At 45.5% G+C, this 144,179-nt stretch overlaps 1 protein-coding gene and 1 long non-coding RNA gene across 4 annotated transcripts; both read right to left on the bottom strand.

Moving 5' to 3' along the window:
• Positions 1-77,376: 77,376 nt before the first annotated feature.
• Positions 77,377-123,480, bottom strand: MIER2 (MIER family member 2). Of its 3 annotated transcripts, none has more exons than XM_060232718.1 (14): positions 123,391-123,480; positions 119,343-119,486; positions 117,085-117,172; positions 116,698-116,849; positions 112,653-112,778; positions 103,514-103,637; positions 101,456-101,562; positions 99,347-99,416; positions 98,604-98,755; positions 97,781-97,862; positions 93,378-93,472; positions 88,809-88,936; positions 88,120-88,256; positions 77,377-77,932 (listed from the first exon to the last, which is right to left on the bottom strand). In XM_060232718.1, the coding sequence occupies exons 1-14, from the start codon at positions 123,397-123,399 to the stop codon at positions 77,466-77,468; spliced, it is 1,881 nt and encodes a 626-aa protein (XP_060088701.1). In that variant the 5' UTR covers positions 123,400-123,480; the 3' UTR covers positions 77,377-77,465. The 3 variants fall into 3 exon arrangements, with proteins under 3 accessions (XP_060088701.1, XP_060088702.1, XP_060088703.1); XM_060232719.1 differs by having other exon boundaries at positions 88,833-88,936; XM_060232720.1 differs by having other exon boundaries at positions 119,343-119,473; positions 123,391-123,421.
• A 5,646-nt stretch (positions 123,481-129,126) lies between these two features.
• On the bottom strand, positions 129,127-135,315 carry LOC132567729 (uncharacterized). Its single transcript, XR_009555116.1, has 2 exons — positions 135,246-135,315; positions 129,127-129,585 (listed from the first exon to the last, which is right to left on the bottom strand). It is a non-coding gene; the product is annotated as an uncharacterized LOC132567729 (long non-coding RNA).
• Between the last annotated feature and the right edge of the window lie 8,864 nt (positions 135,316-144,179).

The following is a 144,179-nucleotide window of genomic DNA, read 5'->3' as shown; positions in this document are numbered from 1 at the left end:
CGCTTCCATTTTTTTGGGGAGCGGGGGAAGAGGGTGGAAAACCTGGGGTCCCCCACCAGGGCGGGAGGGTTGGGAAGCCTAGTGGAGCCTGGGGAGAAAGGGACATGGGTCAATGCCATAGTGTCCACCCTCCCAAGCACCCATTTTCTCCAGGGGAATGCATCTCTGTAATCTGGGGATTAGCTGTAATTCCAGGATATCTCCAGGTTCCATCTCGAGGTGGACAACCCTAGCATTAATTTTCCAGGAGAAGCATCTACAAGGCAGTCCGGCGAAGGAGCTCTGACTCTCAAAAGCACATCTCCCCATATTCCTGTTGGTCTCTAAGGTGCTCCTGGATTCGAATCTAGCTGTCCTGCTGCAGACTGACATGATCTGAAACGATCACCACGAAGCCACAGCTGTGCATGCGTGCGGGTAACAGAAATAGGTGGCAGCCAAAGGGAATGAGGGAACCCAGCCGGACTGAAGACACCTTCTTAGCAAGGTGGCTCTGGGGCCACATGAGGAAGGATTCTTGTGGGCCGCACCTCCTTCCTCCATAAAAATGATTCAAAATTACATTTTGACTTCATTGGTAGAAAGACAAATATAATTGTACTTTCAAGGCATAAAGGCATGAAAATAAGTTGTTATCACTACATTTTAATTTTTCTCTTGTTTAAGAAAAAAACGAAACGTTTTTGAGGGCCCTAAAAGTTTCATAGGCACAGGGTCACTCCCACCATGTGAATATCAATATTGAAAATTCTTTTTTTATATAACTTTAAATGTGCCAACTTTTTTTTTTTTTTTAGGCAAAATGTAATAGATTTTTATGGCCCTTAAACATTTTGTTTTTTTTTCTGATGCAAGACAAAAAGGAAAACATTTTCTTCAGCCCTAAAAATCCATTTTCTTTTCAGTTGGTGCCACCCTGATGGATCTGTCCTTGCTCCCCTCCCCCCCATCCGCCAGTCCTGGGAACTGGAAGCTTGTTCAGGGTGCTGGTAATTGTGGCTATGCTCCTTGGCCAGTCTTCTAACTCTCCTCCTCATTTCTAGGGAGAAGGGTGAGGAGCCACATGCCATCTCACTTGTGGATTAATAAGAACAAATATTTCACACCCGCCCTGAGCCTGTTTTTGGGAAGCGTGGGATAGAAATCTCAAATAATAAATAAACCACAAACAGCTCCGCTGTCCTTAGGGTTGCCATCTCTGGGTTGGGAAATTCCTGGAGATTTGGGGGGCAGAGCCTGAGGAAAGTGGGGTGTGAGAAGGGGAAGGACCACGGCAGAGGGGGGGTGTTGCTGTAGAGTCCACCTTCTCAAGCAGCCATTTTTTCCTCCAGGGGAACTGATCTCTGCAGTCTGGAAAACAGTTGTCATTCCAGAAGGGATCCCCTGGAACCACCTGGAGGTTGTTAACCCAAGCTGTCTTTAAGGTTTAGGTTCAAATTAGAAGCAGATCAAGATGGGAAGCCATGTTAGTCTGCCTTAGGGGTCCCAACCCTCCCGCTCTGGCGGGGGGCCCCAGGATTTCCACCCTCTTCCCCCGCTCCCCCCAAAAATGGAAGCGGGGGGAGGGGGGGAAATGGCGAGCCGCCCCATCCCGGAGCGGGCGAGGCCGCCGCTGCCGCCCCCTCCCCGCCCAGTGAGGCCGTAGGCGGCGGCCCGCCGGCGCCCAGCAGCAGGAGGAGGCGGAGGCGGCGGCGGGGCACAGCACGGCCGCCCCGCAGCACAGCCCCGCCAGCTGCTGGCGGAGGAGGAGGGCGGAGGCCTCATCCTCGTCGGCGGCAGCGCGCCGGTTGAGGAAGCGCAGGAGGGTGTCGGCCTGCTCGCCGTCGTCGCGGCTCAGCAGCTCCTCAAAGGGCTTCGCCTCCTCCATGTTCAGCGTCGCCCGCAGCCGCTCTCCCAGCCACTCCACCCGCATGTCGTCCATGCCTTCCCCTCAGTGGCGGCGGCGGCGGCAGCAGTAGGCCCGGCCCCGGCCCAACCGACACTCGCCCATCACCATGGCGACCACCTCAAGCCCGGCTACGCCGCGAGCGCCTCCCGCGGCAAGGAAGGAATTGCAGCAGCCTGCGGTTGAAGAAGGAGGCGACTGCAGATTTTGATACCCCGCTCTTCCCCCGTGGAAGCTGGGCTTTCAGATTTTTTTCGTTGCCACTTTGCCACAACAGCCGGCCTTAAACACAAGAGAGAACAGGGAAAGCTCCTCTCATCTTCCCGGCAAACTACTCTCATTTAATCTATCGGTGAAATCGACATCTGTCCAGGATTCCTGCTAATGGGAGAACTACCACTGGCCAGGCTAGCAAGGACTATGATGGCAGTGATTGGCAATTGGTCTCGGAACAGTCTGAGCATTCACAAAGGTTTCAGAGATGACAATACAGGTTTGCTTGTAATTTGGATACAGCGTCACCCAAAAGATCACTGGCCCCTGTACGATGAAACATGGCAAAGGACAGTCCTCTCTACCTGTCATGTCAGGTTGTTCTGAAAGTGTCTCCGCTAGTAACTGTATTATTGGTTTTATTGTTTAATTATGCTTGTCACAGCCTTGAGATTGGCTCCACCCCTAACATCTCCTGGCTCCACCCCCAAAGTCTCCTGGCTCCACCCCCAAAGTCCCCAGCTATTTCTTCAATTGGACTTGGCAACCCTAGTCTGCCTGTAGCAGTAGGAAAGAGCCTACTTTGAGGCAGGGGAGGAGCTTTTGTGAGCCACTGCTGAAGAATTCATGAAAACGTATACTCTGCCACAAATTTTGTTAGTCTTTTAGAAGTTAGAAGTAATTTATTTTTTTGCAAACTAATGAGCTAGTTTGTTCCAATGATAAAAATCTGTGCAGACTGAGTATTCCAACTAGGCTTGTGTGAATTGCACAGTCCCAAGAAATTAATCCTGGGTCAAGAATTTAACACTGTGAAAATCTCCCTTCCTGCCCAAATCTATGTTTCTAGTCCTCATGGCTGGGTAACTTTATGACCAATGTCTGAAGGAACTGAACCTTGTTATGTTTTGTGCTATGGATTCCCCCCACCCCATGTGAGAAGACAACCCCTGACACCCAAGGGTCAAAAACAAGAGGAGGCATTGGGACCATGGGCAGACATTTTGTGAGGCAGATGTGGCTTGTGGGGGTCCCCTTGTGTTAGTGTTCTAAAACCTCACTCTTTGATTTGACTAGTTAATTAAGTTATTGGCAGTTAACACAAGCAGTCCAAAAGCAAGCTAGATCAGAGCTAAGCACTCCTTGGTCTTGGATTTGAGCTAGTTTAGCAGAACAGGTTCATGAAATTCTCTTTAAAGTTTCAAGCCCAGCGACTTTTCCTGCAGTGAAGCTTGCCTGCCAGTTCCTTTTAAAAAAAACCTGCATGAAACCGGAGCTGCCAAACAGCTCAGATCTAAGCTCTTGCTGGGAGCACACAAGAGATGTTAGAGGGTCTTCTGGGAGTCCCTGGTGGGCTTTCTGAAACCCAGAGGTCTTCAGCCACTGCAGCCAGGCTGACAAGGAGAGGAAATTCCCCTGTGACTTCCACACCCCCGTTTTGAGGCCCAGCAGCTACTAGGGCCTCGTAGGTCAAATTCTGGAGCCAGACTCCTTGGCCAAACTTTGGTCCCAGGCAAGAGATTGAAGGAGTCTGGCATTGGGGTAGGGACCCATTCACGCACACCTGCGATTCTTTGGGACCGTTATTTTTTTGGATGACAACCACCTGTGCATATTCCACCTCGCTCCAGGTTTCTGGGTGTTCGGGGGGCAGCCATCCCTGTTTCCAAAAGAGCGTCTTCTTTCCAATCACAGGAGTAGACTGGGGGTACTTGTGCCAAGTTTTGGGGATCTGAACTTGCCACTGGTTTCCTAGGAGCGTTTTCGAAACTGGGTCTTCCTCCTTGGATGGAAGGACTCTCAAGAGGTCACCGATGGTCAGGCCAAGGTAGCTGGGGCTCCATTTCTCAGGGCAAGGAGCTGAAAAATCCTGTATGGAAATGCAAGAGGTTGTCTTAAGTTGGGTCTCTTTGCCAGCCATTTGGTGCCAGCATGGTCATAACAGGGGTGGGAAAAGCTGCCCACCCTATGGAAGCAGCGGCAAGTGGCAGGAGCTTGGATGAAACAGGGCCATGCACTCTACTCATGGACAGTGTGGCAAGGTCACATGGTAAGGAACATTCTGTCTTAACAATGGCCTATTCAGAGACTTTGGAGTCCCCTTCCCTTCCTGTCATGTGACTCTAGTGTCACCTGCTTGCTGTGCAGAGGGCCCTAGGTTGCTGCCTAAGGATTAAAAGCTGAGTCTCTCACTTCCCCACAACAGCAAATTCCAGGACTCACCAAACACATCGTTTGTGGCACCCATAAAGCCAGGTTGCTTTTGGCTGGGTCTGGGATTTGTGGCCACAGGTCGTTCTGGAACCTGAAAAACACATCTCTTGATAAGGTTGGAATCTGGAGTTTAAATACAATTGTGAAGTTTTTAAAACAAAAGTATTCTTTTATTAAAACATATATCTCCTGCCTTTCCTCATTGTTCAAGGCGGCTTACAATAATCGGTAGAAACATTTTTATTTGAAAAACCCAAACCCAAACAAAGGGCCCCACATCTTTCCCCTCCTTTAAAAGATGCCTACAACTCCCCTTGAAAGTCCAGGCAGACAACCTCCTGCAGATCTCCAGAAATGTTTTTTCTTGCTATTATTTTTTTTTTAAACCCACTGGCCGAACCACAAGAATGGCAAGGCTCTATCCATCCCCCAAGTGCTGTTTTGGATCTGTGAATTGCCGCTCTCTGCCCTAAAGAGTTGATAACCCCTCTCCTGGGGCCAGTGCATTAGAAATCAAGATGGCAGCTCTCTGCCTGAAGTGAGAGAGGAACCCTGTAGTGGAGAAGCGGGGCTGAGAGCAGGCTGCTATACTTATGGGCATACATTTGCAGTTTGCAGAGACAGGCCAGGGCGCCAAAGAGGAAGAGGAATCCCACACAAACCACCGACAGCAGCACTTCAGCTTCCATGTAGTCTGTTGAGAAAGCACACACACAGAGAGAGAGAGAGAGAGAGACTGCAGTTGCCAGGAGGTCAAAGCAAGATGGGAATATGCATCCCCTGTTGTTAATCCCAAAGGCAGGGATCCGTAATGTGGTGCCCAGGGTGTGCAATGGTCCCCATCGACACCTGTTCTGGCACCAGCCAAGTGTTTTTAGGATGTCAAGATAGAGACCTCATGGATATAGATAGGCAAATAAATACAGAACACTCCATGAGGGTTTTTACTAATGCATGTACCAAAGCAATTTCATACTAAACAATATTCAGTAGTATTCAAAAAATTTTTTTACAGAAAATTGTACAATGTTCTCTCTTTGTAGTGAATCCGAGAAATTCCAAAATAGATATGACTGCTTCCCAAAACAGGTGTGGCTGCAAATGGACTTCTTGTCAGACGATGGGATCTCAAATCAACCAGACCTTGAATTGTTGCAAAGTTAGGCTTTATTAGATAATCCATAAGCATCGGAACGAAGGAAAAATTGAGACTGATACATCGTAGCATTAGGAGGCCAGCTATATTGGGATACATCAAAGGGAACTATACAAAGCCACAATTCTAAACATTACCGAGGTGAGGTGCAAAGATTCACACGGCCTCTCCCTCTTATCTTATTGTTACTGCTAGTCTTCCGGGGATAGCCAGGCGGCTGTCCCTGGAGGCGCCTTATCTTCAAAGGGGGGGGATTTCTGCCTTTGTTAGTATCAAGGGAAAGAAATGTTCACACTGAGCATTGGTAAAATCTGCATTCTCTACTTTGATATGCAAGGTCCTTTCTCATGGTTAGTAACAGAGTTTAAAGATGGCTACAGTGCAGCTAAGCATTTTATTCAGTAAAGTTACATCGGCTGACACTTCTGCTTCCGTACTCTTTTTGGAATATTCTTCTTCAGTCAGCTCACCAAAGGGGTAAATTATTTCAATTGGCTGTGCTGTGTTTCCAGTGGATCTGGCTCACACTTCTATGTTGCTCTGGGCTTCTCTTGAAAGGATCCAAAATTGTTTTTGTATATGCATTAGTAGAAACTTCACGGAGTGTTCTAATATTTATTTGCCAAGTGTTTTTAGGAAGTAGGTGAGGCCAGGTACAGCTTTTGCCCAGCAAGGCTTCTGGTTGGCCACTGGATATTTGATTGACTGCAGATTTTTAAAAACATAGCTTTGGCAGCAGCTGCCACCACAGCACAAGGATCTTTCTGTGTGACTGAAAGTAATCTGTGGCAGCCATTTTTTGGCTGGCTGTGCCTCCAGTGGCAGCCATTTTGTGGTAGTGCCCACCATGCTGTGTCAGAATTCCAAAGGTGCCCCCTGCAGGCTCAAAAAGGTCAGGGACCCTGCCTTAGGGTGCAACACATCCCATTTCTGACAGGCTTAATTCAGTTTAGAGAGAGGATTTTTTAAAAATATGCCCCTCCCCCTACATAGCTCTCATTCTCTGAGGGTTGCCAACAGACCAGAATGATGACCACCAGCCTCACTTGTGTCTTGAAGAACAGTCTGAAATCAGCAGCTAAATTTTTTTCATCAGAGAAAAGCAGACGTCCTGTTAACATCTGCCCATGAACACATATACATCCTGACTGTACATGCATACAACTGCTTGTAAGAAACAGTCCAACAGTCCACTTTGCAAATGAAACAAAGAGCAACACCTGGAGAAATGTGGGGTTTGTATCATGTTAATATGCACATACCATGAATGTAACATGAGAATTGCTGAACTCACAGCATGTGCACTGAAAGTAACTTGTGAACAAGACGGTTAGTGTCCAGTGGCACCTTTAAGACCAACCAAGTTTTATGTGCACTTCAGATACAATGAAATGGAAATAGAAATAACCCCGCAACCCCATCCCCACCTCCAAGAAGCTCGCCTATTTTTTTCCCCATCATATTGTGAAATTACACTCATTCCCTGATAAGGTCATTAGTGACAGGGGCCCACAGTTCGTTGCCAACTTCTGGCAGGAGTTTTGTAAATTATCTGGTATAGAACAGGGGTTGAGCTCCGCCTACCATCCTCAAACGGACGGACAGACAGAACGCGTGAACGCTTTGTTGAAACAGTATTTACGGTGCTATGTGAACCACCAACAGTCCAACTGGGTGGATCTTTTGCCATTTGCAGAGTATGGTTACAACAACAGCGTGCACAGCTCAACCAAGGCTTCCCCTTTTCAGATCGTGAATGGATGAGGGGAAGCCTGTTCCTTTCCTGCCAGGGGGTGAACGAACCCGCAACCCCACATTGTTCGAAAAATGGTGGGGAAAGCTAGAGAGTGGCTGGAAAGTGATCCAAGAGAATCTGGAGGTGGCGAAGGAAGCGTATAAAAAGCAGTATGACAAGTCTCATGTACCGGTGTGGGATTTTAAAGTGGGGGATTCTGTGTTCGTGTCAACCAAAAACCTCCCCTTGAACCAACCATCCAAAAAATTGGCCTATAGATTCTTGGGTCCTTTCAAGATCAAATGGGTGATCAACAAGGTTACAGTGGAACTAGAACTGCCCAAAATGTTTAGTAAAATACATCCTGGGTGCGGTCACACGTACCATTAGTGGCGACACAGCTCCGTCTCGCTGACGGATTAAATATGTTCGTCCAGACATCCACATCTGGCAATCGAGCATCATCCAGGGTCATTCCGATTTGCTGCGGATCAGCGTCGCATTAATTTGACAGCGCAGAAAGTCCGGCCCTTTTTCAAAAAAGCAGCACAAGATCGCCTTTTCCTGTTTGGACAGCTCACGCGCAATACTGCCCCTTGGAATGTTTACAGCTTCTCCCACCTTTAAAAAAAAAAAAGAAGCCCCAGCAGACATGCGCATTGCCAGATCATCCAGGAATCTGAGGTGACGCTTCTGCTTCTCCAATCAACATAGGATCGGAGGGGGGGGGGGGAAACGTTATCCCACTATTCAGAACAGGAAAAAAATCTTTTTTTTCAATGTGGAGTATTTCCAGATATCATTGTCACTGCCAATTTCTAGGAAAGTAATTCCTGGCAGTTCCTTGGTTTGAATCGGCAACGTTAATTCCGGAAACTTCCCCCCTTCCCCCCTGCCTCTGAAGCAACGTTTGATTTTCCACCTCCAAACAGTTGGGTGCATGTTCAATGGACCCCCCCTCCCAGAAATCACCATCTGATCACGCATGCTCCAAGAAAAGAGTGTGATAGTATTGGATGTCTGATCACTCAACAACAGAATGAGTCACATTCTTGGATGCTCGTCTGAACAACCCTGCATCGAATCAATATTCAGCGATTCAAATTTGAGCGCTACACACCCGCTTTTAATGTGACGTGTGACCACACCCCGTCTTTCATTGCAGTCTTCTGCGAAGAGACCCGGGTGGTTCTTCTTGGCACCCTCGACCACCAGCTCCACAACCTATCCAGATTGGGAGTCAGAGTCATCATGAAGTGTAGGAGATTTTAGATTTGAAATTGAAATGTGTAATATTGTATTATCTGATTAAGTGGAAACATTTCCCAGCCAGTGAAAATGAATGGGTAGCCAAGAAAGATGTGCTGGCTCCTGATTTAGTAAATAAATTTCATAAAGCATTTCCTCAGAAGCCCCGGGGCTGATTTTAGGGGGGGCAGTATGTCAAGCATGAGTAAAATTCCATGGTCAATTGATTGTTTTAGGGCCCTGCTTAAACCTGGTCTGGAAAGTGTCCGAGACAGCACAACCGTGTTGCCTTATTAATTCGAAGTAGTGAGAACTGAAACCAAGTAATCAGCATCTTCTCATACATCCTGTGAAGGGAGTATAGGCCATCTGGAGAAAGCAAGGACGAAGTCCTGATAACAGTATGGGAACCTAGACATTTATGATAGTTTATGTATGAATACTACCCCGCAACCCCATCCCTTGGAATCGCTTTGAAGTAAGCCTCAAAAGTATTGTATCAATGTATCAGTTTCATTCTTCTCAAGAACTTTCTATGCCAAAGTATCGGTCTATCAATAAACGTAGTCTTTGTAGCAACTTCGACTCGTCATTGAATCCGCATGCTTGACAGTAGGAGGGACCCCTGGAGGAGTTCACTCTGCACTTCCTGGCCCACCTCACCTGGCCGCTGGGATCGCTTGGTCTTGGATCTTGGCTGCTCTCCTCCAGGTGGCTGCCCACGCACACCCAGACCAGCTTGGCCAACGGACATCAAGTAAGCCACATCAATTGTGCTGAACTCAGGAGAACAGGTAGTAGACAGTGTGAGAGGCTCTGATGAAGCTGGGGGATTTTCTGCCTGCGCCATGAAGACTTTACATTCGGTTTCTTTTCCTGTAAAGTCTCAGAAGGTCTATATATCAAAATTAGTTGTCTTCGAAGCATGTTTATATTTTGAGTAAAAATAATATCGTTAATCAGGTTTGTTTGTGACCTTTACAAATTTTATACCTCTCATATCTGGCATTGCATTTTATGGCACACAAGGCCTGGTCTGACAAAGTGACGTTTATGTCTGATGCATCCCTCATGACAAATGCATTCAACACCCCTATACATGTGAGTGACTGTTTTTCTATTTCCATTTCAGTGTATCTGAGGAAGTGTTGCATGCACATGAAAGCTCAAACCTTGAATAAAACTTTGTTGGTCTGCAAGGTACCACTGGACTCTAACTGTGTTCTGTTGCTTCTGCCCACCTGGATCTGCTAAAATAGATCAAGCATCCATTAAAGGCATAATGATTGCTTGAAAACTTGGCAACCCACAGGATGGAAACAGAGTCTTTCAGTCTCACACTGATGAACCCAACCTAACCCCCTTTTTCTCACCATTGCTTTTGGTGCGGATGGAGAGGACAGCCCCGCTCGTGCTTCCTGCATCGTTGGTGGCCATGATGTAGACCTGGAGAAGGGTGCCAGGGGCCAGGCCCTCAATGAGGTAGTGATGGGTGGAACTGTCCAACATCACAGCTGCTAAGACACAGGATAAATGGTTATTCCAGAGACATCCAGACCATTGAGGGCTGTGGGAATACTTACCTGTGTCCAGGCTAGGGTAGCCAGACCCCTTGGTGGAGATGGGGGTCCCTCGCCTCCAGGCCCCACCACCATGCAACCGAGTAGCTGGCCAGTGAGGGGAGACTGATCCAGAAAAGAAGGAGGTCCAGGCAACATTGCAGCAATGTGCCTGCATCACTTCTGATGTGACCCAAAAGTGATATCACGTCGGGTGACACTCTGGTATTTGGGCAAAACCTGTATGGTCGAAGCCAAATTTACCCTAGAGTTTTTTGCCTGAATACTTAAGTGTCACCAGACATTGCTGCGTGATGATGCCACTTCCGGGGTACATTGGAAGTGACATAGACACATTGCTGCAGTGTTAGCTAGGCCTCCCTCCCGCTCCCAGTAAGTCCACCCCCATCCTAGTCCCTTAAGTCAAGGTCACTGTGATTGGCACAAATTCCCGCTACTGTCAGAATGCAGATTGTGAACACAGGTGCAGCAAATCTAAGCACTGATAAATATGAATCGTAGTTCTGGAGCAGATACTGAAATGTTGACATGGAAACTAGTAGCACTAACCAAGGACTGAGGCACCCAACCAGGCTCAAAAGGTCTGTGTTCCCCTTGAAAGAAGAGGTCCAGGCTTTGGGCTTACAGTTAGACCCATAGTGTCAGAAGGATGCTTAAGCCTCCTCTGTGGCGTACCATGCTGCCTCCAACTTGTTGTGTCCCATCTTTGAAAAGTGACATTTGGCTGCAGCTGTTTTGTGCCCTGGTTAAAACTAGAGTACTATAATGCATTTTATATGGGGCTGCTCTTGAAGACTGTTCAAAAACTTTGGTAAATGCAGAATGTGGCTGCATTTCACATCCTTTGGATGATAGTATATTTCCAGTTTTAAAAAGAGCTGCAGTTTTAAAAAGAGCTATTTGCTTCTGAGCACACTTCAACATTGTTGGTGATTGCCCTTAAATAAAGACCTGGACAGGACCCAGGTACTTCAAGGACCTCCTTCTCCTCCCATTAACATCTGCTCAGTCATTCAAAATGGCATCAGCATCTCTGTGTGCAACTCCCACCCACCCCCCCTTTTTGGATGTGAGGTAGGTTGTCTACAAGGGGCAGGGTCTTCTTAGCAGCAGCAACTTAATTGTGGCATGCCCTCCCCTGGAACTATTCAGGGCTACTGTGTAGAGATGGGCACCAATTACGTTGTGGCAGTTTGGTTTGTTTGTTGTTGTTGGGTGATCCATTAACCAAACCATGAACTGATAGGTTGGTTTGCACACCGAGCCCATTCGAATCGGTTCATGACCCCTTGCTTTTTGCTCCCTGCCACTTTTGACAGGGAGCAAGAAGCAGGGGATTAAATGGCAAGCCCGTTTAACCCCCCCAAACTTTCTGCTCTTCATGAACCATCACAAACAGCCTTGCAATTTATGGAAGTTCATGGCCGCTCTTCAGTTTGTGAACATCCCTGGTTCATGCCAATCCCAACTAGTGTGGTTAGAATACCAGGTTAGACCTGGGAAACTGAGTTCAAATCCCCACTCAGCCATGAAACTTACTTGGTCCTGTCACTCTTTCAACCTAACCTACCTCACAGAGTTGTTGTAAAGTCAAAATGAAAGGGAGGGACTCTCTTTGCTTGTCCTGAGCTCCTTGGAGGAAAAATATAAATTTTTTTGCCACTGTGTGACACAGAGTGTTGGACTGGATGGGTTGTTGGCCTGATCCAACATGGCTTCTCTTATGTACTTATGTTCTTAAGTTAAGAAAGTTATAGACAGATATTCTTTCTGAGGACCACATGAAGAGATTTCTGTTCTCCCAGCATGTGATAATTTGCAAAGATTATTTGCATATTATTATTGGGCTTTAGCATTTTCATTCTGCTGCAAATATGAACTTACAGCCACCGCATTGTATATAGCTGCTGATTTTGCTTTTCTGCCTTTACTCGTGTTCCAATTGCTGATTTAAATGCTGTCAAAATCGGTATTTCCAAAAAACCTCAAAATCTTCATCTTGGCAACCCCAATTTTGTGCAAGAAAAGTTGATTTCTGCAACATAAAGTATTCTTTTTCTTTTGCATGTGGTGGGAGCAATTGCCCTGATCTGAATAGCCCAGGCCAGTACAATCTCATCAGATTTCAGAAGCTAAGCAGGGTCTTAGAATTATAGAATTGGAAGGGCCCTCTAGGGTCATCTAGTCCAGCCCCCTGCACTCACAAGAGCTCCCGTCATACCCCCAGTGACCCCTGCTCCACACCCAGAAGATAGCAAAAAGCCCTAGAATTCAGCAATAGAACAAAGGTTACCTCCAGGATAACTGGCTAAATTGGCCTGGAGAAAATTGCTGACTGACCGCAAAATGGCCATCAGCATTTCCCAAGGCGTGTAAGAAAAGACCACAAGAACTGCCTAATTCACAGAATCGCACTGCTGCCAGATGGCCATCTAGCCTCTCTTTAAAAACCTCCAAGGAAGGAGAGCTCCAGCGGAAACCTGTTCCACTGAGGAACCACTCTAACTCTCAGGAAGTTCTTCCTAATGTTTAGCTGGACCGTGGGTCCGGCCTTGATTAGTATTTGGACAGGAGACTACCAAAGAAATCCAGGGTTGTTACACAGGGGCTGGCAACGGCAAGCTGCCTCTGACCATCTCTTGCCTGGAAAAGCCAACAGACAGTCCTGACCTCGATGGACTAATGGTCTGATTCATGTGTGTTCATGTGTATCTGGCAACAACTCTAGAACAACTGTCCACTTTTAAAATACACTTATATCTCTCATACCTGGCACTACATTTTATGGCACACATGGCCTGGCCTGCCAAAGTGACATGTCAGATCTGGCCCTCAGAACAAATGAGTTTGACACTCTTGCCCTACAGGGTTGCCTTAAGTTGTCTGTGACTTGAAGGCACTTAAACCGCCGTTCAGCAATTGTTGTTCTGACAGACTTTTGCTGTCCTTGAGAAGCGGTGAGGAGCTCTACCAGTCTTCCTCAGTCACCAAAAATCTTATTCAGACACCCCTTGGGCCTCTGAAATTTCAGCAGCTGACACTTTCAAGTATATTTTTTGTTGCTAAAGGGGCTTAGAAACTTGCTTCTTTAAAATACATAAACTGACATTCTCAGGAAGCTAAGTTCTGTGTGATGCCACCCCACCCCCCCCCCCCAGTCAATTGCTTGACCACCAGGATCTGCATCAGAGGTTCTGTGGGCATGTCCCCCATTCTCAGATATGAGGTGGGTGGTTGTAAGGGACAGGGCCTTTTTGGTGGTGGCACCTTGCCTATGGAGGATTTCCCAACTTTGTTTTATGATTCTGCAGCAGACAAGCATAAACTCTCCACTTACACTGTTCATCCTTTCCTTCTTCCACGTAATAGATGGTGTAGCTTCGGATCTCTCCACCACGTTCCTCCAACGGGATCTGGTCCCACTGCAGCTCCACTTGGGACTTCCAGATGTGGGCAACATTTAACATTGGGGCACTCCAAGGAGCTGGAAAGCAGCCAAAAAGAGGAGAGGAGGGGCAAAAGCTGAACATTTCTCGCTCTGCTTGGAGTCAGATCTTGACTCAGCTTCAAGGTCTGAGACCAGAGAGCACGAGGCAGTACAGCTCTGCCACAGGCAAACATTGCTTGCACAGGAGATGCTTTTGGAGCAGCTAAGTCGGGGTCTCCCAATATGGTGCCCATAGCACCAGGACACCCATGGGCACCAAGGCACCCTGGTACTTCCCCTGTTGCTCGGCAAGCTTTACAGAAAGTAGGTGGGGCCTGTACATCAGGGCTTATTATTGGCTGCCCATTTTCACATGGAAAATGTTGTTCTGAGGGAGGGATAAAGAAGCACTTTCACTTTGCAAACCAAAGCAGCTACTTACCTTTTACTGTCATCATATAGTAAATTACAGCCAGTGCCGGTGCCAGGTTATTAAGGGCTCCAGGCAAGGCCCCCCCACAACCCTCCCGGTCTCCTCCCCCCAGAAGTGCCCGGCCAGCCTCCCCTCACCACAACCACCTTACCTGAGAGGCAGAGCGGAGGTGCGGCACGGTGTGGCCTGATTGCATGTGCTATGATCTGGATGCAAGCGTGCAGCCTGAGCCTCTGCTGCCCCCTCCCTCCTGGGTATTTTAAAACATGTAGAAGAGCGCAGGTGAAAAGGCCCCTCTGATCAGCAGGACCTTTATCTGCAAGTGGAAAGGGCAGTGGCTCTCCCTCCCTCCCTCCCTTCCTCGCTCTTTGCACCTGCCACCTGGGAGGGGGGTGCCCAATTCAGCACTTCCCCCAGTATTGCACCCATAGGCAACCTAGGGTTGCCTAATGGATGTGCCAGCCCTGATTATAGCCTTTTAAAAATATGTACGATCACTTAGGCTGTAGAGTCAAAAGCACCACTTAAATTCTCTTCTCTCCCCCATAAAAAATAACTAATAATTCTTTCAGGAATTCCGAGATAACAGGAAGTGATGAATTAAGCAAGAATTTTTTTTAAAGGATGACAATTAAGGGACTGTTACCCTGACTATAGAACCATCCTCTATTCTCAAGAGGGGATTCCACTAGACCAGGGGTGGCCAAACTTGTTTAACACAAGAGCCACATAGAATAAACATCAGGTGATTGAGAGCCAGAAGACATGAACAAATATTATACACACATCTTTATCAAAACTCATAATACTTCCTTTGCCCAGAAAGGTAAAATACATATGCATGCACTGTACAACATGACCATGTAAAGTGGGAATAATAGTCCCCATAAGACCAGCATATGGAAAGGTTATTGATTTTTTTTTTTTTTGCTCCTATGGGAAACAAACATGTACCGTATAAATCTCTGACCACCATTTGCATCATTATGCATCTCTCTTTGCCATGACACCAAGGTTAGTAAAAACGGCTCCTACAAGAACTATGAAACTAAGGGGGAACTCTGTGCCACCCTCTTTAACTCCATTCCCCCTTTCAGTGGCTCCCTTGGTTCTTGTGCTCTCTTTCCCCGCTCTAGGTCTCTGGACAACCTCTGTGTTGGAGAAGAGTTTGCAAGCTTAAAGGTGCAACTTGTCTACTTCTTTTTTTCTATTGCTTCAGATCAGCTCAGCTGCCCACTTGGATCTATTTCCCTCTCCTTTCCTGCTTCACACATGGCAGAAATAGTCACCTGCTGATGGTGGCTCAGTGGTAGAGCATCTGCTTGGGAAGCAGAAGGTCCCAGGTTCAATCCCTGGCATCTCCAAAAAAGGGTCCAGGCAAATAGGTGTGAAAAACCTCAGCTTGAGACCCTGGAGAGCCGCTGCCAGTCTGAGAAGACAATACTGACTTTGATGGACCGAGGGTCTGATTCAGTATAAGGCAGCTTCATAAGTTCAGTTCTGAGGTCAGCGCTCAATGCTAAGCATGCTTACTTGAGAGTAAGCCTGTATTAAGTTCTTCCTTGATCTACGACGTTGAAGCTACGTTCCACAGGAGCACCCACTTTGTGAATTCCAGTTGGACTTTTCCCAAGATTGGACTTATATCTATTCATTTGGGGATGGGGGTTTCTGGCCCCTTTGGGGTTTCTGTTACTTCAAAAGGTCAGCGGTGCTGGGTCCTTTTAAAGTAACATTATTGTATTGTTTATTATGCGTTATACACAATTCTTGTAATATATATTTTTGCAAACTGAAAGATGGTGTAGTACTTGGTGGCTTTGATCAGTCTACTAATTACACCAAGTGCCCTTCAAACAGCAGAGGGAGCTGATCTTTGCCAAATGGAGATCAGTGGTAAAAGCGGGAGATCTCCAGGTCCCACCTGGAAGCTGGCAACCCTAGCTTGTCAATCAATTTGTGACGTGGCCGCTGCTTAACACACTTTGTCAGAGTGAGTATCATACAGAGACTTCTAGGCAGCCTCTTTTGTGGATGGGTACTTTGAAATCAGTGTAAAATAGGAACATGACATACTGTGGTTTCTTCTTGACAGCCCAGTGATACTGAAAGCACCCAGAGTGAGCACCATTTGAGTCCAGGGGGCACCTTGAAGTTTAATTCTGGGTGTTAAATTAAACTTTGTTGGTCTTAAAGATGCCATTACAAAAGCTTATATCCAGGGTTAAACTCTGTTGGTCCTCAAGGTGCCACTGGATTCAAACTTTGTCCAAAAAGGAAAAAATAATGTGTTCAAATACTACATCTAATCACTCTTGATTGTTTTCATTGATTGCAGAATACATAATGTGCCAGGCCCAAGTATTTATTTATTTACTTACTTCATTTATGGGGGGGTGGGGCTCCCTCCTGGGTGTCCTGCCCCCCCCCCAGGGTAAGTACATGCGCAATACATCGCCTCTCCTTTCCCGGTGTAGTGCACGCTGCGTGGTCACTGTCTGGCTATGCCTGGCAGATGGTCACTGCAATGGCCTCTCCTACATTACTGCATCCGTGGCAACACCTTCTCACTGGTCCCCCCCCCCCCCTTTTTCACAGAGTTTGCCATGTCATGGTGCGACCGAATGTCTGGCGGTATAACCAGATGGGCAGGCTGGGCTCACCAACCTCGCCAGCCAAGAGAAGGAAAACTCTAACATCAAGCCTGGGCAGACAGAGCTCGTTAATGTAACATCTACCACCTGGAGGACTCGCTGCCGGCGTCCCGGCTTACTGGGCCATGGCAGATGACCCCATGGTGAAAGCGTGGAGCCAGTACTGTGCACACTGCTATTCACCTAAAAATTCCTCTGCGCAGGCCTGAAAGGTATCCACTTTATTTATACTCTGCCTTTGTTCCCATGGGGACCCAAAGTGTTCTCCTCTCCTCTATTTTATCTTCACAACAACCCTGTAAGGTAGGTTAAGCTGAGAGCATAGGACTGGCCCCAGATCACCCAGTGAGTTTCCATGGCACATGTGGGAATTCGAAGCCTAGTCTCCCAGATTCCAGCCCAACACCCTTGCCATAACACAAGTGGTGCTCCCACAACCTACCCATCTGTTTTGAATAAGCTGTGGTTGAACCGAAGCCCCAGATGTTGCCATCAATGAGAGCAAAGATTTCCACATCATAGAGGTACCCTGCCTCAATGGCCTCTGCAAAGAAAGCAAAGAAATCCATCACAAAGATGTACATTCGTTTGTATTCCTCCCTGTCTCATGTGCTTGCCCTCTAACCTAGCGGCTTAGGTTTAGTGGAGCTATAGGGTGGGGTCTGTCTGTGATAGACCAGACACAGTGGCTAATGAGAAGCAGTCATGCAGTTACAATTTGAACATAGACATAGGGAGAAAAGCATTTAGCGGGGGGTATGTTAAAACTGGGATGCAACCATGGAGAAGACCAAGGTTCAATTGTTCCTCTGTAGGAACTCAAAACAGGATTAGAAAACAAAGCAAATACCATTAACACATCAGAGGTGTCCATGTCTCTCTTCTAAATATTCCTGTGGAACTGATGCTGGGCCTTACTCTTTGGGGAACTTGGAAGCATTTATTTATTTATTTAATCGCATTTATATTGCGCCCCCCCCTAACGGGCTCAGGGCAGCTAACAACAATTAAAAACCACATAGAATATTAAAAACAATATACAGTAAAATCAATTCCACACATTTTAACCATAAAATCCAAGATGCACATCGATGTTTCTGAGTATCTATATTTGTCCAGTGGGATTGTCAGTGCTGTGGACATTTGCTACCTCCCCTTAACTGTTGAAGGCAAACTTAAACACTTCGATCTTACAGGCCCAGTGGAACTGTGGCAAGTCCCACAGGGCCCAGATGTTTTCAGGGAGGGCATTCCACAGAGCCGGGGCTATTGTCGAAAATCTCTGGCTCTAGTGGTGGACAACTGAACTTCTTTCAGTCCAGGAATCTGAAGGAGATTTTGGAACCCTGAAAGTAGTGCTCTCTGGGGCACATATGGGGAGAGGCGGTCCTGAAGGAAGACAGGTCCCAGGCCATATAGGGCTTTAAAGGTTATGACCAGCACCTTGAAACGAATCCGGTACACCACAGGCAACCAGTGTAACTTTTCCAGTGCAGATTGGATGTGCTCTCATACAGGTAGCTCCAATAACAACCTGGCTGTTGCATTTTGCACCAGTTGCAGCCTCTGGAGTTGAGCAAGGACAGCCCTATGTAGAGGGTTTTCAGTAGTCTATTCTCGAGGTGACCGTCACATGGATCACTGTTGCCAAGTCGTTATGCTCCAGCTATGGAACCAACTGCCTTATCTGCCAAAGATGAAAAAATGCAGATTTGGTAGTGGCTGCTACCTGGGTCTCCATTGTTAACGAAGGCTCCAGGAGCACCCCTAAACTCTTGACCCTCGATGCTGGCACCAGTGGTGTCCCATCAAAGGCTGGCAAAGGGATCTCTCTACCCAGGCCGCTGCGACTAAGGCAGGACCTCTGTCTTCGCTGGATTCAATTTCAGTCAACTCTGCCTGAGCCATTTCTCTACGACTTGCAATGCCAGATCTTCTGGGGCACAGCTGGACTGGCCTTCCATCAATAGATAGAGCTGGATGTCATTTGCATACTGGTGACAACCCAGCCCATATCTCTGGACAATCTGGGCAAGGGGGTGTGTATACATGTTAAACAACATCGGGGAGAGAACCGCCCTCTGAGGCACCCCACATACAAGTGGGTGTCTCTGGGATGATTGCTCCCCTATTGCCTTTGTCCCTGGCTTTGGTGAAAATATTAAGGAATTCTGTTTCAAATTCTATTTCTTTTATCTCAAACAGTGTGATGGATCACTGGATCAAATAATCATTGAGAAGCATTTAACATGAAAAAGCAAAAACATATTTATTTCTACAGGGAAAGGGTACTGGGAGATAAAACAACAAACTCTGAGAACTACATGCTAACACATTGAGAACCACATGCTTAATGGAAGACTACTTCCTCCTCCTTCTTGAACTCTCTGCCTGAACAAAGGAAGTCACCTGGCTAACTGACCAAACAAACAAAACAGATTTTCCCGCTTCTAGACCTTGATTGACAGCAGTCAGTATCTTCTTCCTAGGTCATGCTGACACTAGGGAATCAAGCACAGTGTTAACCCTATAATGACTGAAACTTTAGAACATTGCAAAGGACATACAGAACAGATACATATTTCCAACACCCCTTCTCAATGTCATTATACATTCAATAGTCATTACTCATTATTCACTGTAACATTCACATCAACTAGATTCATCATTTCATGTAAACATTCAACTCTAGCACAAGGTAATGGCTTTGTAAGTATATCAGCTACCATAGCTTCTGTACAACAATATTCTATCTTAATCAGCCCCTTCTAGTGTAGATCTTTCACTAGCTCACATTTAATACCGATAGATCTACTTCTGGCTGTTCTACTTCCCCCTTTACATATAGCAATACAAGCTTGATTATCTTCAAACATTACAATAGGTACAGGTTCGTTTATCTTGAAGTCTTTCAGCAGATGAAAAATCCATTCAAGTTCACTGCAAGCCCTGGCTGCTGACACACACTCAGCTTCTGCTGTAGATTGTGCCACTATAGTCTGTTTTCTGCTAGTCCATTCTACAAGTCCATTTCCATAGAAGAACAAGTATCCACTAGTTGATCTGTAATTGTACGATTCTTTGCATAGTTGGCATCCATGTATCCAACTAGTCTGGGATTCTTAGAAGGTTCAATGATCAGACTTAAGTCCATAGTCCCTTTTAAATATCTGGCAAGTTTCTTTACTGCATTCCAATCATGGTGATTAGGCAAACTTACTTTTCTGCTCAATATTCCAACAGCAGCTGTAATATCAGGTCTGGTAGTTTTACTCAGGTACAGGAGTTTTCCTATAGCTTCTCTGTACTCTCCAGTGTCTTTGAGTGGTTGACCACCCTGAGCTCTCAAGTATGCAGGTTCAAGAGGTATCTTAGATTCTTTACAGTTTCTCATGCCAAGAGATTCTATAAAGTCCATAATCTTTCAATTTTGGCATAGTTGAAAGGTTCCATCCTCGAGTCTCTCAATCTGTATTCCTAGATAGTGGTTAATATCTCCAAGTCTTTTGACTTCAACCTTTTTGTTCAGCTTTTCAACAATGTCTTTAATGTCCTCTTTGTTCTTGCAGCTCACAACCAAATCGTCAACGTAAACCAGAATGTATTGATATTCTCCATCTTTAAGTCTAGTGTACATGCAGGGTTCAGGTTTCCCTTGCTCAAATCCTTGTTACTGTAGTAGTCCAGTTATTGTGTCATACCAACGTTTTGCAACTTGTTTCAAACCATACAGTCCTTTGTTGAGTTTGAAAACACAGTTCTCTTTGCCAGGGAGTTGAAAACCTTCAGGTATTTTCATATAGATTTCCTCTGATAGCTCACCATTAAGAAACGCTGACTTAATGTCTAGGTGCTCTATGAGCATATTTCTAGATGCTGCCACACTTAGTAGTGTTTTAAGTGTAGCACTATTGATAACTGGTGCAAAAGTCTCTGAATAATCAGTTCCAAATTCTTGTGCATAGCCTTTGGCTACTAGCCTTGCTTTGTACAAGTCTAAGTTCCATCATCTTTCTACTTTATTTTGTAGACCCATTTGCATCCAACAGGCTTTCTTCCTGCAGGTAGTTTTGTACATCTTTTTCATAAATGGACAGTATCTCTTGTTCCATTGCTTGAATCCATTTCTCCTTTTCTTCATTAGGTAAATAACACACTTGTTTCCAGCTCTTGGGTTCTTCTTTAGGTTTCACAGTCTCTATAGATCTCACAGTGTCACAGTATCCATATTTCTGTGGTAGTTGCCCTTTTGTGCTCCTTTCTGATCGTCTTAAAATGAGTGGAGGTTCTGTCACTCCCTGCAGTGTGGTCCCCATTTCCCCTCATTCAGTAGAGTTTTCAGAAGTATGGTTCACTGGTGGTCACTACAGGTAACCAGGTACACCAATCTTCAGAAGCATCATCAGTAACCTCAGGATCAGATTCAGGTACACAAGGTTCTCTAGGCAAATCACTGTCATCCACAAACACAACATTATAATGTTTAGTCTTATTCAGCTTTGGATCATAGACTCTGTAGCCTTTTCCCACTGAGGGATATCTTATTATGAATCCAATCTCAGTCCTTGCATCAAGCTTCCCTCTATTTTCTCTAGGAACATATGGATAGGCTTTTGCTCCAAAAGTTTTAATGTACTTAAGTCCTGGCTTCTTGCCAAACCAAGCCTGGAGCGGAGTAATTCCTGAAGGTATTCTATTGTGAATATACACTGCTGTATTTACAGCTTCAGCCCACTGGTCTTTAGGTAATCCAGAATGCATGAGCATTGCTCTGGTCATTTCCTGTAACACACGATTAAGTCTTTCTGCACTCCCATTCTGCTGTGGAGTGTATGGGACAGTCACTTTGTGTTCAATCCCTTCTGCTTTCAGAAATTTCTTAAACTCATTATTTCAATATTCACCACCTCCATCTGTCATCAAGATTTGAGGTGCATGCCCAAATCTGTTTTTAACCATGGTGACATATTCTTTAATTTTATCAAGAGTCTCATCTTTTGATTTGATCATAAAGACAGTGCTATATTTTGTCTTTGCCTCTACTGAGAAAAATGTATTTCTCTCAGCTGAAGCTTTTATAGGCCCAACAACATCACTGAATATTGTATCCAAAAACCTTTCATTATGCAAACTGCTTTTTCCACTGAAGCAAGGTGCGACTCTCAGACAAACATCACATCTTTCCTTGGATTTATCACAATGCACAACATCAAGTCCACAATCCTTTAGCAACTTCTCAACACTTTGCATGCTTCTGTGTGCTAACTTTACATGCCAAGCATAAACACATTTCCTATGATCACACTTTCTGCCTTCAGTCTGGCAAACTGTCTTTTCCACAACATCAACAGCATCTGAACTTTCACTTAAGTCCATAATATAATGAGCTCCATTTCTTTCATCCAGTTTAAAACTAATTCCAGAATTCTTCTGAATAATTTCACCTTCATCTTTATCAAGATATACAGCATAATTATTTCTTATAAGCACTTGGCTTGAAAGTAAATTCTCAATTGATTCAGGTGCATAAGCTACATTTTTCAGTCTTACTGGCATTAAATCTCCATCAGTGGTAAGCAATTTCATTTTGATCTCACCCACACCACAAACTTGTAAGGGTTGCTGGTTGGCACCTATCATTTCATGTTTCTGACTTTCATCCAATTCTGAAAACATGCCCTTATATCGACAAATATGCATAGAAGATCCACTATCAATCAAAAATCTTCCTCTTTCACCAATAAAATCCACATTATTAACATGCATGGTACTTTCTCTCTTCTTTTCTTTGTTCCCACCTGGGCCATATGGTTTGGAAAATTTCTGATTTAAAAGTTTCGGGCTGCTACTATTTCTATGGCCACAAGATGGCGCCCATATTCCCTCATTTGAAACATGTGCTTTAAAATTGCTATTCCTTTTTCAGTATCTTTGTCCCCTGGTCTGGAGGCTGCTTCCTCCTCGATACCATTTAACAGGCCTTCCAGACTCAAATCTTTTTGCAGTCTCAAAATCATCTTAATTGGCTTGTAAATACTGGGTAGAACTTTCAATAGAGGTGAGATTAAGTCTCGTTCCGCAATAGCCTCACCAAATTCCTGTAGTCTGGATTGCATGCACATAAATTCCTTCAGACGTTTAGTCACATTCTCCCCTTCTTGCACTTGAAAACCAAATATTTTGCCCTTTAAATCATGAATAGTGCTTATGGGAGTTTTGTTATATTTATCTTTAAGGCATTCAAGCATTTGTTTTGCAGTTTTAAGAGTGTGCAATTCAGGAATTTCATATGCCTCAAGAGATTCTAAAATGAAAGTTTTTGCAAAACCATCTAGCCGTTTAAAATTTGATTTTTCTTGCTCATTCTCAGGGGGATTTTCAGACAAAACCCGTTCAGCTCCATAAATCTCAAGTCTTTGCGTTAGGAGTGAGAGCCAGAATGAGAAATTATTCTTAGGTCGTTTTCGCACTCATCTTAATCAGCAGCGACGACCCTCTTCACCGCTCAGGATCTGCGTGGATTTCGCACTAATTGCTGCAGAGCACCCGGAAGAGCCGGAAAGTCCCGGCGCTTTTGCGGCGCAAACGGAAACCGCCAAAAACCAGTTTCCGTTTGCACCACAAAAGCGCCAGGACTTTCCGGCTCTTCCGGGTGCTCCGCGGCAATTAGTGCGAAATCCGCGCAGATCCTGCGCGGTGAAAAGGGTCGTCGCTGATTAAGTTGAGTGAGAAAATGACCTTAGTTAACTTCAGGGTACTAAATCCTATCATAGGCAGGTTACTCACGATCCCAAGACCAAGATTTGCAGTGGCTGCTCCTGAAGACGTGGAAACTGAAGATCCAGTGGCTCCTCTCTCTGGGTTCGACATTTTTCACAGTAATCAGGCAGGAAAAGATTCTTCCTTCCTCACTGGAGAGAAAAGGCAGCTGAATGTGCTCGTGTGGTTGCAGCAAGGCTCTTCCAAGATCTCCGACGTAATCCACCAAAAAGGGTTTAAGAGCTCCAAAAATTCTCTTTCTAGCACATCTGAGACTTTTAGACCAAAATAGCAGTGTTTCCAGATTGAGACAATCTGAATTCAAAGCTCATTTAAGTCAGAATGCTCTCAGTAATGGCAAGTGAAAAAAGGGCGTCTTTTTTAAATTGAGGCTTGACTGCACAGCATTGCAGCTTGCTTTCTATTGCTTTCTAAATGCTCTCAAAGGCGATCCAGGTTAAAAAATCATTTAGAGTTCAAAAAACAGTCCATGCTATAAGCTACCAGCTTGATGGCAAAAACCAAGAACCATCTGCTCTGCTATCAATTTTGTTAGGGAATTCTGTTTGAAATTCTATTTCTTTTATTTCAAACAGTGCAATGGATCACTGGATCAAATAAATATCGAGAGGTATTTAACATGAAAAAGCAAAAACATATTTATTTCTATAGGGAAAGGATACTGGGAGATAAAACGACAAACTCTCTGTCTGCCTGAATAAAGGAAGTCACCTGACTAACTGACCAAACAAAGAAAACAATTTTTCCCGCTTCTAGACCTTGATTGATAGCAGTCAGTATCAGGGGAGCCAGTTTGGTGTAGTGGTTAAGTGTGAGGACTCTTATCTGGGAGAACCGGGTTTGATTCCCCACTCCTCCACTTGCACCTGCTAGCACGGTCTTGGGTCAGCCATAGCTCTGGCAGAGGTTGTCCTTGAAAGGGCAGCTGCTGTGAGAGCCCTCTCCAGCCCCACCCACCTCACAGGGTGTCTGTTGTGGGGGAGGAAGGTAAAGGAGATTGTGAGCCGCTCTGAGACTCTTTGGAGTGGAGGGCGGGATATAAATCCAATATCATCTTCTTCTTCTTCTTCTTCTTCTTCTTCTTCTTCTTCTTCTTCTTCTTCTTCTTCTTCTTCTTCTTCTTCTTCTTCTTCTTCTTCTTCTTCTCAGGTCATGCAGACAATAGGGAATCAGGTGCAGTGTTAACCCTATAATGACTGGAACTTTAGAACATTGCAAAGGACATACAGAACAGATACATATTTCCATCAGAAAAGAGGTAAGCCATTGAAGGGCAGAATCCCCACATCGGCGAGGCAGTGGGACAGTAGCTGATGGTTGACTGTATCAAATGCAGCCGACAGGTCTAATAACAACAGCACTGCTGATGTCTCAACAGATCATTCATGAGGGCAACTAGTACCGTCTCCATCTCATGATCTGAATGGAAGCTGGACTGAAATGGATCTAGCACAGAAGCATCATCCAAAACCCCCTGTAACTTTCCTGCCACTGCCCTCTCGATGACTTTACCCAAAAAAGGGCAAGTTCGATACTGGCCAGTAGTTTACCAATACTGCTGGGTCCAAAGATGGTTTTTTGAGGAGAGGGCAAACCACCACCTCTTTAATAAAAACCAGGAGTTTTACTAGAGCATCGTTGAAAAAAAAAGCTGTTTGCAAGATAGAATAAGTGAGACAAGTCTCTGCCCCATGATACTTCCAATCTCAATTTCAACAAAGGGAAGATGACAGAAACATAAGAAGTAAAAGAAGTAGGGGGTAGGGGAAAACCCTGCATGACTTCCTTTTCTATACAGCAGGGGTCCCCAGCCTTTTTGAGCCTATGGGCACCTTTAGAGTTATGACACAGAATGGCTACAACAAAATGGCTGCTGCAGGAGATGAAGCCAGCCACAGAATGGCTGCCACACCTTACCTTCAGTCACACACGAGTAGATCTTTGTGCTGTGGTGACAGATTCTGGCAAAGTGACTGTAAGGTTTTGCCCAGAATCTATCACAAGACTTCTTGAGTAAATGCAAAAAAGCTTTAATGAATATAGCAAACACTTTTAGCATGTATATGCAAGGCTACTGCCTTGACAGACTAATATAAAACAAAATTTATATTAAATATAAATACAAAACTAAATATAGGTTATAGGTTAAAGGGCCATCACCCCTCCTGCCTAAAATCCCCCACTCAAAAGTCTGAATTATTTCTCAGGCCGCAGTGTTATTCTCCATCAGGGTCACATTCCAATTCATAGACATCTTCAGTTGGTACTTATCTTTCATTACTAGGGAGATGAGATTAGACCCGAGCTTCCAACTGTGACTTCCCCTTCCTGGTGGCTTTCCTTCTCACCAAATGTTCTCATACATAAAATATTACAAGCTTACATAGGCTATATATACGAGTTAGTAATTAATAACATCATAAATATGTGTGTTAGTGCAGTTATGAATGTGTTAATGCAGTTATGAATGTATGAGTGTAAACAGGAATAAGTCTTGAATAATTGGCTCTTCATCAGCAACACTATTAGGAAAATCAGCAAAGTATATTCAAAGTACAAACTTGAAACAGATCCTTTTCAGGGACTTATACCTGACAGCAACATTTAAAAAAACTGCACAACCTCCGATAGCCAGTCAGAAGCCTTGCTGGGCAAATGTCCTGCCTGGCTTCATTGACATCCAGAAACCTTGGTTGGGTGCTGGGAAAGGTGCCTCATGTTGGGGACCCTGATGTACAAGGTGAGAATTAAATGGCTAAGACAAATATTTCACAGTGAAGAGAGAAAGAGGAAACACATACATGGTCTGAGAGGTTGTTCCAGATATGAGAGGCAACAAGGGAGTAATTGAAGGAAGCAGGAGAGGCATTTCCTGGCTGGAACAGGGAACAGGTCCTGGGACAGGGGCAGGGTGTGAATTGAGGGCTAAAAGGGGAAGGGAATGGGCTAAGGATCTGCAGCCCACTCACCTGTAATGACCACATGATCAGTTGTCCCTGGATGATAATGCCAACAGCGCTCATCTCTCAGATTACTGGGCAGCCGACCCCATTCAAAAACATAGCTCATTCTTGGGAACCCGTGGAAGGTCCATTGCAACAGGAGACTGTGGTCACCAGCTGGAGATACCAGGAGCGGCAGCTGGGCAGATGGTGCTAGGAGAGAAAAGACTGGTAAGTGCCACTGAATGTTGACAAACATTCTGAAGTGCTGAAGCAAAAGGGCAAGCCACAGAATGCTGAATAATACAAAATCAGTGCAGCTTTGTGCAAAACTTTGAAAGGAGAGGGAACAAGGAATGGGTAGAAAGTCAGGGGAGGTAGAGAGGATGAGGGATAGGGATAGGGTCAGGAGCTGACATCACTAGCAACTGCCACAACCCTCCTGATCATTTTGCAGTACCCTGGATCCCAGGTGTTTGGAAGGCAGCAGCAATGGCTGACATTACATTTGTCAATCAAAATGAACCAGCTAGGGTTGTCAGCCTCCAGGTGGGGTCTGGAGATCTCCCACTTTTACAACTGGTCTCCAGCTGGCAGAGATCAGCCCCCCCCCCTGGAGAAAATAGCTGCTTTAAAGGGTGGGCTCTATGGCTGTCCCATGCTGAGGCCCCTCCCCTCCCTAAACCCCACTCTCTCCTGGCTCCATCCCCAAAGTCTCCAGGTATTTCCCAATACCAACCTGGCAACCCTAGAACCAGCCTGTGTATCAGTGTGGAAGTCCAAAATGCAGGGAAGTGTGGAGAATCCCCCAAATGTCTGATAGATGACTGAAAACACAGACAATTCTTTAATGTCAGTTAACGTGACTAGGCAATTCAAAGCATTCAACCAGAGGTGTCTTGGATCATCACATCCCTTTGTGGTTCTGTTTCTTTCTATTTCAGCATGTGAAGACAACCATGTTTGGCCTTGGCAAACACCTGGGGGTGCATCCTGTGGCCATTAGTGACAGGCCATTAGTGGCAGCTCTTTCCTCCAGCACAAGATTTCCCCCAATGAAGTTCAAAAGAACTTCTAGTGTCAATCGAGGAAACTGGAATGGATCCAGTGCCATGTGTTAAGCATGTAAGTTATTCTTACTATAAAGCTGTATTATTTAGTCTGTTACTTTACTGATGCATATCAAAGCTATGTAAACCCTTCCTTAGTTCTCACCTTCTGTAACAAATGCAGGAATGCCTGCTTTGAAGATAGTGCCTCCCGGGACAGTTCCCAAGCTCAAGCCTGGGACTCAGGATGTTGCTAACTGCAAAAGATAGCCAAATGCCTAGTTGCAGCAATTCACACGCTCATGATAGACTTTCTAGTTATCTCTACTGTCCCCTTTGATGTACCCCTTAAAGCCAGCTGCTATACACTGAAATGTATCACTTTCAAGTTGGTCTTTCTCTGAGCACAATGGATTATCAATAAACTAAGACTTTGTGTCCAAATCATTGCTTGGTTCTTTTGAAACTTCCATGCTTGACACCATGTTCACTAACAGTCTACACAACTTCTGCTCTGAATCTCACTCACCTGCTTGTCCACCAGATGGTGGGACCACCAGCTTGGTCGGGGGAGATGTGCCCACTGAATTGCTGGCCATAACAAAGAAGGTAAACTCCACCCCAGCCTGGAGGAGGAGCATGCATTGCAGGTCTTGAGTGAAGCATTGTGGGATAGTAGGCTGCCCCTCTCTCTGAGAATGGAGGCTGTAGGCCAATATCTCACCATTGGCTTCCTTGGGCTTCAAGGGCTGTGGGGCAAAGATGGGTTAATCATCAATGGCAAGCATTTAGTCAATAGTCAGCAAATAGTTCATCTCTACCATGGCCTAAGAGCCACTGATGGACTTCTGCTCCATCCAGTTCCCTCTTAGCCAATTTGATGTAGTGGATAAATATGCAGACTAGAGACTGGGAGAACCGGGTTTGATTCCCCACTTCTTCACATGAAGCTGCTGGAGAGAACTTGGGTCAGCCACAAGTTCTCAGCAGAGCTGTTCTCTCAAGAGCAGCTCTCTGAGAGTGCTCTCAGACCCACCTACCTCATAGGGTGTCTGTTGTGGGGAGAGGAAGGGAAGGAGATTGTGAACCACTCTGAGACTCCAAGTGAAGAATGGGATATAAATCCAATCTCTTATTCTCCTCTTCTTCGCTTGTAGCTGCCACCACTTCCTGCAGCAGTGAATTCCACAGGTTAATTATTTTTCAGGTGAAGACGTATTTCCTTTTAGGGGTGGGCACAAACTGGGTGACAAGCCAAAATCCAAACTGAACTTTGTCCATTTTGAGGCTTCTGACCCAAGGTTTGTCACCCACATGTTCAACAAACAAATCTCTGAGCTTTGTGGCGTGGTTTGGAGTGGCTTGGAAAGCGAAACCTACCCACAAAGTCTTATGTGAAAATGCTAGGTAATGGGTGGGTAGTGATGTTTTCCAGCTTTGGAAATACAAATAGGGACCCACAAAGCTTGCAGGCAGTGCTGCCAGCCAATAACAGAGTTCCCTTCCCATTGCTTGCAATGGGAGGGGACAATGTCTATAAGTGTCTAACAAGCGTGTGTTCCCATTGTTCACAGGGCATGGTGGTTTGGGACAGAGTGGGTGTACTAGCGCATGAAAGAGCTTTGCTGCTGGGCTGGGGGCAGGGAGGGTTGTTTAACCAGTCTGCTCAGTCAGGGGCAGGGTGCTTAGTAAAGAAAATGTTGCAAAAAAGGATGCAAAAAATGCAGAACGGATTTTCCATTAACATCTCTAGGCTCAGATAGACTACTCTGGGACTGGAATGACAGTAACCAGAGTGAAATGACAGTCCCTAGAAATGGAATCTGTACTCTGAGACAGGTTACAGAGTGGAATGACAGCCCCTGGAAGTATGATTATAGGGAAAACGATTGAATACAAGACCATCAAAACTCTATTCCCAGAAATCACTCTTACAATGCCAAAATAGTGCAAATTATTTTTATACCAATATAAAGTAGATTCGTGGTCCAGGATCTAAATAATTACACTATTCAAATACTGGTTTCGCATATAATGTCCAGTGCTACAAAACAACATCAAGATTACAAAAGAGTCTTTATCTTATCTGTAGTTGGTGAAAGTTCATTTAAGTAGATCCATCTCTGTGGATTCCAAATGAATGTCTGTGAATGCCTTAGTTCAAGGTTTACTCTGAAGAACACTAGACTGTATCCGGATGATTGTCTGTAAGGTGTATTCACCCAATCCACTTTAATATGGACAGCTGACAGATATATAGGAGCAGGACAAGCCTGCTGGTTATCTGGCTGTTACGTACAAGCCTTCTGCTTATCTGGCTGTTTCATATTCTTTCCTCAGATAAAGGAAAAAAGGAATGGTTTTGCAGGCATGTCCACTTATTAGGAGCTTTATTATTCTCATTGGGTTCCACTTAAGAATTGAGAAGAAAGGAATAGAAGCACATTGATAAAGTTGTTTTGTACGAAACAGCTAAAGGGCTCTTAGCCTGGTGGCCTGGCCTGGGGGCTCTGTAGGAAAGTGAGTAGTTCAAGTAGTCTCTGTCAAGCATGGTGGAATTCCATTGTTAATTCATTGCTTTATGGTCCTGCCTAACCTGGTCTGTGAAGTATCATGGAGGACCTAACTTTGTTAGTTTGTTATTCTTTCCCTTCCCCCTTTCCTTGCTTTATGGCTTATAATTAGACGTACTGAGAAATGAAACTAAGTAGTCAGCACCTTCCCATACATTCCAGTAAGGGAGTGAGAGACATCTGGAGAAGCAAGGACACAGTCCTGATAATGGTATGGGAAAGCAGACAGTTATGATTGTTTATGGGTGAATGCTACCCCGCAACCCCATCCCTTGGAATCCCTTTGAAGTAGCCCTTAAAAGTATTGTATCAATGTATTGTTGGCATTACTCTCAAGAACCTGTTACCCAAAGTATCAGTCTATCAATAAACGTAGTCTTTGTATCAACTTCGACTTGTCATTGAACCCGCATGCTTGACAGTCTCAAGAGGCAGTTTGGCAGTGGAGTTTTCAGGAAAGCCAAGAAAAACAGAACTAATTTTGAAACTGATTGTAGCAGCATGGCTGGTGAGGGAGCTGAGACAGTGATGTGTAAAGTCTGAAGGATGTTTGTATTCTTACCTGTGGGTAACAGTAACTACAGTTGCAGCAAGTATAAGTTGGCAGCCCTACTGGAGGAGAAGATACAGGGAATAGAGGAACGTTTGTGCACATTCTAGTGTATAAGGGAAAACTCATGGATAGAACCCATGAAGTGGTCTTGAAAAGGCAACGGGGAAGAAGGAAAAACTACCTAATTGAATGGGGGAACACCCTGAAGAATTGTTTTCTGTTACCACAGAAGGTCAGATCAGAACCAATGGGTTGAAATTAAATCAGAAGAGTTTTCGGCTCAACATTAGGAAGAACTTCCTGACAATTACAGTGGTTCCTCAGTGGAACAGGCTTCCTCAGGGGGTGGTGGGCTCTCCTAATTTGGAGGTTTTTAAACAGAGGCTAGATGGCCAACCATCTGATAGCAATGCAGATTCTGTGAATTAGACAGATCATGAGAAGGAGGGCAGGAAGGGTTGCATCAGTGCTTAGTTCTTGTGGCCCCTTCTTACATGCCCAGGGAAATGCTGATGGCCACTTTGGGGCAATGAAGCAGTTTTTCTTCAGGTCATTTTGGCCAGAGATCCTGGAGGTTTTTGCCATCTTCTGGGCATGGAGCAAGTGTCACTGGGGATGTGTGTGTGTGTGTGTGTGAATTTCCTGCATTGTGCAGGGGGTTGGACTAGATCACCCTGCAAGTTCCTTCCAACTCTATCATTCCATGATTCACCAGACCTGGTGGGCAAGTACATCTTGTAAGCTGGAGATGCCCTGTGATTTTAGAGCCTCTAGGACCCCAGGGACCCCACACAAACTGGGTTGTGAACCAGTTTGTATACCAAGCCAGTTCAGGCTTGTGAACTGGTTCAGAACACCCTGCTGAACTGAACTGGGTTTTCCTGTTCATGTCTGTCCCTATTTCCTTTTATCTCTAAGTCTACTGCCCATTAATTTTCCTGAATGCCCAGGAGTTCTTGTATTGTGAGAAAGGGAGAAAAGTACTTCTTTTTCTACCTTCTCTATTCCATACATAATTTTGAAGAATGAAAACATTGAAAAAAATCCTCAAGAAAGAAAAAAAAACACAGGAAAATTACCACCTCATTCATCCCATCCATCCCCCCCATATCATCAATCTCTGTGTGAGTAAGTACTCCTACCTTCCACATTAGGACAATTTCTCTCTTCCCATCAGCATCAAGTGGTCCTATTTTTCTCCAAAGAGATGGTCCTCTGGACGGAACTGAGGCAGAGACACAGAAGGGAACAGCAAGAAGCCAATCAAAAGTTTAACAAGTATATTTGGGGTCCTTTTTCTTAAGGAATAAAGTCAATTCACTGAAATGATGTGTTGGAGAAGAAAATTATGGATACTGTAGACCAGGGATGGCCAACGATAGCTCTTCAGATGTTTTTTGCCTACAACTCCCATCAGCCCCAGCCATTGGCCATGCTGGCTGGGGCTGATGGGAGTTGTAGGCAAAAAACATCTGGAGAGCTACTATTGGCCATCTCTGCTGTAGACTGCCAAATAGACATGGGTTCTAGATCAAATCAAGCCTGAATTCTCCCTAGAAGCTAAGGCAACCAAACTGTGGTCATCATTGTTTGGGCACTTTATGGGAAGACAGTCACTGGGAAAGACAATAACACCAGGAAAAGTTGAAGGCAACAGGAAAAGAGACCCAACAGGAGGTGGACTAAAGCCACAAGGCTGATAATGAGACAGTGTTTGGGAGGACATTCATTCACAGGGTTGCCATAAACCAGAAGTGACTTGACAGCCCTTAACTCTCTCACTCCTCCTCCCCTTATGAAACTGGCCACCTTGGAGTCACCCAGCCAAAGTGGGGGCACCAGCTGCATTCTTCTCTCTGTCCCTTATCTCATGGGATGGTGGGCTTGCCTGCTGCTCATTCAAGGGCTTCTCCAGCCCCCTCCAGTCTCCCAGAGTTCAGTGCACGAGTTTCAGAAAAAGTGATCGCAAGTGGCCTCATCTGAAAGAGGCATTGGCTAAACATTGGCAGGTTCATGGCAGTTTTGTAAGATGGTGCTGTTTTGTAATTGGTGCTACTTTTATTGAACTTTTGCCATTTTGATGTGTTTGTCCACTAATTTCCAGGGGGAAAGATAGGGCAAGAATATTTTAAATAAATGAATGTCTCTGCTAAATGGCAGCTCCAATTTCCTACCTGCAGGAAGGGTTCTCACAAATCTCTCTGTACTCCACTCACTCCAGAAGGGACTCCCTTCACTTTGAAAGGAAGAGCTGGGGAGGTATTTTGCTCGCACCTGGACAGAGTAGTTGGTGAAGGGGAACACCCCACAAATGTTTGCAGAAGTTGGCATGTTCTCATTTGCTGTAAAATTCACCTTGGTGGAAAGAAAGACAGACAGCCCGTTTAAGTACACATTCTCTCATTCATTAGCATTGTCATTGAGTTGCTGCCAAAATTTTGCCTAAAAGGATTTTCAAAGCAACAGGAGGGGGTGGGGGGCAGTGGTTGCATGCACATTCCTAGTGCAAGAAATGTCAAGAGTTTTAGTTAGGCCAGAATCAATTTGTTCACCACCAAATGTCACAAATCACAAAGTATAACAACAGGACTAGGGTTGCCAAGTCCAATTCAAGAAATATCTGGGGACTTTGGGGGCGGAGCCAGGAGACATTGGGGGGGTGGAGCCAGGAACAAGGGTGTGACAGGCATAATTGAACTCCAAGGGAGTTCTGGCCATCACATTTAAAGGGGCAGCACACCTTTTCAAATGCCTTTCTTCTATAGGAAATAATGAAGGATAGGGGCACCATATTTTGGGGCTCATAGAATTGGACCCCCTGGTCCAATCGTTTTGAAACTTGGGGGGTATTTTGGGGAGAGGCACTAGATGCTATACTGAAAATTTGGTGCCTCTACCTCAAAAAACAGCCCCCCCAGAGTCCCCGATACCTCCAGATCAATTCCCCATTATACCCTATGAGAATCGATCTCTACATAGGGAATAATGAAGTGCCCAGCAGATATTTCCCTCCCTTCCCCCCCACGCAGTTTCTGGCGACTCTGAAGCGAGGGATTGGCATCTCTACTCACGAGTTGCTGCCAACTTCTTCAAAGTAACACAGACACACCATTCCACTCAGAAGATGGCAAAAAAGCAAAGCAAAACAAAACTGTGTGACATAGAGCGTTTACACAGAGTGTTGGACTGGCTGGGCCATTGGCTTCTCTTATGTTCTCTTATTCTTATCCCTGTCCAAACTGGCCTGGAGAAAAAGTGCTGCCTGACCCCAAAGTGGCCATCAGCATTTCCCCGGACATGTAAGAAAGGGCCACAAGAACGAAGCACTGATGCAGCCCTTCCTGCCCTCCCTCTGATGATCTGCCTAAGTTCACAGAATCAGCATAGCTGTCAGATGGCCCTCTAGCCTCTGTTTAAAAACCTCCAAAGAATGAGAGCCCATCCACCACCTCCTGAAGAAGCCTGTTCCACTGAGGAAGTGATCTAACTTTCCAGAGGTTCTTCCTATTGTTTAGTTGAAAACTCTTTTGATTTAATTTCAACTCCTCGGTTCTGGTCCAACTTTCTGGGGCAACAGAAAACAACTCTGCACCATCCTCTCTATGACAGCCCTTCAAGTACTTGAAGACAGTGATCATCTCAGTTGTCTCCTCTCCAGGCTAAACATACCCAGCTCTTTCAACCTTTCCTCATAGGACTTTGTCTCCAGAACCCTCATCATCTTCATTGCTCTCCTCTGAACACATTCCAGTTTGTCTATATCCTTCTTCAAATGTGGCGCCCAAAACTGAACACAATACTCTAGGTGAGGTCTAACTAGAGCAGAGTAAAGCAATGCATCACTTCGTGTGATCTGGACACTATACATATGTTGGTACACCTCAAAATTGAATTTGTCTTTTGAGCTACTGCATCACACTGCTGACGCATGTTCAGTGTATGGTCCAGTATGACTCCTAGATCCTTTTTGCACATACTACTGCCAAGACAGGGCTCTTCAGTTAATGGAAGAGGGAGCCACACATCTGGAACAGTCTCCAGGGGTTTCCACCTCTTTCTGCCCAGTGGCCCCCTCTGCCTTCCAGCCGCCCTGCCCTGGGTGGATCTCTCCAGATTTTGGAAGGTGAGCAGGGCTGGCCCCCTGGCAAGTCCTTCCATGGGAGTCCAGGGTCGCTACACTCTCTCTTGAGAGAGAGAGAGAGAACCACTGTGGTCTAGCAGTCAAGAATGCTGGACTAGCATCTGGGAGACCCAGGTTCGAATCCCTACTCCTGCCATGGAAGCTGGCTGGGTGGCTTTAGGCCAATCGCATACTCTCAGCCCCCCTACATCAGGGTGGGGTGGGGAATAATGACGGCCAAATGAATGAATTAAATAATGCAATCTTGAATAATGAAAGCCCCCTGAAAGGTCACCATTGATCAGCCATGTCTTGAGAGCCCTTTCTAGCTCCACCATCCAACCGGAGTCACCACCCAGACCGCCTCTGAGTCACACAGCCTGGTCTAGGACCCTCACTGAGCCAAGGAAGGTCCTGCACCTGGGACCCAACTGACTGGCCACTGCCAAATGCGGAACCCAAGTTTCCCTTCCCCGCTGTACCACCAGAGGCTTGAAGCCATCTGGCAAGTCTCCCTCATCAACAACAGAAAATAACTCCACACCATCGGCACCATTATGCATTCAACTTTCCCAACCTAAATGCAGAACTTCACATTTATCCCCATTAAAATTCGTTTTATTTCTTCTATTTTAATTTTAATTTAATTTTTCAATTTATACCCCGCCTTATCCCACAAGCAGGCTCAGGGCAGCTTACAACAATAAACAACATTAAAATGAAAATCAAATATTAAAAACAACATAATAAAAACAGATATTTTCAGATCAGAGGCACAGACAGTAAACAGTTAATTCAAATATTGGCAACAGACCACTCAACAGCATGTAGGCTGGTCGCTGTCAACACAACTTAAGTCCAGTTTTCCAGCCCATCGAGATCATCCTGTATCCTGACTCTCTTCTACTGTTTTTGCAGCACCTCCCAATTTAGTATCATCTGCAAATTTAACAAACATTCCCTCTTTTCCTTCATCCAAATCATTTATAAAGATGTTGAACAAAACAGGACAGATTCTTGAGGCACTCCACTTGTCACTTCTCTCCAAGAGGATGAGGAACCATTCACAAGCAATCTTTGGGTACGATCTGCCAACCAGCTACAGGTCCACTTAACAGTAATAGGAGCCAAACCACATTTTACCAATTTGTCTGGCCTCAAGGACTTAATTTCTGTTAAAGAAACTTGGTGTTTATGTAATACTGCAATGCTGATCCTAGGCTGCAACTCCCTTCTTTCAACATGTGTTCTCTTTCTGCCATGTTGAGCACCTTTTCCCTCACAAGAGAAGACTGAGGAAAAGTAGGAATTGAGCAGTTTTGCCCTCTCTTCAACACCTGTTCCAATTTCACTTTCCTGTCCCTGCAATGGGCCTACCATGTCCTTGCTCTTTTTCCTACTTTGAACATAAGAAAAGAACCCTTTTTTGTTGTTTTTAGCATCTTTGGCTAACCTAAGCTCATACTTAGCTTTAGGTTTCCCACAAGCGCTGGTTATTTGTTTATATTCATCCTTGGTTATAAGGCCCTCCTTCCATTTCCTAAACGAGTCTTATGTATTTCTCAAGTCCTTAGAAAGCTGTTTATTGAGCCAGCGTTGAGTTCTTCTTAGAGCCCAGCAATGTTCCCTCTAAGCTGCAAAGTCTCGTGAGCAAAAATTCTACTTTGTGAGCTACTGGCATTAAAGTTGTGAGCTATTGCATAAATAATTGTGCTCTGGGGCCATTTTTCCTGAGCTAAGACAAATATGTGTGAGCTGGAGGCTAAAAATCTGTGAGCTAGCTCACACTAAGTCAGCTTAGAAGGAACACTGGAGCCCAGTTGAGTTCTATATCCTGCTGCTTCTCAGAGCGCAGATGAGTTAGTTGTTCTATAAAAAGTTCTATTAAAAGTTCTATAAAATTAAACGTGTTGGTTTTAAAGGTGCCACTGGACTCAAACTTTGTTCTATAAAAAGTTCTTCGTTCTATAAAAGGTTAGCCTTCCAGTTCCCTTTTTCTGCATAGCACATGAGGAGTTGTCTAAATCAATGAATCACAATAATTAACAACCAGCAATCTCTACATTCCAACCTGCCTCCCCACTCTCTCTGCCATCAGCCCCACTGGATTCACCTCCATCCAGGATGTCTCTGCCAGGTCACGGTATCTGATCTGGTATTGGGCCTCAGCTGCCGAAGCAACCTCTTCCCCGGAGAGATGCCATCCCAGCTGGAAACAATGGCTCTGGTTTGCAGTGAGGCTGTTGACCTCGGGTGGGCTCAGTTTTACTGGGAGATAAAATGGGAAGAAGAAGATTATGTGTGGGGGATCTTTTGCACTCCAGTGATTGATTTTTAAAGAGATAAGTGCTGGGAACAATGAGCTGAGAAGCCTTATCCATTCATAGAGCCATGGAATCAGAGTTGGAGGGGGCCATGCAGACTATCTAGTCCAACCCCCTACTCAACGCAGGATCAGCCTAGAGCATCCCAGATTCCCTTTCAAAGCATCTCTTTGAGTGTGGTTTTCCTCATCTCTCTGCTCTGCATCTGCTCCATTCTGTCCATGTCCTTTTTGAAGTGAGGCCTCCACATCTGCACGCAATACTCCAAGTGCGGCTGGACCAATGCAGTATACAGTGGGACTATCGTGATTTGGATGTTATGCCTCTGTTGATACACCCCAAGATTGCATCGGCCTTTTTTGTCACTGCATCACACTGGCTACTTATATTTAACTTATGGTCCACCCATATCCCAAGATCTTGTTCGCATACACTGCTACCCAGAAGTGTATCCTCCATCCTGTTGGAAATATATATCTGTTCTGTATGTCCTTTGCAATGTTCTAACGTTCCAGTCATTATAGGGTTAACACTGTGCTTGAGTCCCTATTGTCTGCATGACCTAGGAAGAAGATACTGACTGTTGCCAATCAAGGTCTAGAAGCGGAAAACCTGTTTTGTCTGTTTGGTCAGTTAGTCAGGTGACTTCCTTTGTTCAGGCAGAGAGGTCAAGGAGGAGGAAGTGGTCTTCCATTAAGCACATGATCTTCTAGTGTAAGCATGTAGTTCTATAGTGTTTGTTATTTTCACCTCCCAGTACCCTTTCCCTGTAGAAATAAATATGTTTTTGCTTTTTCCTGTTAAATGCCTCTCAATGATTATTTGATCCAGTGAGCCATCGCACTGTTTGAGATAAAGAAATAGAATTTCAAATAGAATTTCCCTAACACATCCAGTATGCATGTTATTCGTTTTTGTTACCCAGAAGTAGAACTCAGCACATCCATATTAAACTGCATCTTGTTCACATCTGCCCGCTTTTCCAGCATGTTCAGATCTCACTGAATTCTATCTCTATCTTCTGGTGTGTTTAGACGTTGCCAAGTCCAAGTCAAGAAATATCTGGGGACTTTGGGGGTGGAGCCAGGAGACATGAGGGGTGGAGCCAAGATCAAGGCTGTGACAAGCATAATGGAACTCCAAAGGGAGTTCTGGCCATCACATTTAAAGGGACGGCACACCTTTTCAATGCATTCCTTCAACAGGAAATAATGAAGGATAGGGGCACCTTCTTTGGGGGCTCATAGAATTGGACCCCCTGGTCCAACCTTTTTGAAACTTGGGGGGGTATTTTGGGGAGAGGCACTAGATGCTATACTGAAAATTTGGTGTCTCTACCCCAAAAAACAGCCCCCCCAGAGCCCCAGATACCCGCAGATCAATTCTCCATGATTTTCTATGGGAATAAATCTCCATAGGGAATAACAGAGGTCCCAGCAGACATTTCCCTCCCCCTCGCTAGCTTTCTGATGACCCTGAAGCAGGAGGAGGGTCTCCAAACCGGGGGATCCCCTGCCCCCACCTGGGGATTGGCAACCCTAGGTGTGTTCACTGCTCCTCCCAATCTGGTGTCATCTGCTAATTTAATGGGAAGCCCCTCCACATCCTCCTCCAGATAATTGATAAACATATTTAAAAGTACTGGGCCCAGAACCCAGCCCTATGGCACCCCACTGGATGCCTCCCTCCATTCAGATGAAATGTCATTGACAACTACTCTTTGAATTTGGTTCTCCAACCAGTTCCCTATCCACTTAACTAGCCTAGAGTCTTTTCTCAGATGTGGTTCCTCCACTTTCTGTGAAATATACTCTGCCCTATGATTAATGCCAAGCCCTGACTGACCCACCTGTGAAACACATCCTCCCACAGTCCACCCCCCACTTCAATAAGATCCTGGAGCCTCCAGAATTGATAACACCTCTTTACTTCTCACTTGATGGTTCTGTCCTTCCAGATTGCCCTTCTCCATCTTGGCTGCTTGGTTCATCATCTTCTGTAAAGGTTTTTCATACTACCATTCCCCTTGCCTGTGGGGTCCCTTTTCTAGCTGCCCCATTTGTTTTACTGCTCTACAGAACTGGGGGCTCCAAGCTGTCCTAGATCCTTATGTATATGGGAGTGACATAACAGAGTTTTCTGGAAAGTCCCCTCCCATCAGCATTCAAAGCACCACACCTTTAAACTGCTGTCCTAGGTAGTCTCTAAGTGAACCTGAGGGGTCCCCAACCTTATTTGAGCCTTAGGGCACCTTCAGAATTCTGACACAGGGTAGCGAGTGCAGCCATAAATGGCTGCCGCAGGAGGTGGAGCCAACCACACAATGGCTGCCACAGGAGGTGGAGCCAACCACACAATGGCTGCCACAGGAGATGGAGTCACATGCCCAGAGGAAGCCCAAGTGCCAGGGAGAAGATAAGAAGAAAGTACATTGGGAGAGTGGGATGAGAGAGAATAAAACAAACACTGTGGTGGCAGCTACCATTGGAACAATTATTTGAATCTGCACAGCCAATCAGTTCTTCAGTGGCCCATCAGAAACCCAGGTGGGGAGGAGCTCCACTTGGCTCCAACTACTTTCTAAAAATGCTTGGTGGACACCAAGAAAGATGTCAGAGGGCACTATGGTTGGGGCCCTCTGGTGTAACTGATCATCTTAGTGCCCTCTGTGGCCAACAGCGTAAAGCAAAAAAAAAAAAAAAAGGGGGGGAGTTAAATACTTGGATGTTGGGTCTTGTACTGAATCACACCATAAGACCATCAAGGTCAGTATTGCCTGCTCAGACTGGGTCTCAGGAGAAGGTCTCTACACATCAACTACTACCTAGTCATTTTTAACAGGAGATGCCAGGGTTTGAACCTGGGACCTTCTGCATGCCTAGTGGTGGTTCTTCCACTGAACAACGGCGCTTCCTCTTGTCTCCATGCTTACCGATGCTCATCCCATGAATGCATTTCTCCTTGGAGCTAGCCTGGACTAGCTGATTCTCTGCAGTCAACATGACTTTGTAAAAGGCAAAGAGGTTGTCCACTGGAACATCACAAGACTGCTCCCCCTGGGTGGTGACGCATCTCCTGGCCTTGCCAAAATCCCGTCGGCAGCGGCCCGCTTCCCTGGAATGGAAAGAAGCCTTGCTTAGCAGCTCCCAAGTCTGCAGCAGGAATTTCCTAAAAGTGTGCTCAGGTGCAAGAAAGGTGTGAAAACAGCTCCAATGAGCAGGTTTATGAATGGAGATAATCCACAGTTGCAAAGAATGTTCCAAGGCATCAGAATCACCCGCAACATTCAAACGTGGAAAAACCTGGGGCTCTGCAGAGCGCTTCCCCCCTTAAATTCCTGCTCCCAAACCCAACTCTCTTCAACTCATCCAAGAGTCTGAAAAAGAAAGAAACCCTCATAAAAATTTTAGTCATACTGCTACCACTTCAGATGCTCACTATGTCACCAAAGATAATGAAAGAGAGGCCAGTTCACACAATGGGTACTTAACTTGTGAAACTCACTGCTAGTGGATATGGTGATGGACACTGGTCAATATGAATTTAAAAAGGGATTTTATCGGGGATAGGTCCAATGTTCCCTCTAAGCTGAGTTAGTGTGAGCTAGCTCATAGGTTTTAAGCCTCCAGCTCACACATTTTTGTCTTGACTCAGGAAAATGGCCCCAGAACAAACTAATTTATGCAGTGGCTCACAACTTTAGATGTTTTAAAAATGTTATTGGTTTTCAAAAATTAAAGGTAAGGGGTAAAAGGGAATAAGAAATTATAGTTACAAATCTATCTTGATCTGCATGCAATATACTTTCATATAATACAAGTCTGCAACTAATATACTTTCTTAGAATACATAAGTTGTCACATATTATTATCTCTTAGCTTTAGATCATCAGCATTTTGATACATTTATGTTATAAGTCTTCCTGTTAAAGTACCTATTCAAGTTGAGATTTCCAACAAAGGCAATCTTATAATGAAAAATACAGGAGAAAGGAGAGATAAGCTCGCACCAAAGAATCTTAGGAGTCTTGAGTATCTAGCCAAATATAGAGTTTCTTGCTTCTTCCTTAGATTTCCAATATTTTCTTGCTTCTTCCTTAGATTTCCCAGCCAACAACTGGAATAAATAGTCCAGCTCAGCCGTTTCCAGAATTTTCCCCACCAAGTCCATTCTCGTGGGGATCTCCTGAAGCTTCCATCTTTGTGCCAAAAGAATCCTGGCTGCTGTGTTAATATGTGCCAACAAATGTCTCGTCTCTTTGGAGTAATCCTCAGGATATATATTCAATAAAAACAATTCTGATTTGAATTGAATCTGTGTCTTCAGAATCTTCTGTAATAGTTCATAGACCATTTTCCAATAGTCTTTCACCACCTGACATGTCCACCTCATATGATAAAAAGAACCCACATTTAGTGCATTTCCAACATTTGTTAGACATGTTAGTATACAATTTCTGGGGAGTTATGTACCATCTATAAAACATCTTATACAGATTTTCTTTAAAGGTTACCGATTTGGTTAGTTTAATATTTCCACAGCCTCTCCCATTCTTCTAACGTGATGTTATGACCCAAGTTTTTCGCCCATTGGATCATGCAATCTTTTACTACCTCATCTTGCATCTTCATCTGTAATAGGTATGCATATAGCTTAGAAATTAGCTTTTCTTGAGGACCTAGAAGGATTTTATCAAATGGATACTGTTCTGTATTAAAATCTATTATTTTGTCTTTAGCATACTTAGATTCAACTTGCATTCTCAACCACCAACTCATTTTAATGTCCATATTTTCTAACTCTTCTTTGGTTTTCAATTGATTATCTTTTTTCAGCAGATCGTCATACCTATAACTCTGATTGAGTTTTAAAAGATTTGCAGGAGTGAATGCTTCCACTGGGGATACTCATCTTGGAATTTTCTGGTAAATTCTCGGTTTTAACCATGACCATGTGTGGTGCAAAGATTTCCGAAACCAATGATTCTTAAAATAAGAATGTCCTTCAAGTCTTTGAATACGCATGCCAACCCAAATTAAGATCATATCCCTCTAATAGCAATTGTCTCTTGTCATTCAATAATATCCAGTCTCTTACCCACAGGAGCACAGCAGCTTTATAATACAATTTCAAATCTGGGAGGCCCATACCTGCTCTCAATTTAGAGTCTTGCAGTATCTTCAGTTTGATTCTTGGTGTTTTGCCTTGCCAAATATATTTAGAGACCATCCTATTCAATTCTTGAAAGAATCCACTATTTAAGAGTACTGGAATAGTTTGGAATAAAGATAACAGTCTTGGCAAAATGTTCATCTTTATTGAGGCTATTCTTCCCATTAGAGATAAATTCAAATCAAGCCATTTTTCCAAATCTTTTTTTAATTTCTTTGAGTAGTTTACCATAGTTGTCCATTTTTAAACTGCTACATTTGAGATGTATACACCTAAATATTTGATTATTTTCTCATACAGAAACCGTGATTTTTGTTGGAGAAATTGGATTTATTCTATCGTCATATTCTTCGTCAGAAATTTTGTTTTATGATAGTTGATCTTCAGTCCCACCCAGCAACCAAGTTGATTAATCTTGTTTATAAGACGGTCAATTGAATCTATTGGCTGCTCTAGTATGAAAACCAGGTCATCTGCAAAAGCTCTCAGTTTGTATTGTTCACCTTTAACCACCGCTCCCTAAATACTTGTATTTTCTCTTATCTGGTTGTTCAATATCTCTAAGCACAAGATAAAAAGGAGTGGTGATAGTGGGCAACCTTGTCTTGTACCCTTTTGAATATCAATTCCTTCTGTTAATTCACCATCACCCTTGCCTTTTGGAAGGAATATATTGATTCTATTGCTCTCAGGAAATTTTCATCACATTCCATTTCCTTCAGTTGTTGCAACATAAATTGCCAACGAACATTATCAAAGCCCTTCTCTGTATTCAGACAGATTAATGCCAGTTGCTTCTCTGGGTGACTCTCATAATATTCCATTATATTGCAAACTGTTCTAACATTGTCTTTCAGGTATCTTCTAGGAAGAAAATCTGCCTGGTCTTGATGTATTGTGGATTGTAGAACCTTCTTCAGACGCTGTGCCAGTATTGCTGCAAAAATTTTATAGTCCACATTTAAAAGAGACATTGGCCGATAGTTTTTTATATCTTTCAAATCTGCACCTTCTTTTGGAATTAGGGATATTGTAGCTTCTTGCCATGAAACTGGTATTTGGGCTTCCTCTTGAATCCTTTCAAGGAGATGTTTAAATGGTAACAATAAGGGCTCCTCATAAGCTTTATAAAACTCGGCAGGTAGACCATCTGGACCCAGAGCTTTACCATTCTTTTGAGATACCAATGCGTCTCCCACTTCGCTTATCATTATTGGTTCATTTAAGATTTTTTGTTGTTCTGTAAGTTTATTAAGATTATTTTGCCTAATGTATTCTTCTAAATCTGCCTTTTGAACTTGTTTGTCTTCATATAATTTTATATATCTCCTGTCTTTGAACTTTCTCTTTGTTATTCTGGTCTTTCAAAACTGGTATTATTCTTTTGGCATTCTCTTTTCTTATTCTATAAGCCAACCACCTTCCAGTAGCTCACAACTTTAATGCCAGTAGCTCACAAAGTAGAATTTTTGTTCATAAGACTCTACAGCTTATTGGATAGGACTATCAGTGACTAGCCTCAATAGCCAAAGAGGGTATTGAGAAGCAGAAAGTCTCCAATGGTCAGATGCTGGGGAAACAATCAGCAGAGGAAATAGGTGCCAGATTGGCCATGAAATAAAGTTCGAGCCCAGCCAGGCACCTTTAAGACCAACAAAGTTTTATTCAAGGTATGAGCTTTCATGTGCACCCACACTTTTTCAGAAATTCTACATATATTTATAATATTTATATATTTATTCCATTGCTTCATGCCAATACAGCCACCCACCTGGATCAGATTGGCCATGGTTGGTCTGATCCTGCAAAGCAGCTCTGATATTCTTTTTCTTATTTAAAAATATCAAAACAATTCCAGGGAAACAACCTATTGTGTGTCACTACAATGTGACTATTGATGGGCAAAGTGTGAAAAACAGGATGTTGACTGGAATTATGGCTGGACCAATACAGTGTACAACAGGACTATAACATCTTGCAATTTGGATGTTATGTCCCTATTGATGTATTCCAAGATTCGGGCGTGGGTCATAGTGAACAAACCACTTCAGTCTTGGCTTATCTGCACTGGCTTCCAATTTGTTTCCAGGCACAATCCACAATCCAAGGTCTTGACCTTCAAAGCCATATATGGTTTAGGACCAATAGACCTGAAGAACCACCTAACCCCTTATTCACCTGCCTGACTGTTATGGTCATCTTTGGAGGGTCTGGTTAGGAGGAAAGAGGGCCCTGTCTTCTGAGATTAGGTGGGTGGCAACTCGAGAGGGTCTTCTCAGTTGTGGCACCGAAACTCTGGAACTCTATCCCCAGAGAAATGTGTTTGTCCCCTTCTGCTGCTGCCTTCCGCCAACAGGTGAACTTTTTTTTGTTTCATTCAGCATTTCTTCAGTGATCCCTCCTACCTAACCACTGTTTTAGGTGGTATTTTATGTTTTGTATGCATTTTAAGTCTTGCCAGAGAGCTATACTTTTCAATAACCCCCACATCTATGTTGGACCTTAATGGACTATGTAAAGACTAACACATGCCAAAACAGCCTTTGAGCACTTGGCTGGCCCTCTTGAACTATCATGGTGCTGAGCCAAGCTAGGCACAAGGCACCCCTCTCTAAAACTACCATGCTGTAAATCCAGAAGTACAAGGACTTTGGACCATGCTTCACCCCAAGGGTGCCCAGCCCCAGTTGCAGGTACTGCACCCTTGTCATGGAGACAAGACCAGAAGAAGACCAAGGGGAAGCCATGCTCCTGGAGATGTCCAAAAGGACACAATATTTTCTTGTAAGCAGCCATGAAGAAGCTGTATTTGCATCACATACTGCATTTCAGAGTCCTCTCAGTTAGTTATGTGGATGTTGGCTGCCAAGTCAAAGACAAAAGAATTGTTACAATGCTCACCGATGGACAAAGGAATTGTCCTGCCACCTATTCAGAAAATAACTTCTGTCAATAGAAAATTGTTGGACCGATTGCTCACCATCGACCAGGTCCTTTCACCCATCTCCCCTCTTCCTGATTCCTTTGTTTTCCCCACATTTCCCTAAGAGGCGTCACAATAACAAATATCAGATTCTAAATTGTCCACTCCATTTTCCCTTGTTAAAGTATGTTTTTACCTGGGTGCTTTTGTTAAATTTCCTAGGAACCATTAACCAACCTGATAATCCTTTCATCAGATCCTGCCCCAGGTCACAAATCTGGCTATTTAAGGCAGATCCTTTTGCCATTCAGGTGTGGCTTTTTCCCAACCACTACCTTGCTGGAGAAGTCATCTACATTCCTGAACAGTTTGGGCTATCATCACGTGTGACACTGATTGTCTTGTGTTCATCCCTTCTCACTGCTAAATCTCTGCTACTTGTTGGACAGGTAACGTATTACCCACCAATGATACTCCTGCTAATGCAACCATCCCTGCCTTTTCCTAACTATATTTTCCTAGTTATGAACTGCGTGTGTGGGGTGATTTACTCTTGCATGTTTAAATCTCCTTAAATACAAATCATTTGCTTTAGACACCTACCTCTCAGCATTGACTCGGGGGCTCCAGGGAAATACTGACTCTGGTATACATAGGTTACTGACCCCATACTATTTTTTGCCATCTTGCTCACCTAACTAAAATCCCAAAAAATCATTCAAAAAGGCAATTTGGCTAACAGTCGGTTTTTGAAATGTTTTAATAATTTTAATCTGATTTTATCACATATATTTTAAATTGTTACCTGCCTTGTAAGGGCAGAAACGCCAGGTATAAATTTTGTTAACAACAACTACTTAAGATAAAAAGTATGAAGGCCAAGACTCAGAAAACCAGTGATAACAGCAAATGCTGACTTTGCAAGATGAAGGACGAAACAGTTGACCATAGTAAACCTGCTCAAACTGACACCACACAGCTGGCTGGAAATGAGGAGATAATTTAGCCAGAGGGAAAGAGTGTTTTGTAACACCTAAACAAGGCAGGCCTGGCTACATGCTACTCAACATGGGGCTGCTTCATTCACAACCTGGCCCAAGTTTAGCTGATCCTACCTGAGTTCATGAGAGTGAGCCTTGCTCTGGTAGCAATGACTCTCATTGGAGGCAGTGTTCTGGGCTTGGTGGACCTTTGTGTTGATTCAGCCAAGTGACTCTTGTTCTTTGGAGGAATGGCCTTCAAAAATGAAATTTCACTGAGCAACCAGCTTCCCCCTTGCCACCCAGAGCACTGCAGAACACTCACTCTGTGATATGGAGGGTGTACGTCATTGGAAGAGCTGTCTCTGGCACATGGTCCCAGTAGCAGGTGATATTTTTGACCCAAAAGCTGACACAGTACTTGATCTTCAGTTCTCTTGGCGTCACTTCAAGAGACAAGCAGAGAAGCAAGGAGCAGGCATTAAGAAAGAGATAGGAAAAATTTGTGGTTAAGAACCACCATGCATGAGAGTTATATCTTTGATTATCAAATGCTGGGAACAAGCATCATGCAAGATCCTTCGTGCCCTTCTCATGAGTTTAGAAAAGTAGAAAAGCCAAAAATAAACCCCAAAACCTCTTTTAAAGTAACTATTGTTGGGTTGTTATGGCTCCCGTGAGCATTTCTTTGAATTCTGGTGTGCCTGCATGCGCCCTCCAGTGTTCAAGCAGTTGCCACCAGCTTTTGTAATCATTTATGAATCAGAAGTGTGGCTTTATTGCCTTCTATTTATAGTATTTAATATTTTTGATGGCTGTTTCTGGCAGAGTATTTATTTTGGGTATTCCTATTCCTGAGACCAATTGTTGTGGTTTACCCACTTGAGGTTGCCAGGTGTAGGGAGACCATCTTTTAATGGCCAAGGTATGAGGCAGGTAACACTTCCTGTTTGCCTAACCGAACAATTATGCCTTTGCACATGACAGGGCAACCTGTTGGAATTTCTCATTTTTACAACAGACAACAGCGGATTCTGCTCCTCCCCCCCCCCCACACACACACCAGGCACAGACTCTGGAGTGCATTTCTGGACCCCTCCCCTTGGCTCAGCTTCTGCTCACATTTCCTGAAGGCTGCTTGCTATTCGCAGCTTAGCAGAATTTGCTCTAAACAGGCTCTGGGGGCCAAGAAGAGAACTGGGGGAAATGTCAGCAAGAGAAAACTACAGAGAATCTCTCAGGAGGAGATGTGCACATTCCTATCCCCATTCATTGTTTCTGAGTCTGATTCAGCCTTTGCATTTGGCTTTACCTGCTGTGGCCAACAATACAGAAAGGAACTGCAAAGCTGGAAACTTTCAATTTCTCCCTATCGTCCTCTGGTTGACTAACAAAACAAGGCTCCGGTGAACTGATGTCATTTCCAAGTCTCCTCTGGGCAGGGCCCCCTCCTTTATTCTTTGTGTTTAAAACAATTTTATTTAGTAACATATGGTAACAATATCTATTTCTTGCATCATTAATAATTCCTTTTTATCTATCCCATATATTACTTTCTAACTACCCCACCCCCTGTTACTTGACCCCCACAGGTGTTATTTACTTAAAATACTAATATTTAAAGGTACCCTTAACTAATAAAAACAAAAAATAATATTCTTCTTCCTTCTAATATTTAATCATTATCAAAAATTGTCCAATGTCCTTTTATTTTCCACTCTTTTTCTACATATCTTCTGAACTTTTTCCACTCCATCTTAAAAACTTCTAAATCATAGTCTCTTAAAATTCTTGTTAATTTGTCCATTTCACTCCATGTCATAACTTTTACAATCCAATCCCATTTCTCTGGTATTTTTTTCTTGTTTCCACAACTGCTCATACAATGTCCTAGCAGGTGAAAGCAAGTACCAAATTATAGTTCTATCTTCTTTTGGAAATTTTTCCATTTATAATCCCAACAGAAAAGTCTCTGCAACTTTCTTAAATTTATATCCCAAAATCCTAGAAATTCATATCCCAAGATCCTTATTGAATCATCTGCCAATACTTTTTTGCTCTTTCACAAGTCCACCATGTATGGTAGAAAGAACCTTCATGTTTTTTGCATTTCCAACATCTATCTGGCATCTTATTGTTCATCTTTGCCAACTTTTTAGGAGTCATATACCCTCTATACATCATTTTAAAACAATTCTCTTTAATACTATGACATGTCGAAAGCTTAATAGAATTCTTCCACAAATATTCCCAAGTTTCCATCTGTATTTCTTTATTTACATTGATTGCCCACTTAATCATTTGAGATTTTACTACTTCATCTTCAGTAGACCATTTTAAAAGTAATTTATATAGTTTTGAAAATAATTTTTCATTATCTCCAAGCAGAACTTTTTCCATTTCTGTTTGCTCTTTTCTTATTCCTTCAGTTTTAATATCCTTTCCCACCAAGCTCTTTATTTGTTGCATTTGGAACCAATCATATTTATTATCCAGCTCTTCAGCAGTTTTCAATTCTATTTTGCCACTTTGTATTTTTAATAGTTGATTATATGACAACCACTTTTCTTCACCCGTCTCAGCTGTTATTTTTATTACTTCTGCTGGCACTATCCATAACAGCTTTCTCTCATCACCATATTTCTTATATTTCATCCACGTATTTAACAAATTGTTTCTTATATAATGGTGAGAAAAAACCCCATCCATCTTCCCCCCCCCCATAATACATATAAGCGTGCCAGCCAAATTTATTTCCATGACCTTCCAACGCTAAGAGTTTTTTGTTTAACAACGTCACCCATTCTTTTATGCACACTAAACAAACTGCTTCGTGATATAATTTTAAATCTGGTAATTGGAATCCTCCTCTCTCTTTTGCGTCTGTTAAAATTTTCATTTTGATCCTTGGTTTCTTCCCAGCCCACACAAACTCTGAGATTTTCCTTTGCCATCCATTGAATTGTTTACTGTCTTTTACAATCAGAATAGTTTGAAACAAATACATTATTCTTGGCAAAATATTCATCTTAATTGCAGCTGTTCTGCCCAGCAATGACAAATTAAGTTTATTCCATTTTATCATATCTTCATCCATTTTACGCCATAGCTTCTCATAATTGTTTTTAAACAAATCAATATTCTTCATTGTTATCTCCGCACCCAAATATTTTACCTTAGAGGTAACTTCACAACCCGTTAGCTTCTGCAGTTCCTTTTGTTTATTTACTTGCATATTTTTACATAGAAGTTTTGATTTTTCTTTATTATTATAAAGTTCCACCAGTTCTCCATATTCCTGTATTTTAACTAACAACAAAGGTGTTACTTGTATGGGATTTTCACTTATAAACATTATATCATCTGCAAATGCTCTATATTTATAAGTAAAACCTTTTACCTTTAATCTTTCTATTTCTTTGTCTTCTTGGATTTGCATCAGTAAGATTTCAAGAGTCATTATAAACAACAATGGAGAAAGCGGACAGCCTTGTCTTGTACCTTTGCTAATTATCATATCTTCTGTAAGATCTGCATTTATACATAGCCTTGCATGTTGCTTTTATTATCCCTATAAAGTTTTCGTCCAACTCCATTTTCTCCATTACTGCAAACATAAAGTCCCAGTTTAAATTATCAAATGCTTTCTCTGCATCCGCAAAGAATAATGCAACTTCCTTTTCTGGATGTCTTTCATAATATTCTACAATATTTACAACAGTTCTGATATTGTCTCTTATTTGCCTTTTGGGGAGAAACCCCACTTGATCCTCCTTTATAAAATTTATCAGATATTGTTTAAGCCGTTCTGCCAATATTCTTGTATATATTTTATAATCAATATTTAATAATGTAATTGGTCTATAATTTTTTACACTCATGATGTCTCTATCTTCTTTTGGAATCAACGAGATAACAGCTTCCTTCTGTGTATTTGGTATTTTCCCTTTTATTCTTATAATGTTCATCAATTTCTGAAGTTTCGTTATTAATTCCTCTTTGAAGGTTTTAAAATATTTAGCTGTATATCCATCTGGCCCAGTTGCCTTTCCATTTTTCATTGCATTAATCGCAGCTTCAATTTCTATTTTTTCAATTGGATCATTCAAAACTTTTTTCATATTTTCTGTTAAGGGTGCTATTTTAATATTTTGTAAATACGCTTCCATCTTTTCTTTCTTTATTTTAACACCCTTAAATAATTTGGCATAGTACTTAAAGAATTCTCTTTTTATTCCTTCCTGGTCTACCAACTTTCTTCCATCAACCACAATTTTATTAATGATTTTACTTTCTCTCTTTTTTTTTCAGTTGCCAGGCCAAATACTTTCCAGGTTTATTTGAAAGATTTCTGCTGTAATCTTTTCAAATTCCATTCCAATTCTTTATTTAACAAATGTCTCATTTGTGTTTGTAATATTGTAATCTCCCTCATAATTTTCTTTTTCCCTGGCCTTTTTCTCAATTCACCTTCTTTTTTCTTTGTTTCATTTTGAATATCCAGCATCTGTTTTTCTTTTGCTCTCTTGTCTTTATTGTTCAGTGTAATAAATATTCTTCTCATTACTGCTTTATAAGCATCCCAAACCGTCTGAAATTCTATATCTTCTTTATCGTTTATTTGGAAGAAAGCTTTAGTTTTATTTTCTAAAGATGTCACTATTTCTTTATTCTGTAGTAAATCTTTATTTAATCTCCATCTTCTCGACTTTTTAGATAATTTTGTAATCCACATTATTGGGTTATGATCAGCTCTTATTTTAGATAGGATCTCTATTTTCTTTGTTATAAGCCCTAAATCCTTAGTGCCCCACAACATGTCAATTCTAGAAAAAGTATTATGTCTTGCTGAAAAAAAGGTATAGTCCCGCACTTCAGGGTTAAATTTTCTCCATATATCTTCCAGGTTTTCTTGCTTAACCAGTTCAAAAAAAGACTTTGGCAATTTCCCTTTCTTTTAATTTTTTCCCCCAGACCTATCCAGTGTATTCTTAATTGTTCCATTAAAATCCCCCATTATCAAAACTTGATCATATGTCACTTCATCAAATTGTTGTATAATGTCTTTGAAAAAAGCATCCTTTGCTCCATTTGATGCATACAATCCCAATAACAATGTGTTTTTTGCATTTAATATTATTTCTACCGCTACAAATCTTCCATCTTTATCTTTAAACACTAATTTCGGATCCAATTCTTGTTTAATATAAAAAATCACTCCCCTTTTCTTCTGTTTAGCCAATGAATAAAATTCTAGTCCCAATTATTTATTCCATAAAAATTTGTAATCCTTTTGTTTAATATGTACTTCTTGTAGACAAACTATATTACAATTTTGCTTTTTAATCCAATGAAATGTTGCCTTTCTTTTTTGTGGTTTTCATTTACATTCCAACATAATAATTTGTAATCCATCATAGTGCAAATTCTTTGTGTTCTTCACAAAATCTATGCAGTTCCTGTGTATTTGTAATTGTAATCCTTTTTCCTTGAAGTTCAAAACTCAGACCTTCAGGTATTATCCATCTATACCTCATTTCATTGTCCTGTAATTTTTCTGTCAATTTCTTATATACTCTTCTGTCATTTATCACTTGTCTTGGCAACTCCTTCATAATTCTTACTCTGCTGCCTCCCACTATCAGTGTTTTTTCAAAAATTTTATTCATAATCTTTCCCACCATTTCTTTTGTCATATATCTTATAACCACATCTCTTGGTAGATTGTTTTTGTTTTTTTGTTTTTTCATAAAGTGAATTCACTCTATACAAGTCAGTTTCTTCCTCCTTAGGTACTCCTCTCAGACGTATCTGGGTCTCCATCAATTTGCAGTCATGGATTGCCACTTTTTCTTGTATTTTTAGCAAGGTGGAATCATGTATTTTCACTCTCCCTTCCACCTCTTGCACTTTCTTTGATGTTACCATTTCTGAGATCCTCTATAACTTTTTTTTAGCTCTTCAATATCTTTTCTAATTTCTTTTTTGGAAGCAGTTATCATCTCCTTCATCCCTTTCATAATCCTAGCTTCCATTGCATCCAATTGCTCCTGCATTTTCTCCAGTGAAGCAGCCCTTGCACGGGTTTGCTTGAGTTCTCACATGTAAAAACACCTTGACCTCACCAAATTAAATTTCAGCTATCAGGTTTAAAAGAATGAAGCTTGCTTTCTTCAATAAGCCTAATTTTGACGTCCTCAGAGCCTCCTGAGCTTAGATATATTTTTTTAAGTTTTTATTTTCTCCAAAATGGCAGTCGTGACTTTCTGCCTCACTTTAATTTTTTCCCCCTTTTTCCTCTAGAGGCTTCTAAAATAGTTATTAGCAATAATGTCCAATAGCATTTACCTTATAATCGTCACCTCTGTCAGCTCCACCAATTTTTAATGTCCCGAACGCTTTAAAAATGTTATTTAAACTTTGAGCTCCTTGCAATGGCTGCCAATGTTTTTCTATGATATTATAGTCCTAGAGTAGGCTGACTGCTTCAGTGATTTCCCTTTTTCATCCAATACTTCCTGCTTTACTGGCCACCAAATCCCATTTTCACCGATAGAGAGATCTCACGATACTTGACGTATTTCCTGTGTTGACTGTGGAAGCTGCAGTTCTATGACGATGGGGCTTTTTCTCAGAAACCGCAAGTAGACCAAACAATAAATTCCTTCTCACTTTTAACACTGTCCTTTAAAATTACACAGTCCAAATTTCGCCCCTTCTCCCCTTCTTCTTCCAAGCTTTCTAAATTCCACTTTCCCACCTTCTGATTTTATTTTGTTTAATTTTAATTAGTCCCGGAATGAAAGATAGTGATCTGTACCTTCTCTGTAGTTATCCAGATCAACACCGGTCTTGCATAGCTTTAGATGTTTAGTAGAATCAAAGAAGATTAGGATCCTGTTGAGCTTAAGTCAAATAAATGACTCTGGAAACCTTTGCAGATGATGAAAATGCAACTCGTCTCCGGAGGCTCTTCAAAGCCTCAAAGGAGCCCCCCCCCACCGGGACTCCCTTTTAGCCAAAGTAAATCTCCTCAACGTTTCCTGTGCATATCTTGGACTAATCTCTGACTGAGAAAAGTAGGCAGTAGGCATTAGATTGCCTTCCACTACCCCGAACAGAAGTTCCAGCCTGCTCCCCTTCTGAGAAGCAGTTTAGCTCGGCATTTTCCAACCCCGGAAGTCCGGCCCCTCCTTTATTCTTAAAAGGTCTATCCCTTAGGCAGCAGAACTGCCTATACCACCTCTAAAGACAAGTTGGTTTTATACTCCACCCTTCACTAACTGAAGGCATCTCAGAGAGGTTTACAATCATCTTCCCTTCCTCTCCCCATAACAGACACCATGTGAGGTAGGTGGGGCTGAGAGAGCTCTGAGAGAACTGTGACTGACCCAAGGTCACCAGCTGGATGCCTGTGGAGGAGTGGGGAATCAACCCCAGTTCTCTTGCTTAGAGTCCACCACTCTTAACCACTAACCAAGCTGGGTCTCTAAGAAGAAAGAAGTATAAAGATAAAGGTAGTCCCCTGTGCAAGCACCAATCATTTCTGACTCTGGGGTGACATTGCTTTTAGAACGTTTTCACGGCAGACTTTTTATGGGGTGGTTTGCCATTGCCTTCCCCAGTCATCTACGCTTTCCCCCCAGCAAGCTGGGTACTTATTTTACCGACCTCGGAAGGATGTAAGGCTGAGTCGACCTGAGCTGGCTATCTGAAACCAGCTTCCGCCAGGATCGAACTCAGGTCGTGAGCAGAGAGTTCAGACTACAGTACTGCAGCTTTACCACTCTGCGCCATGGGTCTCTTGAAAGGAGCATATCAGGTGCTAATTTTCTACTTGCAGGGAGTTTTATTTACATTGGGGGAGCATGGAAGATATTGCCACCACTTCCTGGCAGTGAGAAAGGAGAAGATAAAATAGAGCAGCTACATTCCCTCCTCCCTCTCCCCTCCTTCATTCCCAGGGACTTGGCCCTCTCTTGGGGTCGCTTAACCTCCGGGTGGTGGCTGGAGATCTCCTGGGATTCTGACTGATCTCTTGGCTACAGAAGTCTGTTCCCATAGAGTGAGTGAGGAGGCCTGGCCCAAGTCAAGATACTCTGCATTTGTCATTGCCCTGTTTTTTTAAAACGGGGGAGGGTGTGCGTGTGTGTGTTAATGACCACCTGCCCAAGACTGCCAAGATCAGTGCTACAAGGACCGCATTATAACTTTGCCTTTAGGAGAAATAAATATTAAACAGGAGAGGCTGTAGGGACCACTTGCTTGCTGTGGCCAGGGAGGCAGCAGATGGGAGGATTAGTGGAGCTGGCTCTGGGGAAAATGTCAGAGAGTCTTATGATGTTCCTGGAGGGGTTCAAAACAGCAGAGGAGGGAATCGGGACATTTACAGTCCCTCTTGGCAGGAACTACCTTGGCAGTGGGAGAAACCAACAGATTGGAAGTGGCAGGCAGATCTGCAGAGAGAACCTGCTTTCCACATTGCCAAACAATTGCATGGAAAGTGGAACAAGTGTGTCTACTGTCAGACGGTGTGTGCGTGTCTCTTTGTAGAAAGCCAAATGTGTGTCCAATTGTCAACTCAAGACCAGTGCTGGCAAGCTGCGTGTGTGTGTGTGTGGGGGGGGCACACAACAGTAGCTTCATTCCGGTTTGCTTCCAGTGATAAAGTAGCTCACTTATGCAAAATTTCCAAAGCCACCATGGAGGGGATTAAAGTTGGGCCGTTGTTCCCACCTGGTTGGTGCTCCCCTCCCCTTCCCAGGCTGAGAAGCAAAGTATTGGCCTGATTTCTTGTGGGATAAGAACCAGCTGCCCTGTCCTGAAGGGCCCAGGCTAGGCTGATTGTATCAGGTCTCAGCAGGGTCTGTCCTGGTTAGTACATGGGTAGGAGACCACCAAAGAATTCCAGGGTTGGTCAGCAGAGGCAGGCAACAGCAAACCACCATCACTGGATCTTGGGGGCTAAACAGGTTCGGCCTTGGCTAGTATTGGGATGGGAGACTGCCGAGGAAGTTCAGGGTTGCTTTGCAGAGGCAGGCAATGGGCATCTCTTGCCTAGAAAACGCTATGGGGTCAATTGAGCCTGATGGCAAGAAGAACAGATCTCTTCCCAGTCAGCCAACCAAAGCCCATAGACAGAATGACTCAGGTGCCTTCAAATGCTGGCACCATTATTTGCCCCCAGCAGTGGTGGTGGTGGAGGAGGAAGGGCAGTGGTTAGAGTGCCATACTAAAATTGTGGTGGTGGTGGAGGTGATGGGAAATGCAGTCAAGTTGCAGCCGCCCGGCTGTTGTTAGGGCTCCCTAGAAGGGAGCACATTCAGCCGGGGCTTCGGGGACTGCATTGGCTGCCGATAGCATACCGAGTTCGGTACAAGGTGCTGGTTATGACCTTTAAAGCCCTTTATGGTCTAGGACCTGCCTATCTTTGGGACCGTCTCTCCCCACATGTTCCCCAGAGAGTGCTGAGATCAGGGTCTCAGAACCTCCTTACAATCCTTGGGCCAAAGGAGGCCCGTCTGAAAACAACTAGGGACAGGGCCTTTTCGATTGCAGCCCCCTGTTGGTGGAACCAGCTCCCGGAGGAGGTGAGGGCCCTGCGGAATCTCGGACAGTTCCGCAGGGCCTGTAAGACAACCCTCTTCCGACTGGCATACAACTGACCGATATCTGAATATCCAAATTCATGAACATCTGAACATTGGAATACTTGAAGAACCGACTTTTAGGGAAGATGTAGCATGGTATATTGATAAATGTGTTTATGTATTTTATTGTATTAATAATGTATTTTAAGCTGATTTATTGTTAGAGTTTTATGTTGTAAGCCGCCCTGAGCCCGCTTCGGTGGGGTAGGGCGGGATATAAATTGAAATAAATAAATAAATAAATAAATTTATGGTGACCCCTGGTCCCTTGGAAGGTTTTCAAGGCCAGAGATGCCTGCCTCTGTGGAGAAAACCTTTAGAGTTGGCAGCCTCCAGATGGTGGCTGGAGAACTCCTGGGGTTACAACTGATCTCCAGGTAACAGATCAGTTCACCTGGAGAAAATGGCCACATTGGCAGGTGGAGTGTAGCATTATACCCCAATAAAGCCCCTCCCCTACCCAAACCTTGCCCTCTTCAGGCTCCACCCCCAAAGTCTCCAGGTATTTCCCAACCTGGAGCTAGCAAACCCTACCAGTCTCCCATCCCAGTCCTAGCCAGGGTTAACCCTGTTTAGCTTCTGAGATCTGACAAGATCAGGCCAGCCTGGGCCAGCCAGGACGTGGCAGCATTGTGCAGACCGAACTTCATACCCTCAGCCGGTCATGAAACTCACAGGATTACTTTGGGCCAGTCATTCTCTCTCATCCTAACCTATCTCACAGGGCAGTTGCGGGTCTAAAATGAAAGAGGGGAAAAGGTGCTACTTGGAGAAAGGTTGGGGAAAATGGAGCTTGATACCTAAACCGATGGAGCAGAACTTCATGCAGAGAGACAATGGGCAACCTCCTCCACTAGCAGTTTTAAGAACATAAGAGAAGCCATGTTGGATCAGGCCAACGGCCCATCCAGTCCAACACTCTGTGTCACATAAGAACATAAGAGAATCCATGTTGGATCAGGCCAGTGGCCCATCAAGTCCAACACTCTGTGTCACACAGTGGCAAAAAATTTTATATACACACACACACTGTGGCTAATAGCCACTGATGGACCTGTGCTCCATATTTTTATCTAAACCCCTCTTGAAGGTGGCTATACTTGTGGCCGCCACCACCTCCTGTGGCAGTGAATTTCACATGTTAATCACCCTTTGGGTGAAGAAGTACTTCCTTTTATCCATTTTAACCTGTCTGCTCAGCAATTTCATCGAATGCCCACGAGTTCTTGTATTGTGAGAAAGGGAGAAAAGTACTTCTTTCTCTACTTTCTCCATCCCATGCATTATCTTGTAAACCTCTATCATGTCACCCCGCAGTTGACGTTTCTCCAAGCTAAAGAGTCCCAAGCGTTTCAACCTTTCTTCATAGGGAAAGTGCTCCAGCCCTTTAATCATTCTAGTTGCCCTTCTTTGGACTTTCTCCAATGCTATAATATCCTTTTTGAGGTGCGGCGACCAGAACTGCACACAGTACTCCAAATGAGACCGCACCATCGATTTATACAGGGGCATTATGATACTGGCTGATTTGTTTTCAATTCCCTTCCTATCATTCCATCAATTTATTTCTTGCTGTCTCTTTGGGGCACACTATGCCAGAGAATGACTGTTGGCAAGGCTTTAGCAGAAGTTCTTTTCAGACCGAGAAGAGCAGCTAAGCCCAGCTGTTTCTGCACATTTGTCTGCCTCCGCCACAAAGCCACTTAGAGCCCCAAGGGGAGGGGGGGGGCTGGTGAAGCACAGCTCCCCAAAGAGCCAGAGAGAAGACCTGGCCGCGTGCCAGCAATTTCCAGCTTCCGGACACAATGTTCTCTCAGCTTTGGTGATAGAGAAAAAAAAAAATACAGTTTTGCAATATGGAACAGCACCCGACACGGCTTGAGAGGAGACAAATAAGTCACTGTAAACACGTCAGGACTGGGGGGCGGGGAAGTTGGTGAAAAAAAAGCATCTGTGCCAAGGGGGAGCAGGGAGGGGATGAACCAATCTGAGCTTGAAGAAGCCTGTTGCCGCCCTCCCCTCCCCACTTCCTCAGTACTGCTCAAGACCCGCTCGCTCTCTCCCAGCTGTCCACCTGCAACAAGGGACTCCCTCCCCCCAATATCTGATTGGGACAGCAGGGTGCCTGAAGACCTGTGGGTCTGGTTAGGGTCCCACCCTATAAGATGATGCACTTGCATTTATTGATTTATGTTCCACTTTCCTCCCCAGTAGGGATTCAAAGCAGCTTAGAACATTATTCTCCTCACCCCAGTTTTGACTGGGAGTTTGCAACAGGCCAAAGGTCACCCAGCAAGCTTCCAAAGGAGGATTCAAACCTGGGTCACCCAAGTCCTAGTCAGCCACTCTATTCACTATACCACACTGCCTCTCACAGCTTGTCCAGTAGTCCCTGAACATACCTGAAGCTGCCTTCTACTGAATCAGACCCCCCCCCCCCACCCCAGTCCATCAAGGTCAGTTTTATCTACTCAGACTGGCAGCAGTTCTCTCCAACTACTGGTTCAGGGATGCCAGTCTGAAGATGCCCGGGATTGAACTTGGGACCGTCTGCATGCCAGGCAGATGCTCTACCACTGAGCCGCCGCCCCTCTTCTTGCCTGACTCAGCCTCCTAATATTTTCTTGCCTCACTTAACTACTTCAGATGTTCACAATCAAAATCTAGTAGCATTGTCCTGACTCAGGGCTTTTTTTTGTAGCAGGAACTCCTTTGCATTTTAGGCCACACACCTCTGATGTAGCCAATCCTCCAAGAGCTTACAGGGCTACAGGAAGCTCCAAGAAGATTGGCTATGTCAGGGGTGTGTGGCCTAATACGCAAAAGAGTCCCTACTACAAAAAAAGCCCTGGTGCTGATCCAGAAATATGTTGATTAGTCACACTGCCCCCTCCCTTGTGTTCTTACACCCAGGCTAAATTTCTAGGGAGTGCATTTATTAATTTAATATGGACTTAGTGCTTCGTTAGAAATTGTCTACTTGCAAAATGCACCCAAAGTACCAGAGAACAGCTTCCAGTGGCTTTGTTTGACCTTTGAGCCAGCCAAGAATAAGCAACCTTGGTTTACTTTTTTTTTTTTAAATGATACCATCATAGATTCCTACAAATCTCAATTGAATGTTGTTTCCCTTTCCACTCTTACCTGAGCAGGAGGCAGGGCTCAGGAGAGCCACCATCCACACCAGGATCGGCCACATTCTGAAAGTCACAAAGCGTAATGGGTCAGACAGAGGCAAGGAGAACTCTTCTGACACCCCCACTGTCAAGTCTGCTCATAACTCTGGTCAAGCCTGCACCCAATCACTGGTTCAGGAGAAAAGCATCCTGGGTTAAGCCATACTGTATTCCATTGCTGCTAGCTTGAACTCTCCTCACCCCCCTCCTTTTCTTTGTTATGTAGTATTGCTTTGAAATGGGAATATGTGAATAGTTTATCTGCACCTTCTCAGGCTTGGCACCAGGGGAGGTTGGAGCCAAGAGACGCTCAAGGCCAAACCAGGCCTGAGAAAGAAATTGTAACATCAATGTGTGAATGTGCCCTGCATAGTACCCCTCCCTCAAGAATACCTTTGAAGTGTACCTTATATGATTACATTCTACTGTATGATCTTTAGTCTTTCAATCTTACTGTAGTCGAGAGCCATGATATCAATAAACTAGATACTTTGTTTCAACGAAGACTCGTTATTGAATCTGCCGACTTGACACCCACCCCCCTTAAACAGTGTGTGTGTGGGGTGGGGCGGTAGCGGGGAGGTGTCAGTACACATCAGCCACAATCAGTAACTGTCACTGGCCCACTTCTTTCACTGCACATCATCTGGGTCGGGAGCAGTTTGAGAGCAGGGAAACGAGAGAAGGGAAAGGATCTGCTCCAGCCATTTTTGTGCCCAAACTTGCACATCCTGAATATTCCTCCAGTGAGGAATTTGGGGGCTGGGGTCGAGAGGAATATTCACTGTCAAACTGTCTGTTACATCTCTGGTGTGACATCTGAACATGCTTTCTGCACATGGAGTCATACCATCGACTGAACCACTGTCAGCTTCAACCAGCAGTGACTCTCCAAGGTTCCTTTCACATTATTGTTCTAAACCAGATGCTATCTGTTGTTGGCCTGATTCCAAGTAAAGCGGTACAGGGACAGAAGTTTCATACAGTGACTTTCATTCCATTAATGAGTTGTCTCTGAAGCGATCTGGCCATTTCAAACAGCACTGCACTTCCCCTCTCCCCATGCAATTTTCCTCAAACTTTTTAAAAATGTTTTTTTTTAGTGTAAATTTGCTATAGCATTAGACCAGGGGTGGCCAAACTTACTTAACACATGAGCCACATAGAATTGTCAGATGTTTGAGACCTGCAAGATATTAACAAATATTACACACATGTCTTTATTAAAAATCTTATTACTTTTTTTGCGCAGAAAGATAAAATACATATGTTTGCACTTTACAGCATAACCATGCTAGAGACATTTTTTTAAAAAAAACAAAAAACAAACTCCAAAAGATAGGAATAACAGTCCCCATAAGACCAGCATAGGGAAAGGTTAGGGTTTTTGTTTTTTGCACCATTGGGAGAAGGAAACACACATGCATCATATAAATCACTGACCACCTTTTGCCTTGACACCAAATACAGTTCCTACAAGAGCTATGAAACTAAGGGGGAACCCACCGCAGTCCTCTTTAAGCCCCTCAGCTCTTACGTTCTCTTTCCTCTCTCTAGGTCTCTAAGGTGGAGGAGAAGAGCTTGTAAGCCTAGCTATTTCCTCCTCCTTCCCTGATTCACAAATAGCAGAAATGGTTGCCTACTTATGGGTTACTTGAGAGTAAGCCTGCATTGTTCCTCCTCAGCTTTCGGGAGCCACACAATATGTGTAAAGGAGCCACATGCGGCTCCCAAGTCACAGTTTGGCCAATGGCCATCCCTGCACTAAACTGATATAGCAACTCTCAATGCATTTCAATGATGCCACTGTGGTGCTGAAGTGCTATACTGGTCTAGTGCTATAGCATTCAACTTAGACTGTTAAAAAAACAAAACCTTTGAGAACAATCATGCAGTGAAAAGGGGTGGGGGGAAGTGTGGAGCTATTGGAAGGGCTGCAGACATTTTAAACAGCGACTGAGAAGTGCAAAGAAAAGGTGGAAATGGAAGAAAGAAGCTTACCTCAAGAATGGCTCAACAACACGTTGCTAATCAGATGTCAGGGGCTTTGTATGAACAGGTAAATAAAATCCTTTAGCGACTGGTTGCTAAAAACAATTGAGTCTGAATTGATACGAAAATCCATTTGCAACTGGCTACCAAAATGGATGGCAGAGGCTGCCTGACAGGGGCCCTTCCAGTGTCCAGACCTGTCCTGCCCTACCCTTGGAGGGAGAGGAGCCCGTGACAGTCCTTCTTCAACTCAGAGCTCCTCCCCTCCCAGGATTTCCAGGGGGAAGACCTCCTGCCTTCTTGGCTACTGCTGGTTCTCCTTCAAGACCCAGAGGAGGTACACACAGGTCAGGAGTTCCCCAAGTGGCTTCTTCTACCAGTCTTCCCTGTAGCTGTGATTGCCAGCCTCCAGGTGGGGCTGGGGATCTCCTAAAATTACAACAGAGCTCCAGGCAACAGAGATCAGTCCCCCTGGGAAAAAGGGCTGCTTTGTAGAGTGGACTTTATGGCATCAGACCTTGCTGAGGTCCCTCTCCTCCACAAACCAGACTCTGCCCAGGATCTACCCCTCACATTTTGAGGGATTTCTCAAGTGAGAGTTGGCAATCCTACCCAGTCTCCCCTAGACTTGCCAATCCCCAGGTACCAGTGGGAGTTCTCCCGCTTTCCCAGGCTCCTTCCTGCCCCCAGTCAGCTGGCCGGCGGGAGGAAGCCCCTCCCCCACAGCCACCATGTGACTTTCCACCTCCAGAGGCTTCAGACTCCGCTTGGAAAAGCTTCCTCTTTGGATAGTGTGTCTGCATCTTTAAGGCTGAAGGGGGGGTGGGGGAAGGCAGAACAACACAGCTGTGAAAGAAGCCCAGATCCTCCGTTTGTTGAAAAATCCTTGCAGAGGTCGTTTGCATAGTGTGAAGGTAAACTTGAACCTTTGGTTGCCCTGTGTTACTGTGAAAAACTTGAAAGTTCAGCAATTCGTGAGTAGAGGTGCCAATCCTCAGGTGGGGGCAGGGGAGCCCTGGTTTGGAGGCCCTCCAGAGCTTCAGGGTCATCAGAAACGGTGGGGGTGGGGAGGGAGGGAAATGTCTGCTGGACCATAGGCTATAATGGAGAATTAATCCCGGGGTATCTGGGGCTCTGGAGGGGCGGTTTTTTGAGGTAGAAGTACCAAATTTTCAGCGTAGCATCTGATGAGTTTCCTCAAAATGTTCACCAAGTTTCAAAAAGATAGGACCAGGGGGGTCCAATTTTATGAGCCCTTAAAGAAGATGCCCCTATCCTTCATATTTCTAATGTAGGGAAGGCATTAAAAAGGTATGTGCTCCCCTTAAATGTGATGGCCAGAACATCCTTTGGAGTTCAGTTGTGCTTGTCACAACTTTTCTTATGGCTCCACCCCCAAAGTCTCCTGGCTTCACCCCCAAAGTCCCCAGATATTTCTTAAATTGGACTCGGCAACCCTAGTCTCCCCTGGGAGGCAGAGAGAAGGCCCCAAGCTTTCCACAGGCCAGTCACTCTCAGAAGGAAGCCCAAATCCGAAGGCTGTGTCAGGATTCACTTCCAAACTCTGGTGGTGGTGGTCTTCTATCGGGAGATGGTTTGCACCTTACGGCGGTAGGAAAAAGGGTGTTTGGTAACAGTCTTGCTAACCTAATAAGGAGGGCTTTAAACTAAATTGTATGGGGGAGCGAGACAATAATTCAAAGCCTCGTATGATGCCAGAAACTGGGTGTCAAGCAAGTAGATTTCAAAGTAACTAGTCCTTGCTTTGAAACAAAGTATAGCTTTATTGATAATTCATATGCTTCTATTGAGCGAAGTATTATAACTGATACAGTGTAACAGCAGAAGGCATATTTTAAAGATGGCACATTAAAGGTTCTATAAACAAAGCTACAATTGCTAAACAGTCTGGTATTCACGTGTGAAAAGTCACACAGCGCTTTCTTATCTCCCTGCGGTTGTTCTTCCTGGGTCCAAGCTTGGCCTGGGAAAATGTCCCTGGAGGCTTTATCTTCAAAGAGCGAATTCCTGCATTTGTTAGCAAAGGCAAGAGAGGCGCAGGGAGGGGCGCCAGCTAACTCTATTGCTTTGATGTGCCTCAGCTGGAACTCAGGGTTAGTAACAGGTACAGTATAACAGTTACATTATAATAAGCATAGCCAGTTATGATTATAGGAAACGTTGCTTGACACTGGGGATAAGAACATTAAAGATTTGCAAAGAGTGACACATGCGCTAGGTAATGTAAACTTGCATGCTTGTACAGAAACTAAACCCTTGGGAAGGGTTTAGGAAGGAGACTATGACATAATAGGCCTTACTGAATCTTGGTGGGATGACACAGCTGGAATATTAGGATTCAGGGGTACAACTTATTTAAAAGGGACAGGCAAATGAGAAAGGGCGGAGGCATAGCGGTATATGTGAAGGAGGTATATACTTGTGAGGAATATGTGAATCTGAGCATGGCAGCTCAGTTGAGAGTCTCTGGGTAAAAATAAAAGGAGTAAGAAATAACAGCGATATTATTGTGGGGGTCTGCTATAGACCACCAAGTCAGGCAGAGAACTTGGATTAGATACTTCTACAGCAGATTGCAAAGTTCTCCAAGAGAAGGGAGATTTCAGTTACCCAGACATCTGTTGAAAGTCCAACTCTGCTAAAAATGAAAAGTCAAATAAATTCCTGACTTGTCTTGCTGACAACTTCCTTTTCCAGAAAGTGAAGAAGGAAACAAGGGGATCTGCTATCTTGGATTTGATTCTCACCAACAAGAAAGAATTGATTGAAGAAGTGGAAATAGTGGGCACCCTGGTCAGTAGTGACCATGTGATTTTGGAATTTACAGTCTTAGGGAAGGGAAAAGCTATACGTAGTCAGACTTATAGGTTAAACTTCAGAAAGGAAAACTTCGATAAACTTAGAACTATGCTAGGTAAAATCCCATGGTCAGAAATACTTAGGAAGAAGGGGGTTCAAGAGGGGTGGAAACTTCTTAAAAGCGAAATACTGAAAGTGCAATCACAGACGATTCCTATCAGAAGAAAAAATGGAAAAAACCTAAAGAAGCCAAGTTGGCTCCATATACAGCTCTCTAAAGACTTGAGAAATAAAAAAGACTCCTTTAGGAATTGGAAGGAGGGCCTTATAACCAAGAATGAATATAAACAAATCACCAATGCTTGTAGAGAAAAAGTTAGGAAAGCTAAAGCTCAGTATGAGCTTAGGCTAGTGAGATGCTAAAAACAACAAAAAAAGGTTCTTTTCTTATGTTCAGAGTAAGAAAGAGAGCAAGGACATGGTAGGCCCATTGCGAGGGCAAGAAAGTGAAATTGTAACAGGTAATGAAGAAAGGGCAGAACTGCTCAATTCCTACTTTTCCTCAGTCTTCTCTTCTGAGGGAAACGGTGCTCAACATGGCAAAAAAAGAACATATAAGGAGGGTATGAAGTTCCAACCTAGGATCAGCATAGGGGTAGTACATAAACACCTAGTTTCTTTAAATGAAACTAAGTCCTCAGGGTAGATGAATTGCATCTAGGCTTCCCAAATCCCCTGTCTGGGTGGGGGACCCCCAATTTGGAGCCTCTTCTTTCCCCCGCTTGGCAAAAATCCAGAAAGCGGGGGGGGGGGAATGGCGACCCTTCCCACGCAGACTAGAACCCCGCAGCTTCTCCTCTCCCCTTCCGACCGATCCCTGATGGTTCTCCTCCTCCCTTCCCTTCTCACCTCCGATCGCAGCAGCTTCTCCTTGCCCCTCCCCTTCCCACCCAGCTCCATCGCAGCAGCCGGAGCTTTCCCAGGCTGCTTCCTGCCCCGCCCCAAAGGACCATGTGCCTTTGCACCTCCGGAGGTGGTGAAAGGCTTCAACTTTCTGTGTCTGTGTCTGTGTCTTTGTTACTGTGAAGAAGCTGGCTGGTGAGTAGAGAGCCAATCCCCTACATCAGATTTGCGAGAAGGGGGTGTGTGGAGGAGAGGGAAACGTCGTCATTATTCCCTATGTGAAATATTTCTCATAGGGTAATGGGGAATTGATCTGAAGGTTTCGGGGGCTCTGGGGGAGCTATTTTTTGAGGCACCAAATTTTCAGTATAGTATTTAGTGCCTCTCCCCAAAATACCCTCCAAGTTTCAAAATGATTGGACCAGGAGGTCCAGTTCTATGAGCCCCAAAAGAAGGTGCCCCTATCCTTCATTATTTTCTATGGAAGAAAGACATTTAAAAAGGTGTGTTGTCCCTTTAAATGTGATGACCAGAACTCCCTTGGAGTTCAATTATGCTTGTCACACCCTTGTTCCTGGCTCCGCCCCCAAAGTCTCCTGGCTCCACCCCCAAAGTCCCCAGATATTTCTTGAATTGGACTTGGCAACCCTAATTGCATCCAAGGGTTCTGAAAGAGCTTGCAGATGTAATTTCTGAGCCTCTGGCTGTTATTTTTGAGAATTCTTGGAGAACAGGAGAGGTACTGGAAGATTGGAGGTGGGCGAATGTTGCCCCCATTTTCAAGAAGGGGAAAAAAGACGATTTGGGTAACTACTGACCTGTCAGCTTGACATCTATACCTGGGAAAGTTTTAGAACAAATCATCAAACAGTCAGTCCTGGAACATTTAGAAAGAATGGATGTGATTACTAAGAGCCAGCATGGGTTTCTCAAGAACAAGTCATGTCAGACTAACCTCATCTCTTTTTTTGAGAAAGTGACTGCCTTGCTGGATCTAGACGTCATTAATCTTGATCTCAGAAAGGGTTTTGATAAGGTTCCACATACTATCCTTGTTGACAAGTTGGTAAAATGTGGTTTGGATCCTGTTACCGTTAGGTGGATCTGTAACTGGTTGACAGATTGCACTCAAAGAGTGGTTGTGAATGGTTCCTCATCCTCTTGGAGAGGAGTGACAAGTGGAGTGCCTCAAGGATCTGTCCTGGGACCTGTTTTGTTCAACATCTTTATCAATGATTTGGATGAAGGAATAGAGGGAATGCTTATTAAATTTGCAGATGATACTAAATTAGGAGGGGTCGCAAACACAGAAGAAGACAGAAACAGGATATAGAATAACCTTGACAGGCTGGAAAACTGGGCTAAAATCAATAAAATGAATTTTAACAGGGATAAATGTAAAGTTCTGCATTTAGGTAGGAAAAATCCAATGCATGATTATAGAATGGGGGAGACTTGTCTTAGCAGTAGCATATGCGAAAAGGATCTAGGTCTTAGTGGATCATAAGCTGAACATGAGTCAATAGTGTGATGCGGTGGCTAAAACGGCAAATGCAATTTTGGGCTGTATCAACAGAAGTATAGCATCCAGATCACGTGATGTGATGGTATCGCTTTACTCTGCTCTGGTAAGATCTCACCTGGAGTATTGTGTTCAGTTTTGGGCACCACATTTTAAGAAGGATATAGACAAGCTGGAACGGGTCCAGAAGAGGGCGACGAAGATGGTGAGGGGTCTGGAGACCAAGTCCTATGAGGAAAGGTTGAAGGAGCTGGGGATGTTTAGTTTGGAGAGGAGGCGGCTGAGAGGTGATATGATCACCATCTTCAAGTACTTGAAGGGCTATCATATAGAGGATGGTGTGGAATTGTTTTCTATGGCCCCGGAAGGTGGGAGCAGAACCAATGGGTTGAAATTAAATCAAAAGAGTTTCTGGCTCAACATTAGGAAGAACTTCCTGACCGTTAGAGCGGTTCCTCAGTGGAACAGGCTTCCTCAGGAGGTGGTGGCCTCTCCTTCCTTGGAGGTTTTTAAACAGGCTAGATCTGACAGCATTGAAGATCCTGTGAATTTAGGGGGAGGTGCTTGTGAGTTTCCTGCATTGTGCAGGGGGTTGGACTAGATGACCCTATAGGCCCCTTCCAACTCTATGATTCTATGATTCTGGGACAATATGCTGCCTTTATCACCCTCCAGCTGAGCTTCAGCCTTCACTGGAGCAAAGGATCTTCTACAGTCCCACTTGGGTCGGGACAGCTCCCTCCTACAGGTATGTCTCAGCTTTCCATCCACCTGTTCCATGCGGTGGAGACACCTCGACTGCCAGCTTGACCCAGGGAAAAATGGAACACACCAGGAGGGGTCTCTTGTAGCTCTGGAACCCAAGAAAACTTCTAACTGGAGAGACTAGAGACTGGAGTTAGGTCCTTTTGCACATAAAGTGGGGGCTCAGCAAATTGGCTTTTTTGGGAGGGGAAGGCAAAATGGATAACCTACCTGATTTAGTAGATAAGGGAGGAGAACATGTGCCAGGAAGGGAAAGTTTGATAGGCACAGCACCAGCAGAACTTTTCACCACTGCACATTCTTTGCTAAAGGGTATATCAGGCCATCTGCTTTGTGGTCTGGCAACCCTTTTCCTTTTCCTGCAAATGGCATCAATCTTTGGCTCCTGATCAGCTTTGTTTAACAGATGGATCACCCTATCACAAAGACCCTCTGCATTCCCCAGTCACCCTAACTCCCTCCTCCCTGTTGCAAATGATGGTCAGCTCTGTGTGTGTGTGCGTGCACCCTAGTGAGCTAATTAATTCCGGCACAAGCTCTCGCGCCTTGGATATTTTTGTGAAGACAAGTGGAACAGTGAGGTGGAGGTGGAAATATGGAAATAAAGGACAAGGGTTTCTCTGCTTTTTTAACCTTCCAGACTTTTTTGAAGGGCTTTCCTGTGCCATCAAACAAGAAGTCACCCCCACCCCCAAAGCCCTCTGCTGAATCCATTCATCTACTTCTCTCCTTCTCTCCTTTTCTGTTTATCTGTTTTATTTATGATGTATTTTTATCTTTTGTCTAATAATATTGGTCTTGTGACCTCTTAACGTGAGCCACCCTGAGCCTGCTTCGGCGGGGAGGGCGGGATACAAGTCAAATTAATAACTAATAAATATCTGGATATTTAAACTTTAAGTTTGGGGGGAAATGTAGCAGGCACATTTGGGAAGTCTTTGCTCCTTGAAATGCCTGTCCTCGTTTCAAGGAACGAGACACAGACCTTTAAAAAAAATTTCCCTGGATGAATTCATGCACATGTAGCTTGTGTGGGATTAACTGCACTGGTTAAGCTGCTATTAGTTATGCAATTTGTTAGCTACTAGTAGCACATCAAAGAATCGAGAGCCAACCAGGTGGCAGTCTTTTCCTTTCCAACTTCAATAAGCAGAACTATCACTCCATCCTTCATCTATATTCATTATCCTTGACTATATAACTCATGCGGACTAACCTCTCCTGATTTGCTAATCATGAGTGGTGGGTGCTGAAGCTCAAATACTTTGGCCACCAAATGAGAAGGGAGCATTCACTGGAGATGACCCTGATACTGGGAAAGACAAAAGGCAAAAGAAGGGGACGGCAAAAGATGAGATGGCTGGACAGTGTTACTGATATAACAAACATGAATTTGAGCAGACTTTGGAGGATGGTGCAAGACAGGACGGCCTGGCGTGACTTGGTCCTTGGGGTGGCAAAGAGTTGGACTCGATTGTGCGACTGAACAACAATAACAACAACAAAAAGTTGTGGGTGGAAAGTAAACTCAATGCAACCCCTTTTGGCGTTCTCAAGGCAAGAGACAGAGGTGGTTTGCCACTGCTTGTTTCGGCATAGCATCCCTGAACTTCCTTGGTGGCCTCTCTACCAAAAACTAAGGCCAACCCTGTTTAGCTTTTGAGAGATGGTCAGATCAGATTGGGCTAGCCAGGTCAAGGCAGAGATGTTCAGAGGCGGTTTGCCATTGCCTGCCTCAGCATCACGACCCTGGACTTCTTCAGTGGCCTCCCATCTCAGTACCACCCAGGACTGCTTCTGAGATCTGATGAGACTGGGCTAGCCAGGGCCGTTCAGTACAAGTGGATCAAACCAGTCTTTTGGTGCTGGTCAACCATCCTGCTTGTGAACTCAAGGACCTACTGAGCACTAAAATGAAAATGATCGAAAGGAAGGGGTAGAAGCCTTCCCAGTGAGCCCACCAGATACTCAGGTGCCCGCCTGCCTCTGAAGCTGAGGAAGGCACCCCTGCAATTGTGAAGCCCTTTGTGGTCACCCTAGTCTGCCTATTTAGTGGGGAAACTACTCAGTCAGAACAGACCCCAAGCCCGTTTCTCTCCTTGGGAGGATAACTGAGATGGGCTCCTGCACCCCAAATGTGGCACAGCAGGCCCCAAACCAAACATGACACACCAGCTAGAGCGACCCAGCAAGTTCCTCTTCATTTCTAGGCCACTGAACTTTCTTCTTGGCTGCAGCCTGCCAGCTCTTGGAGCCTTTTTTTCACTTGCAGTCTTTTTAACAGCTTTGTGAAGTTCAATGCGAAAAGCAGTTTTTCAGAGCACAGGAGCTCTGACATTTTTTTTTTAAAAGGGCACCACTTTTGGAGAAGCAGACTGCTTGGCAGCAAGGTGCAGCGGTTAGAGAATCATACTAGAACTGGGCTGATCCAGGTTCTGTTCCACACTCAGCCATGAAGCCAACCCTATTGTGACCCTTTGGTAATCACTTTCACTCTGCCTAGCCTACCTCACAGGGCTGCTGTGAGAAAAACAGGTGAAAAAAGCGCTTCTTCTTCCAGATAACACCTCTGCACATTTACTGATTTCTGCTTTCATGCCATCAATCAATAGTAGCTACAGGCTTCACGCAGTTTTTTGGAAAGCAGCAAAAGTACCCAGGCTCATTCTTTGCCACCTTTTGTAAACAGATCTTGTAGGTTTTCCAAAAAGCAGCCCACATAATCTGTTTGGCCAGAGGCAACAGTAAGGCCGCACAGCAGTACAGAATGTGACTTTCCTTCTCTTCAAACACAAAGCTGCCATCTCTAGCCTGCCACAAGTTCCTTTTCCCACTACAACACACTGACAATGCAAAAGACAGCACTCACCTCCCAGAGGAGTTCCTGCAGATGTTCTCAGAGAGCCGTTTCCCCTCACCCTTCCAATAGTCCTTACTATCTAGTCCAAGAAGTCCTGGGAATCGAGCCTGCTGAGAATCTCTGATCTGGAGGCTGTCCCCCTTAGTCTCTACAGGGGGCTCTCTGAAGTTGCTTAGGAGTAAAGGGAATGCACTCTGCACCGGCTCAGAGGCATTTTAATCTAGATTGACTTGGACCTAGAGACTGGGACTGTCTCTCTTGGCACAAAGAAAGCCACGAAAGAGACTCTGTTACTGCAATTTGGCTTTGCAGGACAAGCCCATTTAGCCCCCACGCCAGAAGTATCCAAGGATGAAGCCAACAGGTGAATGAGAGAGAATGGGAAAGGTAGACTCACCAGTTGCATGATAAAGGGGAGCGGCCAGTGGCCTCTGGCCAATCAGGAGAGGAGGAGGAGCCCCAGGGTCTGATTGGTCTGAGAATACCTAATGCCACAACAGAGAAGAAGCCTGTACAGAAGGCTAGCAAGAGACATATTCTAGGGATGGTTTTGAACATCTCTCTGCTGTCTCAGATTTGAAAAACCCCAATTTCAATGCAACTCAAAGTAATAATTCCTTGTTTTCATGCTGTTTTCTCCTTCATTGCATCAAATCTTCCCCGGCGCACAATGCTGTCTTCATTCCAACAGTTGAGCATCATTGTAGGTATAAAACAATGTCTGTGTAAATAACACTTAAGCTGCATATAAAAGCCATGCAATCTGTGTCCACAGCACAAATCAAGTCAAAACCAATGGCAAATTAAACTCCCTCCAAAAGAAAATCAGGAAAATTTGCTCTTCCCCAATCCCTACGTGAAGCCTTTTTAGGACAGCAGAGAAGTATACGAAAGGAAAGGTCCCCTGTGCAAATACCAGTCGTTTCCGACTCTGAGGTGACGTTGCTTTCACGACGTTTTCACGGCAGACTTTTTACAGGGTGGTTTGCCATTGCCTTCCCCAGTCATCTACACTTTCCCCTCCAGCAAGCTGGGTACTCATTTGACCGACCTCGGAAGGATGGAAGGCTGAGTCAACCTCGGGTTGGCTACCTGAATCCAGCTTCCGCTGGAATCGAACTCAGGTCGTGAGCAGAGAGTTCAGACCGCAGTACTGCTGCTTTACCACTCTGCATCACAGGGCCACTAAGAGAAGTATAACAAATACATAAATTGGAGGAAGGATGGGAACTACCACTCAGCTCAATTCCAATTTGGGGGCAATGTCTTCATATATATATATATATATATATTTAAAGTTTGGGCTGTGTTTTCTTAAAGTTTCCGATGCCTGTGTTCCCTGTCATCTGTGCACGAGTGGCTGCTCACAGAAAGCCCTGCTCAGCAGCCCTCTGGAGCCACACAGGGTCTTGTCCTTCGCCCACTTGAAGATCACAGCAGTCGTCTTGTGCTCCAGATGCAAACTGCTCCGCTCAGTACAAGAAAAAAAAAAATGAGGGGACATGGAGCCCACTCTTACCTTCTGACCCAAGAGGGAGAAGTAGCCCTGCACCCAATTCTAAGTGCCTCTCCAGAAAAAGAAAGGCAAGACGTGGCAGTCACAGAGCACTACTGTGTTCCTCTGCCCACTCCCCTCTTGCCAGTGGGAGGCTGCCTTGCTTCGTTTGCTAGACGTAAAATGTGTGGGATAGATGCAGGCAGCAACAAGGGTAGTGTGATTAGGCTCCCCGGGCCCCCAAAGCTTCAGATCTCCTGGCCAATCCAGCTGCAGGGTGGGAGACCCCGGCGCAGATTCCCACACCAAGAACCAGTGAGGCCTTGATGGAATACATGCTCAGCTCTGCCCCCCCTCCCCCGAGAGATCTCCCATTTCTGAGTGGGAGCAGAACCAAGCGGGAGGGAACCAAGCACGACTCTTGTCCCCTCCTCCAAACACTGGCAGCAAAGGAGTCACCAAGAGGGAGGGGTGTGGTATACAAGGCAGAGATCAGTTTTATTAAGCCCCCCACTCCAAACCTGGCTGGCAGCTCCTGCTTCTTCCCCACCCCAAGGACTTCTAGTGAAGGTGGTAAAGTTGCAGTTGCCAAGTGGTAAAGGCAGTCTGTGTATGCTCAGAGGGCACTTTCCCTATGTCTTTAGAAGAGTTGTTTTTTTATACCCTTTTTCTACTTTTAAGGAGCCTCAAAGTGGCTTACAATTTCCTCCCCTCCCTCTCCCAACAGGCACCTTGTGAGGCAGGTGGGGCTGAGAGAGTTCTGAGAGCGTAGGCTTAATGTGGAGGAGGAGGAGGAGGGGGGAATCGAACCTGTGCTGCAGATTAGAGTATGCTGCTCTTAACTACTGCACCAGCTGAATTTAAAGAAAGGCCACAACCCCAAATGGAATGGCTAGTGATAAATGGGCAGAGTTAAGAACCTAAGAGCCTTGCTTGATCAGAGCAGTGGTCCATCTAGTCCAGCATCCTGTCTCACACAGCGGCCAACCAGTTCCTCTGGAGGGCCAACAACAAGGCATAGATGCCAAGGCCTTTCTTTTCTCAAGGAGGGAGGATGACTGGGAAACGAAATAATCTCACTCTCTCGTTACACAGCTTGGAGAAATGCCTAAATTCTTCCACAAAAAGCTTGTAAAGGAGATATCAAATTCATTAGTTCATACAAACCTAAGAAGAGCCTTGCTGGGTCAATACAGCATCCTGTCTCATTCAGGAGCCAACCAGTCCCAGGAAAAGGAGACAAGACCAAGAGAAAGAGCCGAAAGTATTTTTCTCACTGGGTCTACCAGATTATGTCAACAAAAGTTGTCCTTTTGGGTAGCAAAGAATGCCACAGCAGTTCAGTCAAGCCCAAACAGTGGACTCAGAGATTTCAGGTTTTCACGGCTGGTACCATCATTAGGGTTTGCAGAATCTTTCGGGCTCAAGTGCCGTGTTCTACTGGAGAAAGTTTTCCTTCCAGACGTTTCGTTCTCAGCTGCGGAGGACATCCTCAGTGGCGTTGCAGCCGGAGCAGGCGCTCTGACCTTCTTGGCTGCTGTGCATTGCTATGCTTGCAGCTGAGAACGAAACGTCTGGAAGGGAAACTTTCTCCAGTAGAACACGGCACTTGAGCCCGAAAGATTCTACAAACCCTAGCGGACTCAGAGCTTGTTCTTGGAGAGGAACGCCCAATGCACATCTGAGGAAGTCCAAAACAAAGAATCCACTAACTGAAACAGGAGATCTGTGTGTCAGAACAAAGTGCTCACCCTGAGCTGTGACGGCAACAACTCTGTGCCAAAACACCCAGGGGGCTTTCCCTACTCAAGGCCGGCAACGTAATTATGCCCCCTTTTCCTCCCGGTGTCTCTGCACAATTCTTCGTAGCCCTTATGTGGCTCCAATAGTAAGCAGCACATCTTGAATCTTCTGCCGAAAGGAGCCCAAGATGTTTTTTTCTTTCTTTCAGGGAATCCCATAAAACAAAATTGTGCTCAGTTTAGCTATGGCTTCACAGGGAGTATTGCAGGCTTCCCACTCGCAAGCATAGCAAATCTACACACATCCCAACTCACTGGCAGAATTCTAGGACTCCCAAACGGTGTGCCTGTCCATAGTAGGGTTGCCAAGTCCAATTCAAGAAATATCTGGGGACTTTGGGAGTGGAGCCAGGAAAGTTTGGGGTTGGAGCCAGGAGACATTGGGGGCAGAGCCAGGAGCAAGGGTGTGACAAGCACAATTGAACTCCAAGGGAGTTCTGGCCATCACATTTAAAGGGACAGCACACCTTTTAAAATGCCTTCCTTCCATAGAAAATAACGAAGGATAGGGGCACCTTCTTTTGGGGCTCATAGAATTGGACCCCCTGGTCCAATCCTTTTGAAACTTGGGAGGTATTTTGGGGAGAGGCACTAGATGCTATACTGAAAATTTGGTGCCTTTACCCCCCAAAACAGCCCCCCCCCAGAGCCCCAGATACCCGCGGATCAATTCTCCATGATTTTTTATGGGAATAAATCTCCATAGAGAATAATAGACATCTCCCTCCCCTCCCCCCGCTTTCTGACGACCCTGAAGTGGGGGGAGGGTCTCCAAACCGGGGGATCCCCTGCCCCCACCTGGGGATTGGCAACCCTAGTCCATAGAAAGGTGTGGGACGAAGTGATGAATATCTTAAAAGATTTAAGCTTCCTGTGCCAGATGCAAGCAGCAGGCTATGCCCACCTCCTGCAGGGCACTGTAAAGGCTCACGGACGGAGGGGGGGGCAGCACTTCCCACCCCACTGCTGAGAAATCCAGAGGAATCCCAGAAGCACAATCCTTGTCCAGAAAGTCAGTCCAATCCCTGAGCCTAGGCTGATGACTGGCGGGGGGGGGGGGGGGGTCATGCTGGACACCCACTTTGCCAGCCTAAAAAGAATCCACGGAGGGCAGTTGTCACCTCACCTCTTCCCCACATGCGGGGAGAGGTCCAGCCTCCTGAATGGGATAAGGAGACACACACTCAAGGCATGCAAAAGCTCCTCCTGCACCAGAGAACAGGGCCCAGAGCCTCTAGTCTCAGCCAGTCAGTTTAGCAATGACGGTCTCAAACAAGGCTTGGGGGCAGGGGGGTGGGTCTTCATGCTGGCCAGGCCCCTCTCCTCTTGGCCCTGCAAGTCTCCCCCAACCCCCGCCCCACTGGCCCGGTCTACTTTCTAGCTCCCTTCACGCCTTTGGTCGTATCCTGACCTTGGCCTGGTGAGCAAAATGCCTCAGGAGAGTGAAGGATCTCTCCCCCTCTGTCTCCATGACTGTACGGCCAACGGGCACAGGAGAGGTTTATTTAAAAAGAGTCAGACTCAGCGTTCCACGCGGTTTTTCAACATAGGCTTTTTAATTAAATAAATAAATGGTGAAGGGTATCAAGGCATTAAAACTTCACAGTGGAGGCTTCTTAGCTGCCGGGGGGGGGGCGGGCGGAAGGAGGAAGCTGCTTTTCAGGACACTCCCCTCCCTGGAAAGAAGCCCCCCCTCCCCAAGCAGCTGTCAGTTCCTCTCACTTTTTCCTGGTGGAGAGCTCCCCCCGCTTTGACTGCTGCCTTCCTTTTTCAAAAGACAGGCTGCCTCCCCTAAATCTGTAAACCAAACTGAAATATATAAATAATAAGACATAATTCAAAGTATGAAAATGGAAATGAAAAGAGATACAAGAAACAATGGTGCGTGGGGCGAGCGAGAGAGCGGGGATGCCTCCCGAATGCTGCCGGCCTGCAGAGCACCAAATGTGTCCCTCGAGGGGGCAGGAAAACGTATTCAGCAAAGGAGCCATCGTAAGCCAGGAGGGGGCTCCTTTCTGTGGGGAGGGAGTTTTGCTTCCCCTTTCCCACCGACTGCTCTCTCTCTCTCTCTTGCGTGTGCATCTGTTTCTGGGGTGGAGAACGGCTGCCCCTGGAAACCAGTGCAAACCGAGCCCAAAGCTCCAAGGCCCTTCTCCTCTCTAAATCCGGTTAACCTGAAGGCGCATAGGCCGTACAGGAAGGGCACCCTAAACCAATTTCACCTTTGGGAATGGGGCTGCAAGGACAGAGCCCCGTCTTCAGCACTGAGGTGCTGCAACACGGAAAGGGATGCCAGTCTATGGGGGGGACATCGGCACAGTGGTCGTGGAGCGCTCTGGCCTGAGGAAGCACAGCGACAGCTGCCCAATTTCACAGTCTTGCCAGGAGCCCCAGCCTCCCTCTCCCATCCCCTCCTGACCACCCACCATGTGCAAAATGACCTTCAACCTTAAGGGCTGGCACTTAACCCTCGAGCACCCAGCACATTCGCAGGAAGTGGAAGTACAGTGGAAGAAATCTAACCCCTGAGTGTAATGAGGCGACTCATCTGGGCAAAGCACGACCAAATTCACATCCCCCTGCCCCCAAAAGTGGACGTGAACCATGAAATGGGTCACAGGAAAATGTCAATTTCTTGAGAGATGCCGCAGTGCCTTCTCCCCCGTGGCAGCAAAGAGCCGAGAGGAGACAGGCTTGACAAGCAGTCATCGTACCACCAGACAAGAGGGCAGTAAAGTGCCATGCCAGCAGCCAGCTGAGCCGCATGGGTGTCGGGGGTGGGGTGGGTGGACAGTTGTTGAGCGCCGCTCTCAGCATTCTCAGGCAAAACTATACACCAAGCTTTTAGGGGAAGCAGGCATTTCCGTGAGCAACAGCTGAGCCTGCACCCAGGGCCACGACACCTCTTCCTTCCCCCGTGCCACACAACATTGGCATTGCTCCTCTTGCCGGCTTCCTATTGCCCAGCTATGACAACATGCAACACAGAGGCAGCCGAGGCAGCCAAAGCACCCAGCAGCCCCTGTCTCAATCTGTTTCCTCACCCGTTCCCAGGTAAGGATGGGTCTCCCAAGCTTTTACATGATGGTGCAAACTGTGGCAGGGAGGGGTGAGGCCTGTCGGACCCACAACGGCTGCACCCAAAAGCCTCTTCTCCGTTCCACGGCTCCAACAGCTGGATGCTGCCTTTTGGCAAAGGTGTTGGGGGGGGGGGGGGATCTGTGCAGGGAGTAAGCTGGGAGAAAAACAGTAGAAGGGTGTTCCCCACATTTCTCCTGCCCATTTGCCCCAAAGTGCCCTCTACCTGCAAAAATTGGGGGGGGGGGGGGAGAGATAAGCTGCAGGTGTGCAGGCTGCCTGTGAAATTGATGCCGGATCCAGACGAAGCCCAGAAGAAGCCAGGGCACAGGATCTTTCTCAAAGAGCATTGAGCTGAGGATGCAAATGCTACACCAGCACCACCCCCTCCAGCCAAGGATCTGTGTGTGTGTGGGAGGGGGAGAAGCACGCACTTCTCCAAGCTCAGGCACAAACACACACATGCACAGAGTTTCAATTTGGCACTCCGAAGCAGTAGCCAGCCCCTGATCCCCCTGCTGCTGTCGGAATACGTCTTCAAGCACTAGGAAAAGTAAAGACATTATTTCACTTGAGTCCCCGTCTCTGACTTTTGCTACGCGAGATACACCTTGGCCTCGCTGAATAGCAGGAGTCATACTGTGCCGCCCGCAGACAGGAATGTGGGGCAGGCAGGTGTCCTCACCAGGATGGTGGTGGAAGGGTGCGCTGATCCAGAAAGGGCCTTTCTCTTCCTGGGTAGCCAAGAATGAGAGGGCAGGTGAGGCTCTAAGGTGGAGAAATGAAGCCAAGGTGGGGTCGCCCGGCTCAGCAGCACAGGAAGCACAAGGCTCGGCAAAAAGCTCTCCCTGCCCTGAAATTATGCAGAAAAATACAAGAAAAAGAGATACCCATTTCTGCGGTTGCAACTGAAAACCTGAGGGCCTCCCCTCGTCCCCCGTTTCTGATCTGTCTCTACAGCCAACTGCATTTCATGTCTGCTTCCCCAGTGCCTCGACCCAATCCAGTCTCTCCCCTCCAGAAAGCACTCACAGGAAGCCCACCCCCCCACCTCCTGAGGCATCCCTTTTTGTGCTGGAGCATCCTTGGCTGCTGACACTGGGGGCTCAGCCTGGGGGTGAATCCATCCGCTCTTCCACCACACCCATGGCTCTGGCCTCCCCCGTCTACGATGACCCCATGGGGGTCGCAGGCTCCCTTCAACCAGCTTGGCGAAGCTGCGCAAGAGCACACTGCAGGGCGTTTGGTTTCGCTGGAGAGCAACTGGGGCACGGAGGAAGGGCAGAAGGAGCAGCAGCTCAGGAAGGTGAGCTTCCGTGCCACCCAGGGAACGAAGACAACTGACCCGCCGCTCCGCCCCGCCTCTGTGTTCCCAAGCGATTTCAATCCAGTCAGGTCCGAATCGATGCTTGGCCCACGGCTGGCCCATCCCCAGGCACCATCACTGCGAGAAGGATTCCGCATGAGTCACAGGCGCTGGGCAGGCCTGCTGAGAGGCCAGGAAGCTATTTCCATCTCCAACGCCCAGGATGCTGAAGTCGGGGACCGATAAGGACACTTGCGCAGGAGCTGCCAATGTCTCTGGACCCCTGTCCAGTCCCATGCGGCCCGATATTAAAGGCAGCCCCTCCGAAACGTTCTCCGGAAGGGTGAAGTCCACAGCGATGGCCTCCCCAGCACACCGCACAGGCTCCTGTTTGGCCGCGGCCGCCAACTGGTAGAACCCGGCTTCCGAGGGGTTGGGCGGCTGCCGCAGGAAAGCAGAAGTGCCGCCGCTGCCCACAGGCGTCTCTTCTGAAGGGTGGTCGAAGGAACAGTTTATTTCCGAAGGGGTGCTGCACTCGTAGCCGTGGCCTGACTCGCTTGTGCTGCCCAAGCTGCAAGCGGCGCTCTCAATGCTCAGGGGTTCTGCAGTGGGACAGAGGACAGATTCACAAATGAACACACACGAAGCTCCCTCATACTGAATCAGGCCATCGGTCCATCACAGTCCGTCTTGTCTACTCAAGACTGGCAGCGGCTTTCCAGGGCTTCAGGCTGAGGTTTTCCACATCACCTCCTGCCTGGACCTTTTAACTGGAGATGCTGCCAGGGATTGGACTGGGGACCTTCTACGTGCCAAGCTGAGGCTCTGCCACTGAACCGTGACCCCTCTCTAAACACGCAGGAAGGCACTTTGAAGGTCATCGACAACAACAGGGCGCTTTGAAGGTCATCAATTCATAAGGTTGCCCTAAGCCAGAAGTGACACACAGAATCCCCCAATATACAGAAATTTGCCTGTCGTTTTAAGAAATGAATGTCCTCAGTGGCTATTGCTAGGCAACTACAACAGTATTGCCATGCCGACCTTCTAGTCTTGGTTTCTGTCAGTGAAAGGGGGGGGGGGGAGTAGAGCCCTTTCCAGGGTTGTTTGGGCCTTTTGAGGGAAAACTGATCCAGGCCAGGCCTGTCAGCAGCCACCACCCAACTTGCATGCCTAAGTCCACCCGGGGCCAGCTGCTTGCTACTATTCAACAGCAGCCATACCACGAAAACCAGTGTGGCCTAGCGGTTAGAGTTTCAAAAAGTTGGGAGTCCCAGATTTGAATCCCTCCTGCTGTGGAAGCTCACTGGAGATGCCATCTTGGACCAGTTACACATTCTCCACCTAACTTGCCTCACGGGGTTGTTATGAAGATAAAACGGATGAGAGAAGAAGGACGTAAGCGGATTTGGATCCCCACTGGGGGAAAAAGGTGAGAGACTATATAAAGTAAATTAAAATATAGCTGAAAATGGAGGGTGGGGTCAGATACAAGGTAGGTTGGCTGGTGGGTAGGAAATGGGGATGATGTGGGAACTGCCAGGAGGAGGGAAACAGGGAGGGGTATGGAACGAAATTGGAATTCGGGTGTTCCTTGCAAATCCGCTGTGTGGCAGGGCCCTGCTTGGATGGCACCAGGCAACTCAGTCCAGCCCTGTGGCTGCAATGGCACTGCTCAACTTTTTCAGGAGAGAAGCTGCCAGGGAGAGGGAAAGCTGAGTATTGTCGGGAGGGGATAAAATTAGGCTGCTTTGCGGCTAGGAGCCCTGATCTGGATGGCCCAGGCTCACCCAATCTCTTAGAATCGAAAGAGTTGGAAGAGACCTCCAGGGCCCAGTTCGATGTAGTGGTTAAGTGTGCAGACTCTCATCTAGGAAAACCAGGTTTGATTCTATGCTCCTCCACATGCAGCTACTGGAGTGAACCTGGGCCAGTCATAACTCTAACAGAGCTGTTCTGCACGAGCAGTTCTCTCAGGGCTCTCTCAGCCCCACAGGGGGTCTGTTGTGGGGAGGGGAAGGGAAAGGAGATAGTAAGCCGCTCTGAGACTCCTTCGGAGAGTGAAGGGCCGGTTATAAATCCAATCTCCTCTTTTTCATCTAGTACACCCCACCCCTGACAACGCAGGGAATTCACAAAGATTTCCCCCCCGCACACCATACCCCCAGTGACATGCCCAGAAGATGGTAACCCCCCCCCAAAAACAAACAAACAAACAAAAAAAACCCCTCCAGGATCCCTGACAAAACTGGCCTGGAGAAAAATTGCTGCCTGACCTCACAGTGACAACTGGCATTTTCCTGGATATGTAAGAAAGGGCCAGGAGACCTAAGCACAACAGAAAACAATTCCTGCCCTGCTTATCATCTGCCTAAGTTCACAGAATCAGCTTTGCTGTCAGACGGCCATCTAGCCTCTGCTTCAAAACCTCCAGAGAAGGAAAGCCCACCACCTCCCGAGGAAGCCTGTTCCACTGAGGAACCCCTCTAACTGTCAGGAAGTTTCCCCTAATGTTTAGCCAGAAACTCTTTTGATTTCAACCCATTGGTTCTGGTCTGACCTTCAGGGGCAACAGAAAACAATTGTGCACCATGCTCTATGACAGCCCTGCAAGGACTTGAAGATGGCGATCATATTATCTCTCAGCCGTCTCCCTCTTGAAGCTAAACATATCCAGCTCTTTCAGCCTTTCCTCATGGGATCTGGTCTCCAGACCCTTCACCATCTTTGTTGCCCTCCTCTGGATATCTTGTGGTGCCCAATTCTTTCGGTGAGGCCTAACCAGAGCAGAGCAGAGCAGAACGATATCACTTCATGTGATCGGGAACTATATGTTTGCAGATACAGCCTCAAATCACATCTGCCTTTTTTAACTACTGCATCACACTGCTGACACATGTTCGGTGTATGGTCCACTAAGACTCTAGATCCTTTTCACACACAACTACTCCCAAGACAAGTCTCCCACATCCTATAATGATGCATTTCCTAGGTAAATGCAGAACTTTACATTTATTCATGTTAAAACTCATTTCATTTGCTTTAGAACAGTTTCCCAGCCAGTCAATATCATCCTCTATCTCGATTCTGTCTTCTACTGTATCTGCAACACCTCCCAATTAAGTATCATCTGAAAATTTAATAAGCATTCACTCTATTCCTTCATCCAAATCGTTTATAAATATGTTGAATAAAAACAGGTCCCCGGACAGATCCCTGAGTCACTCCACTTGTCACTCCTCGCCAAGTGGATGAGGAACCATGCACAAGAACTCTTTGGGTACAATCTGTCAACCAGTTACAGATCCACCTAACAGTATCAGGATCCAAACCACATCTTACCAATTTGTCAACAAGAATAGTATGTGGAACTGTATCAAAATCCTTACGGAAATAAAGACAAATGATGTCTTACGGCATTCCCCTGATCCAGCAAGGTAGTAACTTTCTCCAAAAAAGGGATCAGGTTAGTCTGACATGACTTGTTCTTGAGAAACCCAAGCTGGCTCTTAGTAATCACAGCCATCCTTTCTAAATGTTCAAGGACTGACTGATGATTTGTTCTAAAACTTTTCCAGGTGTAAACGTCAAGCTGACTGGTTAGTAGTTACCCAGCTTTTAACCCTTCTTGAAGATGAGGACAACATTTGCCTGCCTCCAGTCTTCTGGCGCCTCACCTGTTCTCCAAGAATTCTCAAAAATAATGGCCAAAAGCTTAGAAATTACAGCTGTGATTTCTTTTACTATTCTTGCATGCAGTTCATCTGGCCCCAAGAACTTAGTTTCATTTAAAACAGGGGTGTCAAACGTGCAATTCGGGGGCAGAATCAGGCCCCCAGAAGGCTCCGACCAAGTGGCTGCCATCTGCTTCCTTCTCCCTCTCTCTTGCTTCCTTCTGCATAACAGCTTGCTTTGCAAGGCTTGCTCAATTTTACAGAAGCTACAGAGCAAAACCTCTATTTTCTCCATTGGCTGAGGCTCCTCACTTGGGGAGGAAGGCGGGGAGGAATAGCTTGCTTTGCCAGGCTCTCTCAATTGCACAACAGAGCTACTGAGCCAAGCCTCTCTTCCTTCTATTGGCTGAGGCTCCCCCCCAGCCCCAGTCCCCTGGGGAGGAAGGGAAAGAGCCAGGGAAAGAGCTTCCTTTGTCCAGTTCCCTGGATCCAACGGGAGAAATACAAAGGAAGCATCTTTAAAACCAATGAGTGCTAACTCATTCCACCTTTTTAAAAATATATAGTTGTGTTTGTCTGTGTCCTTTACAAAGTTTATATCTCTGCTACCTAATCTTAAATAGGTACACACATGGCCCAGGCCAACTTGGCTCAGCCCAACCTGACATGGTCCAGCCCAACAAGGCCTCATTTATGTCAGATCTGGCCCTCCTAACAAATGAGTTTGACACCCCTGATTTAAAGAATCTAGGTGTTTATGTACTACCCCTATGCTGGAACTTCATACCCTCATTATATGTTTTGCCACCATGTTGAGCACCATTTCCCTCACAAGAGAAGCCTGAGGAAAAGTAGGAATCGAGCAGTTCCGCCCTCTCTTCACCACCTATTACAATTTCCTTTTCCTGTCCCTGCAATGGCCCTACATCTCCATGCTCTTTGAACTCTGTTCTTATGTTCTTACTTTGAACATAAGAACCCCTGATGTATTTTGCTTATATCTTGCTTTGTTCTGTTCACTGCATTTTTAAACTTTTAGCCTCTTAGCATCTTTGATATGCCAATAAAGGTTATCTGTCTGTCATAAGAACCCTTTTTTGTTGCTTTTAGCATCTCTTGTTAGCCTAAGCTCATATCAGGCTTTAGCTTTCCTAACTCTTTCGACAAGCACTTTGTTATTTGATCATATCCATCCTTGGTTAGAAAACCCTCCTTACATTTCCTAAATGAGTCTTTTATTTAAGTCTTTAGAGAGCTGTTTATGGAGCCACCTCGGCTTCTTTAGGCTTCTCCCGTTTTTCCTTCTCATAATAATTGTTTGTGATTGTGCTTTCAATATTTCTCGTTTAAGGAATTCCCATCCCTCTAGAACTCCTTTCCTCTTTAAGTATTTCTGACTATGGGATTTTACCCAGCATTATTCTTAAGTTTGTCAAAATTTGCCTTCCTGAAGTCTAACCCATACATCTATGTACAGCTTTTCCCTTCCCCAAGACTGTAAATTCCAAACCCATGGTCACAACTATCCAGGTGCCCATTACTTCCACCTCATCAACCAGTTCCTTCTCCATTTTCTGGAAAATGAAGTTGTGAACGAGACAAGTCAGGAATTGACTTGACTTTTCGTTTTTAGCAAGAGCTGGACTTCCAACAGATGTCAGGGTAATTGAAATCTCCCATGATCACTGTATCCCTTCTCTTGGAGAACTTTGCCATCTGTTGTAGGAATACCTCGTCCAAGTCCACTGCATGGTTTGGTGGTCTATAACAGACCCCCACCATAATATCACCGTTATTTCTTACTCCTCTTATTTTTATCCAGAGACTCTAAATTGAACTGCCATGCTCAGATTCACATATTTCCTCACAAGTATATACCTTCTTCAAATACCCACCCCTCCTTATTTATCTGTCCCTTGTAAATAAATTGTACTCCTCAATCCTAATATTCCAGTTGGGAGTGTCATCCCACCAAGTCAGCTGTGACTTGATGGCACTTCACACCATCAGTGGCTAGGAAGGTGGAAAGGAAGCAGGTAAAGAGGAGAGGCTAATGGAGCTGCCAGGTGTCAAGCATTGTATACTCATTTTATATTATAGAAGCTGGATTTCAGAATTGTTACTAACCCAGAATTAAATATGGGCACATCAAAGTAGCAACCCCCACCTTTCTTCTTTCGCTTTTACTAACAGATGCAGGAATGTCCTCTTTGAAGATAAGACCTCCTGGGACTTGTTCTCAGGCTCAGCCAGGCCCGAACCCAGGATGTGCTAGTCGCAATATAGATAAGGAGCCCAGCGTGTGAATTTCACACGTGAATGCAGAATTGTTTATAGAACCTTTGATGTGCCATTTTAAAGCATGTATTGTAGTGTTACAAAGTATCAGTTCCAATCCTCAACTCGAAGGAACCACATGGGTTATCAATAAACCTAACTTTGTTTCAAAATCTAAGGACTGGTTATTTTGAAATCTCATGCTTGACACCAAGGGAGGGAAAGACAAAATAGTGGGTCAAAGGAAGATGAGATGCCCCCCCACAAGTCGTGAGTCCCCTGTTCTTATAATGTGTGTCTGTGTATGTCTGTGTGTTTTTCCTGATATTTACTTTTGGACTTTTACTGCAGACCAGCATACCTGTCTACAATCTTCACAAACAATTAATTATTACACTTCCATTCTACAGGTAAGGAGTACAAAAGCAGAGAGGTAGGTAATCAACCCAAGAGAATGCCCAGTGAATCCATGGCAGAGAATTTTTTTTTTTTTTAATTCTGGAAAACTGCAACAAGCTGTGCCAATGGTCTCATTTACAACTTTACTAAAATGAAGGTTTTGCTGACACCTGAACTCTGGGCACTGTATAATCCGACCTTTTAAGGTAACCAGAAAGAGGTATGGGGAGTGATAAAAAACATTTGTGTAAATCCAGCAACAGTCTGGTTAGTTAAATATAGAATCCTCTTCCGTGAAAGAAAAATGCCTGCTTACAAAATAGTATGCCTGCAGCATGGACTAATGCAATCATTGTGCCTATCTTTAAGATAGGTGACCATTCAAATCCCTCAAATTTCAGACCAATCAGTCTTTTATCTGTCTTCGACAAACTCTACGCTAAATTACTACAAATTAAGCTTAATGACAGGAGCCCCATGGCACAGAGTGGTAAGCTGCAGTACTGCAGTCTGCTCACGACCTGAGTTCGATCCTGGCGGAAGCTGGGTTCAGGTAGCCAGCTCCAGGTTGACTCAGTCTTCCATCCTTCTGAGGTTGGTAAAATGAGTACCCAGCTTCCTGGGGGTAAAGTGTAGATGACTGGGGAAAGCAATGGCAAACCATCCTGTAAAAAGTCTGCTGTGAAAATGTCGTGATGCGACATCACCCCAGGGTTGGAAACGACTGGTGCTTGCACAGGTGACTACCTTTACCTTTTTTAAGCGTAATGACTGGTTGATAACTCAGAAAATTGTTGGTCCAGAACAAATAGGTTTCAGGCAGGGAAAATCTGCACTGGACCATTGCTTAGTTCTCTCTCATCTAATCAACAAACATGTAGGGTGTAGAAGATCTAAACTGTATGAGGCATTCTTAGACCTTAAAGGGGCTTTCGACTCCATTTCAAGAAATCTCCTTTAGGAAAAAATGACCCAAACTTCTATTGATAGGAGGCTGCTTTTCCTTATTGGTAGATTATATACTAATACCTCATGTCAAATAACATGCTCTACATTCAGAAGTTTGACCCCCAAAATTCCTACCAACAAAAGGTTGTGTGCTTGCACCCCTTCTTAATTTTTTTTAGTGATCTCATACCATTTTTGACCAAAGTAGATGGACATTGTCCTAAGGATCTATTCACATACCAATTTGGTAATATGCTGATGATGTGGTTCTGCTGTCTTTTTCCCGGTGTTGGTTTACTTCGATTATTGAACTGTTTGCTGGGATTACTGTTGCATAAATCAGCTAGAACTAAATTATGAGAAATCTAAAGTTTTAGGTTTTTTAGGAAGCAACGTATTTGGAGGGTAAGTGGTCATGAGCTCAAACCAGTAACATATTTTAAATATTTAGGTCTTCATTTCCAAGCCACTACATCTTGGCCCATCGACCAAAGGTGACACCTAACAACCTCAAGGTGAATATCAATGCACTTTTATGGCTTTGTTTTTCTGATCGAGGGACCAGCTGCGTTAAACGTTTTTAATCTGAAAATAGGTCCCCCCCCAACTACTTTATGGCGAACCTGTATGGATTGATGCAGTAAATAAGTCACTGGAACAGGTACATTTGTCCTTTTTGCAGAAGATACTGGGTGCTCCATCTTGTGCCTCATGTGCCGTCTTATGTCTGGGATGTGGTCAAAATCTTATGGCCTCTAGGGTGTGGCTTATGACCTTTAAATATTGGCTCCAGTGACATTATAATCTTCACCATGCCAGTTATAATTATCAACTTTTAATGGAATCTGAGTACTCACCCTGGTTAACCACCATAGAGAGCAAACTGAGAACCTTGAATATCTCCCTTGAATATCTTTTTTTTACTTTCAGAAACAGAGGCGTTCCAAATAATAAAGAACAGACTATTGGAGGCGGAGCTATCTAATTTATACAACGCAGTCAATAAGAAGTATCGTAGGACACTTCCCATTGTGGAACTCCTTCCCAGTTATTTCTATCAATTAAGGACCCCAACATTTCAGTTTTTTTCCCCTCTGGCTAGGCTTAATATTTTATCTTCAGCAATCTTAACTGGAAGATTCCAAGGTATATCCTTTGCCAATAGCTTTTGCCCTTGTTCAAATGGAAATATCGAAACAGTGCTACATGTGTTGTTAGAATGTCCTTATTATATCAAAATTTGACAAAATGCTTTATTCCCAATTTTATCCAGTATGATGGCTTTTCCTGAATACATACAAATTCGTTTTTTTTGCTTAAAGATAATATAACTGACCTTGTGGCAAAGTTCTTATATGCTACTGTTCTTATACATGGCAATATACTGTAAATGCAATATTTTAATATGGATGATTTTAATCTATGACTCATTCTGTGCTGAACTCTTTACCTATTTTAATGATCTTTTATCAGTAATGGCAATAAAGGTAAACACAAAAAACCCCTCACAGTACTGCGCTTGGAGCCTGGGCTGGTTCTTCTGGACAAAAGCCTTACTTCTCCCACCTCTGCCACACTTGGGGCCTGGCTGAGGTCAACAGACCAAAGGCCTGGCCCAGTCAGAGGAAGTCATGGAATGGTTCATCCGTCTGCAATCCATGAGTCTGGACTGCAACATTTTCTTTTCAAAGGGCGCTTAGTTAATTCCACCAGCCCTAAAGGCCTTTCACGGCAAGGTCATCGCACAGCTTCTTAATGGGGCATGAACGTGTAAGCTTACATTCTGAATAAAACTTCGTTGGTCTTAAAGGTGCTACTGAACAACTTTGTTCTATTGCTTTGACCAACACAGCTGTCCACCCGGATCTAGCAAGAAGGAAACATGGTACAGAATCTAAAAAGCCAATGTGGATGAACAGAGAACTCCACTATGTGCCGAAGGGAAGAAAGGAAATGTTCAAGAAATGGAGACAAGGACATCTCTCTAAAGAAGGGCACTGTAGGCCAGCCATCAGAGAGGCCAAAGCTCACAGTGAGCTAAAGCTGGCCAGGGAGGCTCTCTACAATAAGAAAATATTCAGATATGTGAGGAGCAAATACAAGATAAAGGAGGCAATGGGCCCACTATTGAGTAAAAATGGAGAAACTGACAGAAAACAGAGACATAGCAGAAAGTCTTAATGCCTATTTTGTCTCAGGTTTTTTTTTCCCCTCTGAAGAAGAGAACAAAAAAAGAAAAAGGGAGGAGGGATGACCCAGGAAACTCCAGACCAGTCAGTTTGACCTCTGTCCCAAGGAAGATGCTGGAGCAGGTTTTAAAGGGATCAATCTGGGAGCACCTAAAGGACAACCTGGTGAACCGGGAAAGTCAGCACAGATTTGTCCCCAAAAGGTCCTGCCACGCCAACCTAATTTCATTCTTCGATCGAGTGATGAGGGGATTCTGTTAATGTTGTTTACCTGGATTTCGGTAAAGCTTTTAGCAGAATTCCCCATAATGTTCTGATGGGTAAACTAGAAGACTGTGGACTGGACTCTAGGAGAGTTAGGTGGATATGGAACTGGTTGAAGAACTTCATTCAAAGAGTAGTCAATGGCATTTCATCTGAATGGAGGGAGGTGTCCTGTGAGGTGCCACAGGGCTCAGTTCTGGGTCCAGTACTTTTTCAACATTTTAACACATGATCGGGAGGAGGGTGCGGAGGGGCTACTCTTTAAATTTGCTGATGACACCAAATTGGGAGGAGCAAACAAACACACCAGAAGATATAGAATTCAACAAGATCTGAAAGTGCCGGACAAGTGGGCGGATGCGAACATGATGCAATTTAACCAAGGATAAGTGCCAAGCTCTACACCTGGGTAACAAAAATGAGCCACACGCAAAATGAATGGGGGACACACTTCTGGGTAGCAGCGTGTGTGAACAAGATTTTGAGGTATGTTAAATATGGGGAGCCAGTGAGACGCAGAGACAAAAAAAGGCTGATGTGATCTTGGGGTGTATCAACAGAGCCATAACATCCAAGATGTCATATTCCCACAGTACACTGAATTGGTCAGGCCGCACCTGAACTAGAGTGTGCAGTTCTGGAGGTCGAAGAGGCTGTGAACAGAACGGAGTGGGTGCAGAGGACAGAGACGAGGATGATCAGGGATCTGGAGACCAAGCCTGAGGAGGAAAGGCTGAGGAGGGCAGGGAGCTGATCCTGTTGGCAGCAGGAGTTGCAATAATGGTTTTAAATTAAGGGTGGGAAGATACTGGCTGGAAATTAGGTAAATCCTTTTTACAGTAAGAGTTGTTCAACAGTGGAGTCATCTGCCTAGGGAGGGGGTGAGCTCCCCTTCACTAGCAGAGACAGATCCTGCACTGAGCAGGGGGTTGGACTAGTTGGCCTGTATGGCCTCTTCCAACTCTGGGATTCTATCTGGGAAATTTTTTTCTAGGCCTCCACAACCAGGGAAAGACACTCTCCACTCAAGGGCATTACCTGTACTCTCCATTGCCAAGTGATCTGGGTTGAAGCGAGAATCCAGGCTCCCAGTGGCTGAAGGGAGATGCGGGGAGCCACGGGAGCGGCTGCCACTTTCAACTTCGGCACCATCTAAAAAATTATCCACATAATCTCTGCAGGGAGAACAAAGGACATGGAGATTATTATTAGTGACTTAACCTGAGCAGGGCAGAAGCACAGGGGCCAGTCACCTGGACTCCCTGGGACATCAAAGGTGCCAGATGACAAAATTACTCAATACCCTTATGGATTAACGTGTCCAATCTCAGAGGCCACAGTTTAAAGAGGGGTAAAGCCAGCCTGGTTGTAAACCCCTTGCCCTACTCAATTTCACAGTTGCCTGTTGCCCATAGTTCTCTGGCTCTGGCCAGAGGCTGGTCACAAGGAAGGTTCTACTGGTGATGCTAAACAGCATAACTGTCAGGATGCCCTCCTCAGAAGTTGTGTTGTGCGCCCCCTTTCTGCCAGCTTCCCTATGTGCTGTCCCCTCCTTCCAGCTCTTCACAAGACAAGCTGCCTTGAACCCTCAAGGCTGACTTGTGTTGTGGACCTGCCCCAGCACTCCTCCTGGCTCCCATCCTGCCAGGACTCGCACTTCAGCCTCCCCTGTGCTCAGCCACTTAAGGCCCAGCGATGACAAACATTACTGATCGAGGTCCACGCACGTGGCTCCAGGATGGAGGACGTACTTCTTCCTTCCGAACCGCGTCTGCTGGGCGAAGTAATCATAGCGCTCCGACTTCTTCCACATGTAATAGTACTCCACACACTCGCCCACGGACCGGGTGCGGACCTGTGGAGGCAGAGGAGGAGGCCAAATGGAGAAAATCCCCAGGTTGGCCTGTCAGGTAGTGAACCTACAGGAGAACCTGAACGGAGGGGGGTCGAGTGGGGAGCTCACAGACGTCAAGAAGCACAGGGAGAAGTTTGCAGGCCTGAGTAACATCCCAGAATGCACTGCAGCTGCCAGACCAAGCACTGGTGTCTGCAGATTTCTGACCTCTCTGCCTTGCCCCTTACTTGACTGCAATAGAACAAGTGCCAGCACAGACCAAGAAAGCTACTCTACATGTATTCTCACTGTTCGGTGGGCATTTCTAGATGTAAGGACACAAGAAGAGCCCTGCTGGATCAGACCAATGGTCCATCTAGCCCAGCATCCTGCTTCACATAGCGGCCAACCAGCTTCCTCTGGATGGCCATCAACAGGGCACAGAGGCCACGGCCTTCCCCTTGCATTGCCTCCTGGTTCTGGGATTCAGAGGCTTAGTGTCTCCGAATTTGGAGGTTCCCCTCAGACACCAGAGCTAGCAGCCATCGATAGACGGATCCTACATGACTCAACCAAATCCTCCTTTAAAGCTGTTTATTCCCGTGGCCATTACTATATCCTCTGGTAGCAAATTCCACATTTTAACTGCTCCCTGTGTAACACAGTACTTCATTTTGTCTGTCCTGAACATACTACCCATCAGCTTCATCGGATGCCCTCAAGCGCCAGTATTTTGGGAGAGGGAGAAAAAAAATTCTCTGTCATCTCTCTCCACTCTGCATAATTTTATAAATCTCTATCATGTTCCCCCTTAGTTGTCTCTTTTCTAAAATGAGAAGTCCCAGGCTCTTCAGCCTTGTATCATAGGGAAGGTGCTCCAACCCCCATTCTAAATGTGGCTGCACCACAGATCTATACGGGGGTATTACAATACTGGCCGTTTAACTCTCAGTCCCTTTCCTAATAATCCCCATCATACCGTTTGCCTATTTCACTGCTGCAGCACACTGGGTTGACACTTTCATTGACTGATCCACTACAACCCCAAGACCTTTTCCCTGAAAGACATGGGTTCATCATCATCAAGTGGCAATTACTCACAGCAGAACTAAAACTTCAAGCTAGAATCACTTGTCTTGTAGCCAACCTGCTGGCCTCTGACATCTTGCAGGTGTCTTATGTCCTGATCTATCTCCAGTTTGAGAGCCAGTTTGGTGTAGTGGTTAAGTGTGCGGACTCTTATCTAGGAGAACCCAGATTGATTCCCCACTCCTTCGCTTGCACCTGCTGGAATGGCCTTGGGTCAGCCATTAGCTCTGGCAGAGGTTGTCCTTGAAAGGGCAGCTGCTGTGAGAGCCCTCTCCAGCCCCACCCACCTCACAGGGTGTCTGTTGTGGGGGAGGAAGGGAAAGGAGATTGTGAGCCGCTCTGAGACTCTTCGGAGTGGAGGGCGGGATATAAATCCAATATCTTCATCTACCTCACAGGGTGTCTGTTGTGGGGGAGGAAGGTAAAGGAGATTGTGAGCCGCTCTGAGACTCTTCGGAGTGGAGGGCAGGATATAAATCCAATATCCTCATCTACCTCACAGGGTGTCTGTTGTGGGGGAGGAAGGGAGAGGAGATTGTGAGCCGCTCTGAGACTCTTCGGAGTGGAGGGCGGGATATAAATCCAATATCTTCATCTACCTCACAGGGTGTCTGTTGTGGGTGAGGAAGGTAAAGGAGATTGTGAGCCGCTCTGAGACTCTTCGGAGTGGAGGGTGGGATATAAATCCAATATCTTCATCTACCTCACAGGGTGTCTGTTGTGGGGGAGGAAGGTAAAGGAGATTGTGAGCCGCTCTGAGACTCTTTGGAGTGGAGGGTGGGATATAAATCCAATATCTTCATCTACCTCACAGGGTGTCTGTTGTGGGGGAGGAAGGTAAAGGAGATTGTGAGCTACTCTGAGATTCTTCGGAGTGGAGGGCGGGATATAAATCCAATATCTTCATCTACCTCACAGGGTGTCTGTTGTGGGGGAGGAAGGTAAAGGAGATTGTAGGCCGCTCTGAGACTCTGAGTGGAGGGTGGGATATAAATCCAATATCTTCATCTACCTCACAGGGTGTCTGTTGTGGGGGAGGAAGGGAGAGGAGATTGTGAGCTGCTCTGAGACTCTTCGGAGTGGAGGGCAGGATATAAATCCAATATCTTCTTCAGGTTGAGGTTGTGTTTGACTGGGGGGGGGGGTGTATATGGGGATGGTACTCCAAGTGGGACTTTCTGGATGGGCCTCACTCTTGCCACTGTGCAGCTGGACCCTGGGCTGCACATGAGGAGAACCCTTGCCAGCTAGAATCCTCACTGGGACTTGTGGCGATGAGCCAAGTCCCATGACAACCACGCTGGCACCCTTGTTGTTTGTGGCCCTGACTCAAGCATTGTTTTTCACCTCTTGATATTCCTGAGAGCTAGGGACCAAGGAATAAGGAAAGACTGGGCTCTCCTTGTAGAAGCAAAACCACAATCCACGTAAAAAAACCATTTATTGGGACTGACCAAAATGACACAAAACAGCATGCCAGCTTTTGAGCTCTCCAGAACTCTTCGTCAGGCTGGATGTTACAAAATAAAAAAGGGAGGGAGGGAGGGAGGGAGGGAGGGAGGGAGGAAGGAAGGAAGGAAGGAAGGAAGGAAGGAAGGAAGGAAGGAAGGAAGGAAGGAAGGAAGGAGGGAGGGAGGGAGGGAGGGAGGGAGGGAGGGAGGGAGGGAGGGAGGAAGGAAGGAAGGAAGGAAGGAAGGAAGGAAGGAAGGAAGGAAGGAAGGAAGGAAGGAAGGAAGGAAGGAAGGAAGGAAGGAAGGAAGGAGGGAGGGAGGGGAAAGAGGGATCATGCCATGATCCTAAGGCCTTTTCTTTTCTGTTTTTCAAAAGAAGAGTTGTGGGGGCGAGGGGGGGGGGAGAAACAAAGGCCAGTAATTTCAGTAGAGAGACCTACTTGTTTTTTCTTGCTCATGGAAACCAGGGTGCAACCTGATGTCAAAGGGGCACTTTATAACTCTGTGCCTGCTGGCATTAAGCACAGGGATGCTGGTGAGAAAAGACCTTAAGATCATGTCCTGAACTTCACCCCCCTCCCCAAAATCCATTTTTGGGGGAGGGAAGGCAGCGCGGTATAGTCCGGTCTTGGAAGCTAAGCAGGGTCAGTACTTAGGAGGGTGGCCCACCAAGGAAGGTTCTGCAGAGGAAAGCAAAGGCAAACCACCTCTGCTTCTCATTTGCTTGGAAAGTCCTTTGCTGAGGTTGCTATAAGTTGTCTGTGACTTGACGGCATTTTACACACACAACAGAAGGTATGTTGTCTGTGCCTTCAAACAAGCTTCTGTTCACTTGTATGTGTGCAATTCCTTGCCTCACAAGGTTCAGAGAGCCAGTTTGGTGTAGTGGTTAAGTGTGCAGACTCTTATCTGGGAGAACCGGGTTTGATTCTCCAATCCTCCACTTGCAGCTGCTAGAATGGCCTTGGGTCAGCCAGAGCTCTCACATGAGTTGTCCTTGAAAGGGCCGCTTCTGGGAGAGCTCTCTAAGCCCCACCCACCTCACAGGGTGTCTGTTGTGGCGGAAGGAGATGAAGGAGATTGTGAGCCGCTCTGAGACTCTGATTCAGAGAGAGAGGCAGGGTATAAATCTGCAATCTTCTTCTTCTTCTTCTGTAAGTGCTAAAACCTGATATGGTTGACAGATTGTTTTGTACATTTGTTGTGACTGTGACCACATTTATTGGTTTAAGGGATGCCATGTTTCCATGTTGAAGTGATGAGAGATGGAACTCTTCAACTAACAGAGAAATCAAAACAAATTGCCAGAACTGGAAGGCAGACACTCAAAGGTTCTTGAAGAACTCACATGTAAAACTGTTGGATCACCTAACAACAATACACAATTTGCTACAGAAACTGGTCTCCTTATCAAGAAGACCCACAAGGAACTTCAAGCCATTTAGCCCAATGTTTGTTCTGAGTAGACTGGAAAAAAAACAGTGAAAAAGGAGCAGTTTTGGACTAGATGGGTAGTGGTCTGATCCAGCAGGGGATGCCATGTTTATATCGGGGTCTCCAACTGTTTAGAGCATGCAGGCACCTTTGGACAAAATGGCTGACGCAGGAGGCCACACAGCTGCTGCCAACACAACATTTTTTAAAAAATCTGCAGGGCCAGTCAAAATCTCCAATGGCCAATCGGAAACCTTGCTGGGCAAAAGCCCCATCTACTTTCTAAAACCTCTTGGCAGGCACCAGAAAAGGTGTTGGCAGACACCATGGTGCCCAGAGGCGCCACATTGGGGGACCTCTAGTTTATATCATAAAAATTTTTTCTTTGTGATTCACTATAGTAGAGAGGGAAGGAAATCAACATTCTAAAAAAAAAAAAATCTGCCCTACCTAGAATTCACTCCTGTGCCACCGCTGAGATCTGTTACCTTGTTGGCTTGAATAAGGTGGAAGTTCTTCCCGTGCACCCGAAAGCCATGTTCAAAGTTTCTGCATTCCTCCTCGCTCCAGGCACAGAGTTCATCTACCGGGAGGCAAAAACAAGACGAGAGGATTATTGGGAACAGACCAGGGGATGCATCCCCAAACTTCTGTTCGCCAAAACAGAATTGTTCTTTTATGTTTTAATTTAAAATTAGAGGAGGCTTCACTCTTATAGCTAAAAATATTTACTTACTGGATCAGAATGGGCCAAGATCAGAATTACCTCCCTTGGGAAAAACCCACACTCCTCTGCAGTAGTTACTGTTCTGGATGTGACTACTGATTAGTGGGAGAAAATGCATGTCAATGACTCATGGAGAGATGCAATGGGCAGCCCCTAAGGGTAACTGTCATCTCTACAGAAAACCATCCAATGAGAGACAGGGCAGAGCTGCACACCCCAGGAAGTGGCTGACTAGAAAGGGAAACTCCGAAGCAATCACAGAGTTGGAAGGGACCTCCTGGGTCATCTAGTCCAATCCCCTGTGTCAGCTTGTATACACTGAAGTTTACTTTATGACCTGATCTGTTTATTTACTGTTGACTAACCCCATGCCTTTTAACATACTAACCATATTATTGTGGTGGATTGTGAGAAATGGCCAGGGGGAGGGAGACCGAAGTGCCAACAGGCTTTTGAAGTGTAAAACATCTAGCCGGTTCCCAGGCGCCCGGCAGGAACAAGCCGAGGCGAGCAAGGCCATTGCAGGGGAGGAGGAGATGCCATGTCGGTGGGAGATAACAGATAGGCGCCCTGGTTCTTCTCAACAGAGAAGCCCCAGTTTTATTATGGGAAATGATTTAAAACCCCTATCCTTTGATGTGTATCCATATATGCTCATGCTTGCACCCCTCTCGTTATTAGTATCAATGAACCTGCGTAGTGAAATGCATTGCTGTAATCAATAAAAGGAAACTTTGTTTTTAACAAAGCTAAGCTTGTTCATTGTTGAACCTTCAATGCCCCTTCGCTGACACCATGCACAATGCAGGAAATTCACAAATACCTCCCCCCCACAAACACACACCCAGTATCCCCGTTCCATGCCCAGAAGATGACAAAATAACCCCATCCAGGATCCCTGGCAAGGCTGACATGGAGAAAAATTGCTTCCTGACTCCAAAGTGGCAATCAGCATTCCCCTGAGCATGTAAGAAAGGGCCACAAGAACTAAGCACTGATGCAACCCTTCGGGCCCTCCCTCTCATGATTTGCCTAAGTTCACAGAATCAGCAATGCTGTCAGATGTCCATCTAGCCTCTGTTTAAAAACCTCCAAAGGAGGAGAGCCCACCACCTCCCGAGGAAGCCCGTTAACCTTAACTGTCAGGAAGTAATGTTTAGCCAAAAACTCTTTTAATTTCAACCCACTGGTTCTGCTGGTCCAACGTTTTGGGGCCAAAAAAACAACTCTGCACTATCCTCTATATGGAAAGGAAAGGTCCCCTGTGCAAGCACCAGTCGTTTCCGACTCTGGGGTGACGCAGCTTCCACATTTTCACGGCAGACTTTTTACGGGGTGGTTTGCCATTGCCTTCCCCAGTCCTCTACGCTTTCCTCCCAGCAAGCTGGGGACTCATTTTACTGACCTCGGAAGGATGGAAGGCTGAGTCAACCTCGAGCCGGCTACCTGAACCAGCTTGCGCTGGGATCGAACTCAGGTCGTGAGCAGCGCTTAGGACGGCAGTACTACAGCTTTAACACTCTGCACCACGGGGCTCTTCCTCTATATGACAGCCCTTCAAATACTTGAACATGGTGATCATGTCATCGCCTCTCCAAGGCTAAACATAAGCAGCTTCTTCAGCCTTTCCTCACAGAATTTGGTCTCCAGTCCCCCCGTCAGGATGGTCTCCTGACATGAGTTTTCAATATTGTTTCCTTTGCTCATGGATTACAAACTTTGTGGTGTGTTCTGCATCTTGGTATTATTTTCCTTCCTTCTTAATCACATATCCTAGTATTGTAGCTGCTTATGATTCTCATTTTATATCGCCTTGTGGAATTATTTTGATCGTTCATTTATTCATTTGATTCTTATATTCATATTCCTTATATGAATATAAGCAGTTGGCCCCCTTCCTGGAGCGCCGGGACCGGCAACGGTGATACATGCTACGGTCACCTCCAGACTGGATTACTGCAACGCCCTCTACATGGGGCTGCCCTTGTGCCGAACTCGGCGGTTGCAGCTAGTGCAGAACGCGGCGGCTAGGCTGTTATTGGGGCTTCCAAGATGGGAGCACATACAGCCAGGGTTCCGCGAACTGCACTGGCTGCCAGTGGTCTACCGAGTTCGTTACAAGGTGCTGGTCATGACCTTTAAAGCCCTATATGGCCGAGGGCCTGTCTACCTGAGGGACCGTCTCTCCCCATATGAACCCCAGAGAACACTGAGGTCAGCTGGTAAGCACCAGCTGAATATCCCTGGGCCAAAGGAGGCCAGACTAAAGACCACCTGGGATCGGGCCTTCTCCGTTGCGGCCCCACTACTCTGGAACCAACTCCCGGAGGAGGTACGGGCCCTGCGATGTGTAAAACAATTCCGCAGGGCCTGTAAGACATACCTCTTCAAAATAGCCTTCGCTCATGCCGAGCTAAGATAATGTCGCTGTGTATGTTTTCTTCTTTTTTACTGAACTTAAGATCTACTTAGCACCTTAATGTCAATTTTAATGTAATTGTATACTGATTTAAGATGATTTTATTGTTTTATATGATTTTATTGTATTGTACTACATTTATATGATGTGAGCCGCCCTGAGCCTGCTCGCGCGGGGAGGGCGGGATACAAATAAAAAGTTATTATTATTATATGTAATCACCATATATATTATTCCTTGTATAATCACCATGTAACCAGACTTTTACATTGTAGTTTTATTATTTAGCTATAGGAGAGTTTCCAGGAGCATCGGTCTTAGGACATTACCTCTGGAATGCGGTTATCTGGTATCCAAGACAACAGACAGGATGCGCATATGCTCCTGCCCACGTAAAACTAACCTTGAAGATAATGTAAAGGCTTGGGAATCTTTTTAAACATGTGAAGAGTGTGAACTCTGGGCGCGTAACCTAGGACCATTATTTCTGTATATAAATATGTGCTTAGTTTAGATTAAGCTAGTTCTGGCAAGGGTTACCTTGCTGAGTGTTTGCTACTGATCTTTCAAATAAAACTTTTTCTGTGTTCATCAAAGGAGCCTCCTTGATTGAATCTGGGCAAAACCTTATAACCCCTCACCATCGTAGTGGCTGTCCTCTGGACATGTTCCAGCTTGTCTGTATCCTTCTTAAATTGTGGTGCCCAAAACTGAAAACAATACTCTAGGTGAGGTCTAACATGAGCAGAGCAAAGTGATACTGTCACTTTGCGTGATCTGGACACTATACTTCTGTTGATACAGTCCAAATTCGCATTTGCTTTTTTAGCTACTGCATCACACTGCTTGAACTCCCTGGCTGAAGAAAGGTGGGATATAAATGAAATAAAATACATACTACTGCCAAAACAAGTCTCTTCCATCCTATAATGATGTATTTTTCTTACCTAAATGCAGAACTTTACATTTATCCCTGTTGAAATTCATTTTATTTGTTTTAGCCCAGTTTTCCAGCCTGTCAAGATCAACCTGTATCCTGACTCTGTATTCTACAGTGTTTGTGACCCCTCCCAATTTAGTATCATCTGCAAATTTAATAAGCACTCCCTCTATTCGGAGATGGCATTAATCAATAAAACCACGTCCTGAAGATGGTTAGCTGGCCCAAACATGCTCTGCGCTGATCCCCTTATGGACACAGGGCATTTTATTTATTTCATTCACATGCACCCTGCTTTTCTCCCCAACAGGGCCCCAAAGCAGCTTACCTCATTCTCCCTCCTCCATCTTATCCTCACAACAAACCTGCGAGGTAGGCTAGGCTGAGTGTATGTGACTGGCCCAATGTCATCCAGCAAACTTCCATGGCACAAGTGAGGATCCAAGCCCAAGCCTCCCCAATTCTATTCTGATCCTCTTAACCACTCCACCCCACTGGCTCTCATTTGGAGCTGGTATCCCACCAGCCACTGGAATCGGCAGGGGAAAAGAGAATGTGGGAAAAGTACTGGGCCCAGTTCAAATCCCCACTCTGCCAAGCAGCTAACTCGGCAATTCTGGGCCAGCCATGGTCTTCTCGTCTAACCTACCTCACAGGGTTGCTGTGAGAATCTGGAGGCAGAAGGGAGGGAAGACAGAACTTTGAAAATGCTCGGCTCCTTGGGTGAAGAGAAAGGGGGGGGGGAGAAAAAAGGCTATTCAGTTTGAGCAGTCCTACTGAGGAAGCTACGGCTGCAGCCACTCACCTCGAATGACCTTCACATTGAACCGGAGTCGCCGCAGTGCCTCTTCGGCATTGAAGTTGCACTTCACCAGCTCGTACAGGGCCTGTGGAACATATAGGCACATGGAGGCATGGGGAAGCTGTTATACAGGGAAGCAGTGGGTGAAGGAAAGGGAGCACAACAGCAGGGGCAGAAGAGCACAAGGAGTAACAAGGGTCCCTCCCTAGCCAGACTACCTTGCGTCAGTCACTCTGAAACAACAAGCAATTCTGAATGGCTAACCAAGCCAACAAAAAGCAGAGACTTGTTGGTGAAAACTGGGAGCATCCTTCATTCCAAAGGGCATTAGGCTGGGGATGCTGAAGCATCAGGACGGTCTTCCCTCTTCAGTTTCTGCCCAAGTTCAAGGAATGCTTACTCTGCTTGCAGGTAAGCCTACAGTGCCTCCACATCAGGAAGGCTTGAGAGTCTTGTGAGCAAAAATTCTGCTTCGTGAGCAACTGGCATTAAAGTTGTGAGCTACTGGGACCATTTTTCATGAGCTAAGAAAAAAAATGTGTGTCAGAGGCTAAAAAAACTGTGAGCTAGCTCACACTAACTCAGCTTAGAGGGAACACTGCTTGAAAGATGTAGCAGTAGCCAATGCAGAGAGGACAGGCAGAATTGCTGCCCCTTCCCAGCAGAGAGTTAATGAGCAGTGACTCATACAGGAAGCAGAGGGAAGCCTCCTCTGCAGGTGGGTATTGCGGCCTCACAAGAAAACGAGTGCCTTTCTCACCATGCTCTCACAGCACTCCTGCAGCAACACGGTTTGCAGATTCCAACCCCCCACCCCCATCCTCACTTGTTCGTTATCCTTCACCACCTCTCCTTCTGGAAGGCTGGGGTTGGAGACCTCATCCCACCGCCTCTTGATAGCACGGTAAAGGAACTCTTCCACCTCTCTTTCAGGGAGGATATTGGGATCCCAAAGCAACTGGTCATCATTTTCATAGACTAGAAGAGAAACATCAGTTAGGAGGTCAAAGGTGAGCAAAGAACAAGAGCAGGTCCAGCAACAAGCCAGAGGAGTTGTGGAGGGGAGGGCTTTAATACACCCAATCCCCCCCCCTTAATTTCAAAACCAGTCTTATGAACAATAGCAAAAACAGCAGCATAAATTATGCAAAACAGTAAATTATACTGGGTTGCTGAATTTGTCATTTATTCAAATCGCTCAAATCTGGTTCAGAAGATGCACAGAGTCGTATCTTCACAGTCTCCGTTCCCACCAACTAAGTGGGGATAAAATTGACCAGCCTTACCCTTACAGTGTGGTTGCAAGAGGAACGTAATGTTAACTTCTCATCCCTTTAAAACCAAGTGCCTTGGAGCTAGACAAACGATGCTGTAAGCTGCCCCTCATCTCTGGCCTTTAAAGTTTGCTTTTTAAAAGGACATCTTATATTTCCCAGAAACTTAAATCCAATATCCCACTGCCACTGAAACTGAAATGCTTGCAAGGCAATTGCCTAGAATCTCAAACCACCAGCTAGCATGAAAACACAGGCTAGAAGAGGGCAAATGCTGCCAGGAGGGGCCTCCCACCTTTTTCGCCATGCCTGTTCCACTGGAGGAGAGGGACAGCTGCCTGGTACTGCGGCCCAACCATAATCTCCTGTGAAAACACACACACATACACACACACACGCAAAGAGAGGTCTGAGATGGAAGGATGCTTTCAGATTCTACCGAGACACAACAACGGCATGCAACTCCAAAAAGCTCACAGTACCACTGTTATGGTCCATGGAACTTTTATGAAAACTGTAAAATGGTCCCAACCAGGCCAGGTCCTCTCTCTCTCTGATCCCCACTCTTGGTGGCTGCAGGCTGGAACTAGAGTTTCCGCCACAAACACAGACTTCCCAATTCCAGGTTTGCATTCAGCAGGCAAAACAGGGTGAGGTGGTGTTTGCCTGGCACAAACTGCAGGCAGTTTTAAATGGCGGGTCCCCTGTCGGTCCTTTTCTTGGCATCTCCTGTCTCCACATCTACAATCTTCTCCCCATCAGCCCAAAAGTGCAACACCCCTTCTTGCATCCCAGATGGTGCACAGCCTCTCTACCAAGCCCTTCAGCTCCTGGATGGTGCACACTTCTTACCGTGTCCTTATCCTGACATCTCCCTGCCCATGACCATCAGTCCTCCACCTTCTATAAGAGCTCTACTTTCCTCAAGCGACTCCACCCTTTTCTGCCCCTTATTGCCTGGAACAATCTCTGTGGACACACTCTCCTGCGACACTTCTAGGGACACCCTACCCTTCCCAAGCTTCATTAACTGACAAAGCTAAACTTCTGAATGGAAGGCACAGCTTCCTCTTGCCTCCTCCTTTCTGATACTGCAAACATAATGACTCCTCCCCTTCCCTACTGCTTCCTCCCTTCATTAGGACAGGGAGAAGAACAGCTGTGGGGATGGGCGGCAAGGGAAAAGCTTTGACTGGGGAAAGGCATGCATGTCCCCATCCCCTAATTTGCATCTCTGAGGCAGGCACAGGTTTTGGCACCCTGCGTTACCCCTCAAATGCCCCTGAAAATCCACATCTTTTTACTTTTTAAAGGTAAAGGTAGTGCAAGCATCAGTCGTTTCCGACTCTGGGGTGACGTTGTTTTCACAGCAGACTTTTTACAGGGTGGTTTGCCACTGCCTTCCCCAGTCATCTACACTTTCCCCCCCCAGCAAGCTGGGGACTCATTTTACCGACTTCAGAAGGATGGAAGGCTGAGTCAACCTCGAGCCAGCTACCTGAACCCAGCTTCCGCCGGGACTGAACTCAGGTCGTGAGCAGAGCTTAGGACTACAGTACTGTAGCTTTAACACTCTGCGCCACGGGGCTCTTCTTTTTACTTTTTAGCAGGCCCTTTTCCCATGGAACTCCTATTACAGAGAATGTCAATCAGGCTAGTATCACTAGGGGCCTTGAGAAATATGCACAAATCAGACAGTTCTGCAAACTTTGCAGAAAAATCTGAAAACTTAAAAAAAAACTACATTGAGGGATTTAAACCCTCCCGAAATAAAAAGGGTGGTCTGCACACACACGGACAGTGGCTTATCTTCTGTGTCTTGGAGGAGGTTGGGAGCTGGACCAGACCCAGCAGCAGAGTCCAGGAGCAACACCAGGTCAAGCTGCAGGCCTGGCCATGGTGGCGTCCAGAAGCGCTCCCAGGACTGGCTGCTGCAGTGCCCAAGAACACTCCCAGAGGTGGCCTGGAGTCACACTGGGCTTAGCAAGCAGGAGAATGGCGGCAGCAGCAATAGCAGAGGGGAAGACAGCGATTTCCCCCTGGCAAGTCTCAAGGGCCCCCACTTATTTATTCTAATTTATTGGATGGTTATTCAGAAGGTCCCATGTTCAATCCCCAGCATCTCCAGTTAAAAAAGGACCAGGCAGGAGGTGATGTGAAAAGACCTCTGCCTGAGGCCCTGGAGAGCCACTGCCAGTCTGAGTAGACAATGCTGACCTTGATGGACCGAGGGTCTGATTCACTAGAAGGCAAGTTTCATGTGTCGATAAGATATCTTGAACTCCCTGGCTGAAGAAAGGTGGGATATAAATGAAATAACATACATGGAGCCAGAAGGCCTCAGCTCCCCAGCCCTCCTTTCCACCTGTAATTCTGGCCAGCCCCTCCCCCACAAACTACTGACCTTCTTACAGTCGCTGGGGGGGATGGAGTCCTCTTCAGAGTCTTCAGCCGAGAAGGAAGCACAGGGGGACGAGCTGGGCCCCTTGTCTTCCTCAGCAAGGAAGTTGGCTTATGGAAAAAGGAAGACAAGGCTAAGCTTTACTCACTGGCTGACTGAGTTTTATTTTGTTCTGTCCTATCCGTTTGGTTAAAGCTACTTTAAACAGCAAACCATAACATTTAAAGCACGAGAATTCACAAAGAAAATTGTATTAAAAAGGGTAGCTAGCTTCAGAACACTTTTAATAAAAAAATAATGAGGAGGTTGCAATGTTTACTAAGAAGAGCTGGTGGTGTGGTGGTTAGAACACCTGACTAGGTTCAAATCTCCACTTGCCAAGAAAAAAAAAAATCAACCTTGTGATATCACCCTCCAGTGAAAAAAGCCAGATGGATTTTATGACTATCAAAGGTATGCTCCAATTATGCTCCCAGTTGTCAAAAAGTTCTACTTTAGTTGCAAACCAATACGCTTTAATCATTACAGCAACCTGTTAACACAAACACAGGAAGTGGATGAATTTCAAAACAGGGAAACAAGGATTCCATTGGTCTCCTTTCACCCTGGCAATTCAAATCACAGCCCTCAGGCCAATTGATCTTGCCCCTAAAATAGTTTTGCATAAAACCACAATCTTAATCTACAGATAATACAATTAAAACTTTACTCGGTTATTCTGTTGGCAGCAAATTTCATCCAATGAGGCCCAGAATTAGGGCCAAGGTCAGTCTATTCAGGGAAGCTATTTTGGTTGTGGACCGTTGCTGGAGATCAGAATCAAAACCTCCTTGAAAAAAAGTTAATGGGATCACAATCAAGGAAACACTCGACACAGCACAGGAGTAGGGAATCTCATATTGTTTATTATTTTATATTTCTAGCCCACCCTCCTTGCAAGCAGACTCAGGGCAAGTAACACCACAATAAAAAAAAAAGGTAAAGGTAAGTCCCCTGTGCAAGCACCAATCATTTTTTACTGTGGGGTGACGTTGCTTTCACATTTTCACAGCAGACTTTTTACAGGGTGGTTTGCCATTGCCTTCCCCAGTCATCTACACTTTCCCCCCAGCAAGCTGGGGACTCATTTGACCGACCTCGGAAGGATGGAAGGCTGAGTCAACCTGGAGCCGGCTACCTGAATCCAGCTTCCGCTGGGATCGAACTCAGGTCGTGAGCAGAGGGCTCCGATTGCAGTACTGCAGCTTTACCACTCTGCGCCACGGGGCTCTTTAACACCACAATAGAAAACATTAAAAACCAGTCAATAGATTTTAGAACACTTACACAATTTAAGATAATTTAAAAGACAGCAAGATAAACTTATCTCCTCTTCCTCTTCCCACAAAAGCAAATCCTTTGCTATTTGCTCCTTTCACTGCCACTCAAAAGGGAAGAGTTCTTTCAAGAATTTCAGTAGATGAATCACTTAATTTTTAAAAATTTAAGCAGACACCTTTATTGAGACTACAGTAATTTGTAAATCAATTTACCTTTCAAAAGTTTTGCTATTTAAGGACAAGATGACGAATCAACGATAAACTCGTTACTTTCTTTGGCCATCTGAGAGGAATTACTCAGTTGGAACTCACTGATTCACTCTGCTTTCCTCTGATGCAAGAAAGCTTTTCCCAATGCTTCCTCCTGCTTCAGGGAAAGGCTGCTTGGGGGGGGGGAAGTATCACTCATGGTGGGATTGATCCAAGGGACCCAGCAGTGGAGAGGCAGGGGGAGAAGAGGAAGGAGAAATTAGCCACCTACCATGATAGGTTTTTAAACAACATTTTGATGATGCTGTTCTTCCCAGAATTAAGCTGCACTATATCACCTTCAGGCTGCTGGTGCAGGGGAAGGATGCTGGAACTGGAGCCAGTTGTCTGCACACAACATGTTAGAGAAGAGGACTAAATCTGGTCTTCTCATGGTTATTTATCTGTATGCAGGATGGTGTCAAATCTGCCCTTTCTTCTCTTACACAAACTGTTAAATGCTTGTGGTTTGCAAGACACTGGTAAAACTTACAACCAGGCTGGTTAGGGAAAAGATCCGATGCATCATGGGATGTAACTGAAGGAGTCAAATCATCTGCTGAAGACTGCGTCTCCTCTTCCTCTTCCCCCGAAAGCAAATCCTTTGCTATTTGCTCCTTTCGTGGACAATGAAAAGGGAAGGGTTGTTTAAGAATTTCAGTAGATGAATTACTTAATTTTTTTTGTTAATATGCATAATTCTTTCAAGTTTTGTGTATGATCATCTTTTATGTATTTATTTGTACCAGGAAGGAGAACAGTTGGCCCAGGAATCCGAGAGGCCAGAGTAAACTCATCCCAAAGGGACAAGGGCTAATAAACTGCAGCTTAATCCCAACAAGATGGAAGTTGTACTGTACTGTACCTTTTTGTTTGCTGTTCTATCAGTGATCCCTTCTTCCTGCCCAAGGTTTTGTTGCTTTTATAGATTTTTAAAATACGTATATTTTAGCTATGGTTCAAATCAGGAATGTCAAACATTTGTTAGGAGAGCTGGATCTGACACAAATGGGACTTTGTGGGGCTGGACCATACGTGTCATAAAATGTAATCTGAGGTAGTGGAGACACAAGCTTTATAAAGGACACAGACAAACAAAAAATATTATTTCCAAACTTAAAATACAAACATGCTTAAAACTCTTGCAATATTTTGTTTAAAATGGAAAGATGGGGGAATAGTAGGAACTGGCAGTGCAATTTTAAAAATAAAATATCATGAAAAAGCACAAGGATCACAGCAGAAAGTAAAAATATAAAATGCTCTGAGCTTGGGGGAAACAATGAGATGGCACTGCAAGCTCCCCTCCCTCTCGGGATCTACTCAGATTGGCAGTGGCTCTCCGGTGTAATATCCCCCCCTTTGGCTGTGGGTTCCCGAGTTAGAGTACTCACTAAGTCACGTCCATTCAGCAGAGACAAGTTGCATCAACCCTTTATTTGTAAGGACACAACTCCAGGAAGCGTGAGTTTCAGCAGGCTATAGAAATGCTGAAAGTGAAACTATATCCACTCCACTGAAACACACCGCAGCACAGACAAAGTTGCAAGGAAAATGTGGAATGAATTTTCCATTAAGGTCTCTGAGCCCTATCTATCTGGGCACAGAGACGTTACGAGAAGGTCCATTCCACGTTTTCCTTGCAGCTTTGCTTCCTGCTGCAGCTAGCAAAGACAAGGCAGAAAGAGCCAGGAACTAAAAAAGCAGGGAACTTTGTCAGCCTTGGAGCTTCAAAGGGTGAGGACAGGAGGGGAAGGAGGGGGGAGAAAAGAGCCCCATGGGCCTGATTAAAGCCCTGTTCTCCCGTTCTGGCCTGCAGGCTGGACATTTGACACCCATGGTTTAAACAGTTTTGATTATGTATTTTTCTTGGTTTGAATTGTTCTTAAGATGTGATTTTGTTACTCATGATAATAACAAAAATGTCAGGGAGAACAGCTGGCTGAACCTTCCTTCCCAACATGCTCTGTAAAATTTGACTCAGCTGTGCTGGGGGAAGGAGCTGGGACAGAACTACTGGTGAGATGAGTGTTAATTTTCCTTTTCCTAAACTGCTGAGGAGCATTAACTGAGTTTGTTGTGAGAAAGAACTATACGAGTGCTTGAGGCCTGCTGGAGAGGAGTTTCTGATTGTTTCTGTGTGGTTTTTGCCTGGTTTGTTGCTGAGAGAGGAGGGCCTGTTTGCCTGGGGGTTGTTGCTGGCTCCACTCTCTACTGTTGCTCTAGCTATTGAGTCAGAGATGGGGGCTGTGAGCCTTTAAATGGCAAGGCTTCTCCTTGCCTCAGGCTCAGAATGACTCCTGATCATCCTGCTTCTGTGGGTTACCTCTTTTCATGTGCCCTCTTGCTGTGTTAGGTGCACGTCATTCAATGAGGTAGCTTTGTGACTCAGAATGAGCCTTTGGTGCAAGTCAAAGGGTGAGAGTTCAAGGACTCTTGCCCTGTGGCTCTTAGCCTGGAGGTTTGGCCTGAGGGCCAAGTAGGAAGGTGAGTAGCTATTCACAAGTAGTCTTGGGAGGCAAGTTTGGCAGCAGTGTTCCCTCTAAGCTCAGTTAGTGTCAGTTAGCTCACCGTTTTTTAGCCTACAGCTCACACATTTTGTTTTAGCTCAGGAAAGATGGCCCCAGAGCAAACTAATTTATGCAGTAGCCAAATCACTCGCTCACAACTTTAATGCCAGTAGCTCACAAAGTAAAATTTTTGTTCACAGGGATCCACAGCTTAGAGGGAGCATTGTTTGGCAGTGGAGTTTTCAGGGAGGTACTAGATAAACAGAACTAATTTGGGCTGGATCTGAAATTCGAAATGGGATTGCAGCATGGAGCAGAGGCAGTAACATTCAAAGTCTGTGGCATTCTTACCTGTGGGAAACAGCAATTACACCTGCCGCAAGTGCAAGTTGGTAGCTCTACTGGAGCAGATCCAGGGACTTGAGGAACATTTGTTCACACTCCAGTTTATAAGGGAAGGTGAAGACTTCATGCTTGACGTGCTCTTGAAAAGGCAACAGGAAAAGCTACCTCATTGAATGGGGGAGCGCCTAATACAGCAAGAGGGCACATGAAAAGAGATAACCCACAGAAGCAGAATGATCAGGAGTCATTCTGAGCCTCTGCTGCTAAGCAATCGGTTCCAGGATCTCCCCACAGATATTGATTCTGAACCACTGGAACAAGGGCTACTTCCCCAACCTCCGTGAAGCTTGAAGGAAATTTCTCAGGCCTCCATGGAAGAGAGGACTCAAGCTTCTGCCCGCCCCCCCCCGCCCCCCGATACAGGAGAAGATGTGTACTGGTAATTGGGGATTCCCTACTCAGAGGGGTAGAGCCCAAAGTGTGCTGACCAGACTTGTAGTCCCGAGAGGTATGTTGCCTATGGGGTGCACACATCTAGGATGTGACTGTAGGGAGGCTCATCAAGCCCAGGGATTATTATCTTTTCTTGCTGATCCATGTGGGTACAAATGATACTGCCTGGCACAGCACAGAACACATTAAAAAAGACTATGTTGCTCTGTGTCAGTAGGTGAAAGACCTGGGAGGAGCACCAGTTGTGTTTTCATCAGCCCTTCCTGTTGAAGGCCGTGGCTAAGGAAGGGAAAAAATACTGCAGATAAATGACTGGCTACATAAATGGTGTCATCAGGAAAGGCTGGACCATTTGAACAATTAATTATGATTTTGAGATGGAGCTCTTCTATTGGGAGATGGTTTGCACATCACAAAGGTAGGGAAAATGTAGCAAGAGCCTTGTAAACCTAATAAACAAAAATCTTAAGGGGGAGCAAGACAAAAATTCAAAGCCTAGTATGACGCCAATAATGGAGGATAAGAAGACTCAAGTTCCATGGGGAGTGGCACACATGCTAGGTAACATTAACTCGCAGCTAAGTAGAGAGATGTAAACATGGACTCTGATGTCTCTCTACACTAATGCACAGAGTATGGGTAACAAGCAGGAGGAACTGGAAACCCTAATACAGGAAGATGACTATGACATATTTGGCATTGCTAAAACTTGATGAGATGATACTCACAATTGGAATATTAGGATTGAGGGATACAACTCATTTAAAAGGGACAGACAAATAAGGAAGGGCAGAGGAATCACATTATATGTGCAGGAGGTATATACTTGTGAGGAAATAAGTGAATCTGAGCATGGAAGTTCAGTTGAGAGTCTCTGGGTAAGAATAAAAAGAGTAAGAAATAATGGTGCTACTATAGCAGGAGTCTGCTATAGACCACCAAGCCAGGAGGTGGACTTGGATAAGACAATCCTGGAACAGATTGCGAAGTTCTCAAAGAGACGGGACACAGTCGTCACAGGAGATTTCAATTACCCAGATATCTGTTGGAGGTCCAACTCTCCTGAAAAAGAAAGGTCAAACTCCTGACTGGTCATGCTGACACTTCATTTTCAGAAAGTGGAGAGGAAAACAAGGGGATCTGCTATCTTGGCCTTGATTCTCACAAAAAGGGAAGAACTGGTTGACAAGGTGAAAGTAGTGGCACCCTGGGCAGGAGTTACCATGTAGTTTTGGGATTTAGTCTTGGGGAAGGGAAAAGCTGTACATAGTCAAATGTATAGGCAGGAATTCAGGAAAGCAAATTTTGACAACCTTAAAGTTATGCTAGGTAGAATCCCACTGGCCAGATATACTTAAGGAGAAGGGAGTTCAAGATGGTGGGAGTTTCTTAAAAGCAAAATATTGAAGGCACAATCACAAAAGATTTCTATGAAAAGGAAAAATGGGAAGTGCCTAAAAAAGCCAAGGTGGCTCCATAATCAGCTCTCTAAAGATTTGAGAAATAAAAAAGACTCATTTAGGAAATGGAAGGAGGGCCTTATAACCAAATATGAATATAAACAAATAACCAGTGCTTGTAAAAAGAAAGTTAGGTAACCTAAAGCTCAGTATGAGCTGAGGCTAGCAAGAGATGCTAAAAACAACAAAAAAGGGTTCGTTTCTTATGTACGAAGTAAGAAAAAGAGCAAGAACATGGTAGGCCCATTGCGGGGACAGGAATGTGACAATGTAACAGGTGGTGAAGAGAGGGCAGAACTCCTCAATTCCTACTTTTCCTCAGTCTTCTCTTCTGAGGGGAACAGTGCTCAACATAGCAAAACCAGAACATATGATGAGGGTATGAAGTTCCAACCTAGGATCAGCTTATGGTTAGTACATCAACACCTAGTTTCTTTAAATGAAACAAAGTTCTTGGGTCCAGATGAACTGCACTATTAAAAGATATGAAAGATGTAATTTTTGAGCCTCTGCAATTGTTATTGAGAATTCTTGGAGAACAGGTGAGGTGGCAGAAGACTGGAAGTGGGCAAATGTTGTCCCCATCTTCAAGAAGGGTTAAAAGGAGGATCTGGGTAACTACAAACCGGTCAGCTTGACGTTTATACCTGGAAAAGTTTTAGAACAAATAATCAAACAGTCAGTCCTGGAACATTTAGAAAGGATGGCTTTAACTACTAAGAGCCAGCATAGGTTTCTCAAGAACAGGTCATGTCAGATTGACCTTATCTCTTTTTTGGAGAAAGTTACTACCTCACTGGATCAGGGGAATTGCTGTAAGACATTGTTTGTCTTTATTTCAGTACGGCTTTTTCATAAAGAGATTTCCAACATGGTGGGTCTTCCATTGCCTTATTCCCCAGAATTCTTATTATTGGATCTTTGGGCTAATTCAATGATAGATAAAACCATCAAGACCTTTGTCTCAACATTGGTTGCTTCTGCTCGCTCGGTTATTGCCAAGAATTGGAAGTCTCCCACAAGTTCTTAACTTAGACAATGGCACCAGAAACTCTGGAACAATTTTTTGATGGGCAGGATTATTCATAATCCATTTTTGGGGGACTCTTGTGCAGTAATTCCCTTATCAGAGTATGATGAAACATGGACAAATTTTAAGAGTTTTTGTTCAGTAAGAATATAATTCCCTCAATGCAACTAAAGCTAGATGGTTGGTAACTGTGAACATAGGGTTTGTAACAGAGTGTTGATGGTATCCCTGGCTATTATGTTTTAAAGTTTGGTTGTATGTTTTTCTATTTCAGTTAAAAAAATAGAAAAATAAGTACAGCTTTTGATACAGTTCCACATACTATTCTTGTTAACAAATTGGTAAGATGCAGTTTGGGTCCTGATACTGTTAGCTGAATCTGTAACTGGTCGACAGATTGCACCCAAAGAGTGCTTGTGAATGGTTCCTCATCCTCTTGTGACAAGTCGACCTGTCCTGGGACCTATTTTGTTCAATATCTTTATAAATGCTCTGGATGAAGGAATAGAGGGAATGTTTATTAAATGTGTACATGATATTAAATTGGGACAGAGTCAGGATACAAGATGATCTTGACAGGCTGGAAAACTGGACTAAAACAAATAAAATGTATTTTAATAGGGATAAATGTAAAGTACTGCATTTAGGGCTATAGGATGGGGGAGACTTGTCTTGGTAGTAGTATGTGAGAAACGAATTTGTGCGTCTTAGTATACCGAACATGAGTCAGCAGTGTGATGTGGTAGCTAAAAAGACAAATATTATTTTGGGCTGTATCAAAAGAAGTATAGTGTCCAGATCACGCAAAGTGATGGTATTGCTTTGCTCTGGGTTACACCTCACCTAGCATATTGTGTTCAGTTTTGGGCACCACAATTTAAGAAGGATATAGACAAGCTGGAGTATCCAGAGGAGGGTAACTAAGATGGTGAGGGGTCTCTGGAGACCTTCCTATGAGAAAAGGTTGAAGGAGCTGGGTATGTTTCCCCTGGAGAGGAGATGACTGAGAAGATATGATCACCATCTTCAAGTACTTGAAGGGCTGTCATAAAGCAGATGGTGCAGAGTTGTTTTCTATGGCCCCAGGTCAGACCATAACCAACGTGTTGAAATTAAGTCAAAAGAGTTTTTGACTAAACATCAGGAAGAACTTCCTGACAGAGCAGTTCCCCAGTGAAACAGGATTCCTCAGAAGGTGGTGGACTTTCCTTCCTTGGAGGTTTTCAAACAAGATGATAGATGGCCATCTGACAGCAATGCTGATTCTGTAAACTTAGGTAGATCATGAGAGGCACGATGGGTTGCATCAGTGCTTAGTTCTCATGGCCCTTTCTTAGATGCCCAGGGCATGCTGTTCACCACTTTGGGATCAGGCAGGAATTTTTCTCCAGGCAAGTTTGGCCAGAGATTCTGGAGGATTGTTTGTGGGTTTTCTGCCATCTTCTGTGTGAGGAGCCCAGGTCAATGGGGGTGTGGGGGAGGTGCTTGCGATTTTCCTGCATTGTGCAGGGGGTTGGACTAGATGACCCTAGAGGAGCCTTCCAACTCTATGATTCTATGTAAGGAGGCTCCACTGTGCAATCTACCTTATCCCAGTGAAAAAAATGGACTACAAATAACAAATAAATTGATGGCTTGTGTGGCAGTGAAGCGGTAAAACGCAGCACCGTCTTTCCCACTGGATTCTTGAGATTACTTCAGCCAGTTTTCCATGTGGCTCCAGCCTACTTCCCTAAAGGTCCCCCCACCCCCACCATGATCTTCAAGAGGTGCTGCAAGGCCTGCCTGCCTGCCAAGGCTTTTGAGGTGTTTGAATTGGGAGGTGTCTTTTACAGGGGCTTTTGGGATTTGGGGTTTACTATTTTATATTTGGTTTTAACTGCAAATGCTCTTCGCTGTTATTCAGGCGGGCAGTCATGTTGGTCTGAAGCAACAGAACAAAATGCAAGTCCACTCAAGTACCTTTAAGACCCACAAGATTTCATTCTGGGTAGAAGCTTTTGTTTGCACATACACTTCTTCATGCATATGAAGAAGAAGATATTGGAAGATGATATTGGATTTATATCCCGCCCTCCACTCCAAAGAGTCTCAGAGCGGCTCACAATCTCCTTTACCTTCCTCCCCCACAACAGACACCCTGTGAGGTGGGTGGGGCTGGAGAGGGCTCTCACAGCAGCTGCCCTTTCAAGGACAACCTCTGCCAGAGCTATGGCTGACCCAAGGCCATTCCAGCAGGTGCAAGTGGAGGAGTGGGGAATCAAACCCGGTTCTCCCAGATAAGAGTCCGCACACTTAACCACTACACCAAACTGGCATATTAAAGCTTATACCCAGAATTAAACTTTGTGGGTCCTAAAGATGCCATTGGACTCAAACTTTGTTCTTAACTATTACTGTAAGTCACCTTAAACCACAAGAAAAGGCAGGATATAAATGAACCAACCAACCAACCAATTATTAGTAAATAAACCAACCAACCAATTTTAATTAGTTAAAAGGTAAAAAAAAAGAAGCAGCAGCAGCTGACCACTGTTGGCTTGATCACAGCTCACCTCAACCCCTCTTGTGTGGCACAGTATGCAGTGTAACTTTCACTATGTCTTATGTGTTTGCATTGCATTTGTGGTCTGTGTTGATGGACTTGTAAGAGAGCCGTCAAAGTTTTCTTATTGATTCTGGAGAACTCTGGCCTACAGAGGGAATTCTTGGCCCAACAGTGAGCTCACCTTACTGTTATCTGGTGAACTGCTGAGGACACAGCAACACCCACAAATTTATTAGATTGGTTTTAAGACAGTTTAGCAATCCAAGAATCCTAGGAAGTGCAGCTTCTTATGGTGTGCTGAGACATTCTCTCAGAGATCCTGAATTCCTCTCCCCTCCTCAGCCAAGCACAGTTCTCAGATTTTTTTTCCACCTCTAGAGACAAGACTATGGTGCAGATACTCTCTGAGTTTTGCAGAGGATGGGTTGTTGCTATTGATTGTGGGGTCCTGAAATGGATAGCTCAGGGTATTCTGTTCCCATCAGATGTCAGAAACTGCAAGGCTGGCCCTGGTCAGTATTTGGATGGGAGACCTCCAAGGAATACCGGGGTTGTGACGTAGAGGTAGGCAAGAACAGTAGCCACCTCTGAATACCTCTGGCCTAGAAAACCCTATGGGGTTGCCATAAATGGGCTGTGAGTTGACAGGAAAACAGATTAGATAGACAGATTGGGATGATACACAGATTGGGATGATAGACAGATTGGGATGATAGATAAGATACCAGGGCTTTTTCTACATCCATTTCATAAAGGTACAACAGGGGTTCTTGAAGAAAAAACAGGTTTCTTAACTGTAACTGATGATCTTCGAGAGGTCATCTGTGCAGTCCCACACATGGGTTTAGCCGCCAGGACGAACCACGTAGGGTTCGTCCTGGCGGCTAAACCCATGTGTGGGACTGCACAGAGACCACGAAGAAGATCAATCACTTTCAAACATCCTCTGCTTGTGGGGACCCGCTTGCAAAGTAATTCTACCTTACCTTCCCACCTCTCCAATGGAAAATGCAGGAATCTCCCATCAGAGTTAGTGTTAAGTGCTGTATTTTATTCTCTAAGTTTAATATTCTTCAACGTACCACAATACTCAACACCAGGCTTTACTTTATGGTCACTTAGCGACTTATACAGAAGAAAATCCACATTTGCCGCTGAGCGCCCTAGAGATTTCTAGACGCCACAGTTTCAGAGCCACTGCCCCGCAGGCTTCAGAGGCTTGTAAAACAAAAACAAATATGAGAACCAGAAGCAGGAAAGGCTTAGAAGCTGCAAACCACGATTACCTTATCCAGGGTCATGTCTGGAAGGTTGGGCGTGACATCGTTGCTCTCGCTATCCTGCTCCGAGACGGGGTCAGAGGCCTCATAGCCGTAGAGGGCAAGCAGTTCCTCAAATGGCATGTCACTGTTCTAAACGACAGGATCGTAAAGCTCCGTCAGCTAGGGCAGGGATTCCAAACATGGTGCCCCTGGTCCCACGGCACCTGCCAAGCGTGTTCAGAAAGCGGGCAGGCCCAGATCCAGCTTTTGCCAAATTCTGCCTTCTGATTGGAGATTTGACTGGCTGTGCATTTTTTAAAAAAACAGTGATTTGGCAGCTGCTGTCGCTGTTTCATGACTGCGCCCACCCAACGCACTGTGTGAGAATTTCAAAGATGTCCACCCTGACCTGGATAGTCCAGGCAAACCCGATCAAAAAAGTTTGGGACCCCTGAGCTAGGGAGCACACCACAAGAGCCACAGCGGCCAGGGCACACACGGAGATGATCAGGGGTTGTTTTGTAGAAAAACAGGTGGCAGAGCTCATTAGCATAACCCGCCCCCCCCCCAGCCAAAAGCAACCCGATGTAAGAAAGGAGAGCCAGTTTGGTGTAGTGGTTAAGTGTGCGGTCTCTTATCTGGGAGAACCGGGTTTGATTCCCCACTCCTCCACTTGCACCTGCTGGAATGGCCTTGGGTCAGCCAGAGCTCTGGCAGGGGTTGTCCTTGAAAGGGCAGATGCTGTGAGAGCTCTCTCAGCCTCACCCACCTCACAGGGTGTCTGTTGTGGGGGAGGGAGGTAAAGGAGATTGTGAGCCGCTCTGAGACTCTTCGGAGTGGAGGGCGGGATATAAATCCAATATCTTCATCTACCTCACAGGGTGTCTGTTGTGGGGGAGGAAGGTAAAGGAGATTGTGAGCCGCTCTGAGACTCTTTGGAGTGGAGGGCGGGATATAAATCCAATATCTTCATCTACCTCACAGGGTGTCTGTTGTGGCGGGGAGGGAAGGGAAAGGAGATTGCGAGCCCCTCTGATACTCTTCAGAGTGGAGGGCGGGAGATAAATCCAATATCTTCATCTACTTCACAGGGTGTCTGTTGTGGGGGAGGAAGATAAAGGAGATTGTGAGCCACTCAGACTCTTCGGAGTGAAGGGCAGGATACAAATCCAATATCTTCATCTACCTCACAGGGTGTCTGTTGTGGGGGAGGAAGGGAAAGGAGATTGTGAGCCGCTCTGAGACTCTTCGGAGTGGAGGGCGGGATATAAATCCAATATCTTCATCTACCTCACAGGGTGTCTGTTGTGGGGGAGGAAGGGAAAGGAAATTGTGAGCCGCTCTGAGACTCTGTCCTTGAAAGGGCAGCTGCTGTGAGAGCCCTCTCCAGCCCCACCCACCTCACAGGGTGTCTGTTGTGGGGGAGGAAGGGAAAGGAAATTGTGAGCCGCTCTGAGACTCTGTCCTTGAAAGGGCAGCTGCTGTGAGAGCCCTCTCCAGCCCCACCCACCTCACAGGGTGTCTGTTGTGGGGGAGGAAGGGAAAGGAGATTGTGAGCCGCTCTGAGACTCTACGGAGTGGAGGGCGGGATGTAAATCCAATATCTTCATCTACCTCACAGGGTGTCTGTTGTGGGGGAGGAAGGGAAAGGAGATTGTGAGGCGCTCTGAGACTCTTCGGAGTGGAGGGCGGAATATAAATCCAATATCTTCATCTACCTCACAGGGTGTCTGTTGTGGGGGAGGAAGGGAAAGGAGATTGTGAGCCGCTCTGAGACTCTTCAGAGTGGAGGGCGGGATATAAATCCAATATCTTCTTCTCATCAGAAGCTCAGCAGGATGTTGATGGACTTGTAAGTACTTCAGTGGGAGACCCCCAAGGAATATCAAGAGACGAGATGCAGAGGCAGGCGGTATCAGGCCACCTCTCCAAAATATCCTAGCCCCACTAGGGGTTGCCAGAAGTCACCATGACTTCCAGGCATCCAAGCACACACACACACAAATACAAAAAAAAAAATTATCCAAAGGTGCCCACAGGCTCAAAAAAGTTTGGGACCCCTGAGCTAGGGAGCACACCACAAGAGCCACAGCGGCCAGGGCACACACGGAGATGATCAGGGGTTGTTTTATAGAAAAACAGGTGGCAGAGCTCATTAGCATAACCCGCCCCACCCCCCAGCCAAAAGCAACCCGATGTAAGAAAGGAGAGCCCTGGGCAAGTGAGGCCTGTTTGGGCTCGCTAGAGACCCAGTCAGCTCAAGCAGGCCTCACTCGCCTGGGGCTCTCCAGGGCCACCCACCCCCCCCAGTCAAAAGGCCAGCAAGTCACCTGCTGCCTAAAAGCACATAAGAAGTGGAGAAAGGGTGATGTGAACTTCTCCAGGGGTCGATGAGGGCTGCTGGAGGTGTGGCAAAGCTCCCCGTGGCTGGCTGGTTGCCTGCTCTCCTAATCCTGGGATTATTATGCAGCTGCACCTACTATTCAAGGTAGGTGGGGAGGAAGAGGGGGAACCCTCAGAAAAGTTCAAGAGCTGTGCTCCTGCTGAATCTGAGGCCTGGAGATGATACAATAGGCAGTCTGGGCAGTTTGGCCCTTTCCAAGGATGGGACACACCAAGGTCTAAAAAGACAGGGCATCCTAAATAACTTATGGAACTAATTTACCCGGTTTTACACCCTGGTAGTCCAGAATGGGAACTAAAACTCATAGGATACCATCTGAGATTTTTGAAAAAAAAATTAATTCTAGTTTTAATTTATTATGTTGGTTTTTAATTTGTGTACTTTTTTCCAGGCATATGTCTGTACATCGCCCAGAGCCCAGCATAAGCCAGGATGGGGCGATTAATTAACAACAACAACAACAATTTACTCATGGTGTGAGTCTTCTGTCAGACCACTGTCGGAAGCAGCACACTGGGCTAAGTGGTCCCTTGATCTGATCCAGCAATGCAGTTCTTCCAGCCACACATCTCCAAAAGAAATCATAAGCCCCTGCCTGTCACTCGCTCTTCTAAGAATGGCGATAGAGACTCTGAATAAAAACTGAAGACATGAGGGACGGTGGCTCAGGGGCAGAGCATCTGCTTGGGAAGCAGAAGGTCCCAGGTTCAATCCCCGGCATCTCCAAAAAAGGGTCCAGGCAAATAGGTGTGAAAAACCTCAGCTTGAGACCCTGGAGAGCCGCTGCCAGTCTGAGAAGACAATACTGACTTTGATGGACCAAGGGTCTGATTCAGTATAAGGCAGCTTCATATGTTCATATGTACCCCAAATAGTTTACTTCTAAAAATATGCAAGAATCACCTTGCCTCTGACAAACCCAAACTTTTTTCTCACTGTGAGCAACAGTTTCAGGCTGCCTCCTCAAGGGAAGGAGGAAAACACAGAGTGGATACTCATGAAGGGACACAATATCCACCCTCCACAGAGAGGGTAAAGTTCTGTTGTGTGTTTTTCTGCATTAAGCAATGACTGAATGATCCAGACAGACTGGATGTAGACTCAAAGCAGAATCACCTAACCCCTGAGGAGGCTGTCATAAGAGACACTGGATTAGAGCAGTAACTCCTACAGAGGCACACAATGAAATACACAGGCTTTTCTGTGGGAGACTGCATTATGCTCATAAGGAGTGTCTATTTCTCAGAGCATGAAACTGTTCTCAAGGAAAACACTGGTATGCCCCAGCACATGATTGTTCTAAGGACTAGAAACATTTCAGTCACCAAGCCTACATTCTCAGCAGTTTGATACTAAACACAATGATTACCTAAAAAGGAAATGAGTAGGAGAAGAAGCAGAGTTGGTTTTTATACCCCACTTTTCACTACCTGAAAGAGTCTCAGGGTGTCTTACAATCACCTTCCCTTCCACTTCCCACAACAGACACCCAGGGAGGTAAGTGGGGCTGAGAGAGCTCTCACAGAACTGTGACTGACCCACGGTCACCCAGTTAGCTGCATGAGGAATGGGGAATCAAACCCAGTTGTCCACGTTAGAATCCACTGCTCTTAACTACTACACTATGCTGGCACTCGGTGACAAAAAGCCCTTCATATATATTACCTGGGAAGCATTGAAGCTCTTCTCTAGCTCTTCCAATGGCTTTGCTTTTCCGTGTGTGTGCTCCTCCTCCTCTCTCTCTTCCCGCACTCCGTAGTTCTGGGACAGGATCTCAGCCAGGTTGAACCGGTGGTCAGCTGAGCCCATGGGCACCACTGCATGGATTGGAAAGTGCACCATTAGCCAGGTTCAGTCCAAAGAAGGCTCCATTTGTAGCAGGAAAGCTTCTTGGGGAACACTGGGCTGGTCGCTTTGGTATATGGGATCCTGTTTCGCATCGACAACTCTGGAAGGCTTCTGGTGTGTGTGGGGAGGGGGGTGGAGGTGGGAAGGGATTGGGGAAGAGGAAAAAGCAGAAGAGTCTGCAGTTGGGAAGAAGACATTCTGTACCTGCAGTGGTATGAAGGTTCAGTCTCCCAGGGCATAAGTTACAGGCAGGGTATGACACCACCCTTGGACTCTCCCGCCCAAATGAGGCCTTTAAAAAAGAAAATAACGATCAAGACAGACATTCAACTTAATACACCTCTGCCCCAGTGGTACAGATAATTCCCCCCTCTCCCTTAAAGCACAAATGTTAAACAGTCCCTCCTCCAAAAGGCACACGACAATGTTCCTGTGGTCTCCGAGATGATTTTGACATTCCAGGCTTCCCAGGCAACTGTGGACCCAGAGGCTATTTTGAAGCTGGGGACGCAGTGCAGGGAAGAAGACTGAAGACTTCCCAAATGCAGATCAGGCCCAGGTGCACCTTGACAGGACAGAACTCCCCATACATGTGCTATCCAAAGTCCTTTGTTTCACCCCATCCCACCTAGTGACTTTTCATCTTTCCCAACATGGTTGACATTATGCCAGAGAGTTCAGGGGTCCTGCAGCTCCATCAGTGGCCCCTAACATACAGACTTATTTATTTATATATTTAAAGCATTTTTCAGCCACTTTTCTCCTTTGAGGAACTCAAGGAAGCTTACAATATTAAAAACATTACAAAATACACAATAAAAACAACAACGGGGTGATCAAGCAAATTGAATAAATAACAATTATGAAAGCCATAAAAGTCACAGTTTGAAAACTCCAAATAGGACTGCCGGTAACAAACACTAAATCAATAAAAATAATCCGGTCCTAAATAAAACTATCTTCAACTGGCTCCTGAAGATCGACAACGAGGGGGCCAGGCACACCACCCTGGGGTGAGTGTTGCATAATTGTGTGACTTCTACAGAAAAGAAGATGAAGAAGAAGATATTGGATATATATCCCGCCCTCCACTCCGAAGAGTCTCAGAGCGGCTCACAATCTCCTTTATCTTCCTCCCACACAACAGACACCCTGTGAGGTGGGTGGGGCTGGAGAGGGCTCTCACAGCAGCTGCCCTTTCAAGGACAACCTCTGCCAGAGCTATGGCTGACTCAAGGCCATTCCAGCAGGTGCAAGTGGAGGAGTGGGGAATCAAACCCGGTTCTCCCAGATAAGAGTCCGCACACTTAACCACTACACCAAACTGGCTCTCCAAAAGACACTCTCATGTACCCACCAAGCAAGCAGACTTTAATTGGTGGAACAAAGTTTGAGTCCAGTGGCATCAATGAGACAAACGAAGTTTTATGCAATCAATACCTTGAATAAAACTTTGTTGGTCTTAAAGGTGCCCCGGGACACAAACATTGCTCTGTTGCTTCAGACCAACATGGCTGCCCACCTGAATCTATTTTTAACTGGCAGAACTGGCAGGAGGGTGTTTTAATTCCCAGCCAGGAATACATAGGATAAAATAAGACTGGTGGACACCCATGAAGAGGAAAAAGAACTAGTATGTTTTGCACCTTCTTCAAATGAATACATCCAAGAGTTTGAAACGCTGAACTGTTTTGCCGACAGATGTCTCCCCCACACAGACACAACTTCTACGTTTGCATTTCAATTCCGGTCCTTTATTTTCCTTTACAATAGTTTTTACAATTTGGTTGGTGGTGTCATTATTAACTGCTGCTCTGCCAAACTTGGACACCTTTTAGCTTTCTACCCGTCAAGGCTTTATTTCCTTTTCTTAGATGGAAAAAAAAAATCCATGTGCAGTTTTGCACTTTCTGCCTTTCTCCAAAGGCACATTTCCCCCTTATCTTTTTCCCTATCAATCCCACTCCCTCCCTTAGAACTTTCTTCCCATTGTGGCTCTCTCAAGTCCTCTTTCTGACAAAGGATGCAATGGTTACAAACCATCACCTGCGTTCTTCAAATTCAAATGTTCATGCCCACAACTTCCTAGCCTTGATTTTCCTTTCCTTGTTATGTCCTCATCCTTCCTTCCTCACACCTTCATGAGTTTTTTAAAAACTCTGCAATATCATCAGGGCTGTATTATTAAATGACAACCTGACTTTCATAGACTGTATTTCTAGGCAGCGGTTGAGCAACATGACCACTTCTTGGCATTCTCTCAGGGTCCCAAACACCCTGTGTCTTAAAAAACCAAACACGGAGTGCCAAATTTTAAGTGGGAATACCTGTTCATTGCCTACTAGGAAAACTTGCGGAGAACACTATCAACTTAAAGCCAAGAGTTGATGTGTAAAGCAATGCAATAGTCCCCAGTGTCTTATTAGCAAATGAGGATGTATTTTCATTGGAGACCATCTTACCTGCTTGCTGAGAGAATCCACTGGATACCAGGAACTGAGAACACAATCCAAGAGAAATCTCAGGCCTTTCCACGAGGGGATCAAAAGAAAACACTGGTGGTTGGTATGCAGGGCTGGAAAAATCCCAGCACCTGAAATGGTCGCCTGGGTAGTTTGAAAGTTGACAACGATGTCTAGGACTCTGAAATGATGTTCAGTTCAAAGCAGAGTGGTGCACAAAAAATTAATGTTCTTTCATTTACAGAAGTGATGCTATTTTCAAGGAACTGAAAATATTTTTCCCACACGTGGTAATGAGACCTGAAATATGGAAGACAATCAGTTTTAAAACATTTTCAATGACAGCTCCAAGAAATCCAACCGATTCTGTTGGAGTGATTTGGTTGATGCTCTTTATCACAGAAGTAACTGCTATTAGTGAAGCACCATCAGCCCAAACGTGAACATGGAGCCTTGTGCAGGGGTGTCCTTTGAGACCACAGGGACAAGCTAACGCCTGAGTCTGCCAACTTCTTCATCTTCCACTCTGGAGCCTTGAGCGGCTGTTCACAACCACCAGGTGAACCTCAAAGCCCAGGTTGATCCTGACAAGGACTTTAATCAACAGTGGTAATTCCAAATGACACTCAAGTGCTAAAGAATTGTCCTTGCATAGCACACAGTCTGTGGTGCTGATGATGCTCTTGGTAGTCTTCATCACCTTCTAGGTTTCTTTTTAAGGTGACACAAAGCCAGATGGCCACCAAAACCAAAGAGTTACCAGAAACAGGGCTCCATGAAACTCCTTCCCAAGAAAGCGCTGCCTCAATCAACAACTAATAACTCCTTTCCAATGAAAGGAGAAAATTCCACTGATTTCACCACAGAAACACCAGTGGGGAGATTCTGTTCCAGTAGTATTATTTTAGATTATCCAGCAACATGCATAATCATGTTCCTCAAAACAAACAGGCATCAGCCAAACAAAAAAGCACATGTAGGCCCTGAACACATCAATGTGTTTCTAGCTCTACAAGGTGTGCAAGACTCTATTGAGAGTCAAGCTCTATTGAGTCTGCAAGAAGGCTGCCAACTACATCTCATCCTTGAGAGGGAAGAAGGTGGAGCTGATATCAGATCAATCAACCATCTTTTGAATAATTGCAATATGGTTTTCTGCTCAGCCATGGATCCAAAACTGCTTTAGCAGCTCTATTGGTCAATCTTTGTCAGAAGGTAATAGGGGCATACATTTCCCTTTGGATTCAATTGGGCCCCTCAGACACATTTGATCACAATATCCTACTGGATTATCTTCAGGCATCGGCACAGATAAGTGTAATGGAAGGCATCTAGTATCAAACAGATTGTGCACCTTGTGTATAATCAGGATTTGTATTGCAATATTTCCCCCTGACTTTTCTGGGATATATTATTCCATCTTATTTCCACTGTTGTTTTATATAGCGTTGCTGGAAGACACTGGCCCAAGACTAGGAATGAAGATTTATCAATATGCGGACAACACCTAATTATGTTTTTCACTTAAATTGAAACTGCGCATATCAGTCATTTCCATTAACCAGCAGCTGGCAGTTGTGGTAGAACATACAGAGATAAATAAACTGAGACTGGATTCAGACAAGATAGGAAAGGGTCCTGCCGTCCAGAAGGGAACAGCCAGTTGTATACAATGGAGTTTGCCTCCCAGGATTCAGGAGTAATCTTTGGTCTGCTCTTGGGTGGACTGCTGCTAAAGGGGCATTTTACCAAATTCACCTGGTACAACAGCTGCAACAACTACTTAGGAAGACAGGGTCCAGTTACCACTACTCATGCCCCAGTTTGTACTTTGCCAAGGACAGCTCTTGGGAAAGCATTTGGAAGCCACAACTAGTACAAAATGTGACTACCGGCCTAATAATACGAATACACTACCCATGTTATGACAGCCAGTGAGAATACCAGTATCAGACTACATCGCTTTCAAATCCCTACTCTCCTCTGAAATTTGCTCTCATAGCAGCCTAACCTACCTCACAGAAAGATAGCATGAAAGGAAAACCATATCTACCACCATGTACTTCTTAAAAGGTTAAAAATGAAATTTTAAAAATGGCTATGGGACAACCATGTCTTTTTTGGGGGTGTCTCCTTTGGGCATCTCAGTTTCTTCACCCCATGTGAATGCATGGCTGTGGCTGTGTGCTTTAATGCCAAAATGGCCAGACATTGTTCAGGCACTCACTCCATCTGAGACCCAAAACTTTCTAGTGGACATTCTGCCAAACACCTCTCCCCCAGCATATACAGGGCCCTTATTCTCCAAAAGTCTTACGTTACTGGTCCACTTTGCTGGACTACATAAGTTTAGAGTATATTTTCTCATTGCAATGGATTTCCACTATGCATGCCTGTGGCCGTGTGCTTTAATGCCAAAATGGCCAGACATTGTTCAGGCACGCTCATGAAATGTGTTCTCTAGAAGAAGCACCATCAATTTGTTTAGATCTGTAGCTGGCCCATCCCCCCAAAAAATTGCAGTGGAGAACAAGAAATTGGAAAGGATCAGCACACACAACCCAACAAAATAAACTAACTTCAAGTAACAGACAATTTAATCTCACCAATTCTTTCATTCCTGCAAAATCCTTATCATACACAGACTGAGCAGCACTCCAGTCTATTTCTCTTCTCATATTATAGTTTCTCCCATCAGTACAGCCTCTATTTGAACCCCCAAACCCATCCAAGATCCCAACGGTTTGCCCCCACCAAGAGTCCCAACTGAGGTTCAGTTCAGAAGTCTCGCACCCATTAGCCTTCTTGCAAGTCCGAGATGAGCCTCCGCCATTTCATATTTCCATCCGCTTCTGTCCCACCCGTCCCTCTCAGAAGTTCCCATGTATCCTCAGCTATGCCGCAGACAGTTTTTCTTAAAAGTAACAATGATGCCCTATCCCCTTTCTATACAACTCCCCAAACTGTCATGTTTTTCTAGGCATTCTGTGTTTTGTATATTCTTGATGCCCTTTGCAATGCTCCATTATTTCACTTCCACCAAAGTATTCCTGTAGATTATTCTACTGCACAACCATCCAATGTCTTGGCTGGACCCTTTCACCCCAATCATCCTCCATCCTCTCCAAAATGGCAGTTGTTTCGTTCCCTCACCTGCACCCCAAGCATACTTATCACCCACACTCAGATCTCCAGAATCCTTTGTGGCACTGTCTTCACCTGCAGATTGCACACCGATCCTCCATAAAAGTTCTAGTTGCTCTCCCTTTAAGGTCACGACTCTTCATCCTCTGTCCCTGTGCCCCTAAATTCTTGATGCACCCACAGACTCTACGTGCAATTCCCATGTCATTGCTGAGCCCCCTTGAAAAATTCCTGCTGCTGGAAAGTTTCCCAAACTCCAGATGCTTCAAGCCCATCAGCAGCACTCCCCCAAGTCACTGATGATCCCCCCCCTGACTAGCCCTCAAATAGTCACGTAGCTCAACTCAGCCCCCTCGGGGCTCCCCAAACTCTTAGCTGCTTCATGCCCTACAGCAGCAACCTCCCCCACTAAGCCCTCTAATCCCACAGAAGCCGCATATTACACCCTTCACCCCTAAACTCCTTGCAACCCCCCACTGTACCCCCTTCATGCACATCAGCCCCCTTCATGCAACCCCCCACTGTACCCCCTTCATGCACATCAGCACCCACATCAGCATGTTTGCTATGACCCCCCCCCTCAGAGAGAGAGAGAAGTCTCAAATGTATCCCCACAGAAGTCCCCACAGTTCTTCCCCTCTCCTTGCACCCCCAGAGCCCTCGCTGGACCCCCAAGCATCCCTCGTCCCCCAACTCTTCACACCCATCCACACCTGCCCTCCTAAGTCCCACACCTGAGCCGCCCCCTCCACCTTCGCCCCCCCCCCCCCCCCCGCGCTCAGACTTCCCCTCCTCCCAAGACCTCCCCCCCGTTAAAAACAAACGCAGGCCCCATCCCTCTGCCAATATGTCTGGGGGGAGCGACCAAGCCCCCCACTCTTGGGTCCCTCATACACACACTCACCTCCGCCATAGCCGAGAGTGCGAACGGCCGCGGGGGGGGGGGGAGGAGAGCCCCGGATGTGGAGCCGCCCGCGGATTGGCTGGTACGCACGGGAGCTGCTGGGGGGAGGGGAGAGGGGCATGAGGGGCGGAGGGGAGGGGGAGGCACAATGCGGGGCAGGGGGCCGAGAGGGGGGCGGCCCAAGGGGGAGCTGGGGAGGGGGAGCCGAGGTGGGGAGGGGATGTAAAAGGGATGAGGAAATGTGAGGGGCCCCGGCAGAGAGTGGAGGCAAAATGTGAGGGTCTGCGAGGCAGGTGGGGGAGATGTGAAATGAGAAGGGCCGAGGGGAGAGGGCGAGAAGAAACAGGGAGAACTGAGGTGAAAAGTGGGGACGCTGAGGAAAAAATGGCTCCGAGAGGGAGCAAGAGAGGGGAGTTGAGGTACAAATGTGGGGTGGTAAGGGCAGATGGGAAAAGGAATGGTAATGGGAGATATAGGAAGAATATGTGGGTAAGGTCGGGAAAAATTGAGGTTTGGGAGAGACGGCATGAGGGGTTGGAGACTTTAGGGGTAAGCAGGTAGAAGGCGGGGACTGAAGAACAGAGGGGGGGGGAAGTTGAGGTAAAATGGGGGAGAAATGTGGGGAGTTAAAGGGTAGGGGGGTGGCAAGTGCAGAACGAAAGATAAACTATAGGGTGGAAAAAGCCTTGTGAGGAGAATGGTGAAAAGGGAGAGAGTTGAAGGGAAAGGAGATGGGTATAGCCAAACTGAGGAAGGAAGGAGGAGAGGGGTGTGCAGTATAAAAGACAATCCTGGAAGTGAGAAGAAAAGTCAAAGAGGTGGAACAGAAGGGAGAGGAAGCTGAATTCTCTTGCATTGCCAACCCAGCGACCTGTGTAAATTCCTGAGCCAGCTGAGTCCTGCAGTGAAGGGTGTAAATGTCATATGAATGAATCACCCCATAATTTCGTGACTTTTTCTAAAGTATCCAGGGTTGGTCAGTGCCCTAGATGGCAATAGGCACGCACAGCCTGTTTCATAAACCAAGAAGATGGAGTTTTGGCCTATTGGAAGGAAACCACAGGTGAATTGCCTTTCTGACAGGTGCCTTTCCTTCTAATTCAAGATGCATGGATGTAGAAAAACAGTTGCTTATGGGTGAGGTAATGGCATTTGACCCATAAGTGGAATTTCATGTCTTCAGGCAGGCTGGAAGAGCAGAAGGAAGAAATATCCCATCTCTATGGGAGAGCGCACTCAGTGCTGGGTTCCACAATTCAGAAAGGATATTGACATTCTGATGGTGTTCATTCCTGCCCATTCATCAATCTATAATTGCAGAAATCAAGTGGCAACTTTCATTGTGACTGAAGTATTGGAGACCAAATGTCATAAACAGCACACATTGCTTTCCATCATTCAATCACTCAGATACAACACTTATCAGTGCATTCAGTTCACATATTCAGCTATGTCATCAATTGAGGAGAAGTAGCCCCTGGAGAAGGAAGCAGAAGCTGTGTGTGTGCTCAGAGAGAGAGAGAGGCCTGTCTTTGAATTTCTCCTGCAGGAAGCAGCCACAGAGTGCTCTCTCTCTCTCACAGAGGGGGAAGGCAAGAGGCAGGAAGTCAAGAGCCAACTGAGAGTGCTGGGGAAAAGCAAGCTATGGTGCAGCTGAAGTAGCAGCAATGGAAAAGGAAGCAAGAGAAGGAAGTTGCTTGGGGGATTTAAGCCCTGCACGGGCCTGATGCAGCTCATGGGACACATGTTAGACACTCTTGAACTAAAAGATAAAATTGTGCATATACACCTATGTGAAGGATTCTTGATGATGTCCTTGATTAGGAAATGCCAAGCATGGGTGACAAAAGTGATTACTGGAGCATTCTTGATTTTCCAGAGACACATGGGAAAGGAGTGATAAAATCTGTCCCTTTGCCCAGGGATCTATTGGTTCCAGTATTTCACCCAACCACCAGAAGACCTATGAAGAAACAGCTCAACATACTGATAAACCTCAGACCCAGGCTGTAGATATGAGGGGTGCAAGATCCTTTAATGAATCACCTAAATTGGTTGAGGGTCAATAATGAGGAACAGCTACTTTGTTGATGCCACTTTGCCTCTCACGGGATGACTGATTTCAAGAATACGAGGACTAGGGACATACTGGAGGGCACCCTTGGAAATTTTGTATGGATCACGGACATCAAAGGTGTAGATCCGGGGTTTCGAGAGTTCATCAAACTTTGCATTTCTAACAATCCTAGGATGAACTGATTTTCTTGATTGATCTGCAACAAGCCAAAACAGAATAACATGCTGAACTAGAGAAGTTTACAAGAAGTGTTCCTAAAGTTACCAGAACAAAATTGCTCAGTTTCAAGCTTTCAGGACTCTGCTGCCATACAGAATTTATGCTACCTGATGTAAAACCAGGCTTGTCTCCAAAAAACTCTCATGTCAGGATGCCTCATGTTGTAGGGAAGAAATTCTGGCTTGGACCCCAGAGTTTATGCTTCATTCCCCAGTGGTTTGGCAGGGAAACAGCAATTCATACCTAGCAACCCTATGCAACTGTGGATGCATAGAAAGAAATCAAGGAGCTTGCTTCCTGCCTATCAGACCCTGCTTGCCAGATTTGGCACCAAGACTGTGATGGAGGGATGACATCACAGCTTATTTAAAAAAAAATACTTTTGCAGCAGTTCTGCTTAAACTAGTACTTCCATTGATATCAGACATTTCAACTGCTCAAAAAACTTTTCACATTCAGTATCCTTATAGCAGCCATATAAGGCAAGTTGTGTTTTCTTGCCATGGTGAGAGGGAGTGGCTTACATAAGGCCACTGAGCAAGCTCGTGGCCAGGAGATTTGAACTTGGGTCTTTTAAAATATGGCTGGAGACAGGGTTCTGTCCTCCTGCTGCCCTGAGCTAATAATAGGACCCTTTCTCCAACATGAGACAATAGAGGAAGGTGTCACAGTTAGCTGAACAGAGGTGGCAGGATTCTATCTGGGGTGTTCTTTTTAAGAGAATCAAAGGCAATAGAGATTTTCTATGGTTTACACTTTAATTTCTTTTGTCCCACCCGTCTCTGATCAAACAGGTTTTGCAGGTCTTTTAGCGCTTAATGAAAAGCAAGTCATCAATGACCAGATTCCCCAGCCATCTTTCACTTTAGAAGCACCAGTGATGATGATGGTGGTAGATTAAGATTGTGACTAGTAACACCCCCCCCCCAAAAAAAAAATCCTTTCCTGCATAGAATTCCCCCTCCCATCCTTACTGAGCAGCTAATTTAGAAGAAGATATTGGATTTATATCCCACCCTCCACTCCGAAGAGTCTCAGAGCGGCTCACAATCTCCTTTACCTTCCTCCCCCACAACAGACACCCTGTGAGGTGGGTGGGGCTGGAGAGGGCTCTCACAGCAGCTGCCCTTTCAAGGACAACCCAAGGCCATTCCAGCAGGTGCAAGTGGAGGAGTGGGGAATCAAACCCGGTTCTCCCAGATAAGAGTCCGCACACTTAACCACTACACCAAACTGGCTCTCCTTTACCGTTTTTCTCTATTGTAACTAATAATTGCTGAGTGGCAGGGCTAGGCGAGATTTTCTATCTGGCAAATGCACCATGCCTTAAGGGGCAACTGCTGCTGTACTTTGGCAAGTTTACCCCCCCCCCCCCACTGATATTTTAGAAGCCTTGGGATACCTGAGCAGAAATTTCTTCCGATTTCATCTGGCTAAGCCTGATAGAAAATTTAGTGCCTAGCAGAAACCCATAAAGCCTAAGTACACTGTGGGCAATGGTGGCTCTGCCAGACCACTTTGGCTCTCAAAACCCAAGCTTCTCTTTCTGCATGCATACTTGAGGCGATGTGATAGGGGGCTTCTTCTCAGCTTGGAGGCAAAGCAGGCATTTTACTCTTGACATAGGCAAACAGTGTAGAGATGTGCTGCAGAAATTAATGTGGGAGTGAATCATGGCTGCTTGGAAAGTTAAGAGTGGGTGCATCTCTGAAGCAGGTACCTTCCCTTTGAGCAGAAAGAAAAGGCTTTAAAGTTGACACCTGTTGGCAGCTTATCTCTTGAGGGCATAAGCAGCCACTCCACAGCAGTAAGCTGTGGGAAGGGAATCTTGGATACCAGCGGGAGTCATCTTACCAATGCACAGAGGCACCTGTGTTTGTACAGTCTATTCCCATGTTTCCCATCTTCTGAAAATGGGGGAAAGATTTATTATTTAGTGAGCAGCATGGAACAGCAGCCCCACCCTATATGCACTGAAATATCCCTGGAGAAGCAACAGCTAGATAGGCATGAGGACCAAGCTTATGCCATTGTTAATGAGAAGGGTAGAAGCAGATCTCTTACTGGATGGAGTTGCTGGCAATTCTTTCGTTTGGCTAGATGAACTATTCGTTCCGAGGGTATGGCGGTCATTGCTCTTTTACTCACCTGAAGACAAGAAACAATGGTATTGTATCCCATGTATGATCTTCCACACTCTCACACACTTATTCCATACACACCTCTTTGCAGCAAATATGGACACAGTGAAATATGGTGAGTGGTATGGAGATGCAGACAGCCAAATTTGGCTCACCAAATGGGGGTTTGCTCATCTTTAGTGCCTGACTGCCTGCCAGCCATACTTAAGGTCAGGAACACCAGGGAATGGTGCTAAACTAGTTTAAGATAGTTTAATAAAGATAGTTTAATGACGATAGCCCTGTTTAGGAGCAGCAACAGGGAAGGCAAAGAGACTGGATTGGATGAGTGAAACAAATGAGTCTGTCAACCAAACTTCCCTGTGGTGGGAACACATGAGGAATTTGGAGCAACTGAGTCAGAGGTGGACTACCTGAATGGAAGTTAAGAGGGGGAGGTGGGTTAACAGCATGAGGGTAGAAAGAGAAGGAGGGAAAGATGATTTTAGGTGATTCCATAGACATCATCCAGGCACAGGCTAGAGTACATACAGAAATACCAAATACTTATATCATGCCTTTCCAAACAAATTGTCTGAAGTGCCTCACAATAAAACATTTAATACAAACTCAATATAAAATCAAATATAACATTCAACTGATATTAATCAGCAATAAAATCAGCAGGGGAGGAAGGGGTGGAGATAAGTTATAACCAAAGGAAAGTATGAGGGAATAACAATAATTCTTACATAGCATCTGAAAGAGAATACCATGGGACCAAGTGCATCTTCTTGAGGAAGATGTTCCAAAGGAGGAGTGTCACAACTGAGAAGATCCTGCTTCCAATAAATTCCCCCCAATATGTGAAGGCTGGGATACCTACAAAAAGGCCTCCAAAGATGATCTTAAGCAGGCAGGTTTGTTTGGGAGGGTGGAGGCTTCCTCAGGTAGAAAACCATTTGGTGGCGATGATCAACCCAATGCTGTGGGTCAGTCAAGAGAGGAGGACTTCTCAGGAGGAGAGGAATCCTGCTGTGAAACAGCAGAAGCCAGCTAGCAAGAATGAAATAAGATAAACTGTAGGCTTGACAAAGTTCAATGCCAGCTGCTTGTTGATGGCAAGTAGCTGCCGGGTTACTCCCAAACAGTTGGCTGAAAGAAAGACCTTCTAGCAGATGTTTATAAAAGCCAGTCAAGGGAGACTGCTCAGATGTGGAAGCAACAAGTCACCACCTGGGGAACTCTGCAGCCACAGCTCTGCTTTTCAGCAATGCCCCCACGTCATCAGTAATGTGCAGTTCTAACAGCAGTTGTATCTCTTCCATCCCTCATCGTGGCAATCTGGAGGCAAAACCACCTGATGGTGGGTAGATGGTTAACCTGTGATGTATTTTAACAGTTGTGTTTTCTTTTTCTTTACATTTGAATCCCTCTTTCCAAAAAGATTATCTGATGTCATTGATAGCAAAAACATATTTGATTCAGAAGGCTCTGTAATATCTGAAGATAGTTTACCCTTGAACCAGCGAGATCACGTTGAGCCTTAACCGTCTGGGAGCATTTTGATAGCAGCAATCACACTGCCACTATAATAAGGCAACTGGGTTTTAAGCAGACAGGAAAGGAGGAAGACTGGCAAAAGATCTGCATACCGAGTACAGCGGACGACTGAATTCCCAGCCATCTGCACAAGGGCGAGGCTCTGCAAGTTCCTTCAACCTGGGTGACGCCTTTGCTTTCAGAGCTGCTCTTGTCACATGCCATTCTGTGTTAGATCTGGGTACAGCACAGGAAAACAAAACAAAAAAACCCCCACTCAAACTCACAAGATCGTTAACAAAACACATCCTTCATACACATATGCTAAAGGTGATCACCAGCAAGTTTAAGACAAAGAAGGTACTACACATACAGTCTGCAAAATGGGTTTCCACTGCATTTTGCACATGAGCATGAATGCATTAAATGTCTAAAATGAAATGTGCCAGAGATCATGCTTTTGTGGTATACCTGCTATCTTTCCTATATGTATGGGGTCAGGTTTCTCTGGCAAGGAAAAGGCCCTTCAGACATGCTCAGAGATATTTTTATTTTACAGCTACCATATGTTTTGGTTTGAAGTTTTTCTGCCTTGCTATATAACCAAGGTATTGTGCTAGCCTTACAAACTATTTTTAAGCGTAATATGGATGGAGTAGAGAACCATATATATGCTGCCTGTGGAAGGGGGGAGATCAGGGCTTATTTTGAATAAACAAGTTCTAGCTGGTTTGGCATCAGGGGGTGTGGCCTAATATGCAACTGAGTTCCTGCTGGGCTTTTGCTACAAAAAAAAAAAAGCCCTGGGGGAGAGAAACAGATAAATATGGGCAACAGACAAAATTAATACAACTAGCAATAAAATCCACCATCCAAGTGAAATTGCATAGGCAGAAGGCAGCAATCTGGAGTCTCATCAAAGAGGGGGGAAACTTGTCATAAGAAGCTCAGCAAAGTAAGCACCAGTGTGAAATAAGTACATGGAATGAGAGGTGAGATTCCACAACAAAAAAGGCCTTGTTGTGGGCAGCCAACCTTCTTGTCCCAACAAGGCAGGCACATGGAGCAGACGTCCTAGAAATACTGTCCCTGTCTTGGGATCCAGCCTTCCTCCTTAGCCCTAGCCTGCCTCCAGCTCCAGCTATCTAGCCTGCTCCAGGTCTAGCAAGTCCCAATCAGCACCAGATCTCAGGGGTCTTAGTTGGATAGCACACTCCCCATCTGGATGTGGGTGGTCCCAGCATAGAATCATAGAGTTGGAAGGGACCTCCAGGGTCATCTAGTCCAACCCCCTGCACAATGCAGGAAACCCACAAATACCTATCCCAAATTCACAGGATCTTCATCACTGTCAGATGGCCATCTAGCCTCTGTTTAAAAACCTCCAAGGAAGGAGAGCACACCACCTCCCGAGGAAGCCTGTTCCACTGAGGAATCACACTAATGGTCAGAAAGTTATTCCTAATGTTGAGCTGGAAACTCTTGATTTAATTTCAACCAATTGTTTCTGGTCCTACCTTCTGAGGCCACAAAAAATTCCATACCATCCTCTATATGACAGCCCTTCAAGTACTTGAAGATGGTGATCATATCACCTCTCAGCCACCTCCTCTCCATGCTAAACATGCCCAGCTCTTTCAACCTTTCCTCATAGAACTTGGTTTCCAGACCCCTCCTCTGGACCCGTTCCAGCTTGTCTATATGCTTCTTAAAATGTGGTGCCCAAAACTGAACACAACACTCCAGGTGAGGTTTTACCAGAGCAGAGTAAAGTGATGCTATCACATCACGTGATCTGGATGCTATACTTCTGTTGATATAGCCCGAAATTACATTTGCCTTTTTAGCCACTGCATCACACTGTTGACTCATGTTCAGCGTTTGATCCACTAAGACCCCTAGATCCTTTTTGCACATACTACTGCTAAGACAAGTCTCCCCCATCCTATAACCATGCATTAGATTTTTCCTACCTAAATGCAGAACTTTACATTTATCCCTGTTAAAATTCATTTTATTGGGTTTAGCCCGGTTTTCCAGCCTGTCAGGGTCATCCTGTATCCTGTTTCTGTCTTCTACTGTATTTGCAACCCCTCCCAATTTAGTATCATCTGCAAATTTAATAAGCATTCCCTCTATGCCTTCATCCAAATCATTGATAAAGATGTTGAACAAAACAGGTCCCAGGACAGATCCTTGAGGCACTCCATTTGTCACTCCTCTCCAAGAGGATTCACAAGCACTCTTTGGGTGCGATCTGTCAACCAGTTACAGATCCACCTAACGGTAACAGGATCCAAACCACATTTTACCAACTTGTCAACAAGGATAGTATGTGGAACCTTATCAAAAATCTTACTGAAATCAAGATAAACGATGTCTACAGCATTCCCCTGATCCAGCAAGGTAGTCACTTTCTCAAAAAAAAAAAATCAGGTTAGTCTGACATGACTTGTTCTTGAGAAACCCATCCATTCTTTCTAAATGCTCCAGGACCGACTGTTTGATGATTTGTTCTAAAACTTTTCCAGGTATAGACATCAAGCTGACGCGTCGGTAGTTACCTGGATCATCTTTTTTCCCCTTCTTGAAGATGAGGACAACATTAACCTGCCTCCAATCTTCCAGCAGCTCTCCTGTTCTCCAAGAATTCTCAAAAATAATAGCCAGAGGCTTAGAAATTATATCTGCAAGCTCTTTTAGAACCCTTGGATGCAGTTCATCTGGCCCTGAGGACTTGGTTTCATTTCAAGAAACGAGGTGTTTACGTACTACCCCTATGCTGATCCGAGGTTGGAATTTTATACCCTCCTTATATGTTCTGGTTTTGCCATATTGAGCACCATTTCCCTCAGAAGAGAAGACTCGAGCAGTTCCACCCTCTTCATTACCCGTTACAATTTCACTTTTCTGCCCTCGCAATGGTCCTACCATGTCTTTGCTGTTTTACTTACTCTGAACATAAGAAAAGAACCCCTTTTTGTTGTTTTTTAACATCTCTCACTAGCCTAAGCTCATACTGAGTTTTAGTTTTCCTAACTCTTTCTCTACAAGCATTGGTAATTTGTTTATATTCATCCTTGGTTATAAGACCCTCCTTCCAGTTCCTAAAGGAGTCTTTTTTATTTCTCAAGTCTTTAGAGAGCTGTTTATGGAGCCAACTTGGCTTCTTTAGGCTTTTTCCATTTTTTCTTCTCATAGAAATCATCTGTGATTGCGCTTTCAGTATTTCGCTTTTAAGAAGCTGCCACCCCTCTTGAACTCCCTCCTTCCTAAGTATTTCTGACCATGGGGTTTTACTCAGCATAGTTCTAAGTTTATCAAAGGTTGCCTTTCTGAAGTCCAACCTATAAGTCTGACTACGTATAGCTTTTCCCTTCCCTAAGACTGTAAATTCCAAAATCGCACGGTCACTACTGCCCAGGGTGCCCACTATTTCCACTTCTTCAATCAATTCTTCCTTGTTGGTGAGAATCAAATCCAAGATAGCAGATCCCCTTGTTTCCTTCTTCACTTTCTGGAAAAGGAAGTTGTCAGCAAGACAAGTCAGGAATCTATTTGACTTTTCATTTTTAGCAGAGTTGGACTTCCAACAGATGTCCGGGTAATTGAAATCTCCCATGATCACTGTATCACTTCTCTTGGAGAACTTTGCAACCTGCTGTAGAAGTATCTCATCCAAGTCCTCTGCCTGACTTGGTGGTCTATAGCAGTCCCCCACAATAATATCACTGTTTTTTCTTACTCCTTTTATTTTTACCCAGGGACTCTCAACTGAGCTGCCATGCTCAGATTCACATATTTCATCACAAGTTTACACCTTCTCCGCATATACTGCTATGCCTCTGCCCTTTCTCATTTGACTGTCCCTTTTAAATAAGTTGTACCCTTGAATCCTAATATTCCAGCTGTGAGTGTCATCCCACCAAGTTTCAGTAAGGCCTATTATGTCATAGTCTCCTTCCTGTATTAGAACTTCCAGTTCCTCCTGTTTGTTTGCCATATTCTGTGCATTAGTGTAGAGACATCAGAATCCATGTTTTACGCATCCTGAGGGTTTAATTTCTGAACATATCTGTAAGTTAATATTACCTATTGTATGCACCACACTCTGCAAATCTTTAGTGTTCTTATCCCCAGTTTCTGGCATCATACGAGGCTTTGAATTATTGTCTCGCTCCCCCATACGATTTAGTTTAAACCCCTCCTTATTAGTTTAGCAAGACTGTTACCAAACACTCTTTTCCCTACCGCTGTAAGGTGCAAACCATCTACCGATAGAAGACCACCATCTCAAAAACGTAAGCCATGGTCCAGAAATCCGAATCTTTCCTGACGACACCATCGATGTAGCCAGTCATTTTCTTGAAGTATTCTTCTTTCTTATCCCAAGCCATGGCCTTCAACAGAAAGAACTGATGAGAACACAAACTGTGTGCCCAGCTCCTTCACCTTCTGACCCAGAGCCACATAGTCTTTTCTAATATGTTTAGGGCTATGACGGGCAGTATCATTCGTTCTCACGTGGATCAGCAAGAAAGGATAGTAATCTGTGGGCTTGATAAGTCTTTCTGTCACATGCTGGATGCATGCACCCGGCAGACCTCTCAGGATGAGAACTCCGGTTGGCACAATTTGGGCTCCACCCCTCTGAGCAAGGAGTCTCCGGTCACTACCACCTTCCTCTTCCTATATTGGGGAGCAGACGCTCCAGGCTTCCTATCCACAGGATCCTGAGAAACTTTGTTCAAGCTTTCCGAAGGCTGGGGAAGTAGTTCTTGTTCCAGTGGTTCAGAATCAGTTACTGTGGGGAGATCCTGGAACCTCTTGCTGAGCAGCAGAGGCTCAGAAACATCTCCTGATTTTCTTTCTCCTTCGGGTTACATATTTCCAGGAACCCTCCTCCTGTGTTGGGTTCTCTGCTAATTGCTGACATACCACTTCCTCTCCCTCCTCTTGTCCTTTCAAGAGCGCCTCATGCCTTCTGTCAAGAAAATCTTCACCTTCCTTTATACATTGCAGTGTGGACAATTGTGCCTCTATTCCCTATCTTCTCCTCCAGCAGGGCCACTAACTTACACTTGCTGCAAGTGTAATTGCTCCTTCTCTCAGATAGAAATACAAACATCCCACAGTCATTACAAGTCACTGCCTCTGCTCCCTCACCAGCCATGCTGCTGCAATCCATTTCAAAATTTTCTGTATCTTAATTTCTCTTTAAATCTCACTACCAACTGCCACTTGAAACTACTTGTGAGTAACTAAGCTTTCTACAGAACCCCCAGGCTAAGAGCCACAGGCCTTTGCCAAGAGCCCTTTGGCAAGGAGGAGCCTTGCAAATTAAAGGCTCAAGCCCCCACCCACCTCTGACTCAACAGCCAGAGCAATAGCAGAGGTTGGGGCCAGCAATTACCCCCAGGCAAACAAGCTCTCCTCACTCAGCAACAGCTACACAAAAGACACACAAAAGCAATCAGAAACCCCTCTCCAGCAGGCACCAAGCACTCACACAGTTCCCTCCCACAGCAACCCTAGGTTATGCTCCCCAGCAGTTTTAGAAAAGCAAATCACACTCACCTTACCAGCAGCTCTGTTCTAGTTCTGGAAAGCACCTTCCTCTAATGCAGCCGAGCCACTTCATGACTCAGGCACATGCAGCCATAGAGACTGCAAAGCTATTTCGTATAAGAGACATAAGCACCACACGCTATGAGAAGACCTCATCTAGCTATTCCAATAATTAAAAAGTTGACCCTTTTTCGTAAATGACTGCCACCTTCACATACAACAAAAAAAAAGTTAATTTGGCATTTATAGCTATATTTCCCCCATGCTTCCAAAACAGGATTTCTTTCCTCGTTTTCGATCGGTGTTTGTCAGACTCATTTCTTCCCCACCTGTCTTCTTTGAAAGCTGGATCAACCTTTTTGGATCGAGACAGCGCTTCTTGCCTAGGAGTTAAGACTGCAGAAAAAGGGGGCAGAGAACAAAAATTGTACCGTGATCAGGAATGTGGCTGGAACAGTACAAAGATATAACTGGATTCTGTGATGTTTGAATTGACCCTAACGATTGGCCACAAGAAGAATACAGGTGGCTTGCCGTGTTGGTCTGAAGCAACAGAACCAAGTTTGAGTCCAGTGGCACCTTTAAAACCAACAAAGTTTAATTCTGGGTATAAGCTTTCGTGTGCCTGCAGAATAAACTTCGTTGGACTGGACTCAAACTTTGTTCTATTTGCCACATGTGGCTTGAACAGGTTTCCTTTAAGTATGACTAGATAAATATTGGACATATATTGGACTAGATGAGCCAGGGGATCCCTTTTCACTCTAAATCGACTAGGGACAGGGCCTTCTCTGTTATGGCCCCTACATGGTGGAACCAGCTACCGGAGGAGGTGAGGGCCCTGCGGGACCTTATTCAGTTCCGCAGGGCCTGTAAGACAACCCTCTTCCGGCTAGCTTACACCTAACTGATATGGGAAACTAATGTAGCTTACCAGATTCTTGCTATTTATACTGTTACAAGGTTTGATGTTTTAAGGTTTTAAATGTTTTGACTGTTTTAACTGCTTATATATTTAAATGTTAATTTAATTCTTGTTTTATTATCTGTTGTGAGCCGCCCTGAGCCATCTTTGTGGGCAGGGCGGGATATAAATCATAAATAAATAAAATAAATAAATATAATTCTATTTCAGACAAAGCTTCCTTGAGGTATACGGCAGGTCTGTATAGCCCAATTTGAACTGGCAGCAGCACTCATTTCCCAGTACTCGTTCTATGGGATGCTGCAACTGGAGATACAAGGGGATGAACCTGAGACCTTTTGTATGCAAAGCAGGGATTTTATTTATCTGACTTCTATCCTGCCCTCCCCGCCAAAGCAGGCTCAGAGCGGCTTACATAACAATAAAAATTACATAAAACCAATTAAAACAGATATAGACAATAATACATTACAACATTAACATAATACAGGTGCTATAACAAACTTAAAAATGATGGTATATTTAATGATGGTGGATAGCTGCATGTCCATTCCATATCTATTTTGCATCTTTAACTGTTGTATCCAGATGTTCCATAAAAGTCATAGGATCAGGCCTGTGTAGGGTTGCCAAGTCCAATTCAAGAAATATCTCGGGACTTTGGGGGTAGAGCCAAGAGATTTTGGGGAGGAGCCAGGAGCAAGGGTGTGACAAACACGAATGAACTCCCAAAGGAGTTCTGGTGATCACATTTAAAGGGACCATGCTCCTTTTAAATGCCTTCCTTCCATAGGAAGTAATGGAGGATAGGGGCACCTTCTTTTGGGGCTCATAGAATAGGACCCCCTGGTCCAATGTTTTTGAAACTTGGGAATTATTTCGAGGAGAGGCACCAGATGCTATGCTGAAAATGTGGTGTCTCTATCTCAAAAAACAGACCACCGACAGCCCCAGATACCCACAGATCGATTCTCCATTATACCCTAAGGGAATCGATCTCCATAGGGTATAACTGAGTGCCCAGCAGGTATTTCCTCCCCGCCTCCGCTTTCTGATTACTCTGAAGTGGGTAGGGGTCCCAAATCCCCCGCTAGGCCTGGAGACCCCTGATTTGGAGCCTCCTCCTCCTGCTGGCCATAAAAGGGAAAGCGGGGGGGGGAGGGGGAGAATGGCAGCCCTTCCCACCCAGCCCCAATCGCAGCAGCCAGAGCTCTTCCGTTTTCTCAGGCTGCTTCCCGCCCCCAGTCAGCTGGCCGGTGAAGGGAGGGGAGCCCAGCCACGCCCCCAAAGGACCATGTGCCTTTGCACCTCCGGAGGTGAGTGAGTTCTGTCTCCTGCATCAGATTTCCCAGAAAGGGGGGGGCGGGGGGGAGGGGGGTGGAGAGGGAAACGTCTTCTCATAGGGTATAATGGGGAATTGATCTGGAGGTTTCGGGGGCTCTGGGGGAGCTGTTTTTTGAGGTAGAGGCACCAAATTTTCAATATAGTATCTAGTGCCTCTCCCCAAAGTATCCCCCAAATTTCAAAACGATTGGACCAGGGGGTCCAATTCTATGAGCCCCAAAAGAAGGTGCCCTTATCCTTCATTATTTCCTATGGAAGGAAGACATTTAAAAAGGTGTGCTGTCCCTTTAAATGTGATGGCCAGAACTCTCTTGGAGTTCAATTATGCTTGTCACACTCTTGTTCCTGGCTCCGCCCCAATGTCTCCTGGCTCCACCCCCAAAGTCTCCTGGCTCCACCCCCAAAGTCCCCAGATATTTCTTGAATTGGACTTGGCAACCCTAGAAGTGGGGGGAGGGCCTCCAAACCGGGGGATCCCCACCTCCCACCTGGGGATTGGCAACCCTAGGCCTGTGCTTCAAGGTGGTTCAGGTCACTTCATTCATTGCTGCAGTCTCTGCTCTTAGCTATCAAAGGCTTTGCAGAAGAGCACAGTCTTGCAGGCCCTGCAGAATTGAGAAAGATCCCGCAGGGCCCTAACCTCCTCAGGAAGCTCATTTCACCAGCATGGAGCTGCAACAGAGAAGGCCCTGGCTCTGGTTGTCTTGAGCCTGGCCTCCTTAAGGCTGGGGATTAAAAGCAGGTTTTGAAACCCTAACCATAGTACTGTCTGGGGAGTGTGTTGGGAAAGGTGGTTCTGAAGGTATGCAGGTCCCTGGCCATATAGGGCTTTAAAGGTAAGGACCAGCACCTTGAAATGAATCTGGTATGCAATAGGTAACCAGTGCAGCGCTTTCAGCACAGGCTGAATGTGCTCCCCACAAGAGAAGCCCCAGTAACAGCCTGGCTGCATTCTGCACCAGTTGAAGGGTTCCAGGTTTGAAACAAGGGTAGCCCCAAGGCATTACAGTAATCCAATCTCAAGGTGACCATAGCATGGATCACTTTTGCCAAGTCATTGCATTTGAGGAAGGGAGCCAACTGCCTTATCAGCAGAAGATGGTAAAAGGCTGATTTGGCAGTGGCTGCTACCTGGGCCTCTATTGTTAAAGAGGGATCCAGGAGCACCCCAAGCTCTTAACCTTTGATGAAGAAGAAGAAGATATTGGATTTATATCCCGCCCTCCACTCCGAAGAGTCTCAGAGCAGCTCACAATCTCCTTTCCCTTCCTCCCCCACAACAGACACCCTGTGAGGTAGATGAAGATATTGGATTTATATCCCGCCCTCCACTCCGAAGAGTCTCAGAGCGGCTCACAATCCCCTTTACCTTCCTCCCCGACAACAGACACCCTGTGAGGTAGATGAAGATATTGGATTTATATCCCGCCCTCCACTCCGAAGAGTCTCAGAGCGGCTCACAATCTCCTTTCCCTTCCTCCCCCACAACAGACACCCTGTGAGGTAGATGAAGATATTGGATTTATATCCCGCCCTCCACTCCGAAGAGTCTCAGAGCGGCTCACAATCTCCTTTCCCTTCCTCCCCCACAACAGACACCCTGTGAGGTAGATGAAGATATTGGATTTATATCCTGCCCTCCACTCCAAAGAGGCTCACAATCTCCTTTCCCTTCCTCCCCCACAACAGGCACCCTGTGAGGTAGATGAAGATATTGGATTTATATCCCGCCCTCCACTCCGAAGAGTCTCAGAGCGGCTCACAATCTCCTTTACCTTCCTCCCCCACAACAGAAACCCTGTGAGGTAGATGAAGATATTGGATTTATATCCCACCCTCCACTCCGAAGAGTCTCAGAGCGGCTCACAATCTCCTTTCCCTTCCTCCCCCACAACAGACACCCTGTGAGGTAGATGAAGATATCGGATTTATATCCCGCCCTCCACTCCGAAGAGTCTCAGAGCGGCTCACAATCTCCTTTCCCTTCCTCCCCCACAACAGACACCCTGTGAGGTAGATGAAGATATCGGATTTATATCCCGCCCTCCACTCCGAAGAGTCTCAGAGCGGCTCACAATCTCCTTTACCTTCCTCCTTTACCTTACGTTGATGCCAACGTAAGCAGCACCCCATCGAAAGCCAGTAGTGGAATCTCCACTCCTGAGCTGCCATGACTTAGATACAAAACCTCCATCTTTGTTGGATTCCGTTTCAGTTGACTCGATCTGAGCCATCCCGTCATGGCTTGTAAAGCCTGGGCCAGATTTCCCAGGGTGCAGTTAGACCAGCCACCCACCAACAGATAGAGCTGGGTGTCATCTGCATACTGATGGCATCCCAGCCCATACCTCTGGGCAAAGGGGCCCATGTAGATGTTAAATAACATCAAGGAGAGAATTCCGCCTTGTGGCACTCTGCGTATAAGTAGGTATTGTTGGCCACCCTTTGTCCCCAACCCTGGAGAAAAGAGGAGAGCCACTATATGGCCGACCTCTGGATCCCATCGTTGGCAAAGTGGTGGGCCAGTAAGTGATGGTCAACCATGTCAAACACAGCTCACAGGTCCAATAACAACAGTACTGCCAATCTGCCTCAATCCAGATTCCACCGATGACCTGTGAGCTCTCACCCGAACATCTGCCACTGCCTTTCTGACATGGACTATTGCTTTCTGTTCTCTGCTCTGATGAGCAGTTGCTGTCCAACAGAGAAATGTCTTTTCCAGCATCTGCTAACGGATTATTTAATTATAAATTTCCGAAACTGAACCTGCATCCTTTCACATGCAAGGCAAGGTGGGCTGCACAGAGCTGTAACAGCAAAAAGCAGAGAAGTATGGTGGCGTCGGAGTATCTGTTTTGCGCACAGAAGATCCTACGTCCGATCCACAATGTGGCTTCTTTCCTGTAGAAACTTTCCCTCCTTATTAACCCTGATATGGAAAGACATGTACCATACATTTACTTTAGCCCCCCCCCACACACACACACACCATGGGGGCTAGTAACCACTTAGGGGAGCTGCTATCTATGCAGAACTTAATGCAAGGAGGAAGGACTAAACCATTCTACCCACTGCAGGAGCCCTAGTCCAACTCTTCTTGCTATACTGTTTCAAGGAGGGAAGGCCTAGCATTTCTTTGTCAGGCTGTCTATTCTTTCTTTCAAGACCCAGTTTTAAAGTGAAGCCAGAAAACTGTGTGTTGCTAAATTCTAGGGTTAATCCCCAGGTGGGGGCAGGGGATCCCCCGGTTTGGAGGCCCTCCCCCCACTTCAGGGTCATCAGAAAGCCGGGGGAGGGGAGGGAAATGTCTGCTGGGAACTCTTATTCCCTATGAAGATTTATTCCCATAGAAAATAATGGAGAATTGATCCGTGGGTATCTGGGGCTCTGGGGGGGGGTTGTTTTTTGAGGTAGAGGTACCAAATTTTCAGTACAGCATCTAGTGCCTCTCCCCAAAATATCCCCCAAGTTTCAAAACGATTGAACCAGGGGGTCCAATTCTATGAGCCCCAAAAGAAGATGCCCCTATCCTTCATTATTTCCTATGGAAGGAAGGCATTGAAAAGGTGTGCCGTCCCTTTAAATGTGATGGCCAGAACTCCCTTTGGAGTACAATGATGCTTGTCACAGCCTTGATCTTGGCTCCACCCCTGAAGTCTCCTGGCTCCACCCCCAAAGTCCCCAGATATTTCTTGAATTGGACTTGGCAACCCTACTAAGTTCCAATCCCAGTAATTGCAGTTGAAGAACACAATAGTATTCAAATGAGCACCCACCCAAATCAGGACACCACACTGGCCTGCCATACCCTTCTCCCTTTGCCTCTCCTCTTTAAAAAGCATCTTGAACGTGCTGGGATGTCCAGGGATGGGCCTCCCTGCGTTTTGTCACTGATTCAGGGAAACACCCTGAAGGCTGGGCATTGCCACCTTTGAAGGCCAGAGTTCTAAACTAGCAGCATATAAACAATACACAACTTGCCTGGGGTGGTGAATCTGTGATGTACAGTGGGTATTTTATCTGTCCAGTATACAGTAGGCCTGCAGCAAAAAAAAAGAGAGAGACGGGTGGGGGGGGGGGAGAAGGAGTTTAAAACATTACAAAACTCTGCACTCCCATCTCCATGTCAGCTGCCCTGCTGGCAAGGACAGTTGTGATGCAAATACTACATGCTTACAGGGTTGCCAATCTCCAGGTGGTGCCTGGAGATCTCCTGGAATTGTAACTGATTTCCTCCCAGCTACAGAGATGAGTTGCCCTGGGGAAAATGGCTGCTTTGGAGGATGGACTGTATAGCATTGTAGCCCACTAAGGTCTCTTCTCCCCTCTGCAAACCCTGCGCTCAGACTCCCCCAAATCTCCAGGAATTTCCCAACTTGGAGCTTGCAATTCTACTATGCAGGCCTGAACTCTGATGTCTTCTGGGAAAGATTTACCCTAGATATATATATCAGTTTCTGATAAGTGTCATCATTGTGTGGTTTTGTTTATCAGGAACAGTACTGGGTCAGAGAGCAAGGGTGGGATGCAAGCTCCTCAAAGGAACAGGATCCCCCTCCCCTACAGTCTAAGCCCCACCCAAGGCTTCCAGGACACCAAGACCCCGCACCACCAAGTAGGGTTGCCAATCCCCAGGTGGGGGCAGGGGATCCCCCGGTTTGGAGGCCCTCCCCCCACTTCAGAGTCATCAGAAAGTGGGGGGGGGGGAGGGGAGGGAAATGTCTGCTGGGAACTCTGTTATTCCCTATGGAGATTTATTCCCATAGAAAATCATGGAGAATTGATCCGCGAGTATTTGGGGCTCTGCGGGGGGCGCTGTTGTTTGGGGTAGAGGCACCAAATTTTCAGTATAGCATCTAGTGCCTCTCCCCAAAATACCCACCAAGTTTCAAAAGGATTGGACCAGGGGGTCCAGTTCTATGAGCCCCAAAAGAAGGTGCCCCTATCCTTCATTACTTCCTATGGAAGGAATTGAAAAGGTGTGCCGTCCCTTTAAACGTGATGGCCAGAACTCCCTTTGGAGTTCAATTATGCTTGTCACAGCCTTGATCTTGGCTCTACCCCTAATGTCTCCTGCTCCACCCCCAAAGCCTCCCGGCTCCACCCCCAAAGCCCCCAGATATTTCTTGAATTGGACTTGGCAACCCTACCACCAAGAGAGGCCTCCAACCCATCACTCAGCAAGAGCCTGTGCCTAGACAGGAAGTGGAAGCAGACAGCCAGGAGCCTTCCACTTGGACCTGCCCACATTCAGAATCCCCACAATTCCACTCCCTTCTTTTCCTCAGTCTTCTCCTGTGAGGGAAAAGGTGCTCAGCATGGCAAAAATAGAACACATGATGAGGGAAAGGAGTTGCAGCCTAGGATCGGCATGGGGGCCAGATGAACTGCATCCAAGGGTACTAAAAGAACCTGTGGATGTAATTTCTGAGTCCCTGTCTATTATTTTTGATAATTCTTGGAGAACACTGGAAGATTGGAGGTAGGCAAAATTTGTCCCCATCTTCAAGGAGGGGGGAAAGGAGGATCCACGTAACTACAAATCCTTAGGCTTGATGCTGTCACATAGAGGATGGTGTGGAGTTTTCTGTCGTCCCAGAAGGGCAGATCTGAAAATAGGTTGAAATTAAATCAAAGAGTTTCAGCTAAACAACAGAAAGAACTTCCTGACAGAGCAGTTTCTCTGTGGAACAGACTTTCTCGAGAGGTGATGGCTCTCCTTTGGAGGTAGAATCATAGAGTTGGCAGGGGTCATACAGGCCATCTAGCCCAACCCCCTGCTCAATGCAGGATCAGCCTAGAGCAGGGGTGGCCAAATTGTGGCTCAAGAGCCACATGTGGCTCTTTCGCACATATTGTGTAGCTTTCAAAGCCCCCATCATCCCATTGGCTGGCTTGGAGAAAGCATTGGTCTCTTTAAGTCACTACTTCAAGCTAAGCCAGCTGGCAGCTTAGAGAATTCACTTAAAGTTGCTTTCTTTGCACTTCTCCCTCCCTCCTCCATCTATTTGTCCTTCCTTCCTTCCTTCCTTCCTTCCTTCCTTCCTTCCTTCCTTCCTTCCTTCCTTCCTTCCTTCCTTCCATCCTTCCTTCCTAGAGCCAGAAGAGCCAGGTGCAGAGCAAAAAAGAAATGAGTTGATCCGAAAACAAAAATATTTATCTGTGGCTCCGTGGAGCAATGGTTGTGGAGAGATCAGGCTGAGAAAGGGACAAGAAATTAAACCGTAATCTGACCTAGAAGTACATTCCCCTTTGTCACTAAAATATATGTTTGTACACACTTGGGTATGATAATAAGTATATTTCCGGTGTCGATTGTATTGTTCCATTTTCTCCAGGGGAGCTGATCTCTACCAGCTGGAGATCAGTTGTAAAAGCAGGAAATCTCCAGGCCCCACCTGGAGGCTGGCAACCTTAGAATAATAATAATAATAACAACAACAATGTTTAATTTATACCCCGCCCTCCCTGCCGAAGCAGGCTCAGGGTGGCTGAACATCACTGCCACTACTTTCTCACAACAACCAAACCCTGAGAAGAGTTTGTGACAGGCCCAAATTCACCCAATGAGTTTCCATGGCAGAAGTGGGGATTTGAACCCAGGTCACCCAGGGTCCTAGTCTGCCCCTGTTCACTCCACCAAACTAGCTTTCTTCTTTACTCATTCAGTTGTGGAATTCACTGCCATTGAATACAGTGATGGCCATGAGGGGGATTAAAAGGGGGGTTAGACAGATTCATGGCAGAGAGGGTCCATCAGTGTCTACTAGCCATAGGGACTGAAGGAAGCCTCCATCTACAGAGGCAGTAAACGTCTGGGCACCAGTACTGGGAGGCAGCACCATGGGAAGGCCTCAACTTCTATGCCCTCTTTGGCCTGTTCAAGATGGATGCGTTCAATATGGAATGTTGGGATTCATGTGCGAAGACCACAGTCTGTGGCAGGCCCTCCAAAGCAACTGGTTGACCATTGTGTGAGACAGGATGCTGG

The sequence above is a fragment of the Heteronotia binoei genome, chromosome 2, assembly GCF_032191835.1.
Source record: "Heteronotia binoei isolate CCM8104 ecotype False Entrance Well chromosome 2, APGP_CSIRO_Hbin_v1, whole genome shotgun sequence".
Taxonomy (NCBI): Eukaryota; Metazoa; Chordata; class Lepidosauria; order Squamata; family Gekkonidae; genus Heteronotia; species Heteronotia binoei.
This window is presented reverse-complemented; position numbering and strand designations above follow the sequence as displayed.

What these genes read in the sequence shown, in the direction of transcription:
- MIER2 (XM_060232718.1), bottom strand. An exon ending in TGGTGAAGGATAACGAACAA is followed by an intron (nt 97,863 to 98,603) that starts GTGAGGATGGGG and finishes TATGTTCCACAG; the next exon opens with GCCCTGTACGAGCTGGTGAA. An exon ending in CTTGGCAATGGAGAGTACAG is followed by an intron (nt 77,933 to 88,119) that starts GTAATGCCCTTG and finishes GTCCCACTGCAG; the next exon opens with AACCCCTGAGCATTGAGAGC.